The sequence below is a fragment of the Sphaeramia orbicularis genome, chromosome 13 (assembly GCF_902148855.1).
Source record: "Sphaeramia orbicularis chromosome 13, fSphaOr1.1, whole genome shotgun sequence".
NCBI lineage: Eukaryota > Metazoa > Chordata > Actinopteri > Kurtiformes > Apogonidae > Sphaeramia > Sphaeramia orbicularis.
Window position 1 is genome coordinate 6,007,581 of NC_043969.1, and position 114,324 is coordinate 6,121,904.

General features: G+C 39.7%; 1 protein-coding gene across 1 annotated transcript; it reads left to right on the forward strand.

Moving 5' to 3' along the window:
- The first annotated feature begins 51,423 nt into the window (after positions 1-51,423).
- Positions 51,424-113,759, forward strand: LOC115432062 (alpha-2-macroglobulin-like). The gene is given in 30 exon segments (XM_030152840.1): positions 51,424-51,514; positions 51,867-51,951; positions 52,047-52,185; positions 57,335-57,452; positions 57,533-57,642; positions 58,857-59,024; positions 60,972-61,199; positions 61,314-61,377; positions 62,551-62,696; positions 63,747-63,896; positions 63,993-64,127; positions 64,783-64,924; positions 64,991-65,132; positions 74,263-74,488; positions 91,829-91,955; positions 94,981-95,096; positions 95,182-95,233; positions 95,481-95,564; positions 96,273-96,449; positions 100,495-100,570; positions 100,650-100,806; positions 101,005-101,079; positions 102,130-102,292; positions 102,379-102,566; positions 106,449-106,661; positions 109,039-109,163; positions 110,738-110,828; positions 112,725-112,793; positions 112,879-112,984; positions 113,593-113,759. Coding segments are annotated over 30 exon segments (3,768 nt in total). The 5' UTR covers positions 51,424-51,459; the 3' UTR covers positions 113,634-113,759.
- Positions 113,760-114,324: the final 565 nt, after the last annotated feature.

Genomic DNA, 114,324 nt, shown 5'->3' on the forward strand with positions numbered 1-114,324 from the left:
AAAAAAAAAAAAAAAGAAAGAAATTGCAATATCTTGAAAACCATTGGTCTGATTGAGTTAAAATGTGAAATTTCAGTTTTTCTGGCTATGAATTTTCCGTTCACCAAATGTCATCGAAATTGGAGGAGGTAGGGTTGAACTCATTGGGTGTACTGAGATGGATAGACCCTTGCGTTTGCCTGAGAATATGATCATTTATTGCGCATCTCCACTTGGGTTGCATGATATGAGGCACACATATTTAGAGACGCGCACACATTTAGAGAGAAAATATTACAATTTAAGGCTAATGGCAACAAAAACCATCTACTAATCTAAAATGTTTAATACCTTGATCCACGAATCCTACAAATCCATGTAAATAACTGGTGTAAAATACAGTTTGTCATCTTTTCGTAGTCATCAGATATGAGCCATTTGGATGTTCAGAGGTTCCGTAGTGAAACACCATCAACAGAATCAGAGTCAGAATCAGTTGAATACTGAACATGGAAACACCATCATCCTCTGCAACACTGATTCACTAGTAAAACCCATCGAGTCTGATCAATGACAGTGGTCGTGGATGGTTGTTTTTACATTCAATTATTGATATCTTGGCTGAGAAGGTCACTTTTTATTTAATTTTCTCTGTTTCTGATATAATAAAGCTCAACTTTAATCTGAGCTTTTATGAACATCTACATGATCAGTGAAGTAAATATAGGAAAATACCTGATTTTTACTGAAAAACCATAAAATGCAGATATTATACTATATAATATCATCATAAACAGTGATAAATCACTTTAAAAAAGTTACATTTATAGAAAAAACTATTTTAGAACCACCACAAAAGTAGCACTGGGTCTTTATCGGTTAAAGCTTATTTAGATTTTTCAAGAACCATTGATATGATTTCCATCTGTACACACTATTATTTTACTTCAGTCAATTGCTGTGGGAATATTAAATTGCAAAATATAAATAAAAATAAATAAATAAACAGAAAAAAATTAAATACTTACTTAATCCTCTTCAGAGCCTAGTGGCACCTGAGGCAGTAGGTAGCTTCTCCATCTGCTGCTATCCTTGGTGCTTTGTCTAAGGAGAAACTGTGGTTTCTCACCTCTGTCTCCATGATTGTTCTCCAAATTAAATAGCAACCCAATATTTCTACTAAATAATATTAAATATTAAATTTCTCAAATGCCCAGAAAACTAATAACACAAAAAGGTATTTTCTAAGGCATTTTTAAAGTAGTTTCAGGCATCACAAGTTTACCCTTTCAAGATATTTTTTGCCTTTATTTAAAGTGAACAGGGAAGAGTATACAAGACCTAGAGCAGGAATTGAACTTAAGTCACTATGATAACGCCTTTGGCCACATGGTGTACACTCTACCATTTAGACCACTAGGGAAATCAATGTACACTGAGCACAAATATAAACGCACCATGTGACACTGTAACTTTTTAATAGCAGTAGGTGTTTCACAATAAATTAAATTGCACACAATTTTTGCTGTTGATCAGTGTGGAACAGATTACTGTCCATTAGAACAGTGGTGTCTAGCATTCAGGGACATTCATATGGGGACACGGTGGGGGCCGGCTGAAAAAAATCCCAACTCCACATCTCATGTGTCCACCATTGGCTTCCCATAGAGCCAACACATTGGGGCCGTTGGGCCAGAGCACTCGTCCTGAATGCCGCCGCCCCTCTCCTCCGTCGGCTGTGTGACAATATTGTCAATTGTGGACCGTGGAATATTATACCACTCCTCTTTGAGAGCTACACAGAGCTATGGGTCATTATCCAGAACCATTCCTGTGTGATTTGCAACATCTGTGGCAGGGTGACATCTGGGGAAATGTGACATTTTGAGGTGTCCTTTTATTGTCCCCAGTATAAGGAGGGCCTGAATACTGTTAACACTGTTTGAGTAGCGTGCGGACATGCTACACCTGTGTTGTGGGTTCGAATCACTAGACCGCTGTGCAAGTGCTCACTTGCAGAGATGGGCACAAAGTTTGTTTATAAGTCAAGAGAATTCACGATGTTTTACAATTATAAGACATCATGAGCTCATTTTGGGCTGCGCTTCTCAAGCTTCTCAGTATACTTTTATGTTCAAGTCATAAGAATGAGCACATAAACCCTGACAAACCTAAGGGAATCAGTGAGGTAAAATCCATTTTTGAATATTTCTTCTCAGTGTCACTGAGTTTTGTTTGTTTTAAGTGTATTACAAAGTTGAAAAAGTGAATAAGATGTCACCCTCAAGGGAGGAAAACATCAGCTTTAAAATATCAATGCGGATTTGATCAGATCTTGCAAAGCCTGAACCTAATCCAATCATACATTTATTGTATTTATCCAATCTATTTATGTACAGCTAAAATCTGTAACATATTTTTATTGTAAACTGTGATATTTTTTTATTATAAGGTTCTGGTTTTGGGATCATTTCCTCTGATGTGACTTTAGAATTTAAACAGACAGAAAACTGGGTAGACGTTACTTGACATTCTGCCTATTTCAATAATAATAAAAAAAAATTAAATAAACAAACCTTGTGACACTAACCTCATAGCATAACTGCTTAAATCTTATTGTTTGCCAAATTGTGATATCTGCGTAACTTTAATCTCCTAACACTGCTGCTTAATTTTTCATCCTTGGCTATGACCTGAAAAAAATAGCAAGTATGCTATGAGTCTAACGATTATGTAAACAGAGGTTTCCATGTTTTTTTTTTTCTTAAATTTATTCACATACAGACCTGATCAAAATCTTAAGAACAGTTGAAAAATAGCTAGAATTTACCTTTTGCACATTTGGATCTTAATGAGCTTTTAAGTAGAGCTACAATATACAAAAGGAAGAAGGGGGAGTGAGACAAAAAGCACTTTGAAAAAGTAATTTATTGAAAACGACAAGTAAACTGGAATAGGCTGTTTATCAGCTGATCAAAAGTTTAAGACCATCGCTCAAAAAATTACAAAAAAACTCTCCAAACCAGAACAAAAAATTTTTTCAGTAGGACTCAGTAACGAGTAGCTCCACCGTTCTTGTTAATCACTTCAAAAATTCGTTTGGGCATGCTTGATGCGAGTGTTTCCAGGAGGCTGGTGGGAACATTGCTCCAAGTGGTGAAGATGGCTTCACGAAGGGCATCAACTGTCTGGAACTGATGGCCATTTCTATAAACTTCCTTTGCCATCCATCCCCAAATGTTCTCTGTGGGATTTAAATCAGGGGAACATGCGGGACGGTCCAAAAGAGTGATGTTATTCTCCCTGAAGAAGTCCTTCGTCAAGCGAGCATTGTGAACTGCAGCGTTGTCCAGTTGAAAAACCCAGCTGTTACCACACAGACGAGGGCCCTCAGTCATGAGGGATGCCCGCTGCAACATCTGCACGTAACCAGCTGCCGTTTGACGACCCTGCACCACCTGAAGCTCCAGTGTTCCACTGAATGAAAAAGCACCCCAGATCATGATGGACCCCCCTCCACTGTGCCGGGTAAAAAACATCTCAGGTGGGATCTCCTTGTCATGCCAGTAATGTTGGAAGCCATCTGGACCGTCAAGGTTAAATTTTTTCTCATCAGAGAATAAAACTTTTTTCCAACTTTCAATGTCCCATGTTTGATGCTCCCTGGCAAAGTCTAAATGGGCAGTTTTGTGGCGTTGTAGGAGACGAGGTCTTTGAATTCATTTTTGGTTTTTGAAACCCTTTTCCCGCAGATGCCGTCTGATGGTTATTGCGCTGCAGTCAGCACCAGTAAGGGCCTTAATTTGGGTCGAGGACCGCCCTGTGTCTTGACGGACAATCAATCGGATCCTCCGGCTCAGCGCAGGTGTAACATTTTTGGGTCTACCACTTGACTTTTTTGTTCCATAATGCTCACGATCTGTCAAAAAAATTTAGAATGACTGTCTTACTGCGTCCAACCTCAGCCACAATGGCACGCTGCGAGAGGCCTTGCTTATGCAGCTCGACGATCCGACCACGTTCAAGAAGAGAAAGCTTCTTAGCTTTAGCCATCAGGAGGGCATGACCGTGTGAATGCCCGACAGAAAATCAGAATTTTGAGCAGATTTTGGCTTTCATAGCCTGCGGTCTTAAACTTTTGATCAGCTGATAAACAGCCTTTCAGTTTACTTGTTGTTTTCAATAAATTACTTTTTCAAAGTGCTTTTTGTCTCACTCCCCCTTCTTGCTTTTGTATATTGTAGCTCTACTTAAAACCTCATTAAGATCCAAATGTGCAAAAGGTAAATTCTAGCTGTTTTTCAACTGGTCTTCAGATTTTGATCAGGTCTGTATTTGCCTGTGTCTATAATAAAATCTGTATCTCTGCAACAGGTACCTTCAGTTACTGAAGACGAAGTGCAGGATTTTGAAGTGGAGGTCAGAGGAAACACGTTTTACTCCAAAGAAGTCAGGAAAGTCAAGATCATAGTTCGTAAACCAGTGACCTTCATCCAAACAGATAAACCACTCTACCTTCCAGGACAAACAGGTTACACAGTTCATATCACCTCTTAAATCTCTTGTTGTATGTAGCTTGTAGAACACTGAAAGTGGACAGATCCTGTTAGGTTGTGTAAAAGTGCTTAATTTTTATCTTTCCTTTTATCTCAGTGCATTTCAGAGTTGTCACACTCGACTCCCACTTAAAACCAAACTGTCAGAAGGTGAGAGTGCAATCTGTCTCTTCACTCATTGTAAAATGATCTCAATAATGAACTTACTCTAATTACTTTTCTACCACCATCAGCTTTATTGTCTGTCAGGTCCACATAATGGTCTGGGGTTTGCTTATGATACATTTTAATTTAATATATTATTGTAAGAAAAGGATATTCATAAAACAGCAATAGAGATCCTAATTATTTTATGAATGAGATTTGTAAATGACTGAAATATAGTAAAGTGTATTCTTACCACAAACGCTAATGTTCAACCGGTGTTCAGAGACAAAATGCTTTTATGAAAGTGTGTGTTAAATATGTTTCAACTTTGCAGTAGAACTATTTCAGAATGAAGACAGACAAAAGTCATGTCTACTTATCTGATGATGATGATGATGATGATGATGATGATGATGATGATGAGTGTTGTTTTTGTTTGTTTGTTTTGCAGTACGATAAGATCGAGCTAGAGGTAAGTCTAATTGGAAATGATGATTCATAGTCTGTTATTAAACAATAAATTCCAGGACAACTTCATAAGCAAAAGATTCAAAGGACCTGGAAGTAGTAGATTCACAAAAGTAATTCATTTCAAAAATGTCTACAGAATGTTTTTTCCATTGACTATTATTCTAAATTAAAGTGTCCTGACATGATCATTTTAATAAAAATAATTTATTATAGATACATCCCTATAAGCACATGCACACACACTTACAATTACCCAGTCACACACACCACCGACACCCCCACCTACAGTATATACGTACACACCTACATGCATAAACACACCCACATATGCATGCATACCTACATAGAGCCAACCACAGCCACCCAAAACCCCCGCCCCCTCAGCAAGAGAAGAGAAGGCCACTGACCACCCCCCAGAAGCCAAACAGCGCAAATCAAACACGTGCACTTAGAGCACCGCCGCCCTCCAAGGAACTGGACAACACCACCACGGGTCCCCTCAAAGCACGGCAGCCAAACCCAGCCCCAAGCACCAACCAGAACCCAAAACAGCGACACCAGCTGCAGGGAACCCCACCGTGCCCACCACCCCACCAGCAACCACCACACCCCCACATGGACACACACACACACACACCTTAACCGACCCCACCATGTCCTGCAGCGGGTAAGGAGAAAGCCAGCCCAGGCCCCCACCCCCAATCACAATCACAATCCCCATGCTCACACAATAAAGACTGCCCCGGGGCCAGCAGCCCCCTCCATGCAATGCAGCCAGCCAAGATCCCGAGCTAACAGTCCAACCCCCCTCCCTCTGGGCCCCCCCAACCTGGGTGGTGTCTGGGAAACAGGGGTGTGAGAAGACCAGTGGTGGCTGCTCGTCTTTCAGACAGGGGAAACTCATTGTCGGCTTACATCAAAAAAAAAAAAAAAAAAAAAAAGTCAAGTTATTTAAACATACATTCGGCTTTCCGTTCCTTTTTAAGAAAATGGTCAGTGACCTTATCGTACCAAGTCGGCATCTTTTCCAGGGACTGGACCAGTGTCCTCTCAATGCCCAGCAGAGCTAGGCTGCTTAGATTGCCTTGGCCCATTGTGTTGCGAGTATAAGACTTCAGCCTTTTTAAACAAGTGGTGCTCCTTTCACTCCGACCTAGCCGACAGTTTGATTGATTTAACTATCTACAAAACGATATTAAACTCGAACAGGAAATGATTAAATTATGTAACTGAAACAAGAAAATGCTGAAATTATGTTAAATTGAAACAAAGAAGTACAATGAGTGCGTTTTATTTATAGTGCAAGAAATGAACAAGTAATCTCGTAGTGGTTTCTCTTTCACAGCAGAATGCGCGGCGGTATTAAACTGAACTCTGTCAAGTGAAGGAGTAGATCTCAAAATACCTGTCAATCAAATGGGATTCAGCCTTTCGACTGATCCTCCAATCAGCACGTGGGATTCTGGTGTCCAGCCTGGCTGAGCTCCGCCCACAGCTCCATTCACCCCCAGAGATGCCCAGCATCCGGGGGCGGGACAACATTGTGGCATTTATCCAATTACTGTCCAGTTTTGAGGCAATGAAAAAAAAAAACTGTTCCACTCAGTCCCATTGAAGCCCATAGACGCCCGGCATCTATGGGTGAATGCACTGAGCGGAGATTGTGTGAGAAAACAGCGCAACAGGAATGTATGAGAAGTGAACAACATCGAGTCTGTTGGTTTGTGATAAAGCCGATTCTGAACAAACTCATCTTTGAGATGAACGTGTTCTAACACGTTACGACCCCTTTTGTGGTGTGTAAGAGAGACGTTAACCCGACAATCAAAGTGAGGATGAGTCAGTGTAGGTAGAAACAAGTGACAAAGATTTATTGAACAAAGGAAACTAACAAAGGATCAATAATGTGGAGGAAGGAAGGGACAAGGGGGTTGTGCCAACCAAAATCAGAAAAAAATACAATAAAACTGTGCCTAAACTGATTTCTATCCTTAAAACCGAACTTAAACAAAAACCTGACTCCTATCTAAAAAAAAAACTTAACCGAAAGATAAATACAAAAGTGGCACCAACCCTATAACCTAGTGCATCTATACAAAAGTGATCTACGTGTAGCAAAATGTATAGGGTACCCCGACTCACCTAAGTCCACAACCTTACTCCACAAATGATTAACCATTACTCAGAGTAACACAGGCAGAAGACCATGACCAGCAGCTCCCACAGACAGACCGAGGAAAAGAGAGGATGATCACTGCAGGTGTGGTCCATTTATAGGAGGGCCCTGGGACGTGATTGGCCACCCTCACTTCCCACAGGTGCAGCCCAATCAGTCGGACGGCACCTGGAGAGCAGACAGATGAGAGGAGAGAAAGGAGGAGGGAAAAACTCACAAACACCCCTGCACTGGATTACTGCCTAGCATGTAACATACATTTGTAGTCAATAAGATGTCAACACAACCGTACATATTTAACCATTTAATTTTCGTAATTTTAGGGGAAAGCCGGGCTTCCCTTGCGGTCTATGAGAAATCGCCACTGGAGAAGACCCTACACACACACACACTTACCAATGTTGTGAGGTGTAAGGCATGTATGCGGGCAGTTAAAACTGAGGAGCAAAGCCTGCACACTGCAGGAGGTGAGGCTGCATAGACAGCCTCATCTACCCGAACGGCACCACCCACCATGTGCCATGCAGCCCGCCCCCCAAAAGTGAGTGTGTGGTGTCAGTGTTCCTGTGTGTTGTGAGTGCGTGTTATTAAAATTGAGGAGTTAACTCTCAATAGGGTATAACAGAAGGGGCCACTTTGATGACCCCACTGTCATACCCCCCAGAATGTGCACACTCCCCACGACCCTACGTGCTTGTGTGCAAGGGGTGGGGAGGGGAGGGACTGGGGGATAATATTACTAGGACAACATATTTTTTTTCCAGACGATGAGGCAATAGGCAGTAGGCACCCCTGTTTCCCAGGACCCACCACCAGGCAGAAGCGCCAATGGGCGGGGCTGCCCAGAGGTCCAGGGTACCCAGCAACTGCAGTCAGAGAGTTGTCGCGCACCCCAGGGGCCACCCACACACTTAATCCTCCTGTGTGGTTCAGGGGTATGGATCTGGGACCATTCGCCCCAAAGCCCCCCCAAAAGGATGTGGGGACCCACCATCCTCCAGAAGTCCCCAAGCATAGGTGCCCTAGGGATGTAGTGATTACCAGCACGGTGACAGACTGCTGCAAGACCCCCAGCGGCCAGCACCGCCGCCCCAAGCACCAATCACCGCTACAGCCATGCAGCAGCCCCCCAGGCACCCATGTGCAGTCCACAATACCCCCCCAAAATGGGACGTAGCCAGAGACCTGTATGCATCATCACCACCACAATCACACAGTGACAGTCACGGTCACAGCCACTCCACAACCCTCCCTTAACCACTAAACCCAAAAGCATCCTCTCACACCTACAGATACACATTCCATCAGCTGCCTCATATGTACCCACACACAATACACACCCACACACACAGTCACATATAGATACTCTCATGCACACCCACACACACTAACACAGACATACCCACACCCCCACATATACGCCCACACAGATGCACACACACACACTCCCCCACCCCCACCCAAGGCACCAGCCAGAAACCAGGGCGCACACCTGCCCATCCCCACAGTGGTGTGCCTGAGCCAGCCCAGACCCCCTAGCGCAGGTCGGGCCCCCCACCAGGAGAGAGTCAGCACCCATAAGTGTCTGGTTTGCTTTGGGTACAGTTAGTACAAATGTTTGAGGTGAATCCCATTTTAAACATTTTCTGTCCAGTGAGGTGTGTTCTGTGGAGTATTTTGTATTGTATTAGTTGTAGATTTGTGTTTTTGGACATGGAGTAAACATTTTGAATGATGTGGTTCCAAAAGTCAGCATCAGGAGTGATTGATAAGTCTATTTCCCATTATGTTTTAGGTACGGTTATAGCATTGTCTGATTTAGAAATTATTTTGTACATTTTGGATAAGAGTTTTTTTGTTGAGGAAATGTTGATTAATTATGAGCTAAGTGGTGGAAGGTGGAGGTTAAAGTCTGCTATGTTACATATGGCATGAATGGATGATTTGATTTGAAGATACTCCAGATATTGATTGCTCCTGATGCCATACTCCTGGACCAGGTGGGAAAATGAAACCAATTAATTGTTTTGAAAGATATGTTCCAGGTGTGTGATGTCTTTGTCTGACCATGAGCTGAGGTGGAGTTGTTTTTTTGTTGCTGAGAAAGTCAGGGTTATTCCAGATGGGGGTGAGTTTACATGGTGCTAGAGTGGAGTATGTGATTTTGTGGAATTCCCACCAGGCTGTCAGAGCTGATGATATTGTTACTGTTTTTAAACAGGAGTGGCGTTTAATAGATGGGCTACTGAAAGTTAGGTCTGAGATGGGGATGTTACCACATGCTGTCTGTTCAATGTCTAACCATGGGCTGTCTGACTGTTGAGGGTGGATCCATTTAAATGTGTACTGTAGTTGATTTGCGATAAAGTATTGATGAAAGTTTGGTGCTGGAAGTCCTCATTGTGCCTTGGGTTTCTGTAGGGTTGTTAGTTTGATTCTAGGTGTTTTATGTTTCCAGTAGTATTTATTGATGATTGACTCTAGAGATTTGAACCATGAATGAGTGGATCGGGATGGGATCATAGTGAAAAGGTAATTTATTTTGGGTAATACTGTCATTTTTACTGATGCTATCTTGCCAATTAATGAAAGTGGTAGGTTTATTCAACGAAGGAGAGTGTCAGTTATTTTTTTGAGTAATGGTGTGTAGTTGAGGGCAAACAGCTCTGATAGCCTGAAGGAAATGTTAATACCTAAATATGTGATGTGACTAGTGCATAAAGGAATGGGTTGAGTGTGGGCTGCCACATCCAAGCTTTGTCTATAAAGTGGGAGGACTGAGGATTTGTGCCAGTTTATGGACTAGTCGGAAATTTTTGAGTAGGTTTCTATGGTTTTGATTGTTTCCTATAGGGATTGGTATGGCTTCTGTAAAAAGAGCAGTATGTCGTCGGCATATAAACAGATTTTATGATGGTGGTTTGGTGTTGTGATTCCATGGATGTTGGTGTTCTGACGTATGGCTGCAGCTAAAGGTTCTATGAAAATTGTAAATAATGAGGGGGAGAGAGGACATCCTTACCTAGTCCCCTTGTGTAGTGTGAATGGTTTTGATGTTTGTCCGTTTGTGATAACTGTGGCTGAAAGTGCAGTGTAAAGAATTTTAGCCCACTTAATAAATGAATTTCAAAAGCCAAACTTTTGCATTGTGGAAATGAGAAATGACCAGCTAACTTTATCAAATGCTTTTTCTGCATTCAGTGTGGTGATGATGGATGGTGTATAGGGATGTAACGATATGAACATTTCATATCACAGTTATTGTGACCAAAATTATCACGGTTATCATTATTATCGCGGTATTGTTGAAATGTGCTCAAAATGTTCAAAAAGTACTTAAATACACACTGAAATAATATAACCAAGTTGTATTTTGAAAAAAACTAATAACGTAACATGCACAATGTACTTTCTGTTGCAGAAACATTCAAGTAATAACATGTAAACAACAAACATACAAATGTGAATAAAGTTGGCACCGTATGGACACAAGAGATATCTTCACCAGGGGTGGGAACTGATAGGATTTGATCAATATCAATGCCATTATCAGTTCTGCTTATCAATCCAATTCCTTATCAATTCTCCTATTGATTCCTGTGGTGTTTTTGAGTGTGAAAAAAAGTAGTTGGACAGGTCATAGTGGAATTTGAACATTTTCCAGATCAAATCATTCACAGTGTCACACATATACACTACTGTACGCACAAACAGAAAGTGAAACACAGTCATATTTTTCTTAACTATTTAATAAATAAATGTAAATATTCTGAAAGAATGAGGATTTTATGTATGCATGTATGTATTTTCATGTTAGGCTGATCTGATCCAGACTGATCAGTGGTTCACTCCAGTGGCGGCTGCTCGTCTTTCAGACAGGGGAAGCTCATTGCCGGCTTACATAAAAATAAATAAATAAATAAATAAATAAGAAATTGTCAAGTTATTTAAACATAAATTCGGCCCTCCGTTCCTTTTTAAGAAAATGGTCAGTGACCTTATCGTACCAAGTAGGCGTCTTTTCCAGGGACTGGACCAGTGTCCTCTGAATGTCCAGCAGAGCTAAGCTGCTTAGACGGCCTTGGCCCATTGTGTTGTGGGTGTAAGACTTCAGCCTTTTAAACTAGAGATGCTCCTTTCACTCCGACCTAGCCGACAGTATGATTGATTTAACTATCTACAAAACGATATTAAACTTGGACAAAAAATGATTAAATTATGTAACTGAAACAAGAAAACGCCGAAATTATGTTAAATTGAAACAAGGAAGTACAATGAGTGTGTTTTATTTACAGTGCAAGAAATGAACGAGTAATTTCGTAGTGGTTTCTCTCTTCATTTCACAGCAGAATGTGCGGCGGTATTAAACTGAACTGTGTCAGTGAAGGAGGAGATCTCAAACTAGCTGTCAATCAAACGGGATTCAGCCTTTCGACTGATCCTCCAATCAGCACGTGGGATTCTGGCGTCCAGCCCGGCCGAGCTCCGCCCACAGCTCCATTCCTCTACAGAGACGCCTGGCGTCCGGGGATGGGACAACATCGTGGCATTTATCCAATTACTGTCCAGTTTTGACGCAATGAAAAAAACTGTTCCACTCAGTCCCATTGAAGCCCAGAGACGCCCGCAGTCTACGGACAAATGCACTGAGCAGAGATCGAATGAGAAAACAGCGCAACGGGAATGTATGAGAAGTGAACAACATCGCGTCCGTTGATTTGTGATAAAGCTGATTCTGAACGAACTCATCTTTGAGATGAACGTGTTTTAACACATTTGTATTCAATAAAATGTCAACACAGCCGTACATATTTAACCATTTAATTTTCATAATTTTAGGGGAAGCCGGGCTTCCCTTGCAGTCTATGAGAAATCGCCACTGGTTCACTCCTGGTGAAACAGACCAGTCACAACAGTGTCATATGGTCCAGTTCCTCTGGAGTTCAATCAGTGGATTTATTGTTGAATGTCCTTCAGTTCATAAAGCCTCCTCTCCTTTGGTTTTTACACATATCATGTGTCTTTGTACAGTTGAAGCTCACTCATTTGAGCTCATTTGAACTGACATGAGTTTGTCCTGAGTATCTATATTCAGACGGTTTCAATGTTGGGGCCGGGAAGAGGTTAACACTAGTGAGGACCGGGGTCTGTGCACGTGTTTGTTTGGACCAACCCGCAGTCGGACGGACTGGGTCCATGCGTGCGCTCCAACAGACCGGGTCCGTGCGGGAGCCACTATCCCCGAATCTCTGGAGCTCTGTCCGTGCAGGTGCCTTCTGCCATGTTTTCAGAGGCCAAACATTACAAACTGCGCACACACACCTGGAGTGCTGCTGCTTCTTCAGGAAATGAACAGTACCGTGAGTTTTCTAGGTGCGGTAATCGAACACGGTTATCATAATAATTAGAATCTAAATGGTAATACTAACGGTCGGAAATTTTACCGCGGTTTATCATTATACCAGTTATCGTTACATCCCTAATGGTGTATGTTGTTGTGATGAATAGTCCATAAGATTGAAAAGTTTGCGAATGTTGGTGGATGAATGTCTGCCTTTGATGAAACCAGTCTGATCAGAGTGGATTATGAATGGGATGATTTTTTTCTGTTCTGTGAGCAAGTGTTTTAGTTATGATTTTTAGGTCTACATTGAGGAGGGAGATGGGATGGTAGCTGGATTGAAGTGATGGGTCTTTGTTGGGTTTAAGGAAGAGTGAGATTGTGGCTATGTTCATATGCGGAGGTAGTCTTGAGTGTTGTTTTAATTTAATAATTACTCTGTAGAATAATGGGGATAGAATTGACCAGAAATGTTTATAGAACCCAGTGGGGAAACCATCAGAACCTGGGGCCTCATGTACAAAGGTTGCGTACACACAAAAATGTGGCATATGCCCTTTTCCACGCTCACGTTCAGATGTACAAAGAGTAAAATGACCGTGGAAATGTGCAGTCCTCCATGACAACTTCATGGCTGGCGTACGCACGTTTCTAGTGCTTTTGAACCATTGGCGACGCTTAGAAGTGATACTGAGAAACAGTTAATAATGTGAAAAAGGTCATTCCTCTGAGTGACGTGCACATCAGAGATACACAGATGAACAATGAACACACTGGCACGTAATTATACTGCCAGAGCAGCACATCCCCTCCACCAGAACCAGACCAACCCTGGGCCCATCAGTGCCAATCCTGCCATCTGAACAGGATGTGATTTCAACCATATAAAAGACAAGGACACAGAATTCACTTGTTGATAAATGCATTTAATGTAATATCAATGTCTGTGGGAACATTTATTAGTCGGCCCAGGCCCTCATTGATTCTGCCAATTGCCCTCATGATGTTCTCTTTTGACTCGGGTGAGCACTGGTGAGGACAGATATCAGCAGCTGGCTGTTGGACTGGAGGTATCCCACGGTCTGTGACACGAAACTGCGACTGCGTCTCACCGTCTTCTGTCTCATTGTCTTTTGGGAAATAATAAATTGTGTAATTAAACATGAGTCAAAGTCTTTGATTTCCTCTTTGATATCCTGGCATGATTACGCATGAACCTTTATCCTGTTTGGCTGTGATCAGATTATTGTATGACCTGTAGAATGAACAACTGCGTGACTTACACAAATACTAAATATATATTTACCTTGGGGGTGATCCGAGTCATGCCTGTGAGACCAGTGTCACTCACAACAGCGGTGACTCTCTGCTCAAACAGGCTGATTTCATCCTCTTCTCTTCTTCTGCCTGTTTTGGCCTCCGCTTCACGTCCACCTTGATGTCGTCTGATCATGCAGAGAGGGGAATCCCAGAGGGAATCCCACCTGCAGACCTTGTTTATACTGATTTGCATATTTAAATGTCAGCGTGGAGAGGGAGGAGTCTGGTACTCCAACATATGTGGTCAATTCCATGCTGATTGGGATGTATAAAGGAAATGTGCTTGGATTCGGGCATATGCTCAGTTTTGTTCATCTGTATTTTTTTGTGCGTATGGACTTTTGTGGATTTGGGCATACGCCAGGTTTCAGTATGAAATCCACACAAGTCTTTGTACATGAGGCCCCTGGTGATTTATGGTTGGGCACGAGATGGAGTGCATTGGAAAGTTCTTATGTTATTGGAGCTTCTAGAACAGAGATATGGTCTTAGTTGTTTTGTGGTAGATGAATATTATTTAAAAAGGAAACGATGTCGACTTGGTTTGGGTTATTTTCTGATGAATATAAATTTACATAAAATTCTTTGAAAATGTTGTTTATTTCTTCCGGTAAGCTTGTTGGTTTCCCTGCGGAGTTCTTGATGGTTGAAATAGTTGATTTTTCTTTACTCTGCTTTATTTGGTTTGCTAGGTATTTGCCAGATTTATTGCTATAGTGGAAGTGTTCTTGTTTGAGTCTGTGTCTGAGAAATTGAGTTTTTTTTGTACAGGATTTCATTCAATTTAAATTAATGTTTTCTAAGTTCATTCTGTAATTCTTCTGTTAGGTTGTTAGTAATGCCCTCTAGATGTTTGATTTTCTGTTCCAGTTCAGGTTCTTGCTGCTGTCTTTTCTTTTTTTAGTGGACGGAGTCTAAGATGATTATGCCTCTTAATCCTGCTTTACCCATTTCCCATAAAATTGATGGGGATGACTCTGGGGAATCATTTATTTCTTGGAACGATGCCCACTCTTTTTTAATGAGACTGTCAAACTCTGGATCTGTTAGGAGGGATGTATTGAAGCGCCATCTGGTGGTAGGTTTATATGAGGTAGTTTTATTTCATGTAAATGTTATTGGAGCATGACCGTTGATGATGGGGTGGATTTTTGATTCTGAAATATTAGATATAATTGATTTGCTGGTGAGGAATAAATCAACGTGTGAAAATGACTGATGAATATTGTCTTATGGATGGATGTTGAAGCCACCAACTATCACTAAGACCCAGGTCACTCATAAACTGTTTAATAGTTTCTGATGACCGCCAGCGTCGTTTGTTTCTTTCGTTACTTTGGTCAATGACTGTGTTGAAATGTCCTCCTATGAGGATTGGTCAGTTGGAGTTGTTGGAAATAGATGAGAAGAAGTTATGAAAAATTGATGGGTCATCAGAGTTTGGGCCGTAAACATTACCGACTGTGATGTGGTTATTGTTGATTGATATATTTATTATTTTGAAATGTCCCTCTAGATCGGTGACTGTAAAATTATGGACAAATGAAACTTTATTGTTGACCAGAATCGAAAACCTCTCTCTGTTTGGTGTTATAATTTGAAGAGAAGACATGTGAATTGGTGATTTGTGATGATTTTAGAGTGAATGAGTCAGTGAGGTGAGTTTCCTGTAGTAAACAAATATCTGCTTGTACTTTGGCCAAATGGTTGATTATATTTATTCTTTTTGCCTGAGAACCAATTCCCCTTATGTTCCATGATACAAATTTTATAGACATAATTTTAAAAGATGAGGATTGAGTTTAAATTTGTGACTATGTATTGTGTGTGTGTGCGTGTGTGTGTGTGTGCGCGCGTGCGTGTGCGTGTGTATGCGTGCATCTGTGTGGTAGCAAAGATTTACCTGCAAACATAACAGAGGAAAAACAAAAACAAACAAAAAAACACTCAACAAAAGTGTGGATAAACATCTAAACAAACTTTGTGTGGAGTCCAGTGCTGATCAGGGCACATAGTAGAGGTAGCAGAGACATTAGTGCGATGATGGGTTGAAGTTAATTTGAATGGGTATGGTTAAGTATGTGTCATCAGAGTAAAGGAGAAACACAGAGAGAGAGAGAGAGAGACGGAGAGAGAGAAAATAGGAGAGCATGAAGGGGGTTTAGAAGAGCCAGGGGGTGTTGTCCTTATCTCGGTATAACTGTCCATCAAGGTGAAGTTTATCAAGTGAGATGATGGCCTTTTTTCCTTGCTGTATCATTTGTTTCCGGATGGGGTGAAGTTCTCTGCGGCAGAGCATTATTTCTTTTGGAATCTGGTCGTTGAGTCCATAGTCCGGTCCTTTGAGTTGTCTGCCTTGTTGTTGTACCTGTAGTTTCTGTTTGAAATGTTTACATTTTGCGACGATTGAACATGGACGATTGTTGTTTGCGTTCTTCTGACCCATATGAGGAATGTGGTGGAATATGATGTTTTTGATGGTGTTGGGGGGAAGTTACTGTTTTTTGGGGTTTTTGCAGTAGCAGCAGCCTCCTCACGCAGGTGACTGGAGTGGGTGTGGGGCTTGAGGGTGGGAGCTGGAGGGGATGGAAGGGTGGGCCTCTGGGTCCCCAGGGTGCTTGGCCGGGGCTTCAGGATGCATACTGGCCCACGGCAAGTGGCTGTCTGGGATGGCCTGGTTTCCCAGTGTGCTGGGTGGGGCCCCTGCCGGGATGGGGGGCAGGTTGCTCCTGGGCTGGTGAGGCTCAGGGGCCTGCACCTTGCTTGCCCCCAGGTGGCCGGCGCCCAGCAGGGGTTCAGTGGCTGACGTTCCTGGCCCCTGGGGCCTTTGCTTGGGTCCTTCTTGTCTTTCAGATCTGCTTTTACCATATGAACCCTGAGGTCCTCTGGCCTTTTAAAAGTTCCAAAAGCTAACACAAAAACTCACGGTGAGGCAGCTTTTCAGCATTATGCACTCGCCTATGGAACAACCTGCCAGGGAACCTCAGGGCCACAGAGAATGTAGACATCTTTAAAACCAGGCTCAAGACCCACCTTTTTTTTTTTTTTTTTTTTTGTTAACTTAATTTTTATTTGGTTTTGCTCATCCAAATATGTAAGACATTTTACATACATTGACATATATAATCACACATCCCCATATGACACACACACACACACACACACAAAAAATCTATATCTACAGTAGATATTGATTACAATTAATCACAAATGAAACATGAATGACAAAAAAAAGATAAAAAAAAAAGAAATAATAATAAAGATAATAATATATGTACATATACAAATATACATACATACATATAAAAAACATACATGTATACAACCACTTCTGAATGCTTGTTGCATTAAAAACTTAATCATGAGACTCCATCTCTTTGTAAATATCTCTCCCTGAATTCTAAGTATATATGTAATTTGCTCCATCTGACAGATTTCCCTCACTTTCTCAATCCAGATGTTATATGTTGGAGGTTCAGGTTTCAACCACTTGATAGTGATGCATTTGATGGCTGCTATTAGTAAAATTCACAAGAGAATACCTCTTGCAAACTTTAATTTCTTTGGTTATTTCCCTCTAAACTTTTGGGGATTACACCTAAAATAGCAAACTTTAAATCTTTAGAAAATGTTTGGTTGAAAACTTTGTTCACAGTGACAAATGTATCATCCCAGAAAGGTCTACTCTTAGGACACGTCCAGAATATGTGGGTATGGTTCCCTAAGTGAGCCCCACAATTTTGCCAACAAGTATTAGGATTCAGGGGGTTCATTTTTGAAATTAACTCCGGTGTCCTAAAAAATCTTGTGACAATTTTCCATTTGAACTCTCCCCATGAACTAGAACTAGTGACCATATGGGCTTCAGAGCATATATCTGCCCACACCTCATCTGGTATGTGATTCCCAATTCCCATCTACATTTTATGTTAGAAGTATTATTAACTGTAAAATTTGAAAGTGCTTGGTAAAACCTGCTAATTGCTTTTGGAAGTCTGTTCCCTTGTTGGATTTTTACCAATAGTTCTTCAACTGATGATGGATTCAGGACTTTCTTCCACTCTTTATGTTTTATCAAAAAGCTCCTCAGCTGAAGATACCTGAAAAAATCTGTATTGGGAAGCTGAAATTGATCCCTTAACCGCTCAAAGGATTTCAAACAACCATCTTTTATAATATGGTGCACTTTACTGTGCCCAAAGTTAGACAATTTCTCAAAGCCTGAGTCTAGCATAGCGGGCTCAAAACCTTGTAAAAGAGAAATATTTGATAGAACTGAAATTTCTCTAGGCAACTTGGATGACTGTCTTAATTTCTGCCAGATTTTTAGAGTATTTTTAGTCCAATCACTCATACGCATATCTTTTAAAGAGACATTCAAAAATGGTAAGGATCCCAGTGGTCTGTCACAAACTTTTTTCAATATTAAGCCATTGTGTATCAGTTAAATCCTACATCCAAGCTCCAAAAGAGCTCAACTGGGCCGCCCAGAGGTAGTATTTAAGGTTCGGAACATTAAGTCCACCTCTTGCCTTTGGCAACCTGAATGTCCGCATCCTTATCCTTGGCCGCTTTTCTTGCCAGATAAATTTTGGAAAAAGTTTATCTAGTTCATTGAATGTAGAATTAGGGATATTGATTGGCAGCATCTGAAAGAGGTACAGAAGTCTTGGTAGCACATTCATACATAAGCTCTCTATGCAACCTGAGAGAGAAAGAGGAAGGACTGTCCATTGCTCTAGATCTTTCTTAATTTTCCCTATTACCACCTTATAGTTCACCTTGTACAACTCAGTAAGTGATGGAGGAATTTGAATACCTAGGTATTTAATACCATCATTGGGCCATTTAAAGCCACTCTCATCCTTAAATTTTTGAGCTATATTGCCCCCTATGTCCAAAGCTAATGTTTTATCAATATTTACTTTATAACCAGAAAGGTGTCCATAATTGCTGATACACTCCTTTAAAGAGGGAATCGATGATATAGGTTCAGATAAATATAAAAGTACATCATCTGCATAAATAGACAATTCATGTTGCTCTCCATTAACTGAAAATCCCTTAATATTTCTTTCATCCCTGATTAACTGTTCCAGAGGCTCAATACTTATATTGAACAGCAGGGGCGACAGAGCGCACCCCTGCCTACATCCGCGTTCCAATGAAAATCTACCAGACATTGTGCCATTTGCCTTTACAGTGGCTAGTGGATTGGAATACAGTATTTTTATCCATTTTATAAAATTTGGGCCAAATTGAAATCTTTGAAGAGTGTGCACTAAATACTGCCAGGAGACCCGGTCAAAAGCCTTTTGGGCATCTAGGGACAGGATCATTACTTCTTCCTGTTCAGGTCTTGGGTAGGACATTAAATTAAGCAATCTACGAACATTATCTCCATAATATCTCCCTGTTATGAATCCAGTCTGATCAGGATTTATAATTGCTGTTATTATTTTACTTAGACGTTTAGCTAAAATTGTTGTAAGGATGCGCAGGTCTGTATTAAGTAAGGATATTGGTCTGTATGACTGACAATTGGTAGGGTCCTTGCCCTCTTTATGAATCACAACAACTGTAGCATCATTCCACAAGGGTGCCATGGTTCCAGTTTGTAGTGCATGGTGGTAAGCATTTAGCAATAAGGGGGTAACATTTTCCTTAAACTTTTTGTAAAATTCATTAATGAACCCATCAGGGCCGGGGCCTTTGTTATTTTTTAGATTAGATATTATCTGTTGAATTTCTTGTTCACTAATTGGTTCATCTAATTGTTTAGCCATATGTTCAGGGAGTGTTTTCAGTTGAATATGGTTTAAAAACATCCTCAGTATTTTATCATCTGTACAGGTATCCAAATTTTTATACAAGGACCTGTAATAGTCAGCAAAACATTCCTTAATTTTGTCTGGTTTAGTGAGCATAGCCTTATCTGACTTTATCTTTTGGACTATATTAGAAGACTGCTGTTTCTTTAGTCTTATTGCTGGCAGTCTGCTTGCCCTGTTGCCATTTTCATAGTACTTTTGTTTGGTAAATCTCAAAGTGCCCTCTATTTTTTCTGTTATTAAACTGTTAAGTTCTCTTCGCAGTGCTTTAAGGTTTTCTAGCAGATCAGGGGTCGATGTCATTTTGTGTTGCTGTTCTAAAATTTTTATTTTGTTCTCTAATTCATATTGCTTTGCTTTTCTTTTCCTTCTTTTAGCACTCGCATATCATATAATGCAACCTCTGATATAAGCCTTGGCACAGTCCCATAGAGTTAGAGCTGATATTTCTGGAGCAGCATTTAATTCTAAATAAGTGTTTAATTCCTTGTTTATAAAGTCACAAAATTCCTTGTCATTTAAGAGCGATGCATTAAGTCTCCAGTGTTTGATTTTGGGTGTTTGTCCTAAATTCCATTCCAATACAAGAGGGGCATGATCAGAAAATGTAATAGACTGAATTTCAGTATTTTCTATTCTATGCTCCTCTGCTTTTGGAGTAAAGAAAAGGTCTATTCTGGAATAGGATGAGTGTCTATGTGAGTAAAAGGTAAAATCTCTAATTCTAGGGAACCTACTTCTCCAGACATCCACCAGACCCAGTTCTACAGTCAGACGCTTTAGTGCTTTACTCATTAGAGATGGAGAGTTTTTGGAGCTAGGCTGTCTATCTTCAAGTGGAGATATAACACAGTTAAAATCTCCTCCTAAAAGTAAAACACCAGAGCTCTGTTGAAGCACTATATTGAAAATATTATGCATGAAGTTGGGTTCATCCTCGTTAGGGGCATATATATTAAATAAGCAGACCTTTACTCCATCTATTACACCATTAACCATAATATATCTTCCATCCGGGTCTTTACATAAGGAGAGTAGGGTGAAATTTATTTGTCTATGTATTAAAATGGCGACTCCCCTTTTCCTGCCAGAAGGATCCGATGACAAAAATACCTGGTCCGCCCATGACTTTTTCAACTTATCATGTTCACTATTAGACAAATGTGTCTCTTGTAAGAAAGCTATATGACAATTATCTTTTTTTAATTGACCCAAGATTTTCTTTCTTTTTATTGGACTATTAAGTCCTTTAACATTGTAACTTATCACTTTCAGTAAACCCATACTTAAAATGGAAAACGTATACTAGGTCAAATTTGATCCATATAATATTCCAAGTTTGAAAGCATATCAGGGTGGGGAGAAGAGGGGAAAAAAAGGGGACAATAATGTAAAATAAAGTATAGAAAAATTAAAACAATGAGCCTATAGGGACTGTTTTTTTGTATAAGTATAACTTACTACACACAGTCTGAGCAGAACACTGTCTTTCAACTTTTTTAGATACTGAAAAATCCCTGGGGAACCGTGGGATCCAAACAGTAGGAACAGTAAACAACTGAGGACCCTGAGCACAATCAACAACCAAATCTTTCTATCCCTTTTAAACTGACAACCATCATGAAGTTCAGGGTTTGTGGCTGAGCGAGCAGCCTTAACTCGCGTCTGAAAACACTCTGAAGCACCACAGGATACAGTACCAGGCATGTTTGTAGTTCAGCTCAGAGCGCTGCACATTTTAAACTTTAACAATGCAGACAATATTGCTCGTAATAATTACAAAGAAAATCGCGTCATCTCGTTTAAGACCCACCTTTTTAATCTGGCTTTTAAATAATGCCCCTTTATTAGGGACCAAGCCGAAAGGTAAGGCCCTTTCACGCAGTGAGAGGCCTTGCCTGCAAGCAAGGCCCTATTGTTTTTCGTTCGTTTTTATATTATTAGGGACCGAGCCGAAAGGTAAGGCCCTCTCACGCAGTGAGAGGCCTTGCCTGCAAGCAAGGCCCTATTGTTTTTCGTTCGTTTTTATATTATTAGGGACCGAGCCGAAAGGTAAGGCCCTCTCACGCAGTGAGAGGCCTTGCCTGCAAGCAAGGCCCTATTGTTTTTCGTTTGTTTTTATATTATTATTAGGGACCAAGCCGAAAGGTAAGGCCCTCTCGCACAGTGAGAGGCCTTGCCTGCAAGCAAGGCCCTATTGTTTTTCGTTCGTTTTTATTAGGGACCGAGCCGAAAGGTAAGGCCCTCTCACACAGTGAGAGGCCTTGCCTGCAAGAAAGGCCCTATTGTTATTCGTTCGTTTTTAGGGACCGAGCCGAAAGGTAAGGCCCTCTCACACAGTGAGAGGCCTTGCCTGCAAGCAAGGCCCTATTGTTATTCGTTCGTTTTTTATTAGGGACCGAGCCGAAAGGTAAGGCCCTCTCACACAGTGAGAGGCCTTGCCTGCAAGCAAGGCCCTATTGTTATTCGTTCGTTTTTTATTAGGGACCGAGCCGAAAGGTAAGGCCCTCTCACACAGTAAGAGGCCTTGCCTGCAAGCAAGGCCCTATTGTTTTTCGTTCGTTTTTATTAGGGACCGAGCCGAAAGGTAAGGCCCTCTCACGCAGTGAGAGGCCTTGCCTGCAAGCAAGGCCCTATTGTTTTTCGTTCGTTTTTATATTATTAGGGACCGAGCCGAAAGGTAAGGCCCTCTCACACAGTGAGAGGCCTTGCCTGCAAGCAAGGCCCTATTGTTATTCGTTCGTTTTTATATTATTATTAGGGACCGAGCCGAAAGGTAAGGCCCTCTCACACAGTGAGAGGCCTTGCCTGCAAGCAAGGCCCTATTGTTATTCGTTCGTTTTTTATTATTATTATACTATCGTCACTTTAAACTGGATTTTGACCCCCTAAACATGCTCCAAAACTCACCAAATTTGGCACACATGTCAGGCCTGGTGAAAAATTTGATAAAATGAAAAAAGAAACCCCATAGGTGCCAAAATGGGCTCTCTAGCGCCACCTATGTGAAAAAAAACAGTAACTGCCCTAGTGGCCAGTAGGAATGTCGTAGAGACATGGAACCAGTGCCAAAATATTTGTTGGATGAAGCACTAAAAATGATATGCTGACAGTGATGACCTAACTCAAACAGGAAGTTCGCAATATGCCTTTCAAAGTAAAATTTTCAAAACTAACTCCGATGACACCGTTTGTCCTATTGACTTCTAAATAGCACCAAAAGATAGAGTGAACCCTCTGCACAAAAGTGGTCTCGTAGCTTAGTCTTAACTGTCTTAGTTTTTTTTTTACAAGCCTGCAAAGTTGCGATGTTTGGAAGTCATTTTTCACTTTGCAGTTTTTCCCCACATGTGACATATCTACGCGTTCATGGGACTCACCACAATGTTCACATGCAAAAGTTTTTGAGATAGGATTTACGGTTATTGATTTATAACAATTTGTTTATTTTCATACTTTTTCCTCTTTAGACTGCCATTTGACTCCCTTAACATGCTCCAAAACTCACCAAATTTGCCATGTATGTCATGGCTGGTGAACACTTTCATTCAATATCAAAATTAACCCCTTGGGTACCAAAATGGACTCTGTAGCGCCACCTATGTACTAAAAAACTCACAAAATCTGCCCTAGTGGCCAGTAGGAATGTCACAGAAACATGAAACAAATGCCAAAATGTTGGTCTGATTGAGCCCCACAAATCATACACTGACACTAATGAGCTAACTCCAACAGGAAGTTGGCAATCTGCCTTTGAAAGTTACTCTACGTTTCTGCAATTACTGCTTATTCATTTCACACTTTAAAAAAAAAATTATACCTCATTAAATTCCCACAAGTCTGCAGAATCCAAAAGTGAAAGAATTTTTCAGATACGACCTACGGTTATGGAATTATGGCGATTTTTTAAAGACTAAGTTTAGTTTCACTTTTCACAATGGCAAAATCCCTATAAAAGTCTTGCAGGTGCATTTTTAACATGTCTCTCTGTAGTGTAGTGGTTCATGTAGCTGACTGTGGAGCAGAAGGACCCTAGTTCAAGTCCCAGGCAATCCAAATTTTTTTTTTTTTTTTTTTTTTAAACAGGTTTTATTGCATTGTATTGTGGATATTGGAAATTTTGCACACATTCAAAAGTACACGGAGTACATTTTTTCAAAATAAAACCCCAATTAAGAATAATACAAAATGTCTATTGCATAACTTCTTTTTATTTTTATGACCAAACGCTCAACTGTTTGTACAATGTTTCTTCATTCAAAAGTACTCTTTCTCACAGACACACATGCTCACACAATAGGGTTTTTCCAAAATAAATGCCTTAAATGTGATAAATCATCACTTTTATACTCACTTATTCATACAACTTCAATTCATTTTTCAAACTGATTCTTTCTCTCACATACAAAACAAATGCACATACACACAGTAGGGTTTCCAAAATAAAAGTCTCATTTTAAAGGTGATGGTGGCTTCAGCAGAGGGTCGCTGGTGTTCTGTACAGATGTAAGGAGGATAGACACTAAAGGATGGGAACTGGTATGGGGACGGAGAGGTGTGAGTGGAGCTGAGGTGTGGAGGGTCACGGGAGGCGGATCGCAGGGGAGGCGGATCACGCGGGGGGGCGGATCGCGTGGGAGGCGGATCGCCCGGTGCGAGGTCCCGCCCAATGCTGCTTGCAGCTTTAATTATTATTATTATTATACTTCCGTCTCTTTCAACTGGATTTTGACCCCCTAAACATGCTCCAAAACTCACCAAATTTGGCACACATGTCAGGCCTGGCGAAAAATTTGATAAAATGAAAAAATTAACCCCATACGTGCCAAAATGGGCTCTCTAGCGCCACCTATATGAAAAATATGGCAAATGCCCTAGTGGCCAGTAGGAATGTCGTAGAAAAATAGAACCAGTGCCAAAATGTTGGTTGGAAAAAGCACTAAAAATCAGCCACTGACACTTATGACCTAATTCCAACAGGAAGTTCGCAATATGCCTTTCAAAATAAAATTTCTAAAACTTACTCCGATGACACCGTTTGTTGTATTGACTTCTAAATAGCACTAAAACATAGAGTGAACCCTCCTCACAAAAGTGATCTCGTAACTTAGTCTTAACTGTCCTAGTTTTTTTTTTACAAGCCCGCAAAGTTGTGATGTTTGGAACTCATTTTTCACTTTGCAGTTTTTCCTGACATGTGACATATCTACACGTTCATGGGACTCAGCACAATGCTCACATGCAAAAATTTTTGAGATAGGATGTACGGTTGTTGATTTATAACAATTCTTTTATTTTCGTACTTTTTCCACTTTAGACTGCCATTTGACATGCTTAACATGCTCCAAAACTCACCAAATTTGCCATGTATGTCATGGCTGGTGAACACTTTCATAGAATATCAAAAATTAACCCCTTGGGTGCCAAAATGGACTCTGTAGCGCCACCTATGTACTAAAAAACACACAAAATCTGCCCTAGCAGCCAGTAGGAATGTCACAGAAACATGAAAAAAATGGCAAAATGTTGGTCTGATTGAGCCCGACAAATCATACACTGACACTCATGAGCTAACTCCAACAGGAAGTTGGCAATCTGCCTTTGAAAGTTACTCTACGTTTCTGCAATTACTGCTTATTCATTTCAGAGTTTTGACATAAAAGTTAGACCTCATTGAATTCCCACAAGTCTGCAGAATCCAAAAGTGAAAGAATTTTTCAGATACGACCTACGGTTATGGAATTATAGCGATTTTTTGAAGACTATGTTTAGTTTCACTTTTCCAAATGGCAAAATCCCTATAAAAGTCTTGCTGGTGCACGTTTTCACATGTCTCTCTGTAGTGCAGTGGTTCATGTAGCTGCCTATGGAGCTGAAGGACCCCGGTTCAAGTCCCAGGTAATCCAAATAATTTTTTTTTTTTAATTTTATTTTAAAACAGGTTTTACTGCATTGTATTGTGGATATTGGAAATTTTGCACACATTCAAAAGTACACGGAGTACATTTTTTCAAAATAAAACCAAAATTAAGAATAATACAAAATGTCTATTACATAACTTCTTTTCATTTTTATGACCAAACACTCAACTGTTTGTACAATGTTTCTTCATTCAAAAGTACTCTTTCTCACAGACACACATCCTCACACAATAGGGTTTTTCCAAAATAAAAGCCTTAAATGTGGTAAATCATCAGTTTTATACTCACTTATTCATACAATTTCAATTAATTTTTCAAACTGATTCTTTCTCTCACATTAAAAACAAATGCACATACACACAGTAGGGTTTCCAAAATAAAAGTCTCATTTTAAAGGTGATGGTGGTTTCAGCAGAGGGTCACTGGTGTTCTGTACAGATGTAAGGAGGACAGACACTAAAGGATGGGAACTGGTATGGGGACGGACAGGTGTGAGTGGAGCTGAGGCGTCGACAGTCACGGGTGGCGGATCGCGGGGGAGGCGGATCGCCCGGTGCGAGGTCCCGCCCAATGCTGCTTGCAGCTTTAATTATTATTATTATTTTTCCGTGACGCTTTAAACTGGAATTTGCCCCCCTAAACATGCTCAAAAACTCACCAAATTTGGCACACATGTCAGGCCTGGCGAAAAATTTGATAAAATGTAAAAATTAACCCCATAGGTGCCAAAATGGCCTCTCTAGCGCCACCTATGTGAAAAAAATGGGAAAAGCCCTAGTGGCCAATAGGAATGTCGTACAGACATGAAACCAGTGCCAAAATTCTTGTTGGATGAAGCACTACAAATCATCCTCTGACACTTATGACCTAACTCCAACAGGAAGTTCGCAATATGCCTTTCAAAATAAAATTTCTAAAACTAACTCCGATGACACCGTTTGTCATATTGACTTCTAAATAGCATCAAAAGATAGAGTGAAACCTCCTCAAAAAAGTGATCTCTCACTTTTTCCGGAACTGTCTTAGTTTTTTTTTTACAAGCCCGCAAAGTTGTGATGTTTGGAACTCATTTTTCACTTTGCAGTTTTTCCTGACATGTGACATATCTACACGTTCATGGGACTCAGCACAATGCTCACATGCAAAAATTTTTGAGATAGGATGTACGGTTGTTGATTTATAACAATTCTTTTATTTTCATACTTTTTCGGGTTTAGACTGCCATTTGACCCCCTTAACATGCTCCAAAACTCACCAAATTTGCCATGTATGTCATGGCTGGTGAACACTTTCATAGAATATCAAAAATTAACCCCTTGGGTGCCAAAATGGACTCTGTAGCGCCACCTATGTACTAAAAAACACACAAAATCTGCCCTAGCAGCCAGTAGGAATGTCACAGAAACATGAAACAAATGCCAAAATGTTGGTCTGATTGAGCCCGACAAATCATACACTGACACTCATGAGCTAACTCCAACAGGAAGTTGGCAATCTGCCTTTGAAAGTTACTCTACGTTTCTGCAATTACTGCTTATTCATTTCAGAGTTTTGACATAAAAGTTAGACCTCATTGAATTCCCACAAGTCTGCAGAATCCAAAAGTGAAAGAATTTTTCAGATACGACCTACGGTTATGGAATTATAGCGATTTTTTGAAGACTATGTTTAGTTTCACTTTTCCAAATGGCAAAATCCCGATAAAAGTCTTGCTGGTGCACATTTTCACATGTCTCTCTGTAGTGCAGTGGTTCATGTAGCTGCCTATGGAGCTGAAGGACCCCGGTTCAAGTCCCAGGTAATCCAAAAATTTTTTTTTTTTTTTATTTTATTTTAAAACAGGTTTTACTGCATTGTATTGTGGATATTGCAAATTTTGCACACATTCAAAAGTACACGGAGTACATTTTTTCAAAATAAAACCAAAATTAAGAATAATACAAAATGTCTATTACATAACTTCTTTTCATTTTTATGACCAAACACTCAACTGTTTGTACAATGTTTCTTCATTCTAAAGTACTCTTTCTCACAGACACACATCCTCACACAATAGGGTTTTTCCAAAATAAAAGCCTTAAATGTGGTAAATCATCACTTTTATACTCACTTATTCATACAATTTCAATTCATTTTTCAAACTGATTCTTTCTCTCACATTAAAAACAAATGCACATACACACAGTAGGGTTTCCAAAATAAAAGTCTCATTTTAAAGGTGATGGTGGTTTCAGCAGAGGGTCACTGGTGTTCTGTACAGATGTAAGGAGGACAGACACTAAAGGATGGGAACTGGTATGGGGACGGACAGGTGTGAGTGGAGCTGAGGCGTCGACAGTCACAGGTGGCGGATCGCGGGGGAGGCGGATCGCCCGGTGCGAGGTCCCGCCCAATGCTGCTTGCAGCTTTAATTAGGGACCGAGCCGAAAGGTAAGGCCCTCTCACACAGTGAGAGGCCTTGCCTGCAAGCAAGGCCCTATTGTTTTTCGTTCGTTTTTATATTATTAGGGACCGAGCCGAAAGGTAAGGCCCTCTCACACAGTGAGAGGCCTTGCCTGCAAGCAAGGCCCTATTGTTTTTCGTTCGTTTTTATATTATTAGGGACCGAGCCGAAAGGTAAGGCCCTCTCACACAGTGAGAGGCCTTGCCTGCAAGCAAGGCCCTATTGTTTTTCGTTCGTTTTTATATTATTATTATTATTATTATTATTATTATTATTTTTCCGTGACGCTTTAAACTGGAATTTGCCCCCCTAAACATGCTCAAAAACTCACCAAATTTGGCACACATGTCAGGCCTGGCGAAAAATTTGATAAAATGTAAAAATTAACCCCATAGGTGCCAAAATGGCCTCTCTAGCGCCACCTATGTGAAAAAAATGGGAAAAGCCCTAGTGGCCACGAGGAATGTCGTACAGACATGAAACCAGTGCCAAAATTCTTGTTGGATGAAGCACTACAAATCATCCACTGACACTTATGACCTAACTCCAACAGGAAGTTCGCAATATGCCTTTCAAAATAAAATTTCTAAAACAAACTCCGATGACACCGTTTGTCATATTGACTTCTAAATAGCATCAAAAGATAGAGTGAAACCTCCTCAAAAAATTGATCTCTCACTTTTTCCGGAACTGTCTTAGTTTTTTTTTTACAAGCCCGCAAAGTTGTGATGTTTGGAACTCATTTTTCACTTTGCAGTTTTTCCTGACATGTGACATATCTACACGTTCATGGGACTCAGCACAATGCTCACATGCAAAAATTTTTGAGATAGGATGTACGGTTGTTGATTTATAACAATTCTTTTATTTTCGTACTTTTTCCACTTTAGACTGCCATTTGACATGCTTAACATGCTCCAAAACTCACCAAATTTGCCATGTATGTCATGGCTGGTGAACACTTTCATAGAATATCAAAATTAACCCCTTGGGTGCCAAAATGGACTCTGTAGCGCCACCTATGTACTAAAAAACACACAAAATCTGCCCTAGCAGCCAGTAGGAATGTCACAGAAACATGAAAAAAATGGCAAAATGTTGGTCTGATTGAGCCCGACAAATCATACACTGACACTCATGAGCTAACTCCAACAGGAAGTTGGCAATCTGCCTTTGAAAGTTACTCTACGTTTCTGCAATTACTGCTTATTCATTTCAGAGTTTTGACATAAAAGTTAGACCTCATTGAATTCCCACAAGTCTGCAGAATCCAAAAGTGAAAGAATTTTTCAGATACGACCTACGGTTATGGAATTATAGCGATTTTTTGAAGACTATGTTTAGTTTCACTTTTCCAAATGGCAAAATCCCTATAAAAGTCTTGCTGGTGCACATTTTCACATGTCTCTCTGTAGTGCAGTGGTTCATGTAGCTGCCTATGGAGCTGAAGGACCCCGGTTCAAGTCCCAGGTAATCCAAATAATTTTTTTTTTTAAATTTTATTTTAAAACAGGTTTAACTGCATTGTATTGTGGATATTGGAAATTTTGCACACATTCAAAAGTACACGGAGTACATTTTTTCAAAATAAAACCAAAATTAAGAATAATACAAAATGTCTATAACATAACTTCTTTTCATTTTTATGATCAAACACTCAACTGTTTGTACAATGTTTCTTCATTCAAAAGTACTCTTTCTCACAGACACACATCCTCACACAATAGGGTTTTTCCAAAATAAAAGCCTTAAATGTGGTAAATCATCACTTTTATACTCACTTATTCATACAATTTCAATTCATTTTTCAAACTGATTCTTTCTCTCACATTAAAAACAAATGCACATACACACAGTAGGGTTTCCAAAATAAAAGTCTCATTTTAAAGGTGATGGTGGTTTCAGCAGAGGGTCACTGGTGTTCTGTACAGATGTAAGGAGGACAGACACTAAAGGGTGGGAACTGGTATGGGGACGGACAGGTGTGAGTGGAGCTGAGGCGTCGACAGTCACGGGTGGCGGATCGCGGGGGAGGCGGATCGCCCGGTGCGAGGTCCCGCCCAATGCTGCTTGCAGCTTTAATTAGGGACCGAGCCGAAAGGTAAGGCCCTCTCACACAGTGAGAGGCCTTGCCTGCAAGCAAGGCCCTATTGTTTTTCGTTCGTTTTTATATTATTATTATTATTATTATCATTATTATTATTATTATTTTTCCGTGACGCTTTAAACTGGAATTTGCCCCCCTAAACATGCTCAAAAACTCACCAAATTTGGCACACATGTCAGGCCTGGCGAAAAATTTGATAAAATGTAAAAATTAACCCCATAGGTGCCAAAATGGCCTCTCTAGCGCCACCTATGTGAAAAAAATGGGAAAAGCCCTAGTGGCCACTAGGAATGTCGTACAGACATGAAACCAGTGCCAAAATTCTTGTTGGATGAAGCACTACAAATCATCCACTGACACTTATGACCTAACTCCAACAGGAAGTTCGCAATATGCCTTTCAAAATAAAATTTCTAAAACTAACTCCAATGACACCGTTTGTCATATTGACTTCTAAATAGCATCAAAAGATAGAGTGAAACCTCCTCAAAAAAGTGATCTCTCACTTTTTCCGGAACTGTCTTAGTTTTTTTTTTACAAGCCCGCAAAGTTGTGATGTTTGGAACTCATTTTTCACTTTGCAGTTTTTCCTGACATGTGACATATCTACACGTTCATGGGACTCAGCACAATGCTCACATGCAAAAATTTTTGAGATAGGATGTACGGTTGTTGATTTATAACAATTCTTTTATTTTCATACTTTTTCCACTTTAGACTGCCATTTGACCCCCTTAACATGCTCCAAAACTCACCAAATTTGCCATGTATGTCATGGCTGGTGAACACTTTCATACAATATCAAAAATTGACCCCTTGGGTGCCAAAATGGACTCTGTAGCGCCACCTATGTACTAAAAAACACACAAAATCTGCCCTAGCAGCCAGTAGGAATGTCACAGAAACATGAAACAAATGCCAAAATGTTGGTCTGATTGAGCCCGACAAATCATACACTGACACTCATGAGCTAACTCCAACAGGAAGTTGGCAATCTGCCTTTGAAAGTTACTCTACGTTTCTGCAATTACTGCTTATTCATTTCAGAGTTTTGACATAAAAGTTAGACCTCATTGAATTCCCACAAGTCTGCAGAATCCAAAAGTGAAAGAATTTTTCAGATACGACCTACGGTTATGGAATTATAGCGATTTTTTGAAGACTATGTTTAGTTTCACTTTTCCAAATGGCAAAATCCCTATAAAAGTCTTGCTGGTGCACATTTTCACATGTCTCTCTGTAGTGCAGTGGTTCATATAGCTGCCTATGGAGCAGAAGGACCCCGGTTCAAGTCCCAGGTAATCCAAAAGTTTTTTATTTTTTTTATTTTATTTTAAAACAGGTTTTACTGCATTGTATTGTGGATATTGGAAATTTTGCACACATTCAAAAGTACACGGAGTACATTTTTTCAAAATAAAACCAAAATTAAGAATAATACAAAATGTCTATTACATAACTTCTTTTCATTTTTATGACCAAACACTCAACTGTTTGTACAATGTTTCTTCATTCAAAAGTACTCTTTCTCACAGACACACATCCTCACACAATAGGGTTTTTCCAAAATAAAAGCCTTAAATGTGGTAAATCATCACTTTTATACTCACTTATTCATACAATTTCAATTCATTTTTCAAACTGATTCTTTCTCTCACATTAAAAACAAATGCACATACACACAGTAGGGTTTCCAAAATAAAAGTCTCATTTTAAAGGTGATGGTGGTTTCAGCAGAGGGTCACTGGTGTTCTGTACAGATGTAAGGAGGACAGACACTAAAGGATGGGAACTGGTATGGGGACGGACAGGTGTGAGTGGAGCTGAGGCGTCGACAGTCACGGGTGGCGGATCGCGGGGGAGGCGGATCGCCCGGTGCGAGGTCCCGCCCAATGCTGCTTGCAGCTTTAATTATTATTATTATTTTTCCGTGACGCTTTAAACTGGAATTTGCCCCCCTAAACATGCTCAAAAACTCACCAAATTTGGCACACATGTCAGGCCTGGCGAAAAATTTGATAAAATGTAAAAATTAACCCCATAGGTGCCAAAATGGCCTCTCTAGCGCCACCTATGTGAAAAAAATGGGAAAAGCCCTAGTGGCCAATAGGAATGTCATACAGACATGAAACCAGTGCCAAAATTCTTGTTGGATGAAGCACTACAAATCATCCACTGACACTTATGACCTAACTCCAACAGGAAGTTCGCAATATGCCTTTCAAAATAAAATTTCTAAAACTAACTCCGATGACACCGTTTGTCATATTGACTTCTAAATAGCATCAAAAGATAAAGTGAAACCTCCTCAAAAAAGTGATCTCTCACTTTTTCCGGAACTGTCTTAGTTTTTTTTTTACAAGCCCGCAAAGTTGTGATGTTTGGAACTCATTTTTCACTTTGCAGTTTTTCCTGACATGTGACATATCTACATGTTCGTGGGACTCAGCACAACGCTCACATGCAAAAAATTTTGAGATAGGATGTACGGTTGTTGATTTATAACAATTCTTTTATTTTCATACTTTTTCCACTTTAGACTGCCATTTGACCCCCTTAACATGCTCCAAAACTCACCAAATTTGCCATGTATGTCATGGCTGGTGAACACTTTCATAGAATATCAAAAATTAACCCCTTGGGTGCCAAAATGGACTCTGTAGCGCCACCTATGTACTAAAAAACACACAAAATCTGCCCTAGCAGCCAGTAGGAATGTCACAGAAACATGAAACAAATGCCAAAATGTTGGTCTGATTGAGCCCGACAAATCATACACTGACACTCATGAGCTAACTCCAACAGGAAGTTGGCAATCTGCCTTTGAAAGTTACTCTACGTTTCTGCAATTACTGCTTATTCATTTCAGAGTTTTGACATAAAAGTTATACCTCATTGAATTCCCACGAGTCTGCAGAATCCAAAAGTGAAAGAATTTTTCAGATACGACCTACGGTTATGGAATTATGGCGATTTTTTGAAGACTATGTTTAGTTTCACTTTTCCAAATGGCAAAATCCCTATAAAAGTCTTGCTGGTGCACATTTTCATATGTTTCTCTGTAGTGCAGTGGTTCATGTAGCTGCCTATGGAGCAGAAGGACCTTGGTTCAAGTCCCAGGTAATCCAAAAATGTTTTTTTTTTTTTATTTTATTTTAAAACAGGTTTTACTGCATTGTATTGTGGATATTGGAAATTTTGCACACATTCAAAACTACACGGAGTACATTTTTTCAAAATAAAACCAAAATTAAGAATAATACAAAATGTCTATTACATAACTTCTTTTCATTTTTATGACCAAACACTCAACTGTTTGTACAATGTTTCTTCATTCAAAAGTACTCTTTCTCACAGACACACATCCTCACACAATAGGGTTTTTCCAAAATAATAGCCTTAAATGTGGTAAATCATGACTTTTATACTCACTTATTCATACAATTTCAATTAATTTTTCAAACTGATTCTTTCTCTCACATTAAAAACAAATGCACATACACACAGTAGGGTTTCCAAAATAAAAGTCTCATTTTAAAGGTAATGGTGGTTTCAGCAGAGGGTCACTGGTGTTCTGTACAGATGTAAGGAGGACAGACACTAAAGGATGGGAACTGGTATGGGGACGGACAGGTGTGCCTGCAAGCAAGGCCCTATTGTTATTCGTTCGTTTTTTATTATTATTATACTATCGTCACTTTAAACTGGATTTTGACCCCCTAAACATGCTCCAAAACTCACCAAATTTGGCACACATGTCAGGCCTGGTGAAAAATTTAATAAAATGAAAAAAGAAACCCCATAGGTTCCAAAATGGGCTCTCTAGCGCCACCTATGTGAAAAAAAACGGTAACTGCCCTAGTGGCCAGTAGGAATGTCGTAGAGACATGGAACCAGTGCCAAAATATTTGTTGGATGAAGCACTAAAAATGATATGCTGACAGTGATGACCTAACTCAAACAGGAAGTTCGCAATATGCCTTTCAAAATAAAATTTTCAAAACTAACTCCGATGACACCGTTTGTCCTATTGACTTCTAAATAGCACCAAAAGATAGAGTGAACCCTCTGCACAAAAGTGGTCTCGTAGCTTAGTCTTAACTGTCTTAGTTTTTTTTTTACAAGCCTGCAAAGTTGCGATGTTTGGAAGTCATTTTTCACTTTGCAGTTTTTCCCTACATGTGACATATCTACGCGTTCATGGGACTCACCACAATGTTCACATGCAAAAATTTTTGAGATAGGATTTACGGTTATTGATTTATAACAATTTGTTTATTTTCATACTTTTTCCTCTTTAGACTGCCATTTGACCCCCTTAACATGCTCCAAAACTCACCAAATTTGCCATGTATGTCATGGCTGGTGAACACTTTCATTCAATATCAAAATTAACCCCTTGGGTACCAAAATGGACTCTGTAGCGCCACCTATGTACTAAAAAACTCACAAAATCTGCCCTAGCAGCCAGTAGGAATGTCACAGAAACATGAAACAAATGCCAAAATGTTGGTCTGATTGAGCCCGACAAATCATACACTGACACTCATGAGCTAACTCCAACAGGAAGTTGGCAATCTGCCTTTGAAAGTTACTCTACGTTTCTGCAATTACTGCTTATTCATTTCACACTTTAAAAAAAAAAAATATACCTCATTAAATTCCCACAAGTCTGCAGAATCCAAAAGTGAAAGAATTTTTCAGATACGACCTACGGTTATGGAATTATGGCGATTTTTTAAAGACTAGGTTTAGTTTCACTTTTCACAATGGCAAAATCCCTATAAAAGTCTTGCAGGTGCGTTTTTAACATATCTCTCTGTAGTGCAGTGGTTCATGTAGCTACCTATGGAGCAGAAGGACCCTAGTTCAAGTCCCAGGCAATCCAAAAATTTTTTTTTTTTTTTTTTAAACAGGTTTTATTGCATTGTATTGTGGATATTGGAAATTTTGCACACATTCAAAAGTACACGGAGTACATTTTTTCAAAATAAAACCCCAATTAAGAATAATACAAAATGTCTATTGCATAACTTCTTTTTATTTTTATGACCAAACGCTCAACTGTTTGTACAATGTTTCTTCATTCAAAAGTACTCTTTCTCACAGACACACATGCTCACACAATAGGGTTTTTCCAAAATAAATGCCTTAAATGTGATAAATCATCACTTTTATACTCACTTATTCATACAACTTCAATTCATTTTTCAAACTGATTCTTTCTCTCACATACAAAACAAATGCACATACACACAGTAGGGTTTCCAAAATAAAAGTCTCATTTTAAAGGTGATGGTGGCTTCAGCAGAGGGTCGCTGGTGTTCTGTACAGATGTAAGGAGGACAGACACTAAAGGATGGGAACTGGTATGGGGACGGAGAGGTGTGAGTGGAGCTGAGGTGTGGAGGGTCACGGGAGGCGGATCGCAGGGGAGGCGGATCACGCAGGGGGGCGGATCACGCAGGGGGGCGGATCGCGTGGGAGGCGGATCGCCCGGTGCGAGGTCCCGCCCAATGCTGCTTGCAGCTTTAATTAGGGACCGAGCCGAAAGGTAAGGCCCTCTCACACAGTGAGAGGCCTTGCCTGCAAGCAAGGCCCTATTGTTATTCGTTCGTTTTTTATTATTATTATACTATCGTCACTTTAAACTGGATTTTGACCCCCTAAACATGCACCAAAACTCACCAAATTTGGCACACATGTCAGGCCTGGTGAAAAATTTGATAAAATGAAAAAAGAAACCCCATAGGTTCCAAAATGGGCTCTCTAGCGCCACCTATGTGAAAAAAAACGGTAACTGCCCTATTGGCCAGTAGGAATATCGTAGAGACATGGAACCAGTGCCAAAATATTTGTTGGATGAAGCACTAAAAATGATATGCTGACAGTGATGACCTAACTCAAACAGGAAGTTCGCAATATGCCTTTCAAAATAAAATTTTTAAAACTAACTCCGATGACACCGTTTGTCCTATTGACTTCTAAATAGCACCAAAAGATAGAGTGAACCCTCTGCACAAAAGTGGTCTCGTAGCTTAGTCTTAACTGTCTTAGTTTTTTTTTTACAAGCCTGCAAAGTTGCGATGTTTGGAAGTCATTTTTCACTTTGCAGTTTTTCCCCACATGTGACATATCTACGCGTTCATGGGACTCACCACAATGTTCACATGCAAAAATTTTTGAGATAGGATTTACGGTTATTGATTTATAACAATTTGTTTTTTTTTTATACTTTTTCCTCTTTAGACTGCCATTTGACTCCCTTAACATGCTCCAAAACTCACCAAATTTGCCATGTATGTCATGGCTGGTGAACACTTTCATTCAATATCAAAATTAACCCCTTGGGTACCAAAATGGACTCTGTAGCGCCACCTACGTACTAAAAAACTCACAAAATCTGCCCTAGCGGCCAGTAGGAATGTCACAGAAACATGAAACAAATGCCAAAATGTTGGTCTGATTGAGCCCGACAAATCATACACTGACACTCATGAGCTAACTCCAACAGGAAGTTGGCAATCTGCCTTTGAAAGTTACTCTACGTTTCTGCAATTACTGCTTATTCATTTCACACTTTAAAAAAAAAAATTATACCTCATTAAATTCCCACAAGTCTGCAGAATCCAAAAGTGAAAGAATTTTTCAGATACGACCTACGGTTATGGAATTATGGCGATTTTTTAAAGACTAAGTTTAGTTTCACTTTTCACAATGGCAAAATCCCTATAAAAGTCTTGCAGGTGCATTTTTAACATATCTCTCTGTAGTGCAGTGGTTCATGTAGCTGCCTATGGAGCAGAAGGACCCTAGTTCAAGTCCCAGGCAATCCAAAAATTTTTTTTTTTTTTTTTTTAAACAGGTTTTATTGCATTGTATTGTGGATATTGGAAATTTTGCACACATTCAAAAGTACACGGAGTACATTTTTTCAAAATAAAACCCCAATTAAGAATAATACAAAATGTCTATTGCATAACTTCTTTTTATTTTTATGACCAAACGCTCAACTGTTTGTACAATGTTTCTTCATTCAAAAGTACTCTTTCTCACAGACACACATGCTCACACAATAGGGTTTTTCCAAAATAAATGCCTTAAATGTGATAAATCATCACTTTTATACTCACTTATTCATACAACTTCAATTCATTTTTCAAACTGATTCTTTCTCTCACATACAAAACAAATGCACATACACACAGTAGGGTTTCCAAAATAAAAGTCTCATTTTAAAGGTGATGGTGGCTTCAGCAGAGGGTCGCTGGTGTTCTGTACAGATGTAAGGAGGACAGACACTAAAGGATGGGAACTGGTATGGGGACGGAGAGGTGTGAGTGGAGCTGAGGTGTGGAGGGTCACGGGAGGCGGATCGCAGGGGAGGCGGATCACGCAGGGGGGCGGATCACGCAGGGGGGCGGATCGCGTGGGAGGCGGATCGCCCGGTGCGAGGTCCCGCCCAATGCTGCTTGCAGCTTTAATTAGGGACCGAGCCGAAAGGTAAGGCCCTCTCACACAGTGAGAGGCCTTGCCTGCAAGCAAGGCCCTATTGTTATTCGTTCGTTTTTTATTATTATTATACTATCGTCACTTTAAACTGGATTTTGACCCCCTAAACATGCACCAAAACTCACCAAATTTGGCACACATGTCAGGCCTGGTGAAAAATTTGATAAAATGAAAAAAGAAACCCCATAGGTTCCAAAATGGGCTCTCTAGCGCCACCTATGTGAAAAAAAACGGTAACTGCCCTAGTGGCCAGTAGGAATATCGTAGAGACATGGAACCAGTGCCAAAATATTTGTTGGATGAAGCACTAAAAATGATATGCTGACAGTGATGACCTAACTCAAACAGGAAGTTCGCAATATGCCTTTCAAAATAAAATTTTTAAAACTAACTCCGATGACACCGTTTGTCCTATTGACTTCTAAATAGCACCAAAAGATAGAGTGAACCCTCTGCACAAAAGTGGTCTCGTAGCTTAGTCTTAACTGTCTTAGTTTTTTTTTTACAAGCCTGCAAAGTTGCGATGTTTGGAAGTCATTTTTCACTTTGCAGTTTTTCCCCACATGTGACATATCTACGCGTTCATGGGACTCACCACAATGTTCACATGCAAAAATTTTTGAGATAGGATTTACGGTTATTGATTTATAACAATTTGTTTTTTTTTTATACTTTTTCCTCTTTAGACTGCCATTTGACTCCCTTAACATGCTCCAAAACTCACCAAATTTGCCATGTATGTCATGGCTGGTGAACACTTTCATTCAATATCAAAATTAACCCCTTGGGTACCAAAATGGACTCTGTAGCGCCACCTACGTACTAAAAAACTCACAAAATCTGCCCTAGCGGCCAGTAGGAATGTCACAGAAACATGAAACAAATGCCAAAATGTTGGTCTGATTGAGCCCCACAAATCATACACTGACACTAATGAGCTAACTCCAACAGGAAGTTGGCAATCTGCCTTTGAAAGTTACTCTACGTTTCTGCAATTACTGCTTATTCATTTCACACTTTAAAAAAAAAAAATTATACCTCATTAAATTCCCACAAGTCTGCAGAATCCAAAAGTGAAAGAATTTTTCAGATACGACTTACGGTTATGGAATTATGGCGATTTTTTAAAGACTAAGTTTAGTTTCACTTTTCACAATGGCAAAATCCCTATAAAAGTCTTGCAGGTGCATTTTTAACATGTCTCTCTGTAGTGCAGTGGTTCATGTAGCTGACTGTGGAGCAGAATGACCCTAGTTCAAGTCCCAGGAAATCTAAATTTTTTTTTTTTTTTTTTTTTTAAACAGGTTTTATTGCATTGTATTGTGGGTATTGGAAATTTTGCACACATTCAAAAGTACACGGAGTACATTTTTTCAAAATAAAACCCCAATTAAGAATAATACAAAATGTCTATTGCATAACTTCGTTTTATTTTTATGACCAAACGCTCAACTGTTTGTACAATGTTTCTTCATTCAAAAGTACTCTTTCTCACAGACACACATGCTCACACAATAGGGTTTTTCCAAAATAAATGCCTTAAATGTGATAAATCATCACTTTTATACTCACTTATTCATACAACTTCAATTCATTTTTCAAACTGATTCTTTCTCTCACATACAAAACAAATGCACATACACACAGTAGGGTTTCCAAAATAAAAGTCTCATTTTAAAGGTGATGGTGGCTTCAGCAGAGGGTCGCTGGTGTTCTGTACAGATGTAAGGAGGATAGACACTAAAGGATGGGAACTGGTATGGGGACGGAGAGGTGTGAGTGGAGCTGAGGTGTGGAGGGTCACGGGAGGCGGATCGCAGGGGAGGCGAATCACGCGGGGGGGCGGATCGCGTGGGAGGCGGATCGCCCGGTGCGAGGTCCCGCCCAATGCTGCTTGCAGCTTTAATTATTATTATTATTATTATACTATTGTCACTTTAAACTGGATTTTGACCCCCTGAACATGCTCAAAAACTCACCAAATTTGGCACACATGTCAGGCCTGGTGAAAAATTTGATAAAATGTACAAATTTACCCCATAGGTGCCAAAATGGGCTCTCTAGCGCCACCTATGTGAAAAATATGGCAAATGCCCTAGTGGCCAGTAGGAATGTCGTAGAGAAATAGAACCAGTGCCAAAATGTTGGTTGGAAAAAGCACTAAAAATCATCCACTGACACTTATGACCTAATTCCAACAGGAAGTTCGCAATATGCCTTTCAAAATAAAATTTCTAAAACTTACTCCGATGACACCGTTTGTCGTATTGACTTCTAAATAGCACCAAAAGATAGACTGAACCCTCCTCACAAAAGTGATCTCGTAGCTTAGTCTTAACTGTCCTAGTTTTTTTTTTACAAGCCCGCAAATTTGTGATGTTTGGAAGTCATTTTTCACTTTGCAGTTTTTCCCCACATGTGACATATGTACGCGTTCAGGGAACTCACCACAACGTTCACATGCAAAAAATTTTGAGATAGGATGTACGGTTATTGATTTATGAGAATTTGTTTCTTTTCATACTTTTTCCTCTTTAGACTGCCCTTTGACCCCCTTAACATGCGCCAAAACTCACCAAATTTGCCATGTATGTCATGGCTGGTGAACACTTTGATTCAATATTAAAATTAACCCCTTGGGTGCCAAAATGGACTCTCTAGCGCCACCTATGTACTAAAAAACACACAAAATCCGCCCTAGCGGCCAGTAGGAATGTCACAGAAACATGAAACAAATGCCAAAATGTTGGTCTGATTGAGCCCGACAAATCATACACTGACACTCATGAGCTAACTCCAACAGGAAGTTGGCAATCTGCCTTTGAAAGTTACTCTACGTTTCTGCAATTACTGCTTATTCATTTCAGAGTTTTGACATAAAAGTTAGACCTCATTGAATTCCCACGAGTCTGCAGAATCCAAAAGTGAAAGAATTTTTCAGATACGACCTACGGTTATGGAATTATAGCGATTTTTTGAAGACTATGTTTAGTTTCACTTTTCCAAATGGCAAAATCCCTATAAAAGTCTTGCTGGTGCACATTTTCACATGTCTCTCTGTAGTGCAGTGGTTCATGTAGCTGCCTATGGAGCTAAAGGACCCCGGTTCAAGTCCCAGGTAATCCAAAAATTTTTTTTTTTTAATTTTATTTTAAAACAGGTTTTACTGCATTGTATTGTGGATATTGGAAATTTTGCACACATTCAAAAGTACACGGAGTACATTTTTTCAAAATAAAACCAAAATTAAGAATAATACAAAATGTCTATTACATAACTTCTTTTCATTTTTATGACCAAACACTCAACTGTTTGTACAATGTTTCTTCATTCAAAAGTACTCTTTCTCACAGACACACATGCTCACACAATAGGGTTTTTCCAAAATAAAAGCCTTAAATGTGGTAAATCATCAGTTTTATACTCACTTATTCATACAATTTCAATTAATTTTTCAAACTGATTCTTTCTCTCACATTAAAAACAAATGCACATACACACAGTAGGGTTTCCAAAATAAAAGTCTCATTTTAAAGGTGATGGTGGTTTCAGCAGAGGGTCACTGGTGTTCTGTACAGATGTAAGGAGGACAGACACTAAAGGATGGGAACTGGTATGGGGACGGACAGGTGTGAGTGGAGCTGAGGCGTCGACAGTCACGGGTGGCGGATCGCGGGGGAGGCGGATCGCCCGGTGCGAGGTCCCGCCCAATGCTGCTTGCAGCTTTAATTATTAGGGACCGAGCCGAAAGGTAAGGCCCTCTCACGCAGTGAGAGGCCTTGCCTGCAAGCAAGGCCCTATTGTTTTTCATTCGTTTTTATATTATTATTATTATTATTCACACACCACTTTGACCTGGATTTTGACCCCCTGAACATGCACGAAAACTCACCAAATTTGGCACACATGTCAGGCCTGGCGAAAAATTTGATAAAATGAAAAAATTAACCCCACAGGTGCCAAAATGGGCTCTCTAGCGCCACCTATGTGAAAAAAACGGCAACTGCCCTAGCGGCCAGTAGGAATGTCGTACAGACATGAAACCAGTGCCAAAATTTTTGTTGGATCATGCTCTACAAATCATCCACTGACACTCATGACCTATCTGCAACAGGAACTTCGCAATATGCCTTTCAAAATAAAATTTCTAAAACTAACTCCGATGACACCGTTTGTGGTATTGACTTCTAAATAGCGCCAAAAGATACAGTGAACCCTCCTTAATACAACGATTTCACACCTTTTCCATAACTGTCTTAGTTTTTTTTTTACAAGCCTGCAAAGTTGCGATGTTTGGAACTCATTTTTCACTTTGGAGTTTTTCCCCACATGTGACATATCTACGCGTTCACGGGACTCAGCACAACTCTCACATCCAAAAATTTTTGAGATAGGATGTACGGTTATTGATTTATAACAATTTGTTTCTTTTCATACTTTTTCCACTTTAGACTGCCATTTGACCCCCTTAACATGCTCCAAAACTCACCAAATTTGCCATGTATGTCATGACTGGTGAACACTTTCATACAATATCAAAATTAACCCCTTGCATGCTAAAATGGACTCTGTAGCGCCACCTATGTACTAAAAAACACACAAAATCGGCCCTAGCGGCCAGTAGGAATGTCACAGAAACATGACACAAATGCCAAAATGTTGGTCTGATTGAGCCCGACAAATCATACACTGACACTCATGAGCTAACTCCAACAGGAAGTTGGCAATCTGCCTTTGAAAGTTACTCTACGTTTCTGCAATTAGTACTCAGTCATTCCAGACTTTTGAATAAAAAGTTATACCTCACTCAATTCCCACTAGTCTGCAGAATCCAAAAGTGAAAGAATTTTTCAGATACGACCTACGGTTATGGAATTATGGCGATTTTTTGAAGACTATGTTTACTTTCACTTTTAACAATGACAAAGTCCCTATAAAACTCTTCCTGGTGCACAGATGTATATGTCTGTCCTTAGTGCAGTGGTTCATGTAGCTGCCTATGGAGCAAGAGGACCTGGGTTCAAGTCCCAGATAATCCAAACTTTTTTTTTTTTTTTTCTCCATCTTAAAACAGGTTTTACTGCATTGTATTTTGGACACTGGAAATTTTGCACACATTCAAAAGTACACGGAGTACATTTTTTCAAAATAAAACCCCAAATACCAATAATACAAAATTTCTATTACATAACTTCTTTTCATTTTTATGATCAAACACTCAACTCTTTGTACAATGTTTCTTCATTCAAAAGTACTCTTTCTCACAGACACACATGCTCACACAATAGGGTTTTTCCAAAATAAAAGCCTTAAATGTGAGACATCATCACTTTTATGCTCAATTATTCATACAATTTCAATTCATTTTTCAAACTGATTCTTTCCCTCACATACAAAACAAATGCACATACACACAGTAGGGTTTCCAAAATAAAAGTGTCATTTTAAAGGTGATGGTGGTTTCAGCAGAGGGTCGCTGGTGTTCTGTACAGATGTAAGGAGGACGGACACTAAAGGGTGGGAACTGGTATGGGGACGGAGAGGTGTGAGTGGAGCTGAGGTGTGGACGGTCACGGGAGGCGGATCGCGGGGGAGGCGGAACGCCCGGTGCGAGGTCCCGCCCAATGCTGCTTGCAGCTTTAATTATTATTATTATTATTCACACACCACTTTGACCTGGATTTTGACCCCCTGAACATGCACGAAAACTCACCAAATTTGGCACACATTTCAGGCCTGGCGAAAAATTTGATAAAATGAAAAAATTAACCCCATAGGTGCCAAAATGGGCTCTCTAGCGCCACCTATGTGAAAAAAACGGCAACTGCCCTAGTGGCCAGTAGGAATGTCGTACAGACATGAAACCAGTGTCAAAATTTTTGTTGGATCATGCTCTACAAATCATCCACTGACACTCATGACCTATCTGCAACAGGAACTTCGCAATATGCCTTTCAAAATAAAATTTCTAAAACTAACTCCGATGACACCGTTTGTGGTATTGACTTCTAAATAGCGCCAAAAGATACAGTGAAATGTCCTTAATAAAATGATTTCACACCTTTTCCATAACTGTCTTAGTTTTTTTTTTACAAGCCTGCAAAGTTGCGATGTTTGGAACTCATTTTTCACTTTGGAGTTTTTCCCCACATGTGACATATCTACGCGTTCACGGGACTCAGCACAACTCTCACATCCAAAAATTTTTGAGATAGGATGTACGGTTATTGATTTATAACAATTTGTTTCTTTTCATACTTTTTCCACTTTAGACTGCCATTTGACCCCCTTAACATGCTCCAAAACTCACCAAATTTGCCATGTATGTCATGGCTGGTGAACACTTTCATACAATATCAAAATTAACCCCTTGCTTGCTAAAATGGACTCTGTAGCGCCACCTATGTACTAAAAAACACACAAAATCGGCCCTAGCGGCCAGTAGGAATGTCACAGAAACATGAAACAAATGCCAAAATGTTGGTCTGATTGAGCCCGACAAATCATACACTGACACTCATGAGCTAACTCCAACAGGAAGTTGGCAATCTGCCTTTGAAAGTTACTCTACGTTTCTGCAATTAGTACTCAGTCATTCCAGACTTTTGAATAAAAAGTTATACCTCACTCAATTCCCACAAGTCTGCAGAATCCAAAAGTGAAAGAATTTTTCAGATACGACCTACGGTTATGGAATTATGGCGATTTTTTGAAGTCTATGTTTACTTTCACTTTTAACAATGACAAAGTCCCTATAAAATTCTTCTTGGTGGGCAGCTGTCTATGGCGGTCCTTAGTGTAGTGGTTCATGTAGCTGCCTATGGTGCAAGAGGACCTGGGTTCAAGTCCCAGACAATCCAAACTTTTTTTTTTTTTTTTTTTTTCTCCATCTTAAAACAGGTTTTACTGCATTGTATTTTGGACACTGGAAATTTTGCACACATTCAAAAGTACACGGAGTACATTTTTTCAAAATAAAACCCCAAATACCAATAATACAAAATTTCTATTACATAACTTCTTTTCATTTTTATGATCAAACGCTCAACTCTTTGTACAATGTTTCTTCATTCAAAAGTACTCTTTCTCACAGACACACATGCTCACACAATAGGGTTTTTCCAAAATAAAAGCCTTAAATGTGAGACATCATCACTTTAATGCTCAATTATTCATACAATTTCAATTCATTTTTCAAACTGATTCTTTCTCTCACATACAAAACAAATGCACATACACACAGTAGGGTTTCCAAATTAAAAGTGTCATTTTAAAGGTGATGGTGGTTTCAGCAGAGGGTCGCTGGTGTTCTGTACAGATGTAAGGAGGACAGACACTAAAGGATGGAAACTGGTATGGGGACGGAGAGGTGTGAGTGGAGCTGAGGTGTGGACGGTCACGGGAGGCGGATCGCGGGGGAGGCGGAACGCCCGGTGCGAGGTCCCGCCCAATGCTGCTTGCAGCTTTAATTAGGGACCGAGCCGAAAGGTAAGGCCCTCTCACACAGTGAGAGGCCTTGCCTGCAAGCAAGGCCCTATTGTTATTCGTTCGTTTTTTATTATTATTATTAGGGACCGAGCCGAAAGGTAAGGCCCTCTCACACAGTGAGAGGCCTTGCCTTCAAGCAAGGCCCTATTGTTATTCGTTCGTTTTTATATTATTAGGGACCGAGCCGAAAGGTAAGGCCCTCTCACACAGTGAGAGGCCTTGCCTGCAAGCAAGGCCCTATTGTTTTTCGTTCGTTTTTATATTATTAGGGACCGAGCCGAAAGGTAAGGCCCTCTCACACAGTGAGAGGCCTTGCCTGCAAGCAAGGCCCTATTGTTTTTCGTTCGTTTTTATATTATTATTATTATTTTTCCGTGACGCTTTAAACTGGAATTTGCCCCCCTAAACATGCTCAAAAACTCACCAAATTTGGCACACATGTCAGGCCTGGCGAAAAATTTGATAAAATGTAAAAATTAACCCCATAGGTGCCAAAATGGCCTCTCTAGCGCCACCTATGTGAAAAAAATGGGAAAAGCCCTAGTGGCCACTAGGAATGTCGTACAGACATGAAACCAGTGCCAAAATTCTTGTTGGATGAAGCACTACAAATCATCCACTGACACTTATGACCTAACTCCAACAGGAAGTTCGCAATATGCCTTTCAAAATAAAATTTCTAAAACTAACTCCGATGACACCGTTTGTCATATTGACTTCTAAATAGCATCAAAAGATAGAGTGAAACCTCCTCAAAAAAGTGATCTCTCACTTTTTCCGGAACTGTCTTAGTTTTTTTTTTACAAGCCCGCAAAGTTGTGATGTTTGGAAGTCATTTTTCACTTTGCAGTTTTTCCTGACATGTGACATATCTACACGTTCATGGGACTCAGCACAATGCTCACATGCAAAAATTTTTGAGATAGGATGTACGGTTGTTGATTTATAACAATTCTTTTATTTTCATACTTTTTCCACTTTAGACTGCCATTTGACCCCCTTAACATGCTCCAAAACTCACCAAATTTGCAATGTATGTCATGGCTGGTGAACACTTTCATACAATATCAAAAATTAACCCCTTGGGTGCCAAAATGGACTCTGTAGCGCCACCTATGTACTAAAAAACACACAAAATCTGCCCTAGCAGCCAGTAGGAATGTCAGAGAAACATGAAACAAATGCCAAAATGTTGGTCTGATTGAGCCCGACAAATCATACACTGACACTCATGAGCTAACTCCAACAGGAAGTTGGCAATCTTCCTTTGAAAGTTACTCTACGTTTCTGCAATTACTGCTTATTCATTTCAGAGTTTTGACATAAAAGTTAGACCTCATTGAATTCCCACAAGTCTGCAGAATCCAAAAGTGAAAGAATTTTTCAGATACGACCTACGGTTATGGAATTATAGCGATTTTTTGAAGACTATGTTTAGTTTCACTTATCCAAATGGCAAAATCCCTATAAAAGTCTTGCTGGTGCACATTTTCACATGTCTCTCTGTAGTGCAGTGGTTCATGTAGCTGCCTATGGAGCCAAAGGACCCTGGTTCAAGTCCCAGGTAATCCAAAAAATCTTTTTTTTTAAATTTTATTTTAAAACAGGTTTTACTGCATTGTATTGTGGATATTGGAAATTTTGCACACATTCAAAAGTACACGGAGTACATTTTTTCAAAATAAAACCAAAATTAAGAATAATACAAAATGTCTATTACATAACTTCTTTTCATTTTTATGACCAAACACTCAACTGTTTGTACAATGTTTCTTCATTCAAAAGTACTCTTTCTCACAGACACACATCCTCACACAATAGGGTTTTTCCAAAATAAAAGCCTTAAATGTGGTAAATCATCAGTTTTATACTCACTTATTCATACAATTTCAATTAATTTTTCAAACTGATTCTTTCTCTCACATTAAAAACAAATGCACATACACACAGTAGGTTTTCCAAAATAAAAGTGTCATTTTAAAGGTGATGGTGGTTTCAGCAGAGGGTCACTGGTGTTCTGTACAGATGTAAGGAGGACAGACACTAAAGGATGGGAACTGGTATGGGGACGGACAGGTGTGAGTGGAGCTGAGGCGTCGACAGTCACGGGTGGCGGATCGCGGGGGAGGCGGATCGCCCGGTGCGAGGTCCCGCCCAATGCTGCTTGCAGCTTTAATTTTAGCTTATATTTTTAACTCCTGTCTCCCTTAGTTTTTAACTTGACTTTTAATTTGACCTTTAACAACTGCTTCTGTTTTATCTCTTTATTGCTTTATATTTATATTATATTTAGGGACCAAGCCAAAAGGTAAGGCCCTCTCACACAGTGAGACGCCTTGCCTGCAAGCAAGGCCCTATTGTTTTTCATTCGTTTTTATGTATATATATATATATATATATATATATATATATATATATATATATATATATACATTTTTTTTTTTTTTTTTTTTTTTTTCTTACTCCGCCAATTTCACCTGGATTTTGACCCCCTAAACATGCTCCAAAATGCACCAAATTTGGCACACATGTCAGGCCTGGTGAAAAATTTGATAAAATGTACAAATTTACCCCATAGGTGCCAAAATGGGCTCTCTAGCGCCACCTATCTGAAAAAAAATGGCAACCGCCCTACCTGCCAGAAGGAAAGTCGTAGAGACATGAAACTAGTGCCAAAATTTTTGTTGGATGATGCTCTACAAATCATCCACTGACACTTATGACCTAACTCCAACAGGAAGTTCGCAATATGCCTTTCAAAATAAAATTTTTAAAACTAACTCCGATGACACCTTTTGTCGTATTGACTTCTAAATAGCACCAAAAGATAGAGTGAACCCTCCTCAAAAAAGTGATCTCGTAGCTTAGCCTTAACTGTCTTAGTTTTTTTTTTAGTATCCCGCAAAGTTGCGATGTTTGGAACTCATTTTTCACTTTGGAGTTTTCCCCACATGTGACATATCTATCCATTCACGGGACTCAGCACAACGCTCACATGCAAAACATTTTGAGATACGATGTACGGTTATTGATTTAGAACAATTGGTTTATTTTCATACTTTTTCCAATTTAGACTGCCATTTGACCCCCTTAACATGCTACAAAACTCACCAAATTTGCCATGTATGTCATGGCTGGTGAACACTTTCATTCAATATCAAAATTAACCCATTGGGTGCCAAAATGGACTCTGCAGCGCCACCAATGTACTAAAAAAAAGACAAAAACTGCCCTAGCGGCCAGTAGGAATGTCACAGAAACATGAAACAAATGCCAAAATGTTGGTCTGATTGAGCCCGACAAATCATACACTGACACTCATGAGACACTCATGAGCTAACTCCAACAGGAAGTTGGCAATCTGCCTTTGAAAGTTACTCTACGTTTCTGCAATTACTGCTTATTCATTTCAGACTTTTGACACAAAAGTTGTACCTCATTAAATTCCCACAAGTCTGCAGAATCCAAAAGTGAAAGAATTTTTCAAATATGACCTACGGTTATGGAATAATGGCGATTTTTTTGAAGAGTATGTTTAGTTTCACTTGTCACCATGAAAAAATCCCTATATAAGCCTGAGTAGTGCAAGGCTTTGTGTGTCTGACAATGGACTAGTGGACAGAGCAGCAGTCTGCTGTATGAGAGGCATGAGTTCAAACCCTAGGCAGATCAGTGATTTTTTTTTTTTTTTTTCTTTCCCCCTAACATTTTAAAACAGGTTTTGCTGCATTATATTGTGGATATTGGACATTTGGCACACATTATAAAGTACACGGAGTACATTTTTTCAAAATAAAACCCCTATTAAAAATAATAAATAATGTCTGTTACATAACTTCTTGTCATTTTTATGACCAAACGCTCAACTGTTTGCACAATGTTTCTTCATTCAAAAGTACTCTTTCTCACAGACACACATGCTCACACAATAGACTTTTTCCAAAATAATAGCCTTACATGTGATAAATCATCACTTTTATGCTGAGTTATTCATACAATTTCAATTCATTTTTCAAACTGATTCTTTCTCTCACATACAAAACAAATGCACATACACACAGTAGGGTTTCCAAAATAAAAGTCTCATTTAAAGGTGATGGTGGTTTCAGCAGAGGGTCGCTGGTGTTCTGTAGAGATGTAAGGAGGATGGACACTAAAGGGTGGGAAGTGGTATCGGGACGGAGAGGTGTGAGTGGAGCTGAGGTGTCGACGGTCACGGGAGGCGGATCGCGCGGGAGGCGGATCGCCCGGTGCGAGGTCCCACCCAATGCTGCTTGCAGCTTTAATTACATATATGTTTTATATTACATTTATACTCTTTTAACCAATGCTTCTTTTTATCTTTTTAATGTTTTATATATATTTTCCAGTGCTTCATCAGCGGGGGCCCTCCGCGCCAGGGGGCGGCTGTGGGCTCCAGTGGCTCTGACGCTCACTCAGGGGTCTGCTCCACGGTGGGGAATGGGGCCCTGCTGCCATGATACGGTGGCATTTCGGCCCTCCCTCACCAGTCAGGATGCGGCTTTATGATGGTGGCGCTGGGTTGCTGGGGGCGGTGGCTGTCCCCTGGTGTGGGTGGCTCCCTGTGTTAGCGCCTCCTCTGTTGCTTTATGGTCCCCCGTGCTCAGCCTGTTTCTTTCCTTTATTTCCTTATCTATTTTTTTCTGTTTTATTATTTATGGGTATTAACATTAGGTACATGGGTGGCGGGGTGTATGGGCATGTGTTTGTGTGTGAATGTGTTTGGGTGTGTATGTATGTGTGTGTGGTGGTGGTGGGATGCACTGATTTTATATGTAAAACACTTTGTGCTACATTTCATTGTATGAAAAAGTGCTATATAAATAAGGATTGATTGATTGATTGATTTGCTTGGCTGCTGTGGGGCCTAAGGTGGGGGGCCTTCCTCAGCCATCTTTGAGGCGGGCGCACCGTCGCCTCTCTGGGGGGTGGGCTGGCTCCCCTTCTCTGTGTTGTCTCCTGGTTGGCTGGGCCTTGGGATCCTCTTTTTTGGCCCCTGGTCCTTGGAGGGGTTGTGGTTATAGTTGCATGGATGTGTTCATCACTGGGTGCACCTCAGTGTCTTTGCCTTGTTCTCTTTGCTTTGCACTGGTGCGGTCACTCTGTCACAGGGGATTGGTGTGGGGAGCTAATGTGGTGTGGATCTGTTGCTGGTGTTGTTTTAGTGCTTTCGTTGTTTGTGGTATTCTATTCGGGTCTTATTTATCCTTTTTTCTTTGAAATTTCCCTTTTTTTTTTCTTTTCCCTCTGCCAAGTTTGCTCGGTTCTTGTTTTGGTCATTGTTGCTATTGTGGTTATCACCGTGGTTGTTGTTAGTGGTATTGTTCTGCTGTGGGGGTCTTGATCACTTTCTTCTCCCCTTTTCTCCCCCCTCTGCTCTCTCCTCCCCCTTTTAGAGCACATTTCACTGGAAAACCTAAACCAAACCACCACCACTCAACACCCAGCAGTAGAGCCCCTAGAGCCCCTCTCTGTTTGGTCCCCTCTCCTCACACACACACACACACACACACACACACACACACACACTCACACAAATGTATAACGATAATTATGTAATCAGTATCTGTTTTTGTCTTGTCTTACTTGTTGTCATATCTTTCACATGTTTGGTTATGATTTTCAACAGCACCACTTACCTGGCTTGTCCCACTGTTTGGTCTTATGTCTGTTTTATCCCACTATCTTGTCTTGTCCTGTCCCTGTACACTTTCGTCTATATGAGCCCTCCCTCTATGTATTTCTATACCAGCAAGGAATGGATGAACATGTGAATATAAAGTTTGAGATTGTTACTTAAACACATGCTGTATTTAAAAATAAAGTTATACTCTGAAGAAGGGGGGTGGTGGCGGGTAAAAAAAAAAAAAAAAAAAAGAATTTATTATAAATGACTTCAGATGCACTTATTGACCTTAAGCTTGCAAAAAGAGAGCAAACAGCTAATTTAGCACTTTACAATGTAGTTCACATTCACCTTGCATAATTTTTCTGATTTCTTTGTTATAATACTTGTCATATTTTTGATGAAACAGGACAGTAACAACAACCTGATTGGTCAGTGGCTGAATGACACATCAGACCGTACAATACTGCAGCTCTCTTACGAGTTGAACACTGAGGCCAAAGAAGGAGTCTACACCATAATGCTGGCATATGGTCAGGAAAAGAAATATCACAACTTCAAGGTGGAGAAATATGGTGAGTTCACTGCAAAAACAGCAATAAAGTCGCATAATAATAATTATAATTATTAATATAATTATAACAAATGGTCATTTTGTGTGATCAGATGTCTTAATACTAGAATCAAAGCCTTGCTACTGACAGAGTATACAGTGTTATCCAAGTATTAACATTTTAGCTTGTACTAGTTAAATGTACAGGATTGTCTAATTAAGACATTAGATAAAATTATACTCCTTTTATTCTGACAAGCATACACTATTTTTAGAAATAAGATTTATTTGCCAGAGAGTACAACAATTTGTGAAATTTTTGCATGTTTTTCATCACTTAATTTAGAGTACTAACTGTCATGCTCTGTCCCAAGTTTTACCAAAGTTTGAAGTAAAGATCAACACATCTGAGGAAGTAAGCATTGACCAAGACCAAATCACAGCTAAAATCTGTGCCGAGTAAGTGATGAGACATTTTCTAACAAACTTTCAACTTTCAAAAGCTTCTAGATACATCTGCTTGGGTGATTGACTGCAGAGTGACTCTGTTTCAGATACACATATAAACAGCCTGTTCCAGGCAACATGAAGGTGGATATATGCAGACCTCTGCAGCGCTACTTCTATGGTTATTCCAACCAAGACCTAGAAGGACAGCAAGTCACTGCTCCATGTCACAAGGAGATCATGGAGGTATGTGTACAGCAGTTTCTCTATGGAGAAAATAAAAAATATTATATATACAAGTAATAATAATAATAATAATAATAATAATAATAATAATAATAATAATAATGATGATGAAGAAATGAACACAGCAGTTATGGATTTCTGTGCAGTATATGTGTATCAGCGTATTTGTCAGCAGATAATGCCTGTCATAAGACTGTAGCTCCTTTTATACAGCTCTTCTATTACAGGACTATTTCACCTTTATTCTGGAACGACGTAAACGAAATGGGATCATTTGGTTCTTTATTGTGGCTTTGTTACGCCTCTGGAGGTAGTAACAGAGCCATGATAAAGGTGGAATCATGATTTCGGAATGCCATGTAAAAGGAACACCTCTCGTTCCTCAACCAAGGTGTGATGTTTTGATGACGTATTGCGTGTGCAACCCCCTCAAAGGGGAGATTTAAAAGTGAGTGTGGGCTGTGTACTAGGGCATTACTGAGTTCAGATTTTGTCCGATCAGTGTATTCATCAATAAAGTTGTACTCGAGTCAGCTAGTTGTATGTATGATGTCATCACATTGACAGTGGAGGAAAAACACAGACACACAGCCTCTCAACAATGAGCAACTTGTACAAATGTTTACTGTAACATTAACAATGCACAGTGAAGAGCAGAATAAAAAACTTGCAAGACGCAAGCATCAACAGTACTTCTTGGACATTTTAACCAAAACAAAACATAGGCTAGTACCTTGAATTGTCTTTTAAATTTAAGTGAACGACATAAAGTGGGAAAAGGTTAAGACAACAGCAGCCAAGACTTATAGCATATTAAAGAAAAATAGGACCAATGGCCCTGTAGTTTACTGGCCAAATGAAAAGCTTTGGGAAATGTATCCAGATGCCATTTATTATCCCCAGTTATGTATATTTATTATATTACCGAAATAGCCCATGTTTTGGTCATATTCTAATCAGATCTGTAAAAAATTCAAATTCCAAGTTGATATCATTGATACTTACAGATTTATTGTATCAATCCACTTCCTATATGTTATAATGGGAAAATGTTTCAAAGTGGCACCAAATCCAGAATCAGATCCGCATCGAAATAATTACAATACCTTGTGTTGACATCATCATAAAGAAGCTGCATACCAAGTTTGAAGTCAATCAGAACTGTAGTTTCAGAGAAGAAGACGATTGAAATTTTTTCCCCATAAGAGCCTATGTTAAATTTTCCGTAAGTTCCCGGATCCAGAAGAAGATCCTGATCCGCATGTGGCCATTATGTTTTGATCATGTCCCCATGAGGGCTGTACTGTAGAAATTTCAACTTGATATCATTTATATTTACTGAGTTATTGCATCGATCCACTTCCTAGCTGTTATAATGGGGAAAATTTTCAAAGTCACACCAAATCCAGAATCAGATCTGCATCCAAATAATTTCACTAGCTTTTGTGACAACATCGTAAAGAAGCTGTATACTAAGTTTGAAGTCAATCGGAATTGTAGTTTCAGAGAAGAAGACAATTGAAATTTTTGTAACGGACGACAGACGATGACAGATAACGACAGACGCCCCTGCCGCCACCGGAGGCCGCATGACGACAATAGCTTACGGCCTGTCAGCCGGTAAGCTAAAAAAGCGCATTGTCTTACTGAGATAAATGAACAGAATAATCCAAACACACTGGCTGTCCAAATTATTATTCCAGTATTGGTCGTGCTTGCACAGTTCACAGAACATTACTTAGACGATAGTTTTTCTAGATCGCAATCAGTGTAGTAATTCTACTCTGAGTCATCTTCTTCCTTAAGTCTTGGCCTTGTGCTAGTGATGTGCGGGTCGGGTTTTTTTTTTTTTCAACCCGCTTTTGTGGGATTATTGAACCTGCCCCGCAAATAAAGTTACATATTTTGGACCCGCACCAACCTGACCCGGGTCCGCTGATCTGCGCATCACTACCTTGCACTCCATGTTTTCATGTAAAAAGATGAGAGTATCAACATGCACTGAATTACCCTTTTTCCCCAGAAAGAACCTGGTGCTAGTTCGGAGCCAGTGCTAGTTCGGAGCTGGTGCTAGCTTAACTGGTTCCAACCTGGTGCCTCCAAAGAACCGGTTTGCTTTTCTGTAGGCCAAGAGCCAAGCAGAGCCAAGTCAGAGCCATGTCATTACGTTATCGAAAAATGTGATCACATGATTGGGTCTGCTGCGGGAGACGCTCACTCAGAAGCAATAATTGCTCTTGTGTTTACAAGCCTATATTCTAATCCACAGGTGAAAAACAAAAATATTCACTCTGTGGCATATGTCATAAACATAAATATAATAAATATGTGGGTTTCTACGTATGTATAAAGATAATTTAAGGATAGTCTGTAAACAGATAATTAGGTAGGTCAGCAGCGCAGTATTGTTAACCAAGTTTATATGAGGCAAGGAGACAGAAGTGCTGAATAAAAAAGTCCACAATCCACATTGGCTTTGTTTAGTCCGTGTAACAAACCACTGCAAGCTGGACACTCAAACACATAATATACACACATCATGCAATATAAAATTCACAATAAAAAGGCACAGCAAGCATTAACACAAAGACACTTCAAGCATCACAATGTCAGATTGTATAGGATACAACGGCCCCTGTCATCCTGTGACATTAGCATACCAGTAGCTAGCGTTTAAATTTCCATTACATTTGTAGCTCGCTTTAATCTCTAAAATTGACTTTTTGTGAGCTATTAACCATGCATTTGAGAAAAAAAACTTATCACTATCATTTTCAGCTGTTTGATCAACAGATTCATTCACACTCAAAAGCTTCCAGTCCGTGTCTGCTGTGTCCAAGTTCAGTGCACCAGTAGTCGGATTCACTGGTCCCTTAAAACCCAGTCCAGCAGGTCCAAATGCAGGGTACTTTTGGGTCTAAGCTGTCTTTTCTGGTCCCTGTAGTCCTTCTTTAACTTCTTTAGCTTGTTTAGAAGCTGGTCCAAGTCTGGTCCAGTTTATATTTTTTCGAACAGTAGCTTTGTGCCAGAGGCTCCCTCCAACTTACTTCAGATGAAGCCCACAGTGCCAGAAAGCACTGGGTCTCCTTCTCTGTCCACTGCTGTTTTTGTCATCTATAACTCTTTCTCTAAAAACTAAACTACAAATCTGCTGGTTGTAGTTTTCCGTATACATACAAATGCCGGTTCATAACTTGCATATAATTTGTGTCAGTGACTCCCATGGTGCATTGTGAGCAAGTGGCCATGTCAGTCACATTTTTTGCATCTTGTATTGTGTGATATTTGTCCTGTGAATAACTTTATATTGAATGAGTTGAAGATTGGTGTTGGATGTCATACAAAAAATGTTTTTGCGAATTTCTGTCCAGTGTTCCTCTGTGAGTGTTGTATCGAGGTCCATGCTCCATTTTTCTGTTGGTGTGTGTATTGTATTGTCAGAGTTTATGCGTCTATATAATTTTGAGGTGAGTTTTTTCAGTCCTTTAAGGTTCTTTATGTTTTCTAGCAGTTTGGGTGGGTTCAGTGTTTTATAGGTTATGTTAATTTTACTTTGGATTATACATTTAATTTGTGGATATTGAAAGGTGTTCTTACTGTCAAGTTTGTATTGTTCTGTGAGCTGTGTAAATGTTATGAATTTGTTATTATTGAATAAGTGGTGTTGGTGATTGATGCCTTTTTGTTCCCGTGTGTGATAGTGAAGAGAGGTGGTGCTTATGAGAACATCTGGATTGTGCCAAATGGGGGTATATTTACATGGTGATGTGGAAGAGTTGGTTAGTTTTAATGTTTTCCACCAGGCTGTCAGAGTTGTTAAGATGACTGTGATTTTAAATCAGTGATGTTTTTTTAGTGTTGTGTTTAAAGAAGGTATGTCTGCCAAAAGAAGTTTAGTGAAATATGACTGTTCCAGTTGAATCCATGTGTTATTGTATGTTGTTTTTGTCCATTTAACTAAGTACTGTAATTGATTAGCCAAAAAGTAGTGGATAAAATGTGGTGCATCTAGTCCCCCTTGAGCTTTATTTTTTTTGTAGAGTAGCAAGTTTGATTTTTGGTTTTTTGTTCTTCCAATAAAAGTGTGTGCACAGTGAGTTCAGGTTATTGAACCATTTGTCAGGAGGTGTAACCGGGACATTGGAGAATAAATCATGAAGTTTTGGGAGGATTTTCATTTTTACTGATGCTATACATCCAATGAGTGAGAGTGGTAAATTTGTCCTGTGTTCCAGGTCCTTTTCTATTGTTTTGAGCATGGGATTGTGGTTAAGTGAAAACAACTCTGACAACCTGGGGGGAATGTAAATACCCAGGTACCTAATATTGCCACTGTGCATTTCAGGAAGTGAGTCCTGAGCTGCAGAGTCCCAGGCATCGTTTGAAAGTGGGAATATTGTTGATTTGTTCCAGTTGATGCTATAATCGGATATGGATAAGAATATGTTCATGATTTTGAATGTTTCCTGCAGTGATTGTTGGGGAGTTTGTAAGTAGAGAAGAATATCGTCTGCGTATAAACTGATTTTGTGTTGTGTACCTGAGACATTGATTCCCTTTTTACTGTTAGTTTGACATATTGCAGTTGTGAGATGTTCTATGAATAGTGCAAAAAGGGAAGAAGAGAGTGGACATTCTTGTCGTGTGCCCCTATGCAGTGTGAATGTGGGAGAGGTGATACCGTTAGTTGTAACTGTGGCTTTGGGTGATGTGTATAGTGTATTAATCCAGCGGATGAATGATTCCCTGAAGCCAAATTGATGAAGTGTATTGAGTAAGAATGTCCACTTTACCCTGTCAAATGCTTTTTCTGCATCAAGTGAAGTTATGATGGTGTTGATATTCGATTGTTGAGAGATGATAATGAGGTTGAAAAGTCTACGGAGATTGTCAGATGAGTTTCTGTTTTTAATAAATCCTCTCTGATCTAGGTTAATCACTAACGGAGTAACCTTTTCTAGTCTGGAAGCGAATGCTTTTGTAATGATTTTTAAGGCAGTATTAAGTAGTGAGAGGGGCCTGTAGCTAGTGGCTTGAGTTGAGTCTTTACCTGGTTTGCTTGCGCAGTCTGTTTCAAGGGCTTGAAATGGGTAATGTTTGACAATTCACTCTTTAATTGTTTTTTGTATTGTGGTTTTGTATTTTATAGACAGACAATGAAGGTTGTGTTACCATGAGCATCCCGATGTCCACTTTCATAAAACTTGACAAAAAAGTGCTGCAAGATGTTCTTGAGGTGACCGCCAAAATGCAAGAGGAGGGAACAGGTAAGTACTCTCAGATTTAACATTATACAAGGTAGAAAATATCATAATCAATATTATAATCAATTTTGTTCTTTTTTCAGGCATAGAACATTCACAAAATCAAAGAATAATGATTTCATATGTTGTTGGAAAGGTGTCCTTCATTGATACTCCTAAGATTTATGAGAAAGGATCAAACTTTGAAGGAAAAGTAAGTGACAAATGTAGCTTTTTCAGAAGACTTTTAAGTTTGTTTATTTGTTTTATTCAGTCTTTTGGTTTGTGTAATCAAATCACTTTCACAAGAAAAGCAGAATGACCTTTCTGACATATTTGTTGGTCACAGTGTGACAAAAATGAGTTTCTAAAGTTCTCGGTAAAATTTATTTAGATTTACTTGAATTATGTAAGCATATTTTAATGTTTTCTTTTGCAAGCTTTACAGTATTGCCTCTCTACAATAAACCTACTTATCAAATATTTATTAAAAGGCAAGCAATAACTGAAACTTGAACATAGCATACATACATATATATTCTCAGAAAAAATGAGTAAATAAATCATTTTCTGTCTCATTTTCTCCATTAACAGTGATATTTTTTCTCCTGAATTGTCAATAATTCTAAATGTGCGGGAGACTTTCGTGACCAATTTTTCATCAAATCTGTAAAACCTCAGCCATAGCCTAAGCATCACAAATCTCTAAGTCTTTCTGCGATTACTCACCTGAATTTCTTGAATTTACGGTGAACAATTTCGAAGTGCCATCCACCATAAACAAACCATGTGTTTACAAACAGAGCCGGGAGGTAACTCGGGCATCTTCAGTATTTGGTTGTGACATGCATTGCGGGAAATGGAGGCTTGCGCAGCCACCTGACAGCGGCAGCTGCTAAAGACATGACGCGGAAACGGCAGGAGCTCCCTTCCCTCTATGCATATTCTTCCAGCCGTTTCCACGTTTCAGACGTTTCCGCGTCGTGTTTGTTTCATCCATATAATATGATATGGTTGTGCTGCTGCAGCCACTGCAGGCAGCTGCACAAACCTCCCTCTCCCACAATGCACAATGACAAAATTCCGAAGATGCCCAAGTTACCTCCCGGCTCTGTTTGTAAACACGTTTGGTTTGTGGTGAATGGCACTTCAAAATTGTTTACCGTAATTGGTCACAAAAGTCTATTGCACCTTTAAATCATCAATTACATGATTTAAATGTATAATTCCCTTTTTACAGTGTATTTTATTTCCTTTGCTGTATATTTCATTGTAGGTATCATTCTTTTCTTTTTTTTCTTTTCTGTAGATAATAGAAATATTTTCACTGTTAAGTCTAGTTTAGTCGTTTTCTTTTTCCTTTTCTACAAAAACTGGTCTTGATGCTCATTGTAAGTGAATTCACATTCATTTTCATCTTATTATCAGGTCCAGGCACTTGATGGAAATAAAGTACCCATTCCTGACATGCCGGTCTACCTGTTTGAGGGTGAAACGTGGTCTTCACGCCACCTACAGAACCTCACCACTGATAAAAATGGAGTCACCACTTTCACAGTGGACACCTCTATGTACAGTGGGGACATCCACCTCCATGTAAGTAAGAAGTGTATCTGAAAAAGAGAAAAAATATACCACTTGACAATAATACTATTGATCAGAACTAGATTATTAAACACTAGTATTAGATTTCTGAGTGGTATGTGATTTGTAATTTATATGTTCATATTCATATTTGCCAGTTGTGTAGATGTGTGAATTGCTGGCTGTATCACAATTTGCCACAAGGGGATAATAAATTATTTTGAGCATGTTTAGCAACATCAGTGCAAATGTTTCTCCAAATATGCTGTTTTGAGCCAGCATGTCATTAGATTACAGTTTTTCTCAGTCACTTTGGTATATTTCTCGTATCATCCTCGACGTTTGCAAAACAGTAAGTGCAGTTCTCAAAACAATTCATACAAATAGTAAAACACCATGGATTACCTGCAAACGTCAGTCTCTTGCTCAAAATCCTTAGTTCATCTCTCAAAAGTAAATATCTGTGTCAATGAACATATCAGTGCCATCGAAATGACAAGTCCTTGTGTCATTGTGTACGGATAGACGGTCAAATTGCGTAGTCATGTTGTTAATATAACAGTGTACTCTGGAGGGATGTTCTGATGTAAACTTTGGCTGAAGTTTTGATGACAGTTATTGTAAATTCTAAGTTACATCTTAGTGTATGTGGGAGATTGATTGTGAGACACTGGACAAGATTCACATTTACACTCTTAGTACTGTTTGTACTGCAATTTGTTGACTGACCACGCCATTGTGATACAGAAAGGAAAACACAACACTGCATAGCACAAAGAAAAAATACAAAAAAACAAAAGTAGAAATGTGAACATAGGATAATCTCCGTAGGGAAAACTGCACATGCAGTGCTGTAGGAATTACAGTGCAGTCTTCCTACACCTCCTGACGTCCCTGTCTGTTGGGCCACAAATTCTCATCCACATCACAAGAAATATCTTCTCCTGCAATGTAGCATGGAAAGAATCTTTTAGTGTCTTATCCAGCTTCTTACCAATTCAGGACAAATAAAAAAAAAAAAGTCTAATGGAAAAGTATAGAAATATACTTGACATATTATGACAACTTGTTTAACCATTTTGCATATAAAGACTTTTGCAATGAACTAATGCCTAAATGTTGTGGGGGGTGAGACTATTCAGCAGAGACCTGTTATAATACATTTTGATCAACATGACATAAGCAACTGATAATGTAGAAAACAGCAGACAATTGTACATAATCATTTGCATGGATGCACCAAAGCATTTGCAACTTGTTCAAAGAAATGAGAAACTGCTTTTTTGATGTGCACAAGTGACACAAGGATGTGATGATTGGACAAGTAGTTTTGAGAATTTCACTTCTGATCAGAGAAATGTACCAAAGCGACTGAGAAAAACTCATATCTTTTGTTGGTCTTTAGAACAGAACAGATTTCAAGCACAACTATGGTGCAATTCACAGTGATGTTAGTGAATGCAAACCACTCTGAGTATTTCTTAAAATATCTTTTTCCTGTTGTTTTGTCACAAAGTCCCGCAATAGCACAAGGATGCAAAAAGACACTGTATTTTATTTATTTTTTAATCTTACCATGGCTTCTGTCGACCAGTAGAGGGTACTGGTTTAGAAGGGATGAGTTAAAAGAATAAGCTGTGAAAGATAGAGACAAAAAGTTAAGCAGTTACTTTATGTCACAAATACTGAGCCTGAATTGAAGTTTGGAAATTGCTTTACAATTGTTCATGAATAACTTATGAAGTGTTCACATAATTAACCATTTTTATGTGTTTTACAAGGATAGTGCTATTGCAAAGTATTTCCAGCATTTTCAATAACAGCTAAATCCCACCACTGTGGCTGGTGTGGTTAGATGTGATGATGTGGTTGGAAGTTTTGCTTTTATGTGTGGTGTTACATGTTTACTTTATACTTCTAATTATATCTGATTAGTAATGTTTCTTTTCTAAACTCTAGGTTAGCGCAGAGCCATCACTGAGATACCCCAATTACAGAGAGCCACACTTTGAAAATGGAGATATCACTCTGTCCATGGCCCAGGAGTCGTCTCTTGATACTAAAACAGTAAGCTTTCTGAGGGTGAAAAAAGTGGAAGGCCCACTCAAGTGTCACACAGATGTGACCTTCTCCATCCAGTACACAGTGGTGAAAGAGGCTCAGAGCTCTATGGATGTAATGTATTTGGTGAGTAGCACTTCAGCATTAACCATATAGACAAAAGATCATTGGTTGACTTATGATATTTAGCCCAGTCTTGTTTACATCAAGTAGTGAGATGAAATATGTGTCATTTTCCAGGTCCTTTTCAGGGATGGTATTTTCCTCCACAAAGTAGCAAACGTTGGATTGATAAAAAACACAGGTGGGCAAGGACTTAGCAACTTTATTTATTTATTTATTTAATTTCCATTTTTGTTTTTCTATATAAGTTTGCATGTCATTCATTTATTCTCTCAATTTCTTAATATGTTTTTATTACAATAAACCCTTGTAACAATAGGACAGACCCCTTAAGAACACCAGGAAATTGCAACCACAAAATGACCAAACCTACCATCAGTAAACTCCTACAACTAAAATCAGGTTTAAGCATGAGATGTGTTCATAGTAACAAATCCATTAGAAACAAGAACACTCAGGTAAATGATTCCAGTCTGCTGACGTCAAGAGTTTTTATAACTTGAGGAATAGACAAAAAGAACTGTGATAGAAGACATTTTATATTATACGTGGGGGTTCGGTCCATAACTAACGTAACTAACACTGGCGTGAAACGAAAGTGAAACTTTACATCCTTTCAACTCCTTTCCAACTTCCAACTCCCGGGTTCCATTTCTCTATTGCACAGCGTGTGTGTGAGAGAGACAGAGAGACAGGCAGAGAGAGAGAGAGAAAGAGAGTTAGTGTAAGTGTTTTAGAACTACCGTAGTTCATAGGGGCCAAACAGCGTTCGTCTTATCTTCACTTTCCCCGTTTTTGTCTTTCACCTGAACCTGTAGTGATCCCAAATGGGACTGTAATGATGGCGGAGGGTCTTCAATCTCTTCCCTTCAGGTTGACGTTTTATATATTTATTTATTTATTTATTTATTTATTTATTTATTTATTTATTTATTTATTTTTACCTTATGGCAGCAGCTATTTCGTGTCATTGTGCAGTAGTTCAATATGTCCGTCTGGAACTTGCTCGGATTTAAAGTTCCTGATCGAACAACATCTTTTGTTCCTTTTTTTTCCCTCAACATACTGAGGGTGTCGGTACAGCCGTGTACCGAACCGAACTGGTGCATACCGACACGCTGTGGTTTGGTATGTGTACCATTACAGGCCTAATAGATAGATAGATAGATAGATAGATAGATAGATAGATAGATAGATAGATAGATAGATAGATAGATAGATAGATAGATAGATAGATAGATAGATAGATAGATAGATAGATAGATAGATAGATAGATAGATAGATAGATAGATAGATAGATAGATGTAAGCAGGTGACTATGTAACAGATTCATTAATGGTGTCTGTTTTCTAGCTAATGAGGGTGAGGTAACCTTCAACCTGCATGTGGATCCAGAGTTGGCACCAGAGTTTCACATCGTGGCTTATGCTATCCTCTCCAGTGGGTTTGTGATTGCCCATGAGGCTGAGTTCAGCACTGAGAAATGCTTTGGCCACAAGGTCAGTGAGAGACAACGTGAGGTGGTGACTGCGCTTATCTGATGTGACTGTGACACTGAAAGCTAAGTGATGATACACACAAAGAGGAAATCCAAAATAGTGTTCTCACTTTCAAAGCAGAGGGATATGGCCTCTTGAGGAATGCTTACAATAAATGTAGATCAGACATTAAAATCTATTTGACACATTCTAAATGAAATTACAATCAGTATTTCAGAATATTTCAAACTCACATATCCCGCCAATAGATTATATATTGGTGGGGTGTTTAAGTTTGAATGACTCTGAATCAAATCTTATTATTTCCCAGATAAAATGAGTTACCGCTAGGCTGGCTTCTTAAAAAAAAAAAAAAAATTAAAAATGAGCAAGTCTTTTGAACAGCCCTTTGAAAGGAGCAAATCCACAAGGTCCAGCTCCCTTCAAAGAGCCATAAATTCCATCTCTACGCCAGTTGTTCAGCAACCTTACAAGCCAAAAAAGTAATGGAAATAAATGTCCTAGTGTGAGTTGTTGACTGCATCACCAAATAATTATTTCGCATCTAAGCTTCTCAAATGGTGTCATTTTAATAAATGTTTAAATCATCCAATGTTTCACCAAAAGTAAAAGATTAGAAAAACAGGCCAAGAAGAAGAAAAAAAAAGATGTGTGTATCAGAACTTTATTTATCCTTCTTTCTTTTCCCAATCAATCATGTGATGAGTCCTCAGATTTATCTTTTGAGCCTTATCTCCTGAGCCTCTTTGTTAAATAGAAAATAACTTAAACTAGCTCTACCTCACACAGAAAAAGTAACATACATTTTAACACTGATTTACTATTAATAATACAAGAATGTCAGTAATATGAGGCACCTGTACTTTTCCTTTGTTTTTCAACATTTTGCTACAGATCCTTCTGTAGTTTTATTTTTAAGTGAGAATTTTATCTATAATGGGGTATTTTCACATTGCTGATTTGCATGCATATACATACATACATACATACTTACACATACATACATATTCTTATCACTCAAAGGCCAGTGTATTCGGTGTGTTTGATCAGGTGTTGCTGGATTTTTCTCCATCCTCGGCTGTCCCAGGGGAGGAGATCACCCTGCAGGTCACGGGTCATCCACAATCTATGTGTGGCATCAGCGCTGTGGACAAGAGTGTCCTCATCAAAGAGCCAGGAAAGACGTTGGATGCAGATAGGGTACCACAACAGATCATTAAATGACTAATGACATTAATAATCTGAATATGTTTTTTACCACTGTTTATCACATTGCATAGTTATGTCTGTTTTCAGATATTTGATTTGCTTGATCGGAAATGGCACGTTCCATATGACGCTGTGGATGAGGTTGAGTGCATTTCTGTTAGACCAAAAAGATACATCATTCCATACCAACCTGAAGGAGATGACCCTCATACAGTTTTCCAGGTAATTCTAATGCGTTAATTTCAATGATAGTCGATAATATTTAATATTTTGTTGTTATATGTGTAATGTACAGGGTGGGGAAGCAAAATTTACAATGAACATTTAGTTGTTTTTTCTCAGCAGGCACTACGTCAGTTGTTTTGAAACCAAACATATATTGATGTCATAATCATACCTAACACTATTATCCATACCTTTTCAGAAACTTTTGCCCATATGAGTAATCAGGAAAGCAAACGTCAAAGAGTGTGTGATTTGCTGAATGCACTCGTCACACCAAAGGAGATTTCAAAAATAGTTGGAGTGTCCATAAAGACTGTTTATAATGTAAAGAAGAGAATGACTATGATCAAAACTATTATGAGAAAGTCTGGAAGATACTATTAAAGAAGAATGGGAGAAGTTGTCACCCAAATATTTGAGGAACATTTGTGCAAGTTTCAGGAAGTGTGTGAAGGCAGTTATTGAGAAAGAAGGAGGAGACATAGAATAAAAACATTTTCTATTACGTCAATTTTCTTGTGGCAAATAAATTCTCATGACTTTCAATAAACTAATTGGTCATACACTGTCTTTCAATCCCTGCCTCAAAATATTGTAAATTTTGCTTCCCCACCCTGTATTTGTCACTAATGTATGTTCTTGGATAACCTAGAATGTGGGGCTGAAGATGGCAACAAATTTGTTCATCCGAGTGCCAAACTGCCTCAAATTTATGGGAAGAAAATACTACCAGGGCCACAATTATGGTGACAATCTTTACTTAATTTAGAGACACATTTACTGGCCTGTAAACAGTTCACAGTGTCCTTTCAGCCCAGAGTATTTGTATGTGAGTATGTGTTTTTTTTTCTGTTGTTCAGGTCCTCCTATGATCGCCAGAATGGATACAGTGCAGTTGGTTAATGCAGTTAGTCCAGGCTTAGGAGGAGCTCCAGCACCACCAATAGAGACGGCCCGCTCTTTCTTCCCTGAAACTTGGATATGGGACTTGGTGGAAGTTGGGTGAGTTTATTTATACAGTGAAATACTTTTCTTTAAAAACATCTCCAGAGCTGGGTAGAAACAAAGTACAACTATTTCATTTCAAGTATCTGTGCCCTTTTTTTGTGGAAATGTATTACCTTTACTGACTATATTTTTACTCAGTCCATTTACATGACCATAAAAATCTGATAACTATGATTAATCAGACAATTGTAATAATCAGACCTGACGCACTTACATACACTTCAGAAATATGATCATCAAAAAACCTTGGATTAGACCTATCAGTACGTACATAGTGATGGTAGACTCAGACTTCCTATTATTGTCTTCTGCTCATGTTTATCTGCATCACTTCCATTTTCTACTATTTTACACATGCGCAGATGTAAAAGAATGAAATAAATCAGATTAACAAATATATATGCATGAAGACACTGGAATATTGGGGAGAAATCCAAGTGTGTTAATCTGATTTTCTACTGCTGTTATCTGATAAAACAGATTATGCTGTTTACGTGCTCCCTTGAATAATCTGATAACTCTAGAAATCAGATAATGATCTGAGTATTAGTAAGCATGTAAACACAAACATTTGTGTTATAATAATAATAATACATTTTATTTATAGGCGCCTTTCTTGGCACTCAAGGACACCGTACAGTAAAACAGGAGAGTTTAAAACAAGCAATAAAACAAAGTAAAAATAAAAGGCAGGTTAAAAATTTGGACAGTGCAATTGTGTTCACAAAGAGAAAGAGGTCCTAAACAGATGGGTTTTGAGTCTGGATTTGAAAAGAGGAAGTGAACTGGTGTTTCTGAGATCCGGTGGCAAGGAGTTCCAGAGTTGGGGAGCAGAGCGGCTGAATGCTTTGTTCCCCATGGTGGTGAGACAGGCAGAGGGAACAGTGAGGTGGATGGAGGAGGATGATCTGAGGGTACGAGAGGGAGTGGCAACATTAAGGAAGTCAGACAGATATGGAGGGGCGATGTTATGGATGGCCTTAAATGTCATTAGAAGGATTTTAAATTCAATCCGGAACTTAAGTAGGAGCCAGTAAAGCTGTTGGAGGACAGGAGTGATGTGGTGAGTGGAGGGGGTCCTGGTGATGATGCGAGCAGCAGAGTTCTGAACCAATTGAAGTTTATGGAGGGATTTGTGTGGGAAACCAAAGAGGAGAGAGTTACAGTAATCCAGATGAGAAGTGACAAGGCTGTGAACAAGGATAGCAGTGGTATGGGGGGTGAGGGAGGGGCAGAGGCGGTTAATATTACGTAGGTGGAAGTATGCAGACCGCGTGATGTTATTGATGTGAGATTGAAAAGATAGAGTACTGTTGAGGATGACACCCAGACTCTTAACCTCTGGGGAAGGGGAGACCATGGAGTTGTCAATGGTGAGAGAAAAACTATTGGTTTTGGATAAAGTGGATTTTGAGCCAACGAGGAGAACCTCGGTTTTGTCACTGTTTAGTTTGAGAAAATTGGAAGCGAACCAGGATTTTATGTCTGCCAAGCAGTCAGTGAGGGAGGATGGTGGGAGGGTGGAGGTGGGTTTGCAGGTGAGGTAGAGCTGGGTGTCATCCGCATAACAGTGAAAATTGATATTGTATTTCCGGAAAATATTGCCAAGGGGAAGGTGGTAAATGATAAAGAGGAGGGGCCCCAGTACAGATCCCTGGGGCACACCTGAAGTGACGGTGAAATGGAAGGATGTGACGGATTTGATCTGGATAAACTGAGTGCGGCCGGAGAGGTATGATTTAAACCAGTCTAATGGAGTGTGGATGATGCCAATGGAAGATAATCTATTGAGAAGGGTGTTGTGACAGATGGTGTCAAAAGGCTGCGCTCAGGTCAAGGAGGATGAGGATGGTAAGTAAACCAGAATCTGCTGCCATGAGTAGGTCGTTGGTCATTTTTATGAGTGCTGTTTCTGTACTGTGAAGGGGGCGGAAACCAGACTGGAACTGTTCATACAGATTATTGTGAGATAAATGGGAGTGAAGTTGAATAGCTAGTGTTTTCTCAAGAATTTTGGAAATGAAGGGTAGATTGGAAATAGGGCGGAAGTTATTGAAGTCAGTTGGATCTGCACCAGGTTTTTTCAGAATTCGGGTTATTGCAGCGGTTTTGAAGGATGCAGGAACAGTTCCAGTGGTGAGAGAAGAGTGAATGATTGCAGTGATAGAGGGGGCCAGAGAAGGAAGGCATGCTTTCACCAGGACTGTGGGGAAGGGGGTCCAGCTGACAGGTGGATGGCTTGGACTTATGAATAAGTTCTGATATTTCATCAAGGGAGGGGAGGTCAAAGGAGGATAGTGAGTGTGTGGGTGGATGAGGTTCAGATGTGACGGTGGAGGAGTTTGAACCAAGGTTGAGATGGATCTTCAGGATTTTGCTGATAAAAAAGGAGATGAGTGAATTACAGAATGTGGTTGTGTGCAGGTGAGAGGGTAAAGAATCCGGGGGTTTAGTGATATTGTTGAGCAGTGAGAACAGTGACTTGGTGTTACCTTCATTTGAACAGATTATATTGGTGTAGTAGTTGGATTTGGATTTGGCAGTGCAGACCTTGTAATGCTTAATATGGTTTGTATACATTTCCTTATGAACAGCCAGTCCAGTTTTTCTGAAGAGCTGCTCAAGTCGTCGACCTTCAGCTTTCATGTGCCGAAGTTCAGGTGTAAACCAGGGAGCAGAGACAGAAAAGGAGACAGATCTGGTTTTTAGTGGAGCGAGGGAGTCAAGGATGCTGTGGAGACTTGTGTTGTAATATGAAACCAGATCTTCAGGGTTGGATGGATGGACAGTGTTCATGAGGGAGTCGATACCAGATGAGAGAGAGTCAATGTTAATGTCCCTGATTTTACGGAATGTGATGATACGGGGAAGCTTAGTGATGGATAGTGTGAGTTTTACATTGAATGAGAGGAGAAAGTGGTCAGAGATGGGAAGTTCATCTGCTGCACAGTCCAGAGGGGTGACACCAGAGCAACAGATTAAGTCCAAAATGTGTCCTTTAGAATGTGTAGGAACGTGGGTATGCTGCTGAAATCCAAAGCTCTCTAGACAGGATGTAAAGTCTCTGGTGAGAAGGTTATTGGTATTGTCCATGTGTATGTTGAAATCTCCCAGTAGTATTGTGTTTGGTGAGAGAGTGGATAGATGGGTGAGAACAGCAGCAAAGTCATTTAAGAAATTATTGTTTGGTTTAGGGGGACAGTAGACAGCTGCAACTGCGGTGGGAGTTGGTCCAGACAGATGACATGCGATGCATTCAAAAGAGGTGGATGCAGGAACAGACACAGGCGACACGTTCCACTTCTCGCAATATAATATCGTGAGACCGCCTCCCCGGCCGGTGCCGCGAGATTGACAGGTGTAAACAAACCCCGGTGCAGTAGAGCTGTTGAGCTGGGAGAAATCGCCCGGCTGTTGCCAAGTTTCAGTTAGGCAAAGAAAGTCAAACTTACGGTCTGTGAGGAGATCCTGGACGAGCTGCCCCTTGTTTGTGAGTGAACGGATGTTCAGCAGACCGAAGCAGACGGCGGTGTTGTCACAGGTGACTGTGGTGTTAGCCGACCAAGCTAGGCTGGCTAACAGACTGTGGTCAACAACACGGCCGGTGTGACGTGTAGAGCGATGAAAGTCGGACCAGATAGACTGGATTGCCCCCGAGGAGTCCGCCCGGAACCATCGACGGGACCCGCGGTGGATGTATCTCCGGCGTGGCGGGTAAACGATGTCCGGGAGGTGGTGTAGTGCAGTCGGCGGAGGCTCAGACAGGTGGAAGCGCAGCCGGAGGAGCTCAGCAGCAGAGTACTGCAGCAGACCTTTAATGGGCTGGTGAGCCAGGGACAGGAGAGTCCGTATACTGTCAGTCCACATTTCCGACGGGGACCTGAATGACCCAGGCAACGAGGCGAGCAGAGCCAGGCAAGGGTAGATAGCTGGGGCAGGACAGGTGAGCTACTGCAAACGGGCTGATGCTAGTTGGCACAGACCCGTATAAGAGCGGCAGCCAGGCCGAGGATCCGACTCAGACTCCAAAAGTAAATAAAATCTCTTGAGTGAGAGCAATTGCACAGCCAAAAGGAGATGATAAAACATCTAATCAATTAAAAACATTTAAATATTACCGGAGAGCAGCAAGTCGCGCCAGCGTTCACTCAACCGGAACCGGATGCAAACATCAATGATGTTTAATATCAGTTACTTTTATTTTGTATCATTCAGTGACAAAGTGGCTAATCGGGAGATTCGGGAGGATTCCTGATGAGCCGATTTATGTCAATCTGGACTTCGGGCTGGTTGGATGGGAAAAATCTCTAATCTTCCTCTTGCGTTCATTCTCCAACTATGAATTCATTCTCCATCTACCTGACAGCGCAGCCCCTCCATTGCAGTAGATTTTGTTGTACCATCAGTTGTACCATCTGAGTGAATTCTTCCCTCCCAAATGTTTAACTTGGTCAGAAAAATTTGAAATTTGGTGATATAGCACCCCCTACAGCTTTACCTTTATGAAAATTGCCTCAGTTTGGACATACAAACACCAATGTGGCTCAAATTTAAATCAGTTGTATATCTCCCAGGCCTACATCTATTTATCAAAAGAAATTGCCATTTCGCTCTATAGCACCCCCTACAAATTTACCTTTACGAAAATTGCATCAGTTTGGACATATGAACACCGATTTACCTCAAATTTGACTCAGTGGTACATCTCGCAGGCCTACACCCATTCAATGGAATAAATTGAATTTTGGCTCCATAGTATCCCCTACAGATTTACTTATACAAAAATTTGTTCAGTTCGGACATACGGACACTGATTTGCCCCAAATTTGAGTCAATTGTCAATCTCCCAGGCCTACACCCATTCACCAGAAGAAATTGAAATTTGCTTCAATAGAGCCCCCTACCGAGCCGAGTAACGCTGGCACAGGGCCTATTGAGTCTGCAGTGGGAGCATGAATAATAATAATAATAATAATAATAATAATAATAATAATAATAATAATAATAATAATAATGGATTAGATTTATATAGCATTGAATGCATACTCAAAGCGCGTACAGTGGATTCATTATTCATTCATTCTCCCTCTGGTGGTGGTAAACTACATCTGTAGCCACAGCTGCCCTTGGGCAGACTGACAGAGGCATGGCTGCCAATTTGCACCTACGGCCCCTTCGACTACCACCAAACATTCATACACCAGTGTGAGTAGCAACGCTGGAGGCAAGCAGGGTGAAGTGTCTTGCCCAAGGACACAACAGCACATGGCTGGGACTGAGCAGGATTCGAACTGCCAACCCTTCGGTTATTGGATGACCCACTCCACCATCTGAGCCACGGCCGCATGGGGACGAAATTGCCAGTGGCGCAGTCGCCTTTTGCCACTTTCACCACTCTCACACATATTCACATTCATGACAGTGAGGCCTTTCCGAACATGTACATGTCATGTACACAAACCACATATTTACACCTGCTTGGAATGAATGGGAGTCAATGGGCCACGCCCAGTCGGGGTCAGTCATGTGTGTGTAAGTGCACGGCATGAGACACTGGACCCCACAGACATGTGGGGGACCTTGAGAGCTTTCAAATAAAGCTAAATACATGGTTGCCACGGAAACGGCTATATTGTCCCTGCTTAGATTATTGTTATTATTATTTTTTTATTTTTATTAGGCCCGAGCCGAGTACTGCCGGCGCAAGTACTATTGAGACTGCAGTGGGTGCATGGGGACGAAATTGCCAGTGATGCAATCGCCTTTCAACACTGTCGCCACTCTCACTCATATTCACATTCACGACAGTGAGACCTTTCCAAACATGTACATGTCATGTACACAAACCGCATATTTACACCTGCTTGGACTGAATGGGAGTCAATGGGCCATGCCCAGTCGGGGTCAGTCATGTGTGTTTAAGTGCACGGCACGTGATATCTGACCCCATGGAGATGTAGGGGACCTCGAGAGCTTTCAAATAAAGCCAAATACGTGGTTGCCACGGAAACGGCTATATTGTCCCTGCTTAGATTATTATTATTATTTTTTTTTTTTTTTTATTAGGCCCGAGCCGAGTACTGCCGGCGCAAGTCCTATTGAGACTGCAGTGGGTGCACGGGGACGAAATTGCCAGTGATGCGGTCGCCTTTCGCCACTCTCACTCATATTCACATTCACGGCAGTGAGACCTTTCCAAACATGTACACGTCATGTACACAAACCATATTTACACCTGCTTGGAATGAATGGGAGTCAATGGTATACGCCCAGTCGGGGTCAGTCACGTGTGTGTAAGTGCACGGCACGTTACATTGGACCCCACGGAGACGTGCGGGACCTTCAGAGCTTTCAAATAAAGTCAAATACGTGGTTGCCATGAAAACAGATATATTGTTCTTGCTCAGATTATTATTATTTTTATTATTTATAATTTTTTATTTTTCCTTCTCCATGCTCTTTGAGCTCAAATGATCCCCTGAATATTTACGAAAACTCACCAAATTTTGCCCAAAATTCAGAAGTGCGAGAAATTGCATATACATATAGGTTTCATAGATGTTGGTAAAGAAATGCTGCGACAGCGCCTCCTTGAAAAATGAAAATACATTACGCCAATAAGACCACATCCAACATAAAGTTTGTCATAAAGCCATGAAAATCGGTACACGGATTTGTTTGAGGAGACATACAAAAAATATCATTATGGCCGTGCCCCTAAACAAACCACAAGTCTGCCATGTTGGATTGAAATTTCCACAATGCTGAGTCAGTTAAAATTTGACGTCAGCGAAAACACTATCTCCTCCTTGGGTGTTTGGCCGAATGAGCTCAAAATTGGTGTACAGTATGTAGAGAAGTGGAGCATCTTTGTGAAGTTTTTTTGAAAATTTACCTTTACAAAAATTGCTTCAGCTCGGACATACGCAAACCCATTTGGCTCAAATTTGACTCAGACTTCTATCTCCCAGGTCGACACCCATTCATCAGAAAAATTTGAAATTTGGCGGTATAGCGCCCCCTACAATTTTACCTTTAATAATATTGCTTCAGTTTGGACATACGAACACCCATTTGGCTCAAATTTGAATCAGTTGTCAATCTCCCAGGCCTACACCCATTTATCAAAAGAAATTGCCATTTCACTCACTCTTCATTGATCGAAATCTCGTTTGATGTACTCTGTGCTGTATGTACACTATGCTGTCAAATGACAATAAAGAAATCTGTAATCTGTAAAATCTGTAATCTGTAAAATCCTTCTTCTCACCTTCAAGGCTATAAACCACCTCGCCCCTCAGTACCTCACTAATCTCCTCCACATAAATATTCCCAGCCGCACTCTTAGGTCGTCTTCATCCATCCAACTAACTCTCCCACCTGCCCGCTTGACCACCATGGGGTCCAGAGCTTTCAGCTGCTCAGCCCCCCGCCTCTGGAATGCCCTCCCGGGAACACATAAAAAATTCAAACTCTGTTACCACCTTCAAATCCCAGTTTAAGACTTATTTATTCAGACAGGCCTACTGTATTCCATAATTTCACTATTATCTGCTGCCATTCGTACCTATGTGTTTTATATATGTATGTGTGTAATTTCAATTGTGTTTTATTTATTTTAACAACTTTGTACGGTGAGCTTGAGTGTCCTGAAAGGCGTCTATAAATAAAATCTGTTATTATTATTATTATTATTATTATTATTATTATTATTATTATTATTATTATTATTATTATTATTACAACATATCACACATGAAATCAACTTAAGTACCCTAAAAGGATAAAATCATGCAGAAGATGTAAGAAGAAATGATGCAATGAGAAGAAAATGAAGACAGAATTAATTCTCAAAGACCTAAACCACCAGTGATCAAAAGCATCTACTGATCTAAAATGTTTAATAACTGTTGACCCACTAATCCTATCAATACATGTAATTAATTCATCTTTTCATCATTATCAGGTAGAACCCATTTGGGTGATCAGAAGCTCTATAGTGAATGTGGAAACACCATCAGCTTTTGCAACACTGATTCACTAGTAAAACCCATGTAGTTTGACAAATGACAGTGGATGAAGATGCTTGTTTTTATATTTAGTTAATAATATATTTTGCTATTGTCTTCAGTCTTCTGTTGTTGCAAAATAACCTTTGGATTACCCTGAGCTTTTATGAACATCTATGTGATCAGCAGAACAAATATCACAAAATAGCTGATTTTCACTTCACAATACAGAGTTAATATAATATTGTAATAAATGGTGGCAAATCACCAAGGAAAGATAAATGTAGACAAAAATTCTAGTGCTGGGCAGCGATTAAAATCGCAATTAATCGTGTGGATTTCTGCGATTAATCACGATTAATCACATAGTTATATGTGGGGGGGGGGGGGGGGGTTGCTGGCATCAACAGCATGTATTGCCTTTAAGTGGTATTTCAGACTCGAAGTACTCCGGTGATAAAAAAATAATTCCACATTGCAGTGCTTACAAACAACTTTGGCCTTATCAACCCCACCATCTGAAGACATTTAAAATGAAAATGTCCATGTAAAAGACCAATACTTTTCTCCATGTTTATGTCCCCACCAGTTTATTTCTGGTTGTGAGTGATTGACAGGAGCCTTAAGCCCACTAATAAGTACTAATACTAATAAGCCCAATAATATCTGATGTTCAGTTGTTAAAAGCAAGCAAAGGGGGCCCTCTAGTGGTCGGAAAAATTGCACATATGTTTTGTACTTGCGGTGTTACCGTAGCCAGTTCAGACATAAGAAGGAACTAACAGATATGTTTCTTTCACTCTGTTTGTATGGCCCCAAAAACATTTGCCTGTGAGTATTTTATGTTCAGTTGTTGTAAGAATGAGTAGTATAAAATATCTCTGATGTGAACCTTTGTTGCTGGATAAAAAGACATAAATCTTAAATTAATCTGTAAATGCTAATTGTTAGCGTGTCTATGGAAATCACAAATGAGAGCTGCTGAAACTCGTGGCCAAGATGAAAAGTAGTTGAACTGGTATCTCTAATTTTACCAGTCTTCTTTAAGTACTTGTACAATGTATGCACTTCACCTCTGATCATTTCTATGTGGTTCTGTTTCCATGTTGATCCAGAGTGTCTGGAACACAGGATATGTCCCTCACTGCTCCAGACACCATCACCACCTGGGAGACAGAGGCTTTCTGTTTGTCTCCCCAGGGCTTTGGTTTGGCTCCTCGTAAAGAGTTCTCCATCTTCCAACCCTTCTTCCTGGAGCTCAGCCTTCCCTACTCTATCATCCGAGGGGAACACTTTGAACTGAAGGCCACTGTCTTCAACTACATGACCAGCTGCTTTACGGTAAGCACTGGCTTTCCATTCAGCCCCCAACACACACCACATTAGTTTGAAAAGTAAAAGTGAAATTAAAGAATGATGGGCATGCCTGAACAAACTACACAGGCAAGGCAAGGCAAATTTATTTATGTAGCATCATTCATACACAAGGCAATTCAAAGTGCTTTACAAAGGCATAAAATTACATTAAAATCATAGAGAATAAAACATTAAACAAAGGGAAAGTGCAGAAAAACATTAAAAAAAATAAAGAAGGAAATTAAAACAGGAGTAAGAAATTGTTAAAACAAAAGCTAAAAACAGTCTTGACTAAAATTAAGAATTTAATGTTAAATCAATCAAGACAGTTAAAATTGTCAGTTGCAGTGCAGGTATTAGAACTGGAAAAATTATTCTAATCAAAGGCAGCTGTAAACAAATGAGTCTATAACCTTGACTTAAAAGAACTGAGAGTTTCAGCAGACCTATAGTTTTCTGGTAGTTTGTTCCAGATGTGTGGAGTATAAAAACTACAAGTTGCTTCTCCCTGTTTCGTTCTGACTCTGGGGGCCAAGAGCAAATCTGTGCCAGAGGATCTGAGTGGTCTGGATGGTTCATACGGTAAAGGAAGGTCACTGATGTATTTGGGAACCAAACCATTCAGACCTTTATAAACTAACAAAAGTATGTTAAAGTCTATCAGCTGAGAGACAGGAAGCCAGCGTAAAGGCCTCAGAGCTGGTGTGATGAGGTCAACTTTTTTGGTTGTAGTGAGGTCTCCAGCAGCAGCAGTTTGGATCAGCTGCAGTTGTTTGGACATTTTAGTCAGACCTGTAAAGACACTTACAATAATCTAATTAATTTAAGAAAAATGCATGAAACAGTTTTTTCCAGGTCCAGCTGAGACATAAATCCTTTAATCCAAGAGATTATCTTCAGGTGGTAGTAAAGTGTCTTTGTAATGGTCCTAATGTGGTTTTGAAAGTTCAGGTCTGAGTCCATGACTACAGCCAGATTTCTGGCCTGACAGCTGGTTTTCAGTTGTAATAATTGGAGCTCTGTGCTGACTTTTGATCGCTTGTCTTTTGGTCCAAAAACAACTACCTGTTTTGTTCATGTTTAGCTAAAGGAAATTGTGGCTCGCCCATTCATTTATTTGCTCTATACATTTACCCAGGACTTGCCTGAGACCATGGTAACCTGATGACACAGGGATAAAGCTGTGTTCATCAGTATAATTATGATATCTTATTTTATTGTGTCTTATGATCTGAGTCAATGGAAGCATGTAGATATTAAATGATAGAGGTCCCAGGATGGAGCCTTGGGGAGCTCCAAATTTTATTTTTCTCTGTTTAGATTTAAAAATTACCTACTGACACGAAATAGTCCCTATCTTTCAGATAAAATGCAAACCAGTCTAGTACTGTGCCAGAGAGTCCCACCCAGTTTTCCAGTCAGTCCAGCAATGTACTGTGGTCAAATGCAGCACTGAGATCCAACAACATTAGGACTGAGATTCTGCCAGTTTGAGTTTAACCTTCCTCTTGTGTTTGGGTTGGCACCAACCCATTTTAGGTTTTAAATGCATAAATGAACCACATAAAATTTGTGTATTGCATCAAGGCTTTTTGACTTTGTCAGGAATCTCTATTTTAACAAAATAATAATTTAAAAAAAAAAATGTTTTCACTAAATTGTGAAATGCTCTTGTTGACATTATGACCTTTGTGTTGTTAGGGTCGGTTCAATGCAGTTGTAAAAATAAGATTATAAAACAGTAACTAGATTTCCATACATTTCCTGAAGGAAATGTAACCCGTGTGCTTGCCTGTTGCTGGATCGGTGGACTTGTGCAATGTAAAAGCAAGAAATATGTCCCATTCACTTCATATGTGAATCTATGTGCCAGTGTTTGTGGACTGACGTCACCACAGACTTTCTGTAGACCTGTATTCAGATGAGAGGCCCCTCCCACAGTCTGTGTCAATCCTGTTAAAGCAGTGTTTAAATAGGCTCCTTTAATTGAATAGTTCCATGTGTCTGTGTATGTGATCCCAGGTGAGCTCACTCATTTCATATAGAGAATTTAGAAGTTTTTGAGCTTAATTATAAATATATTTTTTTATATTTATTCTAACAAATTAAATTTATTGTAACATCACGTGGCGGTCGGGGACAGTACCTCTGGATTGGCAGACCGGGGTGGTGGTTCCCCTTTTTAAGAAAGGGGACCGGAGGATGTGCTCCAACTATAGGGGGATCACACTCCTCAGCCTCCCGGGGAAAGTCTATTCCAGGGTACTGGAGAGGAGGATCCGACCGATAGTCGAACCTCGGATCCAGGAGGAACAATGCGGTTTTCGTCCTGGTCGTGGAACGCTGGACCAGCTCTATACTCTCCATCGGGTGCTCGAGGGTTCATGGGAGTTCGCCCAACCAGTCCACATGTGTTTTGTGGATCTGGAGAAGGCGTTCGACCGTGTCCCTCGTGGTATCTTGTGGGGGGTGCTTCGGGAGTATGGGGTCCGGGGCCCTTTGCTAAGGGCAGTCCGGTCCTTGTATGACCGAAGCAGGAGCCTGGTTCGAATTGCCGGCAGTAAGTCAGACCTGTTCCAGGTGCATGTTGGACTCCGGCAGGGCTGCCCTTTGTCACCGGTTCTGTTCATAATTTTTATGGACAGAATTTCTAGGCGCAGCCAAGAGCCGGAGGGGGTCCGGTTTGTCGACCACAGGATTTCATCTCTGCTTTTTGCAGATGATGTTGTCCTGTTGGCCTCATCGAACCTGGACCTTCAGCGTGCACTGGGGCGGTTTGCAGCCGAGTGTGAAGCGAGCAGGATGAGGATCAGCACCTCCAAATCCGAGGCCATGGTTCTCGACCGGAAAAAGGTGGTTTGCCCTCTCCGGGTCGGTGGGGAGTCTTTGCCCCAAGTGGAGGAGTTTAAGTATCTCGGGGTCTTGTTCACGAGTGAGGGAAGGATGGAGCGTGAGATTGACAGACGGATCGGTGCAGCGTCTGCAGTGATGCAGTCGCTGTACCGGTCGGTTGTGGTAAAGAAGGAGCTGAGCCGAGAGGCGAAGCTCTCGATTTACTGGTCAATCTACGTTCCTACCCTCACCTATGGTCATGAGCTTTGGGTCATGACCGAAAGGACAAGATCCCGGATACAAGCGGTCGAAATGAGTTTCCTCCGTCGGGTGGCTGGGCTCACCCTTAGGGATAGGGTGAGGAGCTCAGTCACCAGAGAGGAGCTCGGAGTAGAGCCGCTGCTCCTCCGCGTCGAGAGGGGCCAGCTGAGGTGGCTCGGGCATCTGTTTCGGATGCCTCCCGGATGCCTCCCTGGGGAGGTGTTCCGGGCATGTCCCACCGGGAGGAGACCTCGGGGAAGACCCAGGACACGCTGGAGAGACTATGTCTCTCGGCTGGCCTGGGAACGCCTCGGGATCCCCCCGGAAGAGCTGGAGGAGGTGTCTGGGGAGAGAGAAGTCTGGGCATCCCTGCTTAGACTGTTACCCCCGCGACCCGGCCCCGGATAAGTGGAAGAGAATGGATGGATGGATATTTATTCTTATTGCATTCATTATTTATTATTTAGATTTATTTGTAATTTTACTGTATCTGTATTAGTGTATCTGTTTTTGTGGAGCCTTAATTATCTTAAGTGTCTTCAGGTGTGCCACACAGACCACATGTACCATTACCATGACAACGAGCAGTGCAGGCAATGAGGAGAAAGACACAAGCACTGAAACAGTGTGAAAAAGGTCCCGAACAGCTGCTAATTACGGGAAAACCGTAAATGATAGTTGAAAACTAACATGATCGTGAGTGGCAGACAGACCTGGGGAACATACAGATGTATTTTTTTGTTCGTACTGTGAGAAATGACTGAGTTATGGCAGTGTAAAAACAGTCAACTCGCTAGGAGCACAGCGATCTGTTAAGCAGTAATTTGTAATGCTTTGAATAGGAGCCGAGGAGGGATTTGCCCCTAAACTACTGTCTGCCATTTCACTTTAGAAAGATCTAGGTCTTCAAACATGGGTTCATATGAAGCCCAGGAACCGTGGCTACATTTTTGGAAAAGATCATTCACCTCCTATGTATTGTTTGGCCAGGAGGGTGAGTTGTTCAGAAAATTTTCAGGTGAATTTTCGCTGCTCCTTCACTCTAGGTCAGGGGTGTCCAAACTTTTTTTAAAGAGGCCCAGATCTGATAATGTGGACATTGCCAGGGGCCGGTGGTCCCTTCGGACGTTTTTTAAACAGTAAAAATTACATATAAAAGCGCTGTTCTACAACAATTTTATTTTCATTGTCACAATATCATTTTTTTAAATGGCAATGTAACCAAATCTAAGCCACTCAGGTGTGAACAAATTAAAAAAAAAAAAAAAACAAACATTTCTGCCTTCCTTTCACATCTGGAGTCAGATAACATAGAACAAACTGTATAGAGTATCTTAAACGTCCAAGAAGTTGATAAAAATCTTAACCCCACATTCATTTTAAACATGACTTATATGAGTAATCATTACTCATATTTTACTCAGTAATGCAAAGTCTGTTAACATTTAAGATGAAAACATACGACTCTTATTCTTGTCTTTCACAAAATCATTCAGAAAGTAATATTTTGTGTCACATCTACAAGTACATAACACCAGCAGTTATAGGCAACTAACCTGGCAACTTGGTAGCCTGCCTTGGTGGTGAATTCATTGAACTCACAGGTTCACATGAAGAGTCACTGTTGTGAGTTTAAAGCAGCTTGAATTTGCTTCACTTTTTCAGAGCGCTCACTCCCTGCTAGCTTGTCGTATGCGTTAGCATGTTTTGTCTGCTAGTATCTCTTTTACATTGAATTCCTTAAACAAGGTAACAGTCTCTTGACAAATTAGGCAAACACAATCGCCTCGATTTTCAGTGAAAAAAAATTGTAATTCCCATCTCTCCTGGAAGCGGTGGCCCTCACTGTCAACTTCGTTTTTTTTTTTTTTTTTACAGGCGCCATGGTTAGAAATTAGCGAAAAGGGTTCACGGCAAAGTCACAGAGCCAGATAGAGTTAGAGTGGTGCTGCCACCATGAGGTGAAAGGAGAAACTGCATTTTGAACCTTTTATGATTCATGTACTCGGTTCAACAGTCCAAGTGGGCCATAAATAATGCATTCTAAAACCCAAGCTGTGGGCCATATAAAATCTGACCGTGGGCCGTGATTGGCCCCCGGGCCGGACTTTGGACATGCCTGCTCTAGGTGATTGCATCACCCACTCTAGCAGATCAGATTTTCACTAAACACAGGGATTTTTGAAGACTCACCTATTGAAAACCGTATACCCCATCCTCATACCACAGACATTTTTGGAGAGATGACAAAATGTCTGCATTTTAAAGTTTAAATGAAGTCTCTAGGTGAAACTATGGCGAAGCAGTAGTGGTCAGAAAACAGACAACTTCTTTGTCGTTCCCATTGAAAATGAATAGTTTTTTTTTTTCTTCGCATTTTTGTGCAAAAACCGAAAGTGATATCGTTACCATGTGAACACACAGATAATCTTTGGGCCAAGCTGAACATTTCTGCGTTGACAGAATAATTTTAGCCTTAAAATTTAATTTTAACCCTAACCCCACTTGAAAATGGCTCAATTCATTTCGGAAAGAGAAATTTGACCGGTTTTTCGCAATTTTAATGAAATCCGTGCATCAGAATGTCAAGACCATAGCACATCTTTCAAGACCAGGCTGCACATTTTTGTAATAACATATTTGGTCTATTTCCAACGGTCTGGGCCGCATTTTTTTCAAAGTTTTTTGTATAAGTCAGAAGTCAAAATAAAAAGAATAAAAATATGACGAACAATAGTCCCCTGTGCCTTGCATTACATGCAAGCACACAGGGAATAATAAAAAAAAGAAGAAATATGACAAACAATAGTCCCCTGTGTGCATTGCAAGCACACGGGGAATTAGAGCCAAAACTGAAATCATAAGTGCACTGTCAGCCAACACACTGACTGACACATTGACTCTTCTCCCAATCATGTGAGCTTTTGGGGATTCTCATTTTGCCTTGTTATCCAGTACCCCCCCCCCCCCCCACACACACACACACACAGCCTGTTACAGACTGAAAAAGTGTTACTATGGTTCATACCCTGCACCCCGAAATCTTTGTGTTTATACCTGTGTACCCCACTGTGTTATTGTGCTGATCGCAAGGCACCTGTTGGCCAAGTGTCCCAGAGAGTCCAAAGAATGTGGCAGAGCTCAGGTCATTCGTGTGCTTAATGAACTATTATGGAAAGTTCTGGCCTGACCTCTCCACGGTGCTTGCCCCCCTCTATCAGCTGCTGCACAAAGACTGTTCATGGAAGTGGCGGCAGGCTCAGGACAAGGCGTTTCAGCAGATAAAAGAACTGTTGCACTCAGCACCACTACTCATGCACTTTGAGCCAGACAAGGAAGTTGTCTTATCCTGCGATGCATTGCCCTACGGAGTGGGGGCGGTCCTTTCACATCACCTGGAGGATGGAGCTGAAAAGCTTATTGGGTACATGTCTCGCACTCTCACATCAGCAGAAAAGGGTTACTCACAGCTAGAGAAAGAGGGATTAGCTATAGTTTTTGCTGTGAAACAGTTTCACCAGTACCTGTATGGATGCCCTTTTACCATTTTTACAGACCATAAGCCCTTAATGGGTCTGTTTAGTGAGTCCAAAGGTATTTCACCCATGGCGTCAGCAAGAGTGCAGCACTGGGCATTAACATCGTCCGCATATCACTATCGCATAGAGTACAAAGCAGGAAGTGAAAATGCAAATCCAGACGCATTTAGCCATCTTCCCTTCCCAGAGTCCCCAAGCCAAACTAGCCAACTTCCAGAGACAGTATTTTTGTTAGATAGACTGTCTAACTTGCCTGTGGCAGCAAAACAAATCAAAATGTGGACTGAAAGAGACCCAGTGTTGTCACAAGTCAAGACATGGCTGTTGCAGGGCTGGCCAGTAACAGTTGAGCAAGAGGAGCTCAAGCCCTATGTCAAGCGTCAGCTGAAGCTTAGTGTGCTGGATGGCTGTATCCTCTGGGGCTCCAGGGTGATTATTCCGCTTCCGGGACGGGCTCAGGCATTGGAGGTGCTACATGAAGCCCACCCTGGGTTGTCAAGGATGAAAAGCCTCGCCAGGTCATTCGTGGGGCGGCCTGGGATGGACGGTGCTGTGGAAGAAAAGGTAAAGGCATGCTCACAGTGCCAGAGTAACCAGAAGATGCCCGCACCTGCGTCTCTCCACCCATGGGAGTGGCCAATCTGTCCATGATCCAGGCTCCACCTGGATTTTGCTGGTCCGTTTATGAGTCACATGTTTCTGGTGCTGATGGACACACATTCAAAGTGGTTGGAAGCACACATGTCAAAAATCACAGCCCCAGTTACCACTGATGTTCTCAGAAGCATCTTTTCCACCCACGGGCATGAGAGTTTGTGGAGAAAAATGGGATCTGACATATCCACACTGCACCTTACCACCCTGCTTCCAACAGCTTAGCAGAATGTGTTGTTGAGACACTGAAGGATGGACTGTGGAAAATGAAAGGACATTTGCTGGAAACTAAGCTTGCACATTTCTTGTTCCAGTATCGGATTACTCCACACACGACCACAGGTTTACCTCCAGCTGAGATGTTGCTGGGGAGAAAGCCAAAATCTCATCTGGACCTTCTTCATTCAGGTGTGAGAGCAAAAGTTGCCCAATTACAGGCAGAACAAAAAGTGAGACGGGACCAACATGCAAGAGAGCGGCTTTTTAAGCAGGGGGACTGTGTGTATGTTAAGAACTTTTCCAGTGGCTCACCATGGTTACTAGGAGACGAAATCCAACGAAATCCAATCCCGTTTTACACGGGTGTGAGGCGGTGACATTATTGGGCTGATGGTCAATTTGGAGATAGCTGGAACCAAATAAGAGAGGTGACATGTACCTGCCCGTCGTGCTGGGAGATACAGATAAGAATGTTGACCACACGTCCACACCATATCTGTAGGACAGCCATACCCATAATCAGAAGGGGTTAGAGCTACGGTGGCATTATATGTGGTAGTAACATTAGTTTTAGCATCATAATGTGTCAGTGGGGATAGTGTACCTAGTAATGCAGTGAGGTTGTAGAGGACTATAAATGGAGAAGGGGAGAGTGTTCCTGTTGTTGGAAAAGTAAATTTATCAGTCCTGTTTTCACAGTTTGAATATCACACCCAGATGTGTGTCCCAGACTAGTATGTGTGTGTTCTGTGACTGGGGAATGGAAGCACAGCTGTGGAATGAAAAAAGGATTAGAGAGATTTCTGAGCCAAAAAACATTTTTCTGTACCATACTGTCTCTAGAGAAATTTCTTGGGTTTCCGAAGGTCATGTTGGGTCTCCACCCCAGCCAGGGGTACGTTGATGTGACGTTCGGCCAATCTCCCACTGTCCACTTTATCATTGTTAATAAAGTGTGATTGATCAGGAGAGGATAAGGAGCAAAAAGAGTATCTTCGTGTGAGCTGTGTGGCATCAAACTGCACACATAGCATGACTGATTAGTGACACGTCGTGTCAGGTCACGTGTCACTCGCCACCACGTGTTATCACTATATTCGTGGTGATTAATGATGTGGAGGTCACGTCTGTGACGTCTCTGAGGTTTTTCTGTCCCTTGCTGTCCTCCAACAGTCCAGGGCACAACTGGAGTGTGATGCGTTGAAGAAGGATCAGATACGTGACAGAACATGCCCATGTACCATATGTACAAACACATGAAGAGGACAGCTGACCCTTTTATCACCTCCGTCATCGCTGAATCAGTGTATGGGTGGGGCAGGGGGTCCTCAGTCACTCGCCAGCGACCAGGCAAAGGATAAGTGTATATGAGACGTCACTGGGGTCGTTACCACCGCTAGGTTTCAACCAGTGAGTCTTGTGAGTGTGGGTGCGTGATGCAGGGTGTCCAGCTCCGGTGTCCACGCTGTCGATCAACGATCTGGCCCGTCCTCGGCTGCAGCAGTCGGCGGTTCTCCCAGAAACCACTTACAGTGGGTCGCGTGGATCCACGTGGCACGTTCAGCAACTTTGACCGCTGTGTGCATTGTCAGGAGCACCTGGAAGGGCCTCGCCACCTGCGCTGTTTCCAGAAGTCCTGGACCAGGATCCAATCCCCCGGCTGCAGCGGGTGAAGCGGCCCTTCTGCAAGAACCGGTAATGCTGAACTCACCAGTACCTGTACTTGAGATAATTCAGAGGAGAGTTTTTTGCAATAAGACAACATGTCATGCTCCAACAATGATGTCAATCCGGTGCTTGGTTGGGGGGCCTGGAGACCTGTATATGGGGGTCTCCCAAACATAATCTCAAAAGGACTCAGCCCACTTCGACTCCTACGTCTCATTCTCATTTGCATGAGAACCAGAGGTAGGGCCTTGACCCAGTTAAGCCCTGTTTCCTCACAGCATTTAGCCAGTTTTGATTTTAGGGTGCTATTTATCCTTTCAACAGCCCCCCCTGATTGTGGATGGTATGCAAAGTGTGTTTTGAGATCAAAACGTAGCATTTTCCCTAACTCAGTTAGTGCTGTGTTCACAAAGTGGGACCCATTGTCTGATGAGATCCTCTTTGGGATCCCCCAACAAGGCAAAATTTCAGTTATCAAAGCTTTAGCCACTGCAGAGCTGTCTACATGTTTTGCTGGAAAACATTCAACCCATTTTGACCACATGTCTACCATCACCAGACAATACTTTTTACCCTCAGCTGGGGACAGTTCCATGAAGTCCATCATAAGGTGGTCAAACGGGAGGTTCGGTTGGTCATGACCTGCTGAGTGACAAGGGAAAGACTTTGCCGTGTTATGGGCAGCACAGATAAAACATTTCTTGCAAAATTTCTCTGCAACCACTGTAAGCCCCTCTGTAAACCAGTGCTGTGCAATAGCATCTAACATTCCTCCCTTAGACACATAATCTACGCCATGTGTCAGTTTAGCAAACCAAGGGAAGAAATGTTTGGGCAGACAAGGTCGTCCATCAGCTGCCCCAGGTGAAACAAAAGACACAAGCCTGTGAAGAAGGACAACAAAGGAGAAGGTCATCAACATATTGTAAAGGAGCAACACCTGGTGGGAGGTCAAGGTGGGACAGCGAGTCGGCCAAAATAGAACTGTAAATGGTTGGGGCCTCACAATACCCCTGTGGCATGCATGTCCATGTGTACATTTTGTTTTTGAACTGAAACGCGAACCAATACTGGCTATCTGCATGCACGGGAACAGATGTGAACGCGTTCGAGAGGTCAGTGACAGAGAAGTGAGACGCAGAAGGCGGAATTTGAGATAAAATCGTGTGTGGATTTGGGACCGTGGGTACACGTGGAACCACGGCTTTGTTCACCACCTGTAGGTCTTGAACAAACCGCCATGTGTCTGGGTCAGGAGGGGTTCGTGCTTTTTTCACAGGAAAAATAGGGGTCCTGACCGGTGAATCAGGACAGGGGACCATAATTCCCACATTCAAATAAGCTTCAAACACGGGAGTTATGCCATCGATCGCTTCCTGCTTCAGCGGATACTGTTTTTGACATGGTCTGTAATCAGATCGCGGTGTGATGATGACCGGTGGGCAGTTTTGGACGAGACCCACATCATGTGGACCAGTAGCCCAGACATCGGGTGGGATATCAGCCAGTTCGGGCGGCACGGAGGCGGGTGAGAGGCCTGTGGGAGATGTAGACATACAGGTCAGCGCTTCATCATTTAACAACTGTACAGTTTTCTGACAGTGAAACACTGTCTGTATACCCCCAGTCGGGGAGAGAACATGATGGCAGGGTCAGAGGTGGGACACAAATCTGACACCTGCAAGGCCTTTTTCACAAACGGGCCCACGTCTTTCCAATCTGCATGGCATGGTTTGGAAAGAGCAATATGTGTGGTGCAGCACCAAGACTGTAAAAAGAACGTTGGTTATCAGTCAGTGACACAGACAAAGCACAAAAATGTGAATCCCAAAACATGTAACCCGTTGTGAGCTTATCAGAAGTTGTGTGGAAAAACTTTTCCTCATACGTGGGGTCAGGGCCTCCAGGACTGAAGTGAGAGGCACAATATAAATCATTAGGGGGAAGACACAAGTTCTGTAATTTGGGGGGAACAGACTTTCCACTGGTATACATAATCTGGTGAGCCACAGCGTCTTTGTGGGCAGGCGTCCAGACCCGGACACCAACTTCACTGCCTGCACAGAAACACAAGGGAGGGAGAGCGTGTGGTAAAGTGGCGGAGCTGAAGCTCCTTGACATCAAAAATCTGTTTTACAGAGTGCTCTCCATAAACAGCAGCATAATTTACCAGATGTTACAGAGTAGAACAGACGTCGCACAAAAATACAAGGGAAGTATAAAGTTATGAATACAAAGAAGTGGTTTAAATATTCTAATAAATTAGGCAGAAAAGGAAAAAAAAACACAGCTAGATGGTGTTTACAGTGTCATCTACGGTTACAAATGCCTCAGTTTGTTTTTGCTTCATTCAGCTTCCTCCAACCACATCTCAAAACATTTGTTACAAGTTTCCTATTGTTTAAAGTCCCTGACCTTGTTTTTTTTAATTTTTTTTCTCTTAGCCTCCCTTTAACTCATTCAGTTTTTGCACATTCAAAGTTCCCGTTTTAGGAAAAATACCCATGTTTACCCAGTAATCAGCACATTCAAGCACAATTTCCCCATATTTTTTACCCATGAGTTTTGGAATAGGGGCCTCTCTGTCCACACCCCCGTCACTGTGTCCCGGCCAGTTCTCCATTTTACACTTAGAACGTCTTCTAAATGGTTTTTGTTCCTTATGCGGCGTACAAAATACTAAAAAAGCCTTTAGATTTTTCTTTTCGATTTTCAGCGAAAAAAATCTCCCAAAAAACGCCTCCCCTGTGAATTTCTTCACAGCGGCTACCAATTTAAGTTCATTATAAACATAAACAGTACTCTACTGTATTTACATACAGTAGCAACTTTATCCGATTTTTCTTTCGGTTGAATGTGAATAAATCTCACAAAAAGTTTCTCACAGAAAGTTTTTTTGCACATAAATCTGCGCATGCGTCGGCGTCAGTACCTGTCATACGATAACTCTGCCTTGAAGGATCACTTTTACCAATTTTTAACCTGTTTTTATGGACATCTCTTACCTTTTTACCGTCTGAATTTTAACTGTATATCCCTGGGCTTTTATAATTCAAGTGCTTTTAGTAATCGAGCGTCTGTATTTTACGATCGCCGAATAAGAAACCGGGTACACATTGGCGCCAATTTCACATCTGGAGAGCCTGGTCTCCCACTACCAGAGCAACAATGCCAACAACACCTCAGGATGACAGTGAGCCTCTAAAAAGAGCGAATAAGAAAATAGCAGACCTGAAGGAAGATATCCATCGTCTGTTGGAGGAACTGCGAAGGAAGGAGTCCCTCCTGTCCAGCTTCACAGCTTGTTTTCCTCGGCTGTCCGGCTTCATGGTTGCAGAGCACTCTAAAAAGTTCGCAACAACATTGAGTGCAAGCCTTCAGGATACAATCCCTTGGGACCCTCTGACTTCCCGGCAGCCCTCCTGTTCAACCCCAAACCGTGGGTCATCCTGGGCGGAGGTGGTGGTCCGCGGCCGCAACCGGAGCGCTGATGGTGCCGCCGTTCCCCCTCAGCTCAGCCTCTCAAACCGCTTTGCTGTCCTGGATGATGACAACCCAGCTCACCCAGCTGATCCTCCCGCTCCTCTCCCATCCACAGACCGGGACACTTCTCCGCCGCCGGCTCACGCCAATACATCCACACTGCCGGTGGTGGATACCGCCTGTGGTGGCCGATCGGCAGAGGGTCCCACTGACAGGCCAACCCAACGTCCTTCCAAACGGTCCACAACCTCCTCCATCCGGCACAGGACCCTGAAGGAGCCTGAGCTCCGACGCTCCGGTGGGCTTCCTCGTCCGGACAAGTCCGGTATTCCAGCCAGCCCGGCCCAACGTCCTCCCCCCCGGACCTCGACCTCCTCCACCCGGCGCAGGATCCTGAAGGAGGCCGTGCTCCGACACTCCGGTGGGCTTCCTCGTCCGGATAAGACCGGGAACCCTCCCTGTCCTGATGCCATGAGTCTGCCTCACTCCCCTGCCGGACCACACAGTCCAGCCGGCTCACCCACAAACCGTGAGTACCACTATTCCATGTCCCCTCGTCCTCTGTTTGAGCCCTCTGCTCTGATAGTGGGGGACAGTATCATCAGACACATTCGTTTCACCAACTCCATCACACGCTGTTTTCCTGGAGCCACAGCCGCAGACATACTGGACAAACTACCGGACCTACTACCGTCACTTCCATCCTCCGTAAAACGCATTATAGTTCACGTTGGCTGCAATGACACAGCTCGTCGGCAGTCCGAGCTGACAAAAACTGATTTTAAGACCCTTTTTAGTTTCCTGCAGAGCTGTGGCAGATCGGTTTTTATCAGTGGTCCTCTACCAACACTGTCTCGCAGCGCGGAGCGTTTCAGTAGACTGCTCAGCCTGAACACCTGGCTCCAGCTGACCTGCCGCACTTACGACTTTGGTTTTATCGACAATTTTAACCTCTTCTGGAACCGCCCCTCCTTTTACAGAGCTGATGGCGTCCACCCAAACAAAGTGGGCAGTTCTATACTAGCTGGAAATATTCAGCACACTTTACACTCTGCCCCACGTGACTGACTGTTTACACCACACACCCCTACACCTGGTCCACGCTCCTATTCACTCAGTTCCACCTCTGACCACCATACACACAATACCGGACTTGGACCTCATATTCACACCAACACCTCATCCATTCCGGTAATCGTTACACTACATCAACACATCAGACACCGCCATATTCAGTCTGTGAACCTTCATAACCTCAGACCACTCACAAAACACCCACAACCCACTTCCAACAAGCCACCTGTCACCATCAATGTGGCACTTTTTAATGTGCATTCTCTTTTAAATAAAACTTTTTTAATGAATGATGTGATTTTAGATAATAAGTTAGACTGTCTTCTTTTAACTGAGACATGGCTTGGCATTGATGCATCTGTTGTACTCACCGAGGCCTGCCCACCAAATTTTAATTTTTTATTTTCTACTAGAGAGGGTAGAAGAGGAGGCGGGACTGCCTCAATTACAAATGACACACTGACCTCAAATGGAGTGTCTTTTAAAAGTTATAAGTCATTTGAGCACCATGCCTTTACTTTTAGCAGCCCTCCGATTCTTTGCATCACTATATACAGACCACCCCATCACTCTAGTTCTTTTATCAGCGAATTCTCTGACCTTTTATCAATCATTCACACTTCTTATAGCAGGATTTTAATAACTGGTGATTGTAATTTACACGTTGATGATTCCTCGGATCCAATATCCAGAGAGTTTTTAAACCTTCTAAATTGTCTTGATCTTAAGCAGCACGTCACACAGCCAACTCACAACAGAGGACACACTCTGGACCTGGTCATAACCCATGGCCTGTCCATCAGTGTGTCCTCTGTTGTCGACCTGGCTGTGTCCGACCACTACTGTGTATTTTTTAACATCACCAGTTTTAACCAGGAGGAGGCCCACCGGGGAGAACAGTGAGGAGGCGCTATCTAACTTCTGAAGTGGCTGCAAATTTTATTGAGATTTTACAAAGAACTCCTGCTAAAATTTTACCTGCGTCCTGTGATTTTATCGTTGATCATTTTAACAGTACACTGAAGTCAACTCTGGACTCAGTGGCTCCACTAATAACTAAAACAATAAATAGAAAACCTACACCCCCATGGAGAAAGAACGATGAAATCAATAAACTGAAAAGAGAATGCAGGAGTGCTGAGAGAAGATGGAGAAAGAGCAAACTGACCATGCATTACGAGATTTTACGTCAACAACTCCAAACCTACAATAACGCAGTCAAAAAGGGACGAATTTCCCATTTCTCACAACTCATCACCAACCATAGAGACAATCCCCGGTTCCTCTTCTCCACTTTTAATATTTTAACAGGCACTGATTTTAATAAAGATATTAAGACACCAACAGATGATATTTGTGAAAACTTTGCAGACCACTTCAGAACTAAAATCAAGGACATCAGATCCAGCCTTTTATCCCAGAAAGTTTTGTCTGTTAACACACCTGGACTGTTGTCCTTGCCTGAGGAAACACTGGAGAGTTTTGCCCTGGTTGATGCGAGGACACTTGGTCGAGTTTTCTCCCAAGTAAACCCAACAACCTGCCTTTTAGATCCAATTCCTACATCACTTTTAAAGACATTTTATGGCTTCTTTGAGGAACAGATTTTAAACATCATGAATTGCTCTCTTCAGACGGGTGTCTTCCCCACCGCCTTTAAAACGGCGGTGGTGAAGCCCCTTCTGAAGAAGAGCAACTCAGACCCCAACATTCTTAATAATTACCGACCTGTATCCAACTTACCGTTTTTAAGTAAAATTTTAGAAAAACTGGTTTTTAACCAAGTTACTGACTTTTTAATCAGAAATAACATTTTAGAGAAACATCAGTCTGGTTTTAGGAGGAACCACAGTACCGAGACAGCACTTTTAAAGATTTTAAACGACATCAGGTGGAATTTTGATAATAAAAAGCTCACAGTGTTGGTTCTACTGGATCTAAGCGCCGCTTTTGATACGGTAGACCATCACGTTTTATTAAATAGACTCAGACACCTAGTCGGCTTCTCCGGTACTGTTTTTAACTGGTTTTGTTCTTATCTCACAGACCGATGCTTTTATGTAAGTATGGATACATGTTCCTCAGGAACACATAAAATTGGATGTGGGGTTCCCCAAGGTTCAATTTTAGGTCCACTTCTTTTTAATCTGTACATGCTTCCCCTTGGGGACGTCATCAGGAGACCAGGAGACATCTGGGGATTCCACTGTTGCACTAAGAAGGTCAAAGAGGCAACACAAGCCTCCAGAAAGACTGAACTGTTAAACTAAAAAAAGAAAACCTGTTGAGCTATACAGGATGTTGTTGTATACCTGTTAAAATGGTGGAATTGAAACGTGAATTCAGGTTGGCTCAGGAGCAATTTAATTTCTTTACTTTACAGGACTCATTAATGTAAAGTAATTTTGTTGGTTTTAGCCTTATTATTTGTGTTTACTTAAAGGGGGAGAAGTGTCACAGACTGAAAAAGTGTTACTATGGTTCATACCCTGCATCCTGGAACCTTTGTGTTCATACCTGTGTACCCCTCCATGTTATTGTGCTGATCGCATGGCACCTGTTGGCCTAGTGAATGTATGTATGTGTTAGCCGTGATCATAACTTCAGTAAAGACACCAAAACGGAGACGAAAATGTGCGTGCATTATTGTCCTTGGGTTACCACACACCCCATTTTGCAAGATCTCACAAAACTTTTGGCAAAAGTTCATCCTTTTTTCCCCACCCATCATTTTTTCCCCCAATATCCCTCAGGGGGCTTCATAGTATTAACACGCTGAACCTAAAATCAGAGAAATAACATTAAATCTGAGTAGGAAAGAGATTCTTTACTGTTTTTCACCAAAAACAGGTTGAATGAACCATTTTTACCCTCAGCCCTCAGGTGTCACAAAATGCCACACATCTGATCGGTTGATGTAGTTCACATTTTCACCGAATGCAGTAACATGATTTTATTTTTCATGTAAACACTTTCTGTATAAGCTTGTTTTTACTGTCTTTTCCTCCACTGAATGCGCCCCAAACGTGATGACAATATTGCTGAAGATTATGTTTTTATTGTGTATCATAAGTCTGGTTTTACTTGGCCTTTCAACATGACATATCAGTATTGCTCTGACATCTGTACTTCCCACACAAGTTTAAAGGAAGACTCAGTGAAGCTCCTTCTTACTGTTACATCATCTTAAATCGGTTCTTGATTTAGATGTGTCCTGGGACTCTTAAGGGTTAGGGAATAATAATTATAATGGTGATGATATCATCATGTTCTCTAACACAGTATTTCACATTTGTATGGGATACATTCCATATCCAGAAAAAAACTTCTTTTGTGTCACCAGTAGAGCATAGTACATTTCAGTACAATAAAGAGAAAACATAAAAAAATAATAACATAAATAAAAGGACAAAGTTTTCAATTATAGAAAGAGTCAATACATTCATACTCATACATATGCAGCCTCCAGTCCCAGAGCTGAATTCATTTTAATTGCACTTGATGAATGAGTCCTTTTTCAAAAAGGAATCCCTTAAGTTTTAGATTAATAGAAAAAATTTAATTGTTGTTCACATATATTGTCTTTCTTAAACAGGTCACTGTAACCCCAGACCAGTCCTCGGATTACACCCTCACCCCCCTCTCTGGAAACCAGTATTCATTCTGTCTGTGTGGAAAAGAACGTAGGACTGTCAGCTGGACCATGGTCCCTTCAGCGTTAGGTGGGACACTTACATTTGCTCTTACTGGTGTTATAGTTTACACTTTCCTCAGCAGGATAAAAGCCTCAAAAGAGCCCTTTTTCTTCATCATAACAAACTTAAATTACACCAGACCTTGAGTTTGATATTTTGGTCATTACCATTAGATTTTTTGGAAAACAGGTATTTGGATGAGAGAATGGAATATGCACCAAGCTAACGCTAACTTAAAACACAGGACAAGCTCACAGTGTCATGACAAAAACCACTAAATCATTTCAGCAACTTCACTTGTTACAGTTAATAGTAGTGTCAACTTCATATAATGTTTAAAGACAATGATTAGCATTACCTGACAAACCATATGATGCAAAACATTTTAACTCGAACAAAATCCATTGTAACTATAGCTGAGTAGCAGATCTTCTAATTAAGCACCAGTAAATGTTGGGCTATTTTAGTAAAATATTTTATTCAATAAACAGGAGCTACAAAAGAACAACTCAGTAAAAGTTAATCAAAGCCCACAACAGATTTATTTACTACAGGTTTATTTTTTTCTTGGTATAAATGACAAAAAATCACCTTGCAGAATCAAGTGTTCTGAGAAAAAACAAACATTCTACCCACTTCTGTAGACTGTGCTGTAGAAAATCTACTCCATGATGCAGCGGTGTCAAACTCAATTTAGTAAAGGGCCACATAGCCTACAGCCTTTTTTTGGTCTCCAGCTGGCCAGACCAGCAAAATAATGGCATAAAAACATATAAATAATGACACCTCCAAATTTTTGTCTTTGAGTACAAAAAAGGAAAATTACATTATGAAAATGTTTATAAGTACAGACCATCCTTTCACAAAAAAATGTGAACAATCCAGTGGCGGGCCGTGCATTTAGTACCAGGACCGGTTCTAGTCTGTCATATTAGGGTGGGCTGGTTGAACTAACAGGTGGGCAACGTGGTTGGTGTGTGATAGCAAATAGTGTCCTGAAGACTGACAATTTGAAATGCAGTCCTGACGGCTCTGAAAAGAAGTGGTTTGGGGGTTTATTTAAGTATATGAATCCCTTTATTGATCCCCAAAGAAGAATTCAGTTGTCTGGCAGCTCATCTGTGTTCATTTACTCTTTAATATAAAATAAAAATGATTTTAAAAGTCCTTAGTACATATTTCTTTTCATTGGATGAGCTTGAAAAATAAAAGAATGAATACTAAATACTACTAATAAAATAAATTATTCTCACTGTGGCCAGAATTTATACAAAAGGAAAGCAGTCTACTCTTGTTCAAACTCAGACTGAAAAGTGGCCCAATAGAACTGCACAAACAACTTAAACTTGGCCATAAGTAAAAATAAAAAAAATAATTTATATTTTTTCATATTTCACAAACCAAAAAAGTCTTATTCAAATTCAATCTGAAAAGTGACAAATGACAAAGAGAACAACAAATCTTTCTTTTTCTTCTAAAACCCTGAACTTTAGACTCAAATGTCAGTAGAACTATATACATATAAATCAAAAGTACAAAACTATTAGAATAACTCATATAATTTAGTGACAGAGATCATTTACCCCTCACTCAGTTTTTGTCCCTTCCTTGGGTGATGGTTGAGAGACCCTGTGTGTGTTTTACTGGCGTTGTGTTGCCCAATGTGTGTGTTTTATTGGCGTTGCTGTAGTCAGTGTGTGTGTACATAACGTGATGCAAGTGGCCGCCAAACCGGGCCGGCTGCTCTGCAGGAGCCCAGAGACAATGCTCAGCCCAAGAGCACGTCAACAAGCCAAAGATACAGTGAAACTCCAATTGAAAGAATCGTAGTATTAAACAGAAACCCCGACAGGTGCAGCAGTGACCTCGATAGGTGCAGGAGAGACCAAGGAGGGACGTTTAACTCCCTGCAGCCCAGAAATGGACTGTGAGCTGCTGTACGAGCGAATGAAGCGCTCAGGAAATGCAAAACAATAATGACAACCAATAACTGACGGAATAGAGTGTGCTGTAGGCTGCCCATCCAATCGCAAATAAGAGCCAATAGTAGTGTAGTCTGTTATGTTTTTCTATTGGATAAATGTTTTCCCTTAACTTTCGATAGGGTGGGCAAGACAGACATTTGGGTGGGCTGAGCCCACCCCTGCCCATGCCTACCGCCGGCCTCATTTAGTACCTGGGATTTCTCTACACTACAACCACAACAGTGCCATGTACATCACCTGGAGCAGTTCTCAATCAATATTTATCTCATAACATGACAAAAAAACATACAAAATTTAAGTAAAAAACATCATAGCCTACTCACCAGAGATGCTCATTATTTCTATACAAAATCCAACCTCCTTTCTTTCTGTAGGAAAACTTCAGTGACTGTCATGGGGGTGATCTGTGCATGTCAGTTCCATCAGTATGTCCTTTTTTATGTCCACGGTGGCCAAGGTTCAGAGTATCCTCTGTCCAGTCGTATTCCTGACATAAGTTTCTATTCTTTTGAGGGCAGAGTGTTCGACCAGCTAGCTAGCATCGGGGTTAACAACCTCTTTTCATGATGTCCAGCTTTTCTAAAGTCTGCCTTAAAAAAAAATTTTCAAGTATGTCCAAGATCAAATCATTGTCCGCTCCTGTGGACGTAAAACATTGTACCTCAAATGTATTAATAGTTCAATTCTTTCATTTTCTGAAACCGCTTTATCTTCACTAGGGTCATGGAGGTTGCTGGAGCCTGTCCCAGCTACTTACGGGCGAATGTGGGGTACACCCTGGACATGTCGCCAGTTCAGCGTAGGGCTTACATATAGAGACAAACAATCACTCTCACATTCACACCTATGGGCAATTTAGATTAACCGATTAACCTATTACCTGTTATGTTTTTTCCTCTGATTTTGGCTCCTGCAGTACAAAAATAATTTAAACAGTTGAATTATGTAAACATTTTTAGAAATCAGGAAATTAGCTGTATCTGTCTTGCATCTTTTAGCCTGAAAGTTGCTGCTTTCCTGAAATGCATGCCTTTACCAACATTTTACTCCATTTCATTTTAATTCAGGGGTGGTCAATGTGACTGTGACTGCTGAAGCTTCGGGCTCGGATACTTCCTGCAGTAATGACGTGGTTCCTGAAAGAGGCCGCATTGACACGGTCACCAAATCTCTCATAGTGAAGGTTTGTTGTTCTAAAAAGACATTTCAGATTCCTTTATGGTCACCACCAAAAGATTCACAGATTCCACCACTTTCTTTCTTCTCAGGCTGAAGGAGTTGAGAAAACAGATACATACAACTGGCTTCTCTGTCCTAAAGGTCAGTACAGTTAAGACGTATTTTAAATATTTTGAAAAGAAGAGCCAAAAGCTATAAAGTATAAAAAGAACTCTGCAGGTTAAAAATGTATTTCTGACTGTTGTAAATGTCACTATTTTGAAGTATGTTATTTATGCAAAAAAAAAAAAAAAACTGCTTTTGCTGTTTTGATTTGTTTATTGTAATTTACATCTGAGGTTTGTTTTTTGTATTTTTTTTTTTGTTTCTTTTTATGGGGGGGGGACAGGAGAGTCTTTGACAGAGGAAGTAAATGTAAATCTCCAGAAGGATGTGATCGATGGATCAGCTCGAGCTTCAGTATCAGTGCTTGGTAAACGGAATTTGAACTTCTGTTTTAATGAAACACATGATGTGACAACAGGCCTCCTATTTCGCTGGCTCAACTGTTGACCTGCTGTTGTACTGAGATTTTGGTAGGAAAACAATGAAAGGAATAAGAAATTAAATTCATCATGCGCATATTATACTTTCGCCCTCTTTTTAAATCTATTTTGCAGCTACTTTGCATGAGAATATGATAGATCTCTTGCAGAAACAAATGATTTATCCAGCACTTTTGTAGTAAAATTTATTTTTTATGACAGTAGAAAAAACAGAGTACATACCAATGACCAAAGAACTTGTGGCTGTGTCCTATGTTTTTTTTTCTTTCTTTCTTTTTTTTTTAATCAAAATGGTCTCACACTTACAAAAGTGCAGTAGCAGAGAACAATATATTGTTAAAAAAAAAGTAGGAGTAATAATAATAATAATAATAATAAATTTGATTAACCCTCACGTTCTGGCCATAAGATTTAATCCACATCACATTATCGGAGTCTAATGTTTTCCATTTTGACAGAAGTGCGTTCTACACATACTTTTAATCACTAGAGGCATAAGCTACAAGAGCTAATTATGATGGAATGGCTTCATAAAATTATTGTGTTATTTTCTTTGAGCACTTATTTGCCAGAAATGAAGTTAAATGTTAGCTTATTTTTTTGTTCAGTGTTAAAGAATCTTTGTTGGTGTGCAGGGGACATCCTAGGTCGGGCACTGAAGAACCTGGACGGAATGCTGCAGATGCCGTATGGATGTGGAGAGCAGAACATGGCAAAGCTGGCCCCAAACATATACATCCTCCAGTACCTGAAAAACACAAACCAGCTGACCCCAGAGATCCAGGAGAGGGCCACCAACTACCTGACCAGTGGTGAGTTAACTCTGAACTGGAACAAACACAATAAAACACAGAAAGTATGTTTTTTTTTTTTTTTCTACAAAGACCATCAGTTCAACTGGTAATGTCTATAGGTGAGTACTTGAAAAATAACATTTGTGTTAGTCAGTGGCAGCCATGGATTTGGTACCTGAGCCTTCAGTGGAGACTTACTTTACTTAATCCACATCTTAATACCAGCACTATGATGTCACAATTATAGCAACCATCAATACAATACAACTGCATAATAACAAGGCGTGGCACTAAAGAGCGAGAGAGACATTTGGCGTATTGAGGGTGAATACCATTATTACTAAAGCAACAAACCCAGTTAAGACAACTCCAGACCTCTACACAACAACCACAACTGTGTCATGTACATCATCTGGAGCAGTTCGCAATCAATATTTATCTAATAACATGACAAAAACATACAAAAGTTAAATAAAAAACATCATAGCCTACTCACCAGAGATGCTCATTATTTCTATACAAAATCCAACCTCCTTTCTACTTCAATGACTCTGTCATAGAGGTTATCTGTGTGTTTCAGTACCATACATAAGTCGTTTTTTATGTCCATGGAGGCCAAGGTGGAGTCTCTCCTCTGTCCCATCATATTCCTGACATAAGTTTCTATTCTCTTGAGGGCAGAGAATTTCTGCTTACCAACTAGCTAGCACTGGGGTTGGCCGTCCAGTTTTTCTGGAAAAGTACGCCTTGAATATAGATTTTTAAATATGTCCAAGACCAAATCATTTTCCCCTCTAAAAATTCTACCTCAAATGTATCACTAGTTCAGTTCAATTCAATTGACCATTACTGGCACGAATTAAAAAGAATATTGCCAAAGCTATATCAAATAAGTTTGCTCTCATCATCCATTTTGAGGAAGGATAAATGCTGACAACATTGGGGGCCAGCTAGCTGGGCCTGTGCAGAGCCATAGAGAGAGAGAGATGTGACACACTTTGATGTTGCCACTACGGTGATCGCGTGGTTCATGTAGTAAGCCTCAATAATTCCAAAATAAACCGCGCACTGTCATGTTCTTCTATAGAACAGACAGCAGCAAGTGTGTTATTGCATGGTAAATATAAAAATAAACCACACACAAGTATATTTCCAGCCGTTGTTGCACTACTGTATTTATATTTGTGTCAGTTATGCTTTTGAGTAGTGGGACTGACCACTGCGTCTATTGCTTTGAAAAGTTTAAAATTTAGTAGTAGGTTTACGTAGGTTTGTGAAACTAGCCCAGGACAAATAAAACTATTTACAGGCATCACATGCCTTTATGAAACATTAATGAAGTAGAAATAGAATAAAATAACCTGCAAAGTGGACAGATTTCTACCCAAGTGAATGACACTAATTAGCACATTACCCCAGCTGACAAACTTAACCGAATACCACCAGGTTCAGAAAAACAATGAAAATAAAACCCGCTGATAGCCACATTTGTACTAGTATTACTTTACCTTACAAGCTCCATAATTTGTAGTTGTAGTGGTTAAATCTCAACAGCTAAGACTCCTATTTTTTGGGGCATTTCATGTTTGATGCAGGTTCTTGTGTTGGTATGGTGTCATAATCTGGTTATCTCCTACCCCTAACCCTAATATAACACCTAGAATGTAACCCCGCAGAAATGCTCCAAAAAATAGGAGTCCCATCAACAGCTGGCAAAGTAAAGCTATTGGGCTACAGATGAAAATCAAATGGTTGTATAAGATTAAATTATAAGAATTTACAACTTAAATGTCCACTAATATGGGAAATACACTTGATAATTTGAAAAATGGCGGTATCTTATTAAGTTACCGCTGGAGTTGCTAGATCAGCAGCCACAGAAATGAATGTGTTCGGACACCACAATACTCAATGTTTGGAACTATTGGTGCCTCCATAACCTAGAAGTATGTCCATATTTCGTCTTTTTTTTTCTTCATTTTTTACAATGGGAGTTTATGGAAATGTCGCCACTCTGTTTTCTCTACCACTCTGGCCCTGTGAGATTAAACTGAAATCTAATTTGTTAAAGATACATTCTAAATTACACAAGCCTTCACTACTCATTCTGGAGGCCCAGGGAAGATAAGATTAACCCTCGCAACACATAGAGACTGAAATGTGATTGGACAAAATACTGGAAGTAGTGCAGCCAAGAGAAATGCTAAGAAATGAAGATAATAGTCTAATGGGAATAAACTAATACAATTCCATGGAACAAATATTAGAATTTAGGTTGTAAATGTAGGTCAGTTCTTCTGATGATGTTAATGCCAGCAGAGAAGGCCTTGCTGGCCCTGACAGCCCACCGCTGGTATTATTTGATGTAAGTACCCTCAAACAATTTTTAACCAATGCATTTAAAATTTCTATTCATTTAGAAGTTCTTTACTGCTGAAAAGGACAATAATTATTAATATAATTACTAATCCATTTAGAATTGATTAAAAGGACTTTGAATTAATAACACAGCATCCATTATTAGTTATTGAACATCTATTGTATTCAATAACTAATAACTACCTATTATTCAATGTAATGCTGAGTTCATAATGTCACCAATGAACCCATCTGGAATGAAAGGAAATGACACAAATACACAAAGACTTTTTTATATTCTTTTTTGTATTCAGTCTATATAGCTCAAATCCTCTGTGTCATCAGATTAACCCATTCCAACATATTCAGGTCTAACTTTGGTTTCTAGTGATCAAGGATTGCTCTAGCTCAGGGGTGTCAAACTCATTTTAGTTCAGGGGCCACATTCAGCTAAATTTGATCTGAAGTGGGCCGGATCAGTAAAATAATAACATAATAATACATAAATAATGTCAACTCCAAACTTTTCTCTTTAAGAGCGAAAAAAGTAAATTTACATTATGAAAAGGTTTCCATCTACAAACTATCCTTTCAAACAATGTGAATAACATGAACAAATTGAAAAAAATGAATGTAATTTTAACAATATTCTGCCTCAGTTTATCATTTTACATATGTACATTATAACGTACAGATCACAGTGGATCAAGAAATACACAACACATTTCAAATAACAGACAGAATGTTGTTAAAATTGTACTTACTTCGCTTAAGACAGTTCAGGTTGTTCATATTTGTTCAGGTTATTCACATTTTTTGTGAAATTATTGTCTGTTTTAGTGTAAATACATGAAAATATTTACATTTACAAAGACAAAAATGTGGAGTTGTCATTATTTATATGTTATTATGATAGTATTTGACTGGTCTGACCCACTTGAGATTGAATTGGTCTGAATGTGGAACCTGAACTAAAGAGCTTGTTCTTTGTTCTTCAGTGTAATTTTTGCATTTCACAAATTCATCCTAAGGGCCAGACTGGACCCTTTAGTGGGCCGGATTTGGCCCCCAGGCCGCATGTTTGACACCTGTGCTCTAGCTGCCAAGTTAATAGAACCTGGTTCTTATAAGTTTGAGACAAATTGGATTTATTACTTCTAATATATACACGTATACTCATTGCTGTAGTATATACAAATCTTCTGTATTTAAAGAAAATAATGCATTTGTTAGTATCTCTGTCTCACTTGTTTCATTTATGTTTGAATGACAAATATGCATCACGATTCATTTATTATTTCATTGTAAATCCAAGTGGCAAGCAATTTTGAATGCAACTACAATGCCTAATTGAAACATTTTTATATGTATGAAAATGTCTTATAAAATGAAAATAAGAACCGCTATAGCTGGTAGGTCTCAGTGTTTGATCCACTCTATAACACAGTAGTATGGTGTTGATGTTATTTTGCATTTCCAAATTTGTCTTGTGTTGAGTCTTTTGCTCATGGTAGCTAAATGTTATGATGATACTTAAAAAATTAACAAAAAAACGACCCTAAAAACTGATTTTTACTTTAACTGTTTTCCTTACTTTGAGAAAGGATTTTAAAATATTGACCTTAATACTATGTCCATGATTACCCATGTCCATGTTCCTCTCAGAGTGTGTGTTTTCACGCTTGTCCTGATGTTTTGGTTACAGGTTACCAGCGACAACTCAATTACAAACATAGCGATGGCGCTTACAGCACGTTTGGAACAGGAGATGGCAATACATGGTGAGAATATCAGAATTATCTCTACATCAGTGCAACGCTGATGAGTTAAGTGAATTCTGTTTGTAAATTTCCTCCTCAGGTTGACGGCTTTTGTCTTGAGATCCTTTGCAAAAGCACAGTCGTTCATCTTCATTGATCCAAGTGTCATGGAACAGTCTAAGACATGGCTGGAAGGAAAACAGCGAGAAAATGGCTGTTTTCAGCAAGTGGGAAAACTGTTTAACAACAGAATGAGGGTACAAATATGTCCCTTTAGAGTTTAAACTACTCATACTAATAGTTGATCATTTGTTTCTGTGGAATCAAATGTATATATTAAGTGTTTGCAACATTTTCCATCATATTATGGCACAGAAATAGATAATGACTCTTTGCATATTGGAGTAGTCACATTACAATAATAATGTTGTGTTGTTGGTGTTTCATCTTTACAGGGTGGTGTGTCTGATGACGTGACTCTCAGTGCTTATATCACTGCTGCAATGTTGGAAAGGAATGTGGCAGCAGATGTGAGTAGAAATATCTACATCCAGTACATGTTTTATATATCAACACATCCTATGTCAGTGTCAGTGCTGCCACTGGTAAATCTAATATTTAACAGTTAATTTCGGTCATGACATTCTAAATACCATTGCTCTTAGACCAGTTATATGATCATTGACAATTATTGTTCAAAATGTCAAAGCTTAAGTAAGCCCTAAGATAGGAGCTATAACCATTTAATTGATAAAATAAGAAAAAGACATGGAACACCAAAACATATGGAGGCACCTTTGCAAGATAACAAAGGAGCTGGAAAAAATACCACCATCTAAAAATTCCCCCAGCAAATTTATCCTGTTGATGATGAATGAGGATATTTGTAAATATAGTGTTACTGATCTAAAACATTTAATAACTTCTGAACCACTAATCCGATCATATTGAAATAATTAATCTAAAATGCAGTTTCTCAACTCTTCATCATCATCAGATATGACCCATTTGGATGTTGCAGATGAGGCTCTGTAGTGAACATGGAAAAACCATCATCTTTTGCAACATTGATTCAATGCTAAAATCTGTTAAGTTTGAGAAATGGCTGTGGTTGTAAATTATGGTTGTTCAATTATGATACATTTTGCTGAAAAAGTCACCTTTTCTCTGTTTTGATGTAAAAGACTCTGATCTTTTATGAACGTCTACTTTACCTGTAAATTATACAGCAAAATATTTGATTTTCCTTGAAAAAAGCAAAATGCAGAGGTTGATGTGAAATAAATGGTGATTGATCACTTACGCCAGCCCTTTGATGAACTGGCAACATGTCCAGGGTGTACCCTGTAGCTGAGCAACCCTAGTGAGGATAAAATGTAGAAAATGTTGAATGTTAAATTCTTTAAGGGTGACATTTAAGACCTTTGGCCCATTGCTCATGTTTCACAGTAGCATTATAGAGACAATGCTAAAAGTTTTGTGTTTTGAAATGTAATTGTCTTTGGTAAAGTAATGTAATAGAGTTCAGTACATATAGTTGTTGCCTGAGAATGTCTAATGCAGTGGTGTGTTTTTTACAGAGTCCTGTTTTGAGCAACAGTCTGTCCTGCCTCAAAGCATCCATGAGGGACCTGACTAACACCTACACCACAGCTCTGATGGCCTACGTCTTCACCCTAGCAGGAGACACGGAGGCCCGTACTCTTCTTCTGGGCCATCTAGACAAAGTTGGAGTTTCTCAGGGTGAGTCATCCTCCTGTAGCAAATCACTCTGTCATATTGTGAGGGTAACTTATGTTGTATGTCTGTGTGTTGATGGCTGATTGTAGGAGGATTCCTTCACTGGTCTCAGACAGCAGAAGACACATCAGCGTCTTTGTCCGTGGAGATCAGCTCTTATGTCCTTTTGGCTAAACTCAGTGCTTCTCCTTCTACGGAAGACCTGGGCTATGCTGCCAAAATCGTCAGATGGCTGACGACCCAGCAGAACTACTATGGAGGCTTCTCCTCCACACAGGTACGTAATAAACAAACTTAATAATTGACTCCCACTTCCAAGGACCACTACAGAATTATTCAGCCCATTAAACCCAGATTTACTTATTTTTTCATAGTTTGCTGTTACAGGGATAGTGAACAGACTTTTGTGTGAATGTATTTATTTATCTTCAGGCATCTCTTGAAAAGTCATTTTTATGCACTTGCTTGTATATAATGTGGTCCTTTTTTAAATCCTTCTATTCTATTGTTTTGTCTTCTTGTTTTTACTAAACTTCTTGCTTTTGTGACATGATGTCATCTTTTGAAATAGAAAAATTATGTTTCTATTTTCTTTTTTAAATGTATTCTTTATTGGCAATTGCGTTACATTTACATAATCTCTATCATTTACAAAATATACAGGATGAAGTAACAGAAAAAAATAAAAAGGAACTATGTACAATTAGGGAGTATTCCTTTCTATTTTAAAAAAAAAAAGAGACGAACTAATGTGACAAACCTATGGGGCATTACATTATGAATACATTTTTACAAGTATGAAGTATTGTGTGCTGTCAATTTTCCATGTTGTACTTGTCCATTGTCATGTCCGTCATTTAAGTTTGGGCTCTGTTGCGATAACTCCCCTCTGGTACGAGCCTTTTTAGCTGCAGTCAGAAAGATGTTCATTGAGTATTTGTCTATTTTGGCCACTTACGAGGTATATGTCATGATGGGGTGTGAATGATTGGACTCAAATGCATGATGCTGAAGGGAGAAACAGAATTATTAACAGAATAACAAAGCTGAGGGATAAACAAAAACCTGAGGATGGTGACAGTAAGAATCCATAGGAAGGGAAAAGAGTCCTGGTTATAGAGAGGTAGAAAATGACAATGATCCACCGCTGCACAGCTGCAGACATGAACTTTTTATACAGGTGATTAAGATGCTGCAACAGGTGGAAATCACTGCAAAGGAAGAAGGGAGAGGGAGGAGCTGGTGGCCATGCTGAAGCAGGCCGTGACTGTACAGTATAGTCCCATAATGCCATATATCATTTCAACCTCAAGTGGCAGCACAATTTTTAAAAATGTCTCGCAGAACTTTTGTGTCCTCCAGTAGTCTTTAGTAACAGGACAATCCCAGAAAATGGTTTACATTTTAGTTCTTACATTCCTACATATTCCTACATACTTTTTTGAACTGGTACATTTCCAATGATGTCTCCAAATTATTCATTCTTCCTTAGAAATACCTTTTTCAGTTTTATTTTTTTTGTTCTTATTCCATCTGGTTTTACTTGTCTTTACTCTGTGACGTGCTGTCATCTTTTACCACTGATTTTCTCTTTCTGTATTCATTAATCTGTTGTTTTACATCATTCACTATTAATTTTGCATCTTTTTATCCTCTTGCTTTCAACGTTATTATCTACATCTTGCATTTGTTTGGCCTTGTAGATGTGCTTGTTCTGTTGGTACATCACCTTCTGACTTTCTTGGTTTTGCTTCACCAGTTAAAACACACGCACAAACAATTGTTAAGTGTTAAAACACTAAACCATGCATGTTTTTCAAGGGATATAGTACAATTACATGTAAATGATAAAAGAAATTGATTGTAAAGGGTTCCCAAAATTACATGTATGTATTTACTTAATAGAGATACTGTTAAAAACTACACTACTATACAAAAGTCTATGTCAAATTTAAATGAGCATTCATATTTATTCATATTTATTTGTCATTCACGTTTCTTCACATAGAACAAGAAAATACAGAAAACGTGTGCCCAACCTTAAAAGACACACAAAAACTGAACTAAATTGGTTGTAAAGGTTAAAGTCACTATTTACAAGACAAGACACCATGACAAGAAGACAGGACTGTGCAATAGATGACTTTTGCACAGAATTGTACATAAATGTTAGATGTGTGTTTTGACAGTGTCAGTTGGTTTAGACACGAAAAGAACTTGATTAGGGAAACATGACATAAACACTGGTCTCTGGATAGTAAGTAATCAAAGTTTGTCCCCAGCCACTTCCTTCTAAGAATGGTCCCCATCACTGACTTACTCATGATATTTTATATGCAATTTTTTAGATAAACACTAGAGGTCACCAAAAGACAGCATGTAAACCCTGGTCATATTAAGCCTCTTTAACCCATAAAGACTCACACAGCCACTGGCAACCAGTAGATAGTATTATCTACTGATCTAAAATGTTTAATAACTTCTGAGCCACTAAACCTATTAGTAGATGCAAATAATTAATGTAAAATGCAGGTGGTTAGCTTTTCATGGTCATCAGATATGACCCATTTGAATGTTCAGAGGCTCCAAAGTGAACATGGAAACCCGTCATCTTCTACAACATAGAGTTGGATCAAGTAAAATTAAAATATACAATACAATACAATAAAATTAAAACTATTAATGTTATCATCCTTTTGACTATTGAAATATCAAAACTTAAGATATGTAGAACAATGCACATTCAGTATGAGTATGTGGAAATTTGATTGTCTGGTTCATGTTTTTGTATTAATTTATTTTCTCTAATCTAAGCTGTAAACTGATTCATGTATAGAAAGTGTGGACAGACTTAACCCTGTAAAGCCTGAACCATTAAATCATTGACAGAAAATTATTTGAAACTGAAACCTTTATTGGTCCTTCTGAACGACCCTTTTTTTTTTTTTTTAACTATCAGTTTCCATGTATGAGTTTCAATTTTGTATCATATTTGATACATTGGGCCTCAATGCTCAAATATTATTATTTTTGAACAAACAAAAACATAGTATAACACAAACATGTCTAACAAATTGGTAATTCCTTTTCAAAACTGGCAAAGTTCTGCCTCCTTCCTTATTAAAGACAATCTTGTAGTGTCACTGGAAAGGCTTCTGGTGAACGAATTCCTCCCCCTGGTGGATTATCTGTGTATTGCATGTATCTAATTGTTTACATCACGTTTTTCAACAAAAAAAAAATCACACTAGAGGGCTTCAAAACTCATGTATCAAATATATTACGTTTTGTGTTATAGGGTTAAAGGGGTTATATTTAGCTAAACCCACTTTTGTCTTTGGTACATTTATTTCAAAAAGTTTGAATTGAACCCTCTAGGTGCTGCAAAGCTATCTTTATATTAATTTTGGCAAAAATCGAGTGGATTTCTCCAGCCTGCTTTAATTCCTGCTTAATTTGTTAGGTCTATAACTAATTATAACATTTAATATAAACATATAAGGTCAAGACATCTGACGAACATTTCTCCGAATACACCATAATTGTTTGTCAGCAGCAGTGGTTGTAATCCATACTGAAAATATGTCCAAACTTTGACCTAAAATGTTCAGTTGTTGGTTGAACAGGACAGAGCAGCACAGCCAACAACCTGCAGGGGGTGGGGCGTGAAGTGGCTCATGTGCATTTAAAGGGCCAGCGCTCAAAACGACCTTTCTGGTGTCATTACTCAGAAATAGGGTGAAGATGGGTCTGTGGAGTTTAATTAATGAAGAATTCAGAGCCAAGCATAGCATTTACAGTTTATGAAGACCACAGGGAAATGTTTTGAAATGCATAATTCCATTTTAGAAAAGCAAATATCACTCCTTTAAAATGAAATATATTCCTATCTCCTTCATTATTATTAACACAGAAACATGGAAAGTAAAGACAGTAAAGACAGTAAAGAAATAAGAAAAAAATGAATGGTAGCCTTTCATCTGTTTCCATATTTTATGCATCTGCCACACTGTAGGTTACCTGTATTAAGAGTCTGGTCTTGACCAGCTCTAAATGTAATGTGTCATGAGATAACTTTTGTCATGATTTGATGCTGTATAAATAAAATTTGATTTGATTTATATATGCTTTCAATCACGTCATACATGTTGTGTTGTAGGACACAGTGGTGGCTCTTCAGGCCCTGGCTCTTTACTCCACTTTGGTGTTCAGTCCTGAGGGTTCAAGCACAGTGACCATCCAGGCCCCCAGTACTGAGCTGACGTTTGATGTGAACCAGAACAATAAACTGCTTTACCAGGAGAGGCTACTACAGGACGTGGAAGGAAAATACAGTGTGGAGGTGAAGGGAACTGCATGTGCTGTAATACAGGTCAGTGAAAAACAGTGTTTCTTTGTGTGTTTTTTTACTTTATCTATTGAGCTAAAATATTTAAAACCTGTTGATCAATTAAACTTATCAGTCCTTGTAAATAACTGGTACAGAATGCAGTTTGTCATCTTTTCATGGTCATTAAATATGACTGACCCATTTATTATGTTCAGAGGCTCTGTAGTGTAACATGGAAACACTGTCATCTTCTACAACATTGATTCACCAGTAAAACCCATGTAGTTTGACAAATGACCCTGGTTGGAGACACTTCTTTTATGTTCAGTTAATGATATGTTTTGCTGAAAAAGTCACTTTTCTTCAGTTTTCTCTACAAAAATATAGTAACCTTTGAATTTACTCTGAGTTTTTATAAACATCTATGTGATCAGTGAATTAAATACAGGAAAACACATTAATACTGAAAAATGCAAAATACATGGGATAATATTATAATAAATGGTGATAAATCACTTTAAACGTGAAATGTTGAGAAAAAAATTACTTGGAAATTGACACAAAAATATCTCTGCGTCTTTTCGGGTTAAGTCAACCATGACAAACAGCAGGTTGATGATTACTGGGAGGGCACAAGTGCTGATTCATTTCTAATTTCACTATAAAAAAAAGAAAAGAAAGATTAAAGAATTTCTATCAGAGCCCAGTAGTGGTATGGTAATATTGCTAAAATAATTAAATAAACTTATGTCTAGGTGCAGCCAGAGGATGGAGGGTTCAGGATGATCTGTGGTTTTTGTTGGTGATGTGATTCTGGTGGTTTCCATGAGCTTGACTTCAAGCTCAGGGGTGGTGTGCAGCTGGGATGAGAATCAGTACCTCCAAGTTTAAGGCCACAGTTCTAAATCTGAAGGTGGGGTTCCTGATCTAAATGGACGAGTTTAAATATATCAGGGTCTAATGTGGTGAAAAGGGAGCCGAGCTGAAAGCCAGAGTTTTCTCTTTACTACTCCATGGGTCCTGTTCATCTTTTTACAATACAATGTTCACCCATAACCAATTCACTACAAATCAAATTCCCAACAAAATCAAACATTTTTAAGTTCAGTATTTTATCACAACCTCAGTCATGATAAACTGGGACTATCTGGTTCATATAACTCATTCATCCACACATCCCCAGATGTTTGGATTTGTTTCAAGAAAAAACTGCACATAATATATATTTAATGCTATAAGTTAAAATTACTTTATTATTACTTAGTAGCTCTTTATAATCAAACAATTACTATTACTATTACTGTATTTTGTCAGAGATGTAAAGTGCTACCAAATGATTATGAAGCTATAGTCATAGAGCGGTTGTGCCTCATGGGATCTTACTGTGGGGAAAAAAGTATTACAGTCAAGAGGCATGTCATTTTTAAAATCTTGTATGAATTATGTTATTGTTTTCACATATCATTAGCCTCATAGCACAATTGCTTAAGTCAGATTTTTGGTCAATTTATAATATCTGTATAAAATGAGGCAACAGTGTTAGGAGAGTAAAGTTGCACAGATATCACAGTTTGGCCAAAAATATGGCTTAGGCAATTATGCTTTGAGGCTAACAATATGTTTGTCAATTTAAAAGATAATTTTACAAGTCAAAAAATTCACAATGTTTTGTTTAAACTGTTGAAGACTGTGCAAATTCGTAGAAAGGCTACACACATGACATTACGAGGGCTGTTCAATAAGTTCGTGGCCTCACCCAGAACAGAACAACACAGAATGATAATTCATATTTTATTTTTCAACATAATCTCCATTTACAGCAATGCACTTGGTCCATCGATGTTCAAGCATCACTATCCCATCACGAAAGAATGTAACATCCTGTATTATAACAACCAGTATTTCTGGGTGAGACCATGAACTTATTGAACAGCCCTCGTATCATCTCTCTCTCTCTCTCTCTTCTCTCTCTTTCTCGCCACAATCTCAAGTGAACATGATCAGACTTGTAGTGATTTTCACTTCTTTTCATATTTTTCACCTTCCTCTTATAAACAAGGTGAAATGTACCAAGGTATGGGCCTTTTTGTTTTTGATGACCTGTTTCATGTGCGACAAGAGATGCAAAACTAGACGTTACTTTAGTATATTTTCCAAACTGAAACATTCTTGACTTGTAACGTGATATTCTAATGATATTCTAAAATTATGCCATCAACATCATATGTCCAGTTAATGGCACAATTCAGGTGGGATCATAAAATCATTTGTCTCTCACTGTTGTCCGCCATTCATATTTTTTCTAAAGTTTGGTCTCTCAGGGCTCAGCAGAAGGGGCAGGATCTCACCCCTGTATTGACTTTGATGTCTTTAAAAGGTGAATGGATATCAAAACCATCCACATCTAATTATTCCACAGCTTTCTACTCACTACAACATCCCAACCCCGAGGGGTGACAAGATTCTCAGTGTTGAATTGCAAACAGCAGCCAACTGTGACGGCAACTCTCTGAGGCCTAAAATGACTCTGAAGATGAAGTCTCTGTAAGTCATCCTCAACGACCACACCCATGCAGTCATCTAGTTGTTCCATGACTAAATCTAATTACTGCTGACACGTCTGAGCACTTATGTCAAAATACCATATGGACAGTGCTTTGATATTATTTATTTTGAGAACAATAAAACCCTAGCAAAACATCATATACACAAACAGTACCTAGCATTACCGTTACACATTGAAAGCAGTGAGCTGCCATTGAAGGCACTAGGGCAGTGTTTTTCAACTTTAGGGTCAGGACCCCATATGGGGTCACCTAGAATTCAAATGGGATCCCCTGAAATTTCTAGTAATCGATAAAAAAAACAAACAAACAACTTACTAATAAAAAAAATGTATGATGAGTTGAGAGAGACAATCACAATACATAAAAGACATGACAAACTGTGAGGCTGAAACTGAAGCACTATGGTACTGTTTATCTTTCAAATGTTCATTGTGGTGGGTTTAAGATGCTGCAGCTCTTTCATAATTCATAGTTTGAGTTACTGTTTGTTCAATATTAATTGTCAGCCTTGTAAATCCAAGCTGGACTGACTGTACATATCCTGACCAAGGAAAATAAAATTCTCACTTTGTGCAATAATCTCAATCTGGCTTTTCTGCCTCCATCCATAATAATATGCATTATGTAGCCTAAATGTTGTCTAAAATTAACCTTTATTTGCAACATAGTATGACAAACTATTACATGATCAAAAACAAATTAATTTTAACAAAACAAAAAAAAGTCTCCATTTTGAATGTGTGGGGGCGCCAGAAATTTGTGATGTTAAAATGGGGTCACGAACCAAAAAAGGTTGGGAACCACTGCGCTAGGGGATCAACTTCAGATCTTCATCAGCAGGGTTAAGGTTAGCAGGTAAATCCAACATTGATATAAATCAGTTACTGGGACAATGTTCAGAGTGCAGAATTCCACAGGACCACAGCAGTCAAGACACAGAACTGACACAAAACTGAGAAGTCACATAGCACACTGCCATACCTAACATGTAGCTCCACCCATCTTCTCCAGCCTCCAGAGCAAAGAACACCATAAAACAACATATAGAGTATTTAGAACAATAATTCCTGTTCTATACTATACTATCACTAATTTGTTGTTTCTTCCATCAATTCCCACAGTACTGTGGTAGCAAAATGCACTAAAGAATACACTAAAGTATACGCCATATATCACCACAATACTGTGGCAACAATAGGCTAATGAGTTCATGTAGCAGTATCCCAGATTGGCTCTAGTACAAATGCTAACACTGATTAGTTTGTGGCAATAGACAAACTAATATTTTGTGCTACAGTACTAAGGCAGTAGCCATTGCCAAAAAAAAAAAAAGAAACTTGTAGAATGTTTATAGAAGCTGAAAGAATGCATGACATCAAATATGAAACTATTGTTTATTAAAAGTCCTGTATTAGCAGTTAATTACTTTATTTTGTTTTCATGTCTTCCTAAACATTTTATTTATTTATTTCAGTCAATAGTTTATTTAAATGTGAGGAACTGGATGAAACATCCCTGTGTAACATCTTATCCTTCTGTGTCCACTAATAGATATAGTGGAAAGCAGCCAACTACAAACATGGTCATCCTGGACATTAAAGTCCTCTCTGGATTTTCCATTGATGCAGAGTCTTTGAAGATGGTGAGTTATAACAATAAATCTAACCTAAAGGAAATGATTGAATGGTTTGTCATTTATTAATAGCCTTTGGACCGAGAGCAACTTTTCCAGTCACTGTTAGAGATAATGCTTTACCTTTTAAGTGTTTATGCAACACATTGTATTACTAGTTTCTACACTACCCTTTTTTAATTAATTTCCCGACAAAGTTACAGTTGTCCATAAACGTATCTCTTGCCACATGACATCTATTCAGCCTATCATGCTTGTTGTGATAATAAACACAGTTCAAGAGTGCAGCTTTAACTGAAAACACTTGAACTAACCAAACATATGAGGTGTTTTATATAGTGCACCATAAGTTTTCCATATTTTTTATATTTATCCAGTGGAAATGTCTTGATTATGACCTGTGATTTTTTTTTTTTTACTTTAAATATTATTTAAGTGTCTTGGACAATACTTTAACAATCCCTTTTGCAACATTGTGCAGGATAACATATTTAGTATTTTTTGGGGCTAACCTGGAAGCAGTGTTCTTTCATTGGCGTGATGAAAGTTTGTTATACATTTTGAACAGCAAGGTACCCTTTATTAAGGAAAACCACATTTATGGTTGTCCAAGAGTACATGTAGTAGTCAGAAATAAAATATTTGACTTAAACATCACTAACCTTCCGGTGTAAAATTTTATTCCATGCCCTTACCGCTTCTAAAAAAAATCATAAAATCATTTCTTCTATGGGTAGAATAGTTTGCAACCTGCAACTCAACCTGACAAGGCTGTAAATAAATGAGTTTGCATGCTTGGCATATTGATCCTGACAATCCCTGAAGTGTCACTTGTACATGTAGAAGTGTCAAAATCATCAGTGTTTTGCTTATTTTATGTAACAGATCAAAAGGCAAACACATTTGTAAATTTAAAGACTCATTTGTGGACACACAAAACAGACTGCCAGCAGCTGTCAGAGGAGATAGATAGATAGATAGATAGATAGATAGATAGATAGATAGATAGATAGATAGATAGATAGATAGATAGATAGATAGATAGATAGATAGATAGATAGATAGATAGATGGATAGATGGATGGATGGATGGATGGATGGATGGACGGACGGACGGACGGACGGACGGACAGAGAGGTAGATACTTTATTCATCCCATTGGGAAATTTACAGGTTCCACTTTTCAAAACACTTTAACTTTCCATAACGAGTCAGTGCAAAGGAGACTGTTGTGCTTAGACTCAGTGCAATGAATGAGTCTGTGCAAAGGATAAAGAGCAATGTGAACAGTGTGTGAGTCCTACAGTCCAGGGGCATGAGGAGTGTTCATATTAACTACTACTGCTACTTAACCCCCCCCCTCCCCCCAAGTAGAGTTAAAGAGCCAGATGGCAGAATCTGATAAAAAAAAAAGTGTGTTGGATTAGAATCACAGTCAGCCTTTGTGTTGGGTTTCTGTAAATTGGCTTCAGAGTCTGGTTTCAACTGGCTATATATGTAAAGTGTCATGAGATAACTTTTGTTATGATTTGGCACTATATAAATAATTTCTAATTTGATTTGATAAATTTGATTTGATGTGTTAGCTCCTCAGCACCAGAAACAGCTATTTAAATTAAATTAAATAAATAAATAAATAAACTATGTAAATTGATGAAACAATCGTGTACACAGAAGATCTTACAAAATGGAACAAATGTAGAGAAATGGGCCCACATTGAAATCCAGATTTTAGTAGAACTTATGTGTGACAGAGCAAATGCAATTTGAATTTGGCTCAAAACAAAACTTACAAATCTTTGTCCTTGAGGGAATCTAGGGGAGCTTCATAATGATGATGATGATGATGATGATGATGATGATGATGATGATGATGATGATGATGATGATGTCATCTACCCATAGCTTAGAGGTACTCCATTGGTGGATCGTGTTGAACAGAAGCAAGATCATGTTCTTGTGTACCTAGAAGAGGTGGGATCAAGTCACAATAAACACTTCATTATGCACTGTAATTATTTTATTGTTATTATTATTCATAATGTGTTTTTTGAAACAGTTACCAAAGGACTTAGACATCCACCACGAGGTAGTTCTGGTACAGGAGTTCCCTGTTAGTAACCTGAAACCAGCTGTAGTCAGGATCTACGACTACTACCAACCCAGTAAGTCAAATATTCAGTCTCACTCAATGAACAGAAATATATGTGGACTAAGAATTAGGTTTGAAGAATCCTGATATAAAAGTTTGTATCTCACTGCTTGCACTGATAAACAAATAAAGTAGATTAAAATAAACAGAAATAAAATATAGGACTATGTTAATATACATTATGAATGAAATATGATTTCATGTTATTTTTGAAATATTTTCTATTCTAAATTAAATAATATATCACCAGAGCCTGAAAAATCTTCATCTGGAAGCAGGTTTCATTATTCTACAATGGTTTAAGACTATTGAATGACAGTAAAATTTAACACCATAATTACTGTCAATGCAAACATGCATAAACACATGCATGTAAGACCAGAACTCTTCCACTACAGTGAAAGAGTCAGTAAAAATAAAATTCATGTATTTTTATAGATTTGGGTCTTGAGGGGACACAAAACTGATCATTTGAGTCTCAAACTACAGCAGTTTAAGGACCATCAATGATTACTGACCTTACATGGTGTGCATGCTTGTGAGTTTATGTAACTGAATACTGCCGTCTGTCTTTTCTCAGCCACAGGTGCTCTATTTAATGTCTTCTTATTTTGCTCTCAGGTGAAGAGGACAAGACAGAATATACCTATCCCTGTGTTTAAAGTAAGATTAAGCAAAACATACAAACAGGATTGCTCCTACACTTCTTATTTCTTTAGCCTTGATTCTTCTCAAACACTACAGACATGATAATAAACATATTATAATAGCTTGCTCATGGATGGTTATGGATGTTACACCTATCGGAGCGCTAGTTTGTTTTTACAGAGAGTATGAGTATGTCATTTGTCCTTAGAGTGAATAACTGACTGTTTTTCTTCTCTTGCAGTTTAAAAAGTGTTGTGCAGTCATCCTTTGGGTCATCACTGATTTGAAATAATATAATTTAATAATGGATTCATTAGCTTATGCTCTGTGTGACTCAATACGTGCTGCAATAAATGTACACAAACATTTGTTGTGAAGTTCAGGCACAATGTATTAGAGCTGTGAAATTGAAGTGTCCAAAGTGAAACTCAACACACTGCACAATAAACTGCCCCATGTGACTCACCAAAAAACTGGTCTTGCCTCATCTTTCACCAATTTAGTTATTTAGAGATATAAGTAACTTGCTTTTATGAACGCTGGCATTTACAGCTGCAGTAAGGAAAACTAATGAATGGAGGAAAAAAACAAGAGAAAAATGACTGCATTTTTAAAAATTAATCTTGTTAGGGTTTGGGTTACGGCTGTTTAATCATGGATTGGTAATCATATTGATCATGTCACAAGCCTTCAAGATTGGCTAAA